The 144,179-nt window shown below is 37.2% G+C and overlaps 1 protein-coding gene, 1 long non-coding RNA gene and 1 other non-coding gene across 6 annotated transcripts; 1 reads left to right on the top strand and 2 right to left on the bottom strand.

Annotated features, from left to right (window-relative positions):
• Positions 1-16,479: 16,479 nt before the first annotated feature.
• Positions 16,480-59,013, bottom strand: LOC143669822 (uncharacterized). Of its 3 annotated transcripts, none has more exons than XR_013169074.1 (4): positions 58,843-59,013; positions 17,985-18,060; positions 17,289-17,414; positions 16,480-16,684 (listed from the first exon to the last, which is right to left on the bottom strand). It is a non-coding gene; the product is annotated as an uncharacterized LOC143669822 (long non-coding RNA). The 3 variants fall into 3 exon arrangements; XR_013169075.1 differs by having other exon boundaries at positions 58,811-59,013; XR_013169076.1 differs by lacking the exon at positions 58,843-59,013 and adding an exon at positions 20,288-20,485.
• LOC143670093 (U6 spliceosomal RNA) lies at positions 56,073-56,178 on the top strand. The gene has a single exon (XR_013169272.1). It is a non-coding gene; the product is annotated as a U6 spliceosomal RNA (small nuclear RNA).
• Positions 59,014-63,391: 4,378 nt separating the features above from the next.
• On the bottom strand, positions 63,392-114,569 carry NEIL3 (nei like DNA glycosylase 3). 2 transcript variants are annotated; one of them, XM_077144208.1, is made up of 10 exons: positions 114,296-114,569; positions 99,239-99,366; positions 84,800-84,934; positions 84,315-84,528; positions 82,018-82,092; positions 80,178-80,344; positions 72,840-73,009; positions 70,945-71,362; positions 65,335-65,509; positions 63,392-63,818 (listed from the first exon to the last, which is right to left on the bottom strand). In XM_077144208.1, the coding sequence occupies exons 1-10, from the start codon at positions 114,443-114,445 to the stop codon at positions 63,657-63,659; spliced, it is 1,794 nt and encodes a 597-aa protein (XP_077000323.1). In that variant the 5' UTR covers positions 114,446-114,569; the 3' UTR covers positions 63,392-63,656. The 2 variants fall into 2 exon arrangements, with proteins under 2 accessions (XP_077000323.1, XP_077000324.1); XM_077144209.1 differs by lacking the exon at positions 99,239-99,366 and having other exon boundaries at positions 114,296-114,400.
• Positions 114,570-144,179: the final 29,610 nt, after the last annotated feature.

Raw genomic sequence — 144,179 nt, forward strand, 5'->3', positions numbered from 1 at the left:
GTCTCGCACTAAATTGAATTGAACTGCCCATGGATTTGAAGGGGCTGCCTTTTGCCCTGAGTTAAAGCCAAGTTGAGTTGCCTCCCTGGGCTGGGCTTTGATCAGTAGCATGAGGCTTTCTCTTCCTGACTTAAATGTATCCAGTCCCAGCGCTGGTTTTATTTAATGTTCTTGTTCACTTCACTGGAAATGCTTTAACTCTGGCACCTGCTGGCTGTGAAAGTGATCAGGATTTCATGGGGCCAGAGTGTTTCATTTCTAGTAAGCCACACTACGGCCCATAAATTAATACAGGATTAAGCTTCAGCATTTACTCTGCAGGCTTGTTTTGAACTGAAAAGGAAAGGCAATTGAAGGATGAAGAAGCAAGAAGGACACGATAAGATGAAAAGTGAACAGTTGTACGAAACCTGACAGTGAGCATTAGCATAAGTACCTTCTTATGGGGAGACTAAGAAACACAGCTAGACTGCAGTACTTCATTAATGCTGATCTGTTCCTTCCTTGCTCTCAAACCTGCTTCTTTTCACATATGGAAAAATGCCTTAGCCAGATCTGTCAGCAGGTATGTGGGTGATTTTAAGTCTCCCTGAAAGCCAGCCAGCGATTGTGTTAAGAATCCCAGCTCCAGGCATCCCCACCAGACCTGAATAAAGCTGTCTTTCCAAAACTGAGTGATTTCTGTTAACATCAAAAGGAGAAGAGTCACACTGCTGAACCCCGTCTGCCTTCTTAACCCCAAACCCTGAACCTGTCTGCACGCTTAACTCCCAAACTCCTTAGAGATGATAAAAACCCTGTTGTCTGAATGCAGAGGTTCTCAAACTAAGGACTCATGGGCCAAATCCAGCCGACTGAGTGTTTTTGTATGACACGTGAGTTAAGAATGGCTCTGACATTATTAAATGGTTGAAAAATAATCAAAATAATAAACCTATTTTGTGACATAAGAGAATCATAAAATTCAGACTGAAGGGTTCTTAAATAAAGTTGTGTTGGAACACAGGCACACTCATTTGCTAATGGATTGCCCATGGTTGTGTCTGTGCTATGAGGGCAGATTTGGGTAGTTGTGATAGAGAATCTTTGGCTCACAGAGCCTAAAATATTTACTATATAACCTTTTACTGAAAGAAGTTGTCAACTCCACTTTAAGCTACAAAGTTTTGGGTTTATTTGTTACATAATAGCAATAGCTAAGCAGAAGTCATTAAAGTCAGAAGTCCATATAGATTTTGCAAATGCAATAGATAAGAAACACGTTTTAATGCAACTCATACAACAGTTGATTTCTTCACTATATAGCGCCATAGTTAAGGCTCTTACCTAAAGAGGAAGCTCACATCTTTCTATAACCCATGTCCTGCTGGCAATGGGACCAGCTGAGCTCCAATCCGGGTTCGATAGTCTCAAAACTAAAAGAATTTAGAAATGAAAAGAGGGCCAGAAGGAATAAGTAATAAAGTTTATTAAAAAGAAGTTTATTAGGGTGCACGGGTGGTTCAGTGGTAGAATGCTTGAGGAAGACCCAGGTTCAATTTCTGGATCATGCACCCCCTCCCCCCCAAATAAGAAACTTATCAAAAAAGAGAGAGTACATGTTCAACAGGTCAACACAGACCTGCCCAAGGGAGGGATACTCACTGAATCAAGCGGGCTAGCTAGCTTTATAGGAAAAGTTTGTTGGTAGCAGGTTTCCATAGTAACTTCGAATACTAGGTGTCTTCTTTGCTCTAGGAGGAGATAGCTAGCAGAATTAGTAGTTTGTTGTCACATACCTAAATTCTGTCTTTGGGCAAGTGGTTAATAATCTTTATGACCCTATGCTTCCTATTATTAACTAAAAGTTTGCTTTGGGCCCAGAATTGTATAAGCTTATATGGTTTAGGGAGTGTGCTGTTTTGAAAGGATTTATGTATCCTAGAAAAGCCGTGTCTTAATCCTAATCAATTTTGTGAGAGCATCCATTTCTTCTAATCCTTATTCAGTATTATAGCCTAGGAACTTGATTAGGTTATCTCCAAGGAGATGTGACTCACCCAGTTGTGGGTATTAACTTTTGAATAGAGAGAGATGTGACTCCATCCATTCCAGGTGGGTCTTGATTACTTTACTGGAATTCTTTAAAAGAAGAAGCATTATGGAGAAAGCTGAAGAATAACAACAGCAGCAGAGATGCGAAAACTACAGAGACTACCAGCCAGTGACCTTTGGAGATGAAGGAGAATATGCCTGGGGGACCTTCATGAAGCAAGGCTGGAGAGTAAGCCAGGAGACATCGCCATGTTTGCCATGTGCCTTTTCAGTTGAGAGAGGAAACTCTGAACTTCATCGGTCTTCTTGAACCAAGGTATCTTTCCCTGATGTCTTAGATTGGACAGTTTTATAGACTTGCTTTAATTGGGACATTTTCTCAGCCTTAGAACTGTAAACTAGCAACTTATTAAACTCCTGAAAAAAAAAAAAGCTATTCCATTTCTGGTATATCACATTCCAGTAGCTAGCAAACTAGAACAGGGAGGTTTCAATGGTTCAGGGAGGTTTTGGAGCTTTAGGGAAATTTTTGTCCAAGAAAGTTCACAGCTTTGCATTAGTTCTTTTGGAGCTAGATAAGATATAAAGGACTTGCAGTTGTCTGTTAATGCTTTCAGAACTGAATAGGAACCCAGAGACTTATAACTGACCTATTTTATTCTGCTTCATGGAAAACTTCAACATTAACGTTTCTAGATTTTTTCTCATTCTTGCATACAAATGGCATCATTTTTCCCTAGTAGGGAACAAGATAAATCAAATATTTATTGGACTCCTATCATATACTGTATAGGCCATGGGAATGAAATGGTAAGTTAAAAAAAAAAGATCCTGCCCTCTTGGAGTTGGCAGTCAAATGGAGAAGGCATACAGTGATCATATAATTCCACAATATAATCTGTGATAAGTGTATCAAAGGAATTTTATACACTGACATGATAACAATACCAGGAAAATCTGACCTACCCTTGACAGCTAAATTTTCCTCAGGGGATGACACTTAAGCTGAGATCCTAAAAATGAGTAGTATTTAATCAGGCAAAGTGTGGGGCATTGAGGAGGGGAGAATTTTCCCCACCAAGTGAGCATGTTACATTCGAGAAACTGGCAAGTCAATGTGGCTGGAGACAGGGAAAACAGTGCAAGATGAATCCCGAGACTGCAGGCCTCTGTAAACCACATTACTGGTTTTATTTTTATCCCAAGTCACTAAAGTGTTTAGGTAAGTGGTGTGGTGAATGGGAAGGGCCACACAATCAGATTTGCATTTTGACAAATCATTTTGCCATATGGAAAAATGAATGGTGGAAAGGAGGATGGCATTTCACAGAATGGAAAACCAGAAGTGGTGATAACCAGTACAAGGAAAAGCAGTATGCATTTCAAAAGGACAGAGTGTTGAGGAATGAATAATATTCATTGAATTTAGGACACAGAAGTCATTAGTGATTTTAATAGATACTGTACTTAAGGCAGGAGCCAGAATGGAATAAGTTGAATATGACTGTAGGTAAGTAAAAAGAATAAATAAAAATATCTTCTGTATTTTAATGAATTTGGCTTTTAAGGGAGAAGGGGGATAGGGCGATACCTCAAGGGAAGTGGATAGAGTGGCTGCTTTTCCATGAGATGAGAGATACTCAAACATTTTCAAAATAAAAATGGGAAAAGTCCAGTAGAAAGGGAGAATTCAAAAATTCAGAATGGAGAAATAATTGATCATGTGATATTCCTGTGAAAGTAGAAGGGGATGGATTCAAGGCATAGCTGGAGGGATTGTTGCCTTACAAATGAGGGGGTAGGTGCATGTAGGAAGCTCTAGACCCTAGAAAGCACAAAGGACTTTGACATGAGCAGGTTTTTAAAGGGATATCAATTTTGTTATATTTTGATTTGAAGGCTATATTAGCCCTGATCTCAGGAGGAAATAGAATTGATCTCCATATTATAGCAAATGGAGTGATTTTAAAGAACAAAATCAAGAGAGAGAGAGAGAGAGAGAATCAACAGCTGGTAGCCTAGGGGAAGAAACAGCATTTCCAGCATGCAAGGGACTCGGAACTGTGGAAGAGGGGCCTTGCTCCTGGCAGAGCTTTGGACTTCCCAAGACAGCCATTGCAGAGAGAAATAGGCACTGGGCATGGAGTGAACCAAGAACTTGAGTCTCTCTCATCCCATCTCTAATGTGGTGCTGCTCACTGCAGGATGCATCTGCACAGCAGCTTACAAGGGAGCCTTGGAGATGAAGTGGAAGAGGAGAGCCTTCTAGGACACGGAATTGAATAGAGAATAGAAGGGGTGATGGGGTGGGAAATTGAGTACGTCCATTCTTATTACATCTTGAATTTACTTGTATTCTGTGCCCATATCCTCAGTTTCACACATGTGCAGAGTAGGGGTCATTAAAGCACATAGCTAAGAGAAAACTTCAGTTCTGATATTTTCCTGGTTTTGCTCTTGTACCTCTGCATACTTCTCAGATTTCCTTTCTTGAGTCTCTACCTTGAATGCTTGTCTTCCTCCAGGTTCAGTCCTGGGTCCTAAGATCTTCTTCTACCTTGATTGTCTCTTCCACTCCTGTGGCTTTTGATCTTGGCTGTGAAGTGATAACTCACAGGTATGTCTCTATTGCCATCTCTCTTTCTGAAACTTTGGACTCATACACCACTGGAAAGCTCCACTTGGACATTTCATAATCATCCAAACTCATTAGGTACAAACACCAAATTCATTTTTCTTTCCAAATCTGTTCCTTCTACCATGTTTCTTGTCTTCGTGGATGGCAACACTATTCACCCAGTGATTCCAAAACCTTGATGCTTTCTCTTTAGAGTCAATCATGGAGTCTGCTTTATTTACTGAATATTTCAAATCCATCTGTTTCTCACCCTCCTCACCAGCATTTCCTTAGCTTGCCCATCAGTTTTTCTCTCCAAGATTATTCTGGAAGCCACCGAGGTGATCTTCATCTGTCTCTCATCATGGCTTTTCTCTGATGTGTTCTCTACACTCCAATAAGAGCACTCTTATTATAACTCAAATGCAATTACACATATGGTTTTTTCATCCTAAGATAAAGGACTAGTTCTGAATATAGATTGAAAATGTGTTAGCATATGGTCCCTGCTGACACTGCCAACCCCAATTCTCACAACTATCCACTCCTCACACTTTACTTCCAATCACATCCCTTCTTTGCCTGTATAGCACCTCCACACTGTTCACCTTCTATTTTAAACTATGTCGCTTCTTACAAGGCGTGTTCCCTGATGTCGTAATCCCGATTGTGTCCCTCCTAAATATTCCCTTAACAACTGTGTCACTCCCTGTCATAACATATATCACATTAAATTGCTATCCTTATAATCATCCTTCCTAGATTATAAGATTTATGAACGCAGAGAACTATTTCTGTGCTAAGTATTGTATCCCCACTTCCTAGTGTCAGGCTTTTAGCCTTAGAAGGAAATTAATAGATATTTGTATTTAAAACAATGAAAGAAGGTAATAATAAAATTCTTAAATGCCGCAATGTTGGAAATGGCCATAAGGGGAATTTGCAGAAGTATAAGACAATACAGTTGCTAAGGCTAATGAGGAGGGTGGAGAAGTTTAAACGATAGGGCAGGGCAGCAAAAAGACTTATCTACTATTCACCCTACTTAGAGGTAAATAGATCGTGCTTTCTTGAGCTGTAAGCATGAAGGTAAAAGTAATTACATTTAATTTTTCATAATAAAGACATTCTATGAGTGACATTCCATGAGTGATTTAAAAAAATGTTCTCTGTTTTTATCAGAGTATTACAATTAATTATTGAGATGTGACAGACTGTGAACTCTCTGCAACAATGCATGCCTTGAGAGTGAAAATTTGATGGCTTCTTAAAGTTGGTAGGATTCCGAAACCAGCCTATGAAATATCAGATTTTGAGTTTCCATTGTAAAAATCTTTTCCCTAGATTTTTCCATCCAGGCACTTTACGATAAAGGTAGAAAACAAATTAAAGACATTTGAACTTTCTGTTTTATTTAACTTATGGACTTTCATGAATGAATCTTAGAATCTAATTACCTTATTCTTATTGCCCTTATTCTGCCAAGTGGGAAGAAGCTCCCGTGGGATGGGGTGAAGGTAGGGGCACTCCCCAATGCTTGGCAGCCAGGTGCCAGTCTCACCACCACTGAGTTTTCTGTCACCATTTTGAGAAGGGATCCTCTCATACAGTGGCTATTTAGATACAGGATATTTAGATATCTTCTCCCCCAAGAGAAAAGACCTTACAACTTCTGTTACATCATGTGCGACATCTTGGTAAGATGGAAACATGTTTCTAAGACAGGGATTTACTGTCCATGAAAATACAAAATAAAAAACCTTGTAAGAATGATCCTTGGCAAAATAACTTATCTCTCCAAAGAGCCACTTCTTGATATGAAATAAATAGGAACAAAATATTCATCAAATAAGATGGTTTTCCTTTGTTTTCCAAGCAGGGAAATGTCCATAATCTGCATGTTTGGTTTTGTCTAATGTATAGGAATCTTTTCTTCAGGGCATATGGAGGGTGGAGATGTGTGGATATAATTCTGTTAAGATTTTGCCTGGATCCCTTTGCTTCTTGAATAAATTTGTGTCCAGGTCACGTTGTTTTCTACAATTGTCATTTGGAAATCATTATGCTTTCTTATACTTGAAATCACTCTCCTGAGCTCTTGCTCTTGTTAGACCAAAGTACTAATGTTATACTTTAACTCAGTTGTAGTTGTATGCATTGAATATTATACTCTTAAACAGTGTGTTGTATCATGACTAGGTAGTTAGGACAAGGGGATTGTCACATCTTTCTTTCCTACAACTTCTATTTGAATTAGCTATGAAAGCATATTATGCCACCAAACACCAGATGTGGCAGGTTCTTATGGCTTTGTGAATGGTTTTGCCATTTTGGTTTTGGTTGCTGAGTCAGGAAATTGACATTCTACTGTTGTGCTTTTAAAAGTATTTGCTGTGACTTCATTTTTTTTCTTTCTGACAGCTGAAGCAGAAAGGTGGATTAGCTTTCTTGATTCCAATTATCTTCCCTGTAGTATATTGCTGATACACTACTGTGTCAGATAAGTTATGTGAAGTAGAAGAAAATGCCACCTGGTAAATGTGACAAGTGTTTGAAGGAGGGCTTGAAAGGCATTTCTTGTCATTGATGGGTCTTCAAGAACATTTCTTTTAAGACAGGTAGAATTCTTTCGTAAAATTTGAATAAGATTTGTTTTTAATGTGCTAAAAGATTACCATGCAAATGCCAACTTTTGTTTTCAGAAAAGACATAATTTGAGGTAGTCAATGGAGTGTTCTATTTGATTTCATTCTATATTTGAAAGTTAAATTGGAAGGTATTCTTTGCGGCACTTGAATCCTTCTCTGATTTCATATTATCAGCAGTGGGTCATATCTCAGAAAGACCAATTTCTCACTGGCAAAGGAAGAGAGATATTTGAGACAATTATTGGATAATGTCTGGTGAAAATATGTATTTGTGTGCTTGTGCACACAATGTTTATATTTTTGTGCTTTAAGGTAGTGGAAGAAGGCTTAGGTATCTGTGAATTCATTCCAATCCTTTTAAGTACAGGAGTGTTTGTCCTTTCTGTCCATCTGGTGAAGTTGAGTTTAGTTTTTCTTTCATTTCCATATTTGCTTCTTGATAGCTTTTTGTTATGTTAAAAATGCTCAACTTTCTTCCTGATAAAGCGCTTTTATCTTTTTACTGCATCAAGAGATTTTTGAATTGCAGCCAAGCTATAAAATCCTATTCATATTTTTGAGGCAAATGAAAGATCCCTCAAAACTTTGTAAGATGAAGGAACTTCTTACAGAGGTAAATTAAAGAGTAAGCCTGGGAATTCTTTACATGGACTAGCAGAAAATGATGACTGAGTTCTTTGCATCATGGATTATATTGCTGGGTCTTTATGCCATAGCAGATTAACACTGTGAGACAATAAGATATAAAATACTGTTTTGTGGTTTAAACTAGTGCTTTCTTTTAATTGTTCACAGAATGGAAACAATGGAAACTAACTTTCCTGAAATGCTAAAATGGATCGTGACTTCTAAACAGGACCTCAGATCACTTAGTTTGATCATCTTTTGCAGTCAACAATAAAATCTTCCAAATAATTTTCAGCACCATATTGAAAATAATTTTTCTATATTGACAGCAGAATTCCTGCAGGTCAAAATTATTTTTCTAGTTTGCTAGTTGCCGGAATGCAATATACCAGAAGCAGAATAGCTTTTAAAAAGAAGAAGTTAATAAGTTGCTAGTTTACAGTTCTAAGGCTGAGAAAATGTCCCAATTAAAACAAGTCTATAGAAATGTCCAATCTAAGGCACACAGGGAAAGATACCTTTGGTCAAGAAGGCTGATGAAGTTCAGGGTTTCTCTCTGAAGTGAGAAGGCACATGGTGAACATAGTCAGGGCTTTTCTCTCATCTGGAAGGGCACAGGCAAACACAGCACCATCTGATAGCTTTCTCTCCTGGCTTCTGGTTATGTGAAGCTTCCCAGGAGGTGTTTTCCTTTTTCATCTCCAAAGGTCACTGGCTCCTGGACTCTCTGCTTCGTGGTGCTGCAGCATTCTCTGGTCTTTCTGAATCTCTCATTCTCCAAAATGTTTTCTCTTTTATAGGACTTCAGAATCTAATAAAGACCCACCCAAATGGATGGAAACACACCTCTACCTAATCCAGTTTAACAACCACTCTTAATTAAATCACATCTCCAGGGAGATGATCTAAATACAGTTTCAAACATACAATACTGAATAGGGATTAGAAGAAACAGCTGCCTTTACAAAATGGGATTAGGATTAAAACATGGCTTTTCTAGGGGACATGCATAATTTAAAACCAGCACAATAATCTTAGGTCTATAATCTCACTTAACTGATTACTAACATTTCAATAAAAATGAAGCATTCTCAGTTGAGAGTTCCTAAATTGCTTCCCTTTTGGTATTTTAGTCTGTTACAATTAGATTAGGATGAATCAGCTTCTCTAGTCCTCAATTTTCTTCAACTCAATACTTAAGCAGAAAGTACTTTTGCCAGAAAAAGAAAGCACTGCTAATCATTCTCGAGACTTCTTCTTAGTTGCAACCCAATCTCTTCAATCTAATGAACAATCAACAGAGCCTTTGCTGGAGCCATGAAGGGACTCTACAGGAATTTCATTTATTTAGGTATAGAGAAGAGACAGGAAACATGACAATACTAGCTGAGTGAGATGAAGAAAGAGAAGCAAGGAACCAAGAGCACTTCTTTTAGCATTAGAAACAGTCCTGAAAGGCAGTAATGTAGACAAAAAGGGAAAAGAAGGAAATCTTGTAGGGCTCTAAAGAAAGACTTGCCAACACTAAATTTTTCTATATGCATCAGTAGATATTATAACCAAGAAATCAGGATTTAAGGGATGATTGTGATTACTGAATCATTATATAGATATTCCTTTTTGCTTTCTGGTATATGGGAGTAGACAGAGGGAAACTCCTGAAATCTCTGAATTGTAATCCAGCTCCCTTGATCTCTGATGATGATTGTATAGCCCTCATCTTCTGTTCCTGTGACTGGAAAATCCTGTGACTAACTTTCATTTGTACCCAGTTATCCAGTTTTTCAACTTTAGAGTCTTGTAATCACTAAAGACAGCCCTTAACATTTATAATGAAGTACTTTGGGTCAGTCCAGAACTAAATCACCACAAATCCAAAGTTATCTTGATAATAGAGACTGGATCTAACTAAGGTGGGCCCGCCTGACATGTGCAGTAGCTTAGACTTTATCCTACAAGTCACCTATACCTCATTCCACCATTTTCGGACATAGGTCCTGTGACTAATCAATCTGTGAATGCTCAATAATTAGATCACCTCTAATTACCTCATCTGGGGCCATTGTGCTCATTATCCTAAATCCTGTCCATCCGTTCTCTAATAAAACTATCAGAATTACTGCAGTTTGAGTAGATAGATTTTGGGCTTATAGGTCATCTGATCACCTACTACATACCTAGTAATAAACTCTTACTCTCTTTGAAACCCTGGTGTCTCAGAAATTGGTTATTGAGCATCTCAGGCAAAAGAATCCACAATATTTCTCCTTAAAAACACAATTATTTGTCTTTACACAGACACACCCCAGGCTCTGAGTAACAGGTTTGATCTGCAAGATGAATACCAAAAATCCCAAGGACCCAGAGGGAAACACACTGTCATCTCTGAGGAGGTGGGCTACATCTCTAACTCTTGTGCTTGTGCCTTTCCTCCCTCAGTGTCTGTGCTAACCGCAGTTGCCGGCAGAGTAATTTTATTTCTATTTCCTTCAGGAAACCTTCTGTAGAAAATTTGATATGAGCAGGAGCTTAAGAACAGGTAAGGGAGAAGAGTGAATAGGATAATGATTTATATTAGAAATAACACTAGCTATTATACTAGCATTTGGGTTTGATGGCAAGGAAGTTACATGGGTTTCTTTTGTTGTTTTTCTGGAAACAGTAATTAAAATTTTGCATGGGTTCAGTAATCTTATCTCAGATGAGACTTAATGTGACCAAATTTTATGGAACCTAGGTCAATCCTTGAATAGAAAGTTTTGTGCACTTTCTGAATTTGCCCTGATGAAGTTAGTATTTGCTTTGAAAATTAGTAGTCCTGCATTCTCTGCACTTCTATCTTTCTGGGTAATGATCAGACCAAACATATGTTATACACATGTGCAACATGGCAATAAACAGATATCATCTTGCAAGCTGTGATAGGCTGTGTGAGATGATGGGAGGAGGTGGGAGGGGGTTAAGGGAAGGTGATCTGAGAACTGGGTGAAGAGCTAAGGTGTACAAGACTTGTCAGAAATGACTCGCTCTTTCCTAGGGGAAAAAAAAGTCAAGGGAAGCAATAGCTTGAGAAAGAGGAAACCAAAATAATTGTGACAGAACAAAAAAGGCCCTTTGCCTTACTCTTCACCCAAGACATGAGCATTTTACCTCTCCTCTATGAGTTTTCAGAATAGAAACCTGGCCATTACACTGATGAGAACAGTTGACAGTACCAAGAATCTAGGGCATGCTAAGAGGACAGAAAGTAGGGCATCCAAATGTGGCTCTAAAGGAGTGAAGCAATGACTCCATTTATTCTATTATGTACTGATTTGTACTGGGCTTCAGCCACTGCTCTGGCCCCAGAGGATACAGCCATGAAGAGACAGACAAGACTCTGCTCCTGGAAATCTCATGTACTGGAGCTAGTGGGTCAAGGGGAGAAAAAAATAGCAAAACCCTCCATCAGAGCATTCTAGACTGACTAGTGAGGTATGAATGCCAATTTAGTTTGGTGACAAGAGGGATTTTCTCAAGTTGTTCTACTTTGCTAGCTGTCAGAAAGCAACATACCAGAAATAGAGTGGCTTTTAAAAAGGGAAATTTAATAAGTTACAAATTTATAGTTCTAAAGCTGTGAAAATGTCCAAATTAAAGCAAACCTATAGAAATGTCCAAGCTAAGGCATCCAGGGAAAGATACCTTGGTTCAAGAAGGCCGATGACATTCAGGATTTCTCTGTCAACTGGAAAGGCACATGGCGAACATGAAGACATCTCCCAGCTTTCTTTCCAGGTTTCCTGTTTCATGAAGCTCCCCCAGCGGTGTTTTCCTTCTTCATCTCCAAAGGTCTCGGACTACGTGAGCTCTTGTGGTTCTTGTGGCTCTGAGTCTCTTTCCAAAATGGTTCCCTCATTTAAAGAATTCCAGTAAACTAATCAAGATCCAGTGGAAAAGGTGGGGTCGCATCTCCCGCTAATCAAAAGTTAATACACACAATTGGGTGTGTCACATCTCCACGGAGATAATCTAATCAATTTTCCAATCTGTAATGCTGAATGGGGATTAAAAGAAATGGCTGCCTCCACGAGATGGATCAGGTAAAAAAACATGGTTTTTCTAGGGTGCATAATCCTTTCAAACTAGCACACAGGAGATAACTTTGAGCAAGGCCTGACTATTTGAGCAGAACCCAGGCATGGAAGATATGGAGTCTGATATTTTGCAATGTCTTTTATCAGTAAAATCAGCCCATCATTACCTTAGCACGATTATTTCAATACACCTAGAGTTTAAAATGATATGCTACTATAACAGTTCTGAGAGTTCTGGCAACTTCCATAAAACACTGCATTAAATAATATGCAATCTATCATCAAATCATTCTTTAATTTTTTTATACTATACATCTAGTGGCCACCCACAGTCAGGCATGTTTCTCCTGTTAAGAAAAACGCCTTCCTTTCTAGTCTTTCAGTATTAATTACTGTTGCTGTTGTTTTTTCCAACTATCGTTGGTACTCTGTTTTTTTTACAAAGAGTGTTAATTTGAAAAATAAAAAATAGAAATCATATGTTGAGCTGTGACAGAATTTTCTTTAAAGGTTATAATAAACGTTTGATTTGGCAGCACTCGGTATTTTTTCTTGGCTGTGATTCAAAACGATTTCGTATTATCTGGGGAGAGTTTTCAAATAGCATAGCTACATCTTACGTGAAAAACTAAATGCTATCTTTCTACTCTCAGACTATTTACATATTAAATATTTTCCTTGTAATGTTAGTCCTTGTTTCTCGGTCCTATGTGAAGGCAGGGTAATTATTCATCAGCATATTGTGAATTTACAACCTTTAGGAACACAAGTCGGGAATTTCTACCTAGAACTGTGGTTGCTAGAAATCACCCACATTTGCACAATTTATATTTCATTCTTGCTTTTAGTTTAAGATCTTGAAAGTCTCTGATGGGTTATACTAAGGCTGTTATCAGTCTCGATACCGTGATGCAAATGAGTCATACTTCCTTCTGCGATTTGGTCTCAGTGAGAGTAGGGATGAGAGTGGGAAGACACTGTTTGTGGCAGGGAGTGAGATGGGAATGAGGAATTAAAGGGCAAGACAGCTAGTCATCTCCAAAGAGGACAATCTAGGGAGAAGAGGCACCATGATGTCAGAATGAGTGTATTCTCACTAGTTTCTGTACATATGGTGTTGGAGGAAATTATCAGCATCTTTTGTGCATCACTCTAGTTACCCAGAAGATTTGATGCACTTTCTTCAACAAACAACATTTATTACCTGGGAACTATGAGGAATACAAACAAGACATCCTCCCTGCCCTCTAGGAATTTATAGTCAAGGGGAAAGGTGGGCAATATCAAGGAAACTAAGGGTGGGAGACAATACTCCCCGGGTCTGTCTCACTACTACATAGCTTGTGAGCAGAGGTGCTGACAGTCTTTGTTCTAGACTCTTTTTCAAGAACATTTTTATGACAAATAGACTACCATAAAGTATATATCTCATTATCCTGTCCAGTATAAATAAAGATGAAATACAAGGCTCCAGCAGGCTTACTGATCATTATAAAGCATTTGGGTTCTCTAAACTGGTGGTTTCTCTCCTATAATGTATACTTCCTAAGCAGATATCATCTGGTTCTCTTTGTGTTAGCTTGTGGGAATTGGAGTTCAGGGAACTGGCACAACTGCTAATGTGCTGGCTACTGCTATGTCCGTGTGTAATAAAGGCCTTGTGTCTGACTCAGGAGTCTCATGTCTTTTGCCAGCCTTCATGAAAATGACAGAAGTGCTTGTTAGCTTGCCTTGAACTAAAATCTGGAGCCTTCGAAATTCTTGACAATGAACAGGTTATACACCTTTAATTTCATATGTAGTATATAATGAATGATAAAATAAAATCAGTAATAGAATTTTAATAGAAATATCAACAAGACCTGTCTGAAGATACACCCGATGGACAGATAATTCTGGTTGTAGAACATATGTGAAGACATTGAAAAGTTAAAATCTGAACTTGGCACTGAAAGAAGGACAGGGTTTTAATATTTGGAATATCAGGAAAGGGCATTCGTAGAACAAGAACAATTTTAATAAAGCCTAAGAACAAGTTTGGGAATAAAAGACAGTGACACTTATGGATAGAGGCAATGGGGGAGGAGAGGAGCATAAGCCCGGAAATATGGGTAGCATCCAAATGTGGGCAGACTTTGAAAGTTGTGTAATGTTTACTTTATTCTTCATTAGAACTATGGAAGATTTTTTTTACAAGAAAGGCTCAGGATCTAAGTACCTTGTATTGAGGAATTAGCTTTGGTACTAAAACAAAGTAATAACAAAATAAATTTTAGTCTTTTAAAATGAGGCTTGGCATTATCTACATAAAGAAAGGGTGGCTTAGATTTTCTTTATTCTTTTTTTATGAAGAGTAAGCATATACACAAGGACTATAGATTCCACTCTGCCATTCACCACCAATATAAGACTCTAGTAAGTGGTAACTACCTGTCTAGAAAAGCACAACTTCCCTTCCCCAGTAGGCATTCAGACCATTGGTACTGATGTAAGAGGGCTGTCCAACTCTTTTGCACAGCAAGTCTCCTCCTTGCACAGAAAAAGAAATCCAGCTAAATATGCACATAATTGCCAGCAATACAATGCAGCCTTCATCTCTTGAAATACCTCAGTAAATGTCAATGATTTTTAAAGTACACTCCAAAGCCACATCAAGGACCGAGTTTGCTAGAAACGGCTCATTTACAATCCGAGAAAAACATTCAGAAATAAAAGGTAGGAATATAGCTTTTACAATGTCTTAGCAGTTGGTTCTTTATAATATTGGTATTTGAAACTTCTGGCATTGATGATGTTTACCGCAAGAGCACAACATGAAAGCATCAAGGTCACTTCCCAAATGTTATTTCCCTATGTTCCTTTCCAGAAGTATAAATATGACTGAGTGTCTAGAAGCTGCCTAATAGTGGTTTTATCATAAATTCTGAATGACAAATGACTTTCAGACAGTTCTAAGCATCCCTCAATGGGAGCTAATAATATTGAAGAAACATTTTATGAGGAATATAAATCGTCCCTAGAACCCATACTGCATCATGCTGAGTGATATCACAATAAGAATGTGAAAGAAATGAAACTTTAAATAGGCATCTGTTTCCTATGTCCTTTGACATGAATTTGTATTCTTTCCACCTCCTCCCTCCATCCAACAATAAATATTACTCTGGAAAATAATAAAATAACAAATACGACTTTGAAAATCTGATCTATTAAACTAACACAAAACCTCTATTTTAAGATATTAACATTATAATTTTTACTTCTCATTTAAATCTAGGGTAATGATAAGGCTTTACACATGCTCAAGTTTGAAAGGCTTTTCCCAGGTGCTTGCATCTGAACATTACGTTAACTGAGGAGATATTCCCGTTTTACAGACAAAGGAATCAAGGTTTTAAAGCATTGTTACTTTGGCTGGCTCACGAGGGTAATGAATGATAAGACCAAGAAGTAGAACTCAGGTCGCTGGAAAATTGCACATTAGCTTTATCAACTAGCTAAGATTCAAATAAACCAATTACTGGCCTTCCATTCCAGTGAATAGTGCTGCCTGAAAAATGACCTGAAACTTGGAAGTGTTACATTTTACTTGGCTCAAGATGTTGTGGGTCAGGAATTGGGGAAGGGATGAGCTAGACTGTTCTCTCTGGGAGCCTGTCATGCAATGACAGTCCGTTGTCATCTGGCGCTGCCGTCCCCTGGAGACTCGGCTGGGCTACAAGCCCAGAGCACACAGTCTCAGGGCTGCTATGGAGGATGATTGTGCGTTGGGAGTGCAACTGGGGCTGTTGTTGGAGCCCCAACAGGAGCCTCTCCAGCATGATGGTCTCAAGGCAGTAGGTCTTCTTATGTCAGTATGTCAGGGTTCCCCGAAAGAGAGTGGCAGAAGCTGCCTGACCTTCTATGATGCAGGTGGGAGACCACCTGGTGTCACTTCCACTGCACTCACCTGGTCAAAAAAGCCCTATGCTCTTCTCAATGGCAGGAGTGTCCAGTAATTTGTGGCATTTTATTGTTTAAATTACCATGGTTTACACTTCCAAGAGTTTGCTTTACCATGAGTTGATTTTTCCCCTATTACGTCATTCGAGTCAAATATAGCATCTTTTAATATATCAGACCTAAGTGTATGATACATTTTCCTTTTTCTCAAACTGAGAACAAAGAAAGTAATTCACCTAGTTGGATCTCCTGTAACTAACGGCACTATTCAGTGAATTGCAATATTGCCTGTCTCAGTGTGCTCCATAGCGGAATCAACACATTTCAGGAAATGGTATGCACACCCAATTCAATTAAGCGCCTTAGAAACAAGAGAAAAGCCAAGGCAATTAAATTTAGGAAATATCATTTGATCCTGCGTAATAGTTTACATTTATGTTGTGCTCAAGTTTTTTCAGTGTTTTCCCAAATATGATTCATTGGATCCTTACAATCTTATAAGGTAAATAGGATCAGTCTTTGTATTCATGTTTTACTGATATCCAAATAAGGTTTGTAACACCAAGTGGCTTGCCCACAAAGGAGGAAAAGCAGGTGGAGGAGGACAAGAACCAGGAGTTGACTCATCCATTGCGCCTTCCCTCAAACTATTAACAGAAGAGGAACAAATAAGAAAACACAAAAGGAGACTTTTGCGGTTTGATTATTTGACCAGAGGAGGTCTGAGTTTCTTCAGGAGCCTAGATTATTTGGAAAAAACAAGAAAGAAAACATGGCAGTTAAAAAAAGAAATCAATCCAGGAATTGAAAAGCATGTAATAACAGGTGATGTACTTTAAAATCTCCCAATAACTCTTCTTTGTGTTGCATATAATGGCCAAGTCACTCATTTTTAAAAATTTTTTTATAAATATTTTAACATTTTGTATTTTCCATTAAAAAATAAACCTGGTTGATTCCTCAAAGTATAGCTTTGAATTAAATGATGCTGTAGAGAACCTGGGGACATGTAAGTAATAATTGATGCACTGCTTCCTAAATGATTACTATGGGTTTTACTCTAGATCATACTTTTTTGTGATCTTTAACTGATAGATGGTGGAAGGGCAGATTATTTGGCACTAAAGTTGATTCTGTTCAAATGAATATTATTTTGAATCCAGAAAGCCCTCTGTGCCATGGATATGCTGTTTACCTGAAAACAAATTGAATTTATCCTGAGCCCCATTCTGACTGTCTTGTGGGAAATTCAGTGGTGGTCATTACCGATTCCCTGTGTTCTAGGATACTCAAAAGTTTCTGGGTGTGGGGAGACCCACCCAGAGCAGACCCTCCCCCACTCACTGTCTGTCCTGGATGCTTCAAACATCCATGTTCCAGGCTCACAACATCTTCCCTGAGCTTTAGCTTCTCTTGCCTCTTCTCTCCCTGCTCTGCAGTTGTGATGGGGTGCAAAGGCCTGGCTACCTGCTAAGAAGTGGTAAGGAAAAAGTGGTAAGGAAGAGCAAAAAGTTAAAGTCACGTGTCAATAGTTTACAGAGCACAAATAAGTTTCGTTTCCTGGTCCTCTTGAAAACCAGGTATGATCTCCCCTGGAAAAAGCTAGATCTGACCATTTCTTTCCCAACACTCTGCCTTTCTGAGCTTTGACGATTTTAAAACAGAAATGATCTCTGAGGGGATGAAGCCTCATTCATCCTTTGATGTGAATTATTCTGTTCAAATTATTGTCCTACTTAATTATGGTAGTGGAGAGATCCGATTGGGGTAGAGAGCAAGGAGGCAGAGAGGGAGTGGTGTCAGGGTGAAAATTTGGGCAGTCTGAGCATGGAATAGGAATGGGCAGGGCGGGGGATGTGGTGGGGGTGCTAGTAGAGAATAGGTGGGAGAGCTACAGCAAGGAGTTTAACCTGGGTGAGTTACCTGTTTCATGATTATCAACACTGTTTTGGAAGATAGTAAGCTTTTGTTTCCCCAATTTTGAGCCTTCCTCTTAGTCCAGACTGCCCCAGCCTAGCTTGGTAGCTTCCCATCACTTACCTACTAGAGGTCCTCCTGCATGATTTTATTCCTCTGATCTTTAACCTGGTGATTCTCATTAATCTGCTTCTGCACCCTAGTAGGGAGTGTAAACATTTTCCTTGTTTCAATATTTTTGTCATGGTGGTAAGGATTTAATGTGCAGACACATAGTCTATGGTTTAAAGAGAAAGATTGTAACAACTTAATCTTTTCTTCGATTTTGCTTCTTAAATTATTTTCTTTGCAAATAATTGAAAAAGCATATATCATATTGCATTTTCTCCTCAATGACCTGAGTTCCTCATTTATCAGCCTCACCTACTAACTTGTACTGGATATGACACTTCCTTTTACCCATTATTTCAAGCCTTAACCTGGAATCTCTGCTTATTCCTCTTTCCCTGACCACATCCACACTCTAAGTTGTGGATGACTCTTGTCGCCTCTCATCATCTCATCCTCATCCTCTCCACCTGATCCTCCTGGCTCCATCTTCACTGCCATCAGTGTAGAAGAACCCATCATATCATCTCTTGGTCTGGATGTTGCCTTAGCTGCCCTCCTTCCCCCAATCTTGCATTCTAGGACATTTTCCTCTTGGAAGGCAGACTTTACCTTACTAAAATTCATATTTCGATTGGCTCATTTTCTTTCTCAAAACTTTACAGTGGCTTCCTGTACTGGTTTGAAAGGATGTATGTCCCCTAGAAAACCCAGGTTTTAATCTAAATCCCATTTCATAAAAGCAGAATAATCTCTATTCGATACTTTATGTTAGAAACTGTAATCAGATCATTTCCCTGGAGATGTGATTTAATAAAGAGTGGTTGTTAAACTGGATTAGGCGACAATATGTCTACACCCATTTGGGTGGGTCTTGATAAGTTTCTGAAGTCCTACAAAAGAGGAAACATTATGAAGAACGAAGGAGATTCAGAGAGAGCAGAGCAGAATGACATAGCCATGAGAAGCAGAGTCCACCAGCCAGTGACCTTTGGAGATGAAGAAGGAAAATGGCTGCCAAGGAGCTTCATAAAACCAGAAACCAGGAGAGAAAGCTAGCAGATGATGCCATGTTTGCCAGTGCCCTTCCAGCTGAGAAAGGAACCCTGACTGTGCTCACCATGTACCTTCTCACTTGAGAGAGAAACCCTGAGCTTCATCAGCCATCTTGAACCAAGGTATCTCTCCCTGGATGCCTTAGATTGGACATTTCTATAGACTTGTTTTAATCGGGACATTTTCTTGGCCTTAGAACTGTAAACTAGCAACTTATTAAATTCCCCTTTTTAAAAGCCATTCCATTTCTGGTATATTTCATTCCTGCAGCTAGCAAACTAGGACACTTTCCAATGCCTATACGGTTGAGTCTGCCCTCCATTTTTCTTTACTTCAGTTCACACAGCACATTGCTAATGGACTAACTTTCACAAAACAAATATTCTCTACTAAAATCTTATCAGCACTTTCTTATGAGATAGAATCTAATTTCTTAAATCATTGGATCTCATTCTAACACCTCAATTTCATATTTAAGATTCCACATCAATTGATCCTTCAATATACAATCTCATTTCTCACTGTCCTCAAATCATAACCCCCATCTAATCAAGTGAGTTTCTTTCCAGTCTTCAGCATATATGCCAGGGGAATTCCCATCTCTCTGCTACCTTACCAATTTCCTTTAGGTCTCACTCGCATTCTATTTGATGTGTGAAGTTATTTGTGGATCATAATAGTATCTTCTTTTTCTGAATTCCTACAGCAGTTCTAGCACCATGTTATAGTAATATTAAATGACTGAAGATTGTGGTTGTTTCATTTAAATAAAATATTCTATAAATTTTAAAATATGAGAACACCACAGACTGGGTCTGTATAGTAAAAGTGAAATGATGATCAGTTCAAATATCTAAACAATTTTAGTATGTTCCCACAGAGAATCTGTACCTTTTATTCCAAATAGTCCAAGTAGATCAGAGGGTGATTTGAAAATAAAAAGAAACAAATCGTAAAGCGCATCCACATCTCTACCTATCTGTACTTACCAAATCTCTATAGGTAGTTCCTTGTGGGTATAGCTTTGGTATAATTGTGTCTGTCAATGTTAAAAGCCCCAATAAAAATGAAGGATGAATAGAATGCATGGCAGTAAGGTGAAAAGCTGAATATAATTTGAACATTGGATGCTTGGAAGATGAATGGGGATATAGGGCATTGTGATGGTTTGGAGCTGTATATACCCAAGAAAAACATATTCTTAATCCATTCATTGTAAGTAAGAGTTTTTTATATGGCTACTTCAATTAAGGTTGGCCCACCTTATACTGGAGTCCTTTATAAGCAGAATGAAATTCAGACTAATAGAGGGAAAGCCATGCAAGAAGCTGAAGGTCAATGGAAACTGGAAGAAAAGGGAGAGGCCAGGAGAGGTCACCATGTGTATTAGCATCTGACAAAGGAGCCCAGGACCAAGAAGTATCACCAGCAGCCAGCCCCAGAATGCAATCCTCAGGAAGAAAGCTTTGCTTGATTTGGAATTTGTCCTAGCCTCAAAACTGTGAGTTAATAAATACCCATTGTTTAAGTCAACCAAATGCATGGTATTTGCTTGAACAGCCAAAGGAAAATTAAACAAGATTTTGGTACCAGGACAGTAGGTGCTGCTATTGCAAATACCAAAAAATGCGGAAAAGGCTTTCGAATTGGGTGATGAGTAGAGACTGAAAGAATTGCAAGGTGCTTGATAGAATAAATCTAGATTGCTTTGAAGAGACTGTTGAGAGGAATATGGATGTTAAAGTTACTTCTGATGAGGAGAGATGTAAATGATGAATGTGTTATTGGAAACTGGAAGAAAGGTGATCCTTGTTTTAAAGTGACAGAGAACCTGGTATAATTGAGTTCTTATGTTGGATGGAATGTAGAACCTGAAAACGACGAACTTGGATATATATCTGAGGAGATTTCAAAACTAATTGTGGAAAGTACAGCCTAGTTTCTCCTTGCAGCTAACAGTAAAATGTAAGAGGAAATGGATAAACTGAGAACTGAACTCTTAAGCACCCAAAATCCCAGAAAATTCTGAACTTACACAGATAGTGCGGTCTGAGACTACAGCCACAAGTGACTCTATAAGAGACCTCCCTGAGCTTTCAGAAAGTGAATCCCTGAGGATTATGGTTCCATGTGAAGTTTTAGCAGAACATGGAAGTAATCAGCATTTCAGTGGAAATTGGGATTGCATATCCACAGGAAAGATCTGTGAGTGTTTCTATTGTCTGATAGTTTGGACCCATCTGAACTACTGAAAACCAACGAGTTATTTTGCAAAATTTGCGTGTGTAGAACCATTGTAGTCTAACTGAAAGGGACAAATTGAAGGAAGAATAAGGTCAAGGACAGAATCATGGAAACCAAGGTCTAGATCAAAGATATATCTCAGGCCAAGAGAGCTGTCCCACACATGCATATGTAAAGGACGGGTCTGTCCCTGCACTGTGGCCAGCCTTCTGTTCCATAGTTCAGGAAGTGTTGACATTCCAATGCTCAGAGAGAGTGTGTTAGTAAGGGTTCTCTAGAGAAATAGAAGCAACAGGAGATAACTATAAATATGAGATTTATAAAAGTTTCTCACACAACCTTGGAATGCAAAAGTCCAAAATCCATAGAGCAGGCCATGAGGCAGGCAATCCCAATGAAAGGGTCTCGATGAACTCTGCAGGAGAGGCTAGCTGGTTGAAGAAAAGTGAAAATTCTCTCTTCTCCCTTATACATCTCCAACTGATTGGATCAAATCAATTGATTAGATTCTCACCTTTGTGGAAGATACACCCTTTGTTGATTATAGATGTAATTAACCATAGATGCAATCAACTGACTGATAATTTTATCAACGAGGCATGCATATCCTTGCAGTGAAGGTTAGCCCACTGCTTGCCTGAACCAGACAACTGGGCACCGTCACCTGGCCAAGTTGACACCTAAATCTAACCATCATAAAGGATGAGGCCTGTTCCTGGAGTTTGTGGAGAGCTTAGCTGCTAGGCTCTCTCCAATGTCCAGGGAGAGCATGGCCACTGTGTAAGCACTTGAAAGGAGTAAAGCTGCCAGTCCATCAGTCCTAGAGGACAGAATATCAATACATAGGTGATTCTCTGACCTTGAAATCTAATGGAGTTTGCCCTGCCGGGTTCCAGAATTGTTTCATAACTGTGACTCCTGCTTTCCTTCCAATTTGTCCCTATTAGAATGGGAATATCTATCTATGCCTGTCCCGCCATTGTATATTGGAAGCAGACAACTTGTATTCTAAATTTCACAGGTACAAGATGGAAGGGAATTGTGCCCAAGGACAAACAACACCCATAACCAGCTTTGATGTGACTTTGTACTTAGCATTGTACATTGTTACTGAAATATTTAACGCTTTTGGGATGTTGTGATGGAATGAATGTATCCAGCATGCAGCAGAATATGTGCTTTGAGGGTCTAGAGGGTGAAATGTGGTGGTGTGGAGCCATATGTATCCAGAAAACATGCTTTTAAAGTCAATCTACTCAGGTGGGTGTAAACCATTGTAAGTAGGAGTTTTTGATAAGGTTACTTCTGTTAAGGTGTGACCCATCTCAATCAGGACAGGTCTGAAAAGTGGAATGAAATTCAGACAGCCATGGGAAGCAAGAACTGAAGGTCACTAGAATCTGGAAGCAAAGCGAGAGGCCAGGAGAGACTACTATGTGCATTGATATGTGGCAGTGGAGCCCAGGACCATGGATTACTGACAGCCAGCCTTAGAACACCAGTCTTGGAAAGAAAGCATTGCCTTCATAACACCTACATTTGGATTCCCAATGTTTAAACCAACCCATTGCATGCTCTTTGCTTGAGCAGCCAAGGAAACTAAAACAGGCATGCAGATTACAAAATCTATAGGAAGCATTAAAAATATGAAATAATATAGCTTTGTAAAGGCCACAGCAGAAACCACCTTGATATCAAAATCTTACTGTATAAAATAAGTACTTTTTACTAGTCCTCTCATGTTATTAAAAATTGACAATGGAATATATTACAGAAATTTGACAAGGCAAAATTATTCTAAGATAGAAATTATTGGTAGCAATTGGAAGAAATGCAAACTTCAAATGAGAATTTTTTATAATGCAAGACTTTATCCATATTACATTGGCAAAATCTCTTCTTTGGGCAAGAATAATTTAGGAAGACTAAATGGTTATAGACTTACACCTGAGCAGTGAAAAGAAATCCTTGCTGGAAATATCTGTGGATTAAACCACAATGTAATAGGAATCGTGTCTTTTTGGAGAGTGAATGCTTTTACAAAAATCCATCACTTGTTTACTCAACTTTAGAAAACACGATATGACAGAATAAAGGTATTATCAAGGAGAGTCAATAATCAGCAGGAAATCTGAATACTGGGGCAAACCCAGGAAAGGTGTAGGCTATAAGTAAAAAGGAATGCTTGTGAAATTCCTTGCCTCTACCACCCTCCACTCCCATCTTTCTTCTCCTCACCTTTCTGTCTTCCTCTGACACTTTTTCCTTCCACCAGTCACTGCTCCTTCTTTTCCTACTTCTTATACTTGGAAACTCACAAATAGATAGCTACGTGGTAAATAATAGGCTAACATTGCTGGACATATATATTTTCTAAGATGGTGAATTTTTCTAAGCAAAAATAAAAAAAAAACCTCACATATGTGGCAGGTTAAGAGCAAACTAGAAACCTAGGAGGTCAGATCAATCCAAGAAGTATCACTATTATTCCAGTAGCTCAATCTGAATGACTTTGAATTATTTTATTCTTCTCTCCCTTATTCCCTATATCTCTTTTCAACCTAGTTGCCAAAAACCTAGACTGAAATCATGGTTACAATTTATGAAGTACTTCCTATACGCCAAATATGCAGTATATTTCCAGGAATGCTCTAAACAACAAGGAAAGTAGGCATTACAATCCTTATCTTGGAAATGAAAGCATTAAGGTCCAAAGAACTTCAGGGATTTCTCCAAGGCCTTATAGTTGGCAAATGCCATGAGTTGGGGTTTAACCCCTGTTCCTCTGCATTTCTTTCATTTAATCCATTTTTCCCACAGTCTCTCCTGCCTTCTTAGCTAGGTTATTACAAGTTTCAGATTTGTCTCTTTTCAACCCATCCTTCAGTGCTCAAAATAATTTTCCCAATCAAACGGTCTGTTTGATCTGTACTTTCAGAAGAACATAGAGAATGGGGCAAGGGTCCAAAGGAAGACAATTAAAGAAATCAAGAGAAAAGAGGGAATGTACTTGATAACAAACCAACTGAATTAAGCCTTGAAAAAGTCAAGCTGAGCAGAGATGTAACAGAAACAAAAGTAGGAAGAAGGGAAAGGAAGGGGACACAGATATGGGCAGCAAGTTAGGAAAATGCTATGAAGTTGCAAAGGGGACGGAGGGGAAAATGTTTGCAAGTCTAAAAGGAAGAACAGTTTAATGGAAACATATTAAACTTCTGGAAAATTCTCTCTGCAAGATCATAAGTATATGAAACATAACTGACTTCAAGATGGCTTTGTTTAAATGTATGGATAATGGTCTTATAAAGGACCAGTAAGAGAAGCTTCTGATATTTGAAATGCGCTTTAATTCTTTGGAGGTTAATGTTATCAAGGGCAGTTATTCTTCCTTTTTTAAGGGACACTCTATGTTTGTGGCCAAGATCGAATCATAGGCATAATGGCTCAACCTGTCCCCCTTTAGAGAAATGTGGTGTTTGTTGGTCCACCTATGATTCCGCCACTTACTAACTTGGTCAATTTCATGTCCTTTCTGAGCTTCAGGTTCAACATCTGCAAAATGGGGAAAGTGATCATCTCTACCTCAGAGCATCGTCATGAAAACAAAACAAAAAGATGCATATGCATGGGCTTGGCGCAGTGCCTAGGATACGGAGGCGCTGAATGATGGTTAGAAATCTATGAAGCCTCAATCTGGTTTTGAAATAAGGAAGGAAAGCAGAGGAGCAGGAAAGGAGTGAGGGAGAGGTAAAAGGAAGGGAAGCAAGAAGGAAGGGGAAAGGAAGGGGTTTCTCAAGTGGAAATAAGCCAAGAGATTTCAAACGCAAACTCTGTAGTGTAAGGAAAGTCAAACCAAACATCAAAATTGCTCAGTTAACATGAAAAGCGGATGGAAAAAAATCAAATTAGTAGAAATGATTGAAACAGAAAGTAACAAAATAATTTGACAAGTTAATGAATCATTACATAACCATCTGCAAGGAAGAAGAGACAAAGAAATCACAAAATTATATGCAGATGTAACTTATTCCCAAGATACTCCCCCAAAGTGGCACCAGACACTATCACAGATAAAAGTGTAGTTAAGCTTAAATTTACACCGCTTAGAAGTTTCAGCTCAGTGGTCTGGTAGGAAAATAGGAAGCCTAGGAATGTAATCAGATATAAAGTGGTTCTGCGAAGGGAACACGATGATTGGGCTTAATATTGCTTCCTTATTTCACCAAAGTTTGATGTCCTGATAGCTTAAATGATGTATTTGAAACAATGGTAATAAAAGAAGAAAAGTAAGAACAACGATAATAAAGAAAAGAAAGATGGATATTATTGTTAACTAAATGCCAGGCATGACCTTTTACTATTTGTCCAAAAGCATCCAGAGAGTAAATTTAGCAAATTTGAATGGAACTTTAACTGCCTCACGGTCAAGAAGGCTATGAAGTTGTTCCCTGTGGCAGTTCTGAAAGACGGCTGTGGAAGACCAGTAAAGCTTGAGACATTTATTTCCAGTCATTTCCTTTGCCCGCCTGAAATCCCTCCTCATGCCATCAATCTCTCGATATACTCTTTAAAAATCATTATCCTCTTCTTCTGACCTGGAGGAATTCTCTTCTTCTCTTTCACACTCCAAGCAGCAGTCAGTCTTCAGTGTAATATCAGACAACTTGATAACTGTTCAGAACTGCAATCTATAGGAAGGGAGAAAAGTACTTTTTCTCCCCCAATTCCTATCTGAAGTTCTATATAGTGAAGTGTTCAAATAATATTTTGTGAATAGCTTTATCACTGGGAATAGTTCTATCAACTATGCTAGAGGGCAAGTGTATCGTGCTGAAATTGCTGAAAACATGGGTTTTTGATTCCAGTTCTTTTAGGGTTACCAGTCATCTGAGACGCTCAGCTTTATTTTATTGTTTTTTTTTTTTTTTTTTTTTTTTATGGACCGAAAGTTTGTTCAGATGTGAAAGGGTCAGCATAAAAATTAATGGATTACTTTTTTAAGTGCTTTGTATTTTTTCATAGGAAAAGATGCCATAAACAGAAATCTATTTTTATACAACTTACTGTTAAACTTTGCTTTATGATCTAATTTTTATTAGGATTTTCTGCACTTGTAGAGAGCTATATTATAATCTATATTGATATAATATTCTACAAGCTTAGCTCTTCATCCACATGATGCCTGAGCATCCTACATAGCGAAATTCAAAATTGACCAAAGTGCTAGGTCTGAGAAGGAGATAATAAATTGCAATATGATTTTCTTCATGTTCTTATTAGCAGAGAAAAAAATATATGCATTCATTTCTAAGAGAAAGTTCATTAGCTGGTCGTTTTAAAAGCCAAAGAAAATAACAGAATAAATCTTTAGTAAGCTAAATGGCTTCAAGAAAAAATAGTGTGAACTAAGAAGAAAAAATTTTAAAAATGTATCCATTGTTTAAATTGTATTAGTCTACTTCTCTGTTCCTGAGAAGCAACCTTTTGAACATCATTCCCATGATGTGAGTAATTATGAAAGAATGAGTTAAATCACTACTGACCTCTTTCCTCCGTTTTTTTAATTAAAGAAAAAAGTTTTTGAGGTAAACTCTTTGCTTTGATATTTGTCTGTCAATAAAAAGCAATGAAATGCCGTAAAAACAAATCCCAATTAATTGCATTAGCTGGCTTGTAGTTCACTGATGTTTTACTTTTACCTCCGTCAATATTTAACATCTGAAAAGATTTCTTACCCAAGGTGAAAGATAAATGAACTGGAATAATTACAATAAATAAAATATACGAAACAAAACATTAGTATTCTAAGCACATCAAAGAACGTAGGATAAGTTAAAAGAATAAAACATGGAAGAAGGGGGCAATAAGTGTTGAAAATAGGTTCAATGAATGTGAGACCAGACCAATGTTTCATCACCTCGCTAACAGAAGAAACACCTGGGAAGCTTTTCCAACACCCTGATGCCTGAGACCCACTCTCAGTGGTTCTGTTTAACTGGTCTTGCATAGGGCCTGATCATAGGTATTTTTGAAAACCTCCTCAATTTCTTTTCATCAAGGTAGAGAATTGCCTGGGGTAGCCAGCAGTTCTCCAAGAGTGGTGCATGGACCCTAGTTGTTCCTGACATGCTCTCACGTGTTCCATGATCACAACGTCTTTCATATCAATACTCAGGCATTAATTGCCTTTTTCAGTGTTGGCATTTATGGTAATGGTTGCCAAATCAACTGTGGGTAGGACAGCTGACATCTTAAAGGCAGTAGCACCAGACTATACTAATTATCATTGTACTCTTCACCATCATATACAAGGAGTTAAAGAAAAAAAAGTAAAACAAGCAGTTTCTTTTGGGAATGTCGTTGATGAAATAGTAAGTTGTGTTAGTTTTCTTAAATCTCAACTCTTGGCTAGATTCCTTTCTAATAATCTGTGTGGCAAAATGGAAATAACACGTCAAGTGCATCTGCCACATACTGTAGCACAATTGCTGTCTTGAAGAAAAACCTACATGCAATTGTTTGAGTTCTGAGCTAAAACTAGCCAATGTTTTCATGAAACACCATTTTTATTTGTAAGAACAATGAACAGATTATGGTTATACTTATTTGGCAGACATTTTATTGAAGATGAATAAGTAAATCTAAGAGTTCTAGGAAAACAATTGTCAGTATGCATTTTCAATGTTAAAATTTGAGTTTTCATGTTGATAATTAAATTTGGAAAACATATCCACAACTGTGAGACTTGAAAACTTCACCCTATTTGAAGACTTCCCTTATGAGGTCAGTAATTACTAAAATAAATATTTGTTTGATATAGCATAATGCAATTGTCTACATTTAGAAAAGCATAATAATTCAATGAGTCAATATATTCCAAATTACCAATATATGATCTTATACTATCATGCATAGATGAAAGACCCATTTGGTTACAAGGGAGACCCCTGGATTTCAAAGTAGCAGAGTAATACAAGTTCATTGCTATGGTTTCAGTGTCCACGTTACACTTAATCTTAAAGAAATTAGTATTTGTTGAGTATCAGCATGGTATCAAAGAAGAAAATCCAAACTTAACAAAAGAGGCTATTAAAATACTCCTCTTTTTTCCAACTACATAGCTATGTGAGGTCAGATTTTCTTTATGTGCTCAACCAGAAGATCATATCGTAACAGCTTGAATTCAGAAGCAGAAATGGGAAACTAGTATTCCTCTTTTAAGCCAGCCACTAAAGAGATTTGAAAAAAAAACATAAAATGTATCACTCTTCTCACTAAATTTGTTTTTTTTGTATGTCTTTCTTTCACAAGAATATTTTAATAATGATTTTATTGTGTTTTAATTAATAAGTGGAGATTTTGGTATGTCTCCATTTTCATTTCTTATATGGTAAATGTTGCTAGATATAACTTACCTAAACATTGTGGTTCCCAATAACTTATGAGTGTAAAGAAGTCCTGAAACTAAAACACTTGAGAACTGCTGCACTAAACCAAAAGTGATAGGTAATAAAGTTTAGTTAGATGAATGATGTAATGCTGCCACGACCACACTGAAGGAAACTCAAGGAACTGAAAGGGAATTTGATATAAAAGTCTAAGCCAGGAAACCCTGGGGACTTATGTGACATTGTCAAGCTGAACCGACAGAGCAGAGAGATGCTGTCACAGTGGCAGCCTGGACTAACCAGAGAAGAAAATTTCAGATGTCCAGGCATGAGACAACTGTGACCCGAACCAGAGAACTAAATGATTCTGATCTGTGGAAAGGAAGATAACCTCATGACTGCTCTGAGGAATTATTCTGATTTTTAAGGCAAGGAGTCAGAATTTATTCTAAGATGTTGTCTTTGGGTGACTGTTATGGATGCCGTGATTTTTATGGGGTTATCAGGAGGCTAGGCCTTTAGAAAAAGCATTACAAAGGAAATTATGCTTACTCTGGCAGAGTTATTTCTTACTCTAAAATTCTTTCTAATCACTTAGCTGATTGTCATATTTGCAGTATTTGATACCCTGAGTGAGGATCTCTGAATCCACCCATTTAGGTCTCTTTCCCCTCTTGGCATTGGATGTGTATAATTGCCAGGCTCGGGTGCTGGAAACTGCCACAAATGTCTTAAGTGAAATTTGAGGCCATGAAGGAAAGAGTCTCTCCTCAATTTGCACTCTAAGGGGGTTCAAGCCAGGCAAGGACAGAGAATCAAGCTTATGAGCTAAAGGCTGCAGAGAATAAGACATTTTCCATGTTTGGGATCTGTCTGTTTTTTCAGAAAATTAAGAGTGTTACTTTATCTATGATAGTTAAGTAGGTTTGAAATAATACATTTATAAGGGCTGACTGTGGCATGCTGCTCTTGCTTCCTATGAAGTGGTACTTGAAAATCAAATTGCCACCTTCCATTTGCATCGTATGTTATGCCTGGAGTATTGTCCTTTTAAATAGATTGGACAGGGTATGCTATTCACAGAAGAGCAGTAAGCGAACTGCTTGATATTGCTCCTGGGGTTTTCCTCTCGTGGAGAGAATGCCAAAGTAAGTGATCGCCCACTACACTGAAAAATAAATGAGCCTGTTCAGACCAAGTCGAGTATATAGAAAAACCTCTCTCCCTGACTAAACACTTCTTTGTTTAGTGATCATAGGCATAGTCTCCAGATACAGCTGAGGTGTTCTCTTATAGTCTCAGAACTATGGCAGCTTCTTTCTGACTTCCTTCCTGTAACTTTGCTTCCAGTTCTTTTGTGCTCATCAGATTTGTGCGTAATAGTCATGTATGGTTATCAAAGAGTTTGTACAGCCTGCCATTTGTGACAGCTGGGAGAAGGACATACACACCATTGCCTGAGAGATCAATATAAAAAGTCCGCTTTAAGAAATGTATTAATTAGCATAGATTTCTTAATATCAGTTTTGTTCTGACATTAAGAAAAGGAAAAGGACATACACACCAGTTCCTGAGTGGCCAATATAGAAAGTCAGCTTTCAATAAATCTACTAATTAGCATAGATTTCTTAATATAGGTCTCATTCTATGATCCTATTTGGTGGAAAATAATTTCATACTGACGTCAGACAGATGCATTACTGAAGTGATGTTGGAAATCTATCAAACTCAATTAGGTCAATACAGTATTAAACAACTTTTCTGAGAAAGGTAAGGCTGAAGACAATATCATGGACCCAGGAAGTTACTTTGTCTTCATAATAGAAGATGATTGTTTAATTAATTAATTTGCCAGTGATCCCTAATATCTGAAATAATAGCATTTCAGATATTATATATAATAATAAACTTTTATGAGATGATCAAAATGGAAGGGTTTCTTTTGCCAAATTATTAATTAGAAGGCCTTTGCTGATCATCAGTTAAGACTTCTCTTTATAGTTGAAAAATGCTGTTAATTGACTGACATTGAAGAACAGCTTCTCTGGAGGAGGAAAACTAATAAGATTTAACGTGCTCAATTTAGGTAGATGATTCAATGTGGCAGAGGAAACTTGTGGAAGTTCTCTTGTAAGACTGCTTCTGTTTTTTTCAGTGACATAGGAAATAAGGTAACCAGCCAAAAGAGGATGTGGAAGGAGGTGTTTGGAGATTCAATATTGGAGGAGGGTGGAAAAGATATTAAATTACATCCAGAAGAGTCCAAAGAAATTGGATTAAGGAAAAAGATCATGATTGCTGGGAAACATTCAGACCCCACATGATATTAATAATTATAAATTTAAAATGAGGGCTGTAGTATGATTGAGAGCTTTTCTTTAATCATCTTTAGATTCAAAGATGGTGACATATGAGAGGCAGAGAAATGGATTTAATTAGGATTATGATTTGGGCAAGCAAACATGATTAGTGTGGTATTGACCAGGAACCTTAACTTGGATGAGGTAAAGAATTAGCATGGGATGGAATGGTGAAGAAGAATAGAAGAATTAGTAGGTTCCATTAATTTTAGGTCTTGGTGGAATAGATAGATGATCAGAATTGAGGAACTAGAGGGAGTAATCTGGAAACACAGGGAGTATTGGGATTTTTCTCCATTTACCATATGTCTTCAGCCTTTCTTAAGATGTTTTATGATGGAGAGTAGGCATATATTATGTAAATTAATTCTGCTTTTTCTTTGTTTGGATTATTTATCGTTAGAAAGATCTTCCCATGCCAAACTTCTAAAAATAGATGAACATATTTTAAATCTACTTTGAAGCCTTTAGTTTTTAATATTTGAATGTTTAATCCACCTGGAATTTGTTTTGGCATGAAGAGTAAAGTAAGGGTTCAGCACTTTTTTTTTTTTATCTAAATGTTTAAGTCCTCTTTCAAATCTTTTTTCTCTACAAAGAAACCTTGTCTGCTCTACACCTTTGTTCTTTCAGAAAGCTATAGCATTATCCTGTCCTGTTGGTTTTTCCTCCAAATGGACCGATATAATTTTGATTGAATTACATTGCTATAAATTAATATTTAAAGAATCAACACATTTTCAGTTTGGAGTTTTCCTTTCTAGGAATTTGACATTTGATATGTCTATTGAATCAAATTTAGGTTTTTGTTTCTTCAGTTGCATTTTACAGTTTTATTCACGACACTTAGTAATAAAATTTGTGAAGTTAATGGTCGATGCTTTGGTCCACATAACAAAATTTGAGACCACTTTCCTCCTTTGCATTATGCATACACTATTTACTCTCTTGTCTAATTACCCTGGCTAGGTCTCCACTGGTATAAAAATATTTTATACCAGCAAATACTCAAATCAGGAACTCTTAATTCATTTTATTATGTATGAATTGTATCTCTTTTAATTAGCTATTATTATTCCTTCTTTTTAAGTCTATTCAGCTCTGTACAATCACCAAGAGCTAAATTGTCAATTGGATTCACACAAAACACAAATCTAGAACCAGATTTAATAATGATAAATTAAGGATGCAAGAAAGAAACAATAGCTACCTAGTCCGCATTAGTGCCTGGGAAGCGCCGATCCACCAAAGCAGCACCCTTTACTGCACCAGAATGGGTTTGGGGTTGGAGTGGTGACCACTAATGGTGTGTGCAGGACAAGCTTGTAAAGAGGCTACTTAATTTTGGAGTCCATCAGCATTTTTTCCTTCCTAGTTACACATCTTAAAGAGCTACCTTATTAACTTCCATTTATCAGTCATCTGTTGAGCCCCTATATTCCTAAATTGTAGGTTTATTTAAAATATAATTTAGACAATGGTACTTTATCTCTGGGGTCTGCTTTCCCAAACCCATACCCCAGTCTAATTATGAGAAAAACATTAAACAAATCCCAACTAAATACCTGAACAGTTATTTTCAAAGCTCTCAAATTCACAGAAGAAAGAGAATGAGGAGGAGGACGAGGAGGAGGAGGAGGAAGATGATGATGATGATGAGGTGGTGGTGGAGAAAGAAGAGGAGAGAAGAGCCTAAGAGCATATCACAGGTAGGAGGAGCCTAAGGAGACTTGACAATTAAATGTAACGTGGGACCCTGGATGGGATTCTGAAGCATTAAAAGGACAGTAGCAAAAGCTAAGGAAATATGAGTAAAGTATGGAGATCAATTAATAATAGTATGTCAATATTATCCATTAATTGTAACAAATGTACAAGATATTAAAAATAGGGGAAACTGGCTGCTAGATGCATGGAAATTCTATGTACTGTCTTCACAGTTTGTCTATAATTCAAAACCGTCAAAAAAGTTTATTAAACAAAATAAAACAAAATATTTGTTTAAAATCAATGGGGGTGATCTGGGTCCGATTCCCAGAGCCTACCCATACCAAAAAAAAAATCAACGGGAAGCAACTTTTATGCTGAGAGACCTAAAATTCTGAGACAAGTGGAAAGGTACACTTAAAGGAATATTTTTTAAATTTTGATTTTTCCCTTCCTATACATACAATGACAACATATTTTTGGAATGAATAAGTTAAAACCAAAGTTTTATGGAAAAATTAAAAGGTACTGATATAATGACAATTAAATTTTTCTATTAAAGCATGAATAAAAATAACCACATCACTGAAGCAGAATGAAAACTTTAAATATACTCCCAAATAAATGGAAATTTAGTTTGTAATAACAATGGCACTTTAATTAGAGAAAAGATGGGTAAGGCAAAGGATGCACATCAGGGAAAAAATAAAATTGGATTCATCCTCATAGTTTACATATCAATAAATTCCGAATTGCTAAACTTTTGGTATAAATAATAAAGCTATAGAAGTACAAATAATCTCAGGGGACAAGTTTTTTCTAAATATGACACAAAAATACAGACTATAAACAAGTGTTATTTTCAAATACATTCAAATTGAGAGATGAACAGTTCATGTATATTTGCCTTTATATTTACAGCATATCTTTAGAAGGATATACAAACATCTAAAATGCACATTGATTGTCTTTGGAAAGGGAAATGGTTTGTTGGGGAACAGTTGTATACAAGACTTAACTAAGTATCCTTTTGTATTTTGGATTTTTGTTATCATGTGAATGTAGTACATATGCAAAGAAATAACTCAAAATGGGGATAGAGAGAGAGGAGGGGGGAGGAAGAGGAAGAAATAAAGAAAAGGAGGGGTGGGGGAAGAAAGAGAGAGAGATCTCTTTGGTGAAGATCTATAGTGAACATCTCTCTCAAGCTTTATCTAAAAATGTATTTAATTTCTTCCTCATCCTTGACAGTTAATTTTGTTAGTTATACAATTGTAAATTGATAGTTATTTTCTTTCAGAAGTGAGGAAAATTAATTCTTCTGGCTTCTGGTTTCAATGATTGCTTCAAGTGTACTGTTACCTAATTTTCTTGCCTTATATACATATATAAAAAGTCATATATTTTACCATTCATTGAAAATTCTGCACATTTCTTAAATATTGCCTTATTTTATGTATTACCTTATGTAACACACATTTATCTTATTTTGTGAATTGTATTTCACTTTTTTTTTCGTGTTTAAACACCTCTGAAATTGAATAACAAATCTCCATCAATGGCATATCAGAGTTTATTTGGCAATATTTTTCATGTTCCATCTATCTTTCACATCTCAAGCTTCTTTTCGTATTTTCCATATGCTGTGCTGCATGTATGTGTTCTGTGCTACATTTTGGGTAAGGTTGTTTAGATCTAGCTTCTAGTTTATTATTCTCTCTTCAGTTCTATCTATTTAGCCTGATATTGAATTTATCCTATAAGTTTTTAATGTCATATTTTTTATTTCTCTGTTCTGTCCTATTGTCCTTCTTTAAAATCCAGTTCTCTAGCTTTAAAATCTGACTGCTCCCTCAGGCTTTCAGTATCTATTTAATCCTCTGGATCCTACTCCTTCTTTGTTTTGTCCGGTGAAATATCTTTGCTTTTTTTGTGAGTTCTGCTAAGCTTTTTCTTTTTTGGTGGGTGGGTGTAGCATGGTTCGGGAAATCAGTTAAGCTTTTATAAAGATATTTTTAAATATGTATTTCATTCAATATTTCAAGGTTGCTTTTTATGGGGAGGCCTTTGCAGAGCATCTAATCTGTCAAATGGATGGAAATAAAATAAGGAAGAAGACCTAGTGACTTAAAGGGAGAAACCAGAGGGCATTTATCTAATAGAACACAGTGTATGACAACAACAAGGAAATTCAGAAGGACAAATAGCTATAAAGAAGTAGGAAGCATTAAAGGAGAAAAAAGAGGAAAAGTTTCGATATGGCAATGGAGAGTAAGGAGGTTAAATCCTTCATCTCGAGTTAGCTGGTGTGCTGGTTTGAAAGGATGTATGGACCCTAGAAAAGCCACGTTTTAATCCTAGTCTCATTTTATAAAGGCAGCCACTTCTTCTAATCCTTATTCAGCACTGTATATTTGAAAGTGTAATTAGATCATCTCCCTGGAGATGTGAGTTAATCAAGAGTAGTTGTTAAACTGGATTAGGTAGAGGCATGTCTCCACCCATTTTGGGTGGGTCTTGATAAGTTTCTGAAGTCCTATAAAAGAGGAAACATTTTGGAGAATGAAGGAGATTCAGAGAGAGCAGAGAATGCTGCAGCACCATGAAGCAGAGAGTCAATCAGCCAGCGCTTTGGAGATGAAGAAGGAAGACACCTCCCAGGGAGCTTCATGAAATAAGAAGCCAGGAGAGAAAGCTAACAGATGATGCTGTGTTCGCCACGTGCCCTTCCAGCTGAGGGAGAAACCGTAACCGTGTTCACCATGTGCCTTCTCAGATGAGAGAGAAACCCTGAACTTCATCGGCTTTCTTGAACCAAGGTATCTCCCTGGATACCTTTGATTGGACATTTCTATAGACTTGTTTTAATTGGGACATTTTCTCAGACTTAGAACTGTAAACTAGCAACTTATTAAATTTCCTGTTTTAAAGGCCATTCTGTTTCTGGTATATTGCATTCTGGCAGCTAGCAAACTAGAACAGTTGGCATGTGAAGGGGGAAAAAGTATGCACTTTGAAGGACTGCAAAAAAAGTGTTTCCAGTTTCATCAAAGTTCCAGCTAAAACAGAAGATGAATGAAATGTTTAGAGCAGAAGTTGGAGATAAGACTTCAGGCCTAGGATTCCATGTCTTAAGAGAGAGTGAGTAAGAGAGCTAGTGAGAGAGCAATAGAGAAAGGAATGCAGATTCAGCTTAAAGGGTGTGGGAAAATTTCCAAGGAAGAAGCTGTTTTAACATTTTCTTAGAAATGGTCCCTCTAATTTAGGCAAAAGGCAATAATATATGTTTAGAAAGAAAAACAAAACAAAACATGGAAACCCTCGCCAAGCTCAACACAACATCATAATCATTTCCGTCGATCAGAGATGGAACAGAAACACGAAGTAGTAGCTGTTGCTCAAATTAAGACTCTGGTTTCAGAATCAGGCAGCAATTCCTGACATTTTTTAATCTCTTCAGAGTCACCTGTGATAAAAGATACCCCTTCTCCCACCAGTACAGGAGACCATGGCCAGAGTGCTGCTTGCACCTCGGTGCTGATGTGGTGCCCCACGTGTGAAAGAAATATTCGAAAAACTATTGCAGAACATTTGTTTATTGCTGATAATTACTTACTTAGGGAGTCAGAGAAAACAAACACAGCCTTGCAGCCAGAGTGTGGGTTGTCTCAATATCTAAAGGCGTGATGATTCAGTACCATCTGAAACAGAATGGGAATACATTTTAGTTTGTGGCTCAGTGCAGGAGAGAACTATGTAAGAGCATTCATATGTTAGAGAAGGATTGAGTACATGTGAACAGGCAATGGAGAGAGTGAGCAGGATAGAGGGAGGGAGAGAGAAGAGAGGGGGCGATAAAGAGAACAAACGAACATTCAGGATGAGCATGTGAGTCAAAATTCCAAAACGTAAGAAGGAAAATAAAGTTAGGAAAGACAACTGATAATATTTAGAAATAAACAAAAAATAAAACCTAAACATGGAGATTAATTTACTCCAAAAGAAACCAAAATCACAGAATACTCCAAAAATTACTCCAAAATAAGTGTGCTTATGACTCTCAAGGGAAGGATAAAATAACAAGAAATCATGAAACATAACAACAGAAGTTAAGTAGCAGATAGGGAATAGAAACAACTAACATTTTTGAAAAGTAAAACATAGACTTTGAGATAAAATCTAAGTATATGTGACAATCTCTGGACTGGACAAAGTGAGAGAGATTAAATGAATTAAAATAATCTAAGAGTGATTCACCTCCAGTGCAGAACATAAGGTCAAAGATATTAAAAATATAAAAACCAGCACATTAAAAAGAAGCTTAATGAAAATAAATCCACACTAAGAATAGAAACGTTATAGTGAAAATATGTGGGTATGGACAAATGACCTAGCGGTTAACTTAAGCATTAAGGAATGGTATTCTGGAAATGGTGAAGACTTGGACTTCAGGAAGTGATTTGAAGGGTCAGGAACATGGCATGACAAAGTAGTCCTCATAGACTCTTTGAACCGAGCCTCAAATTCAAAGGCCTTAGCAGGCAGGTGACATAAATGCGAGAAATAAAATGGGAGTAAGTTTATAAGGTTTTTAAGGACAACCCATAGTTTCTCAATGTTGGAGAGACGATGGGGAATAGTTTAGGCTGGAATAAATGTGAGCTACTGAGTTATAGAAAGCTTTCCCTAACTACCTGAGAATGTGTCTTCATTGTTATAAAATCTGCTTGTTTGTTTTTTTTCTAAGAAAATCTATTATCTTGACTTTTATGTGACATCTCCTTATTTTAAAAGTTGACAAATAACTTAAGATAAGTTGGAAAATATAACCATGCAGATAAAAAAAAACATGTCTGCTGGCTGTTCACTTCAGAGATACAGACACAATTACTTGAAGCTTTATAGTTTGACCTGTCTCTTTTTTCTCAATACCATGCTATTTATTTATTTATTTATTTATTTATTTATTTATATTTATGGAAAGAAAGAAAGAAGAAAAAGAAATAGAGAAAATGAGACAGAAAAAGAGAGGAAAGGAAAAGGGAGAAAGGAGGGAGAGAAGAAGAGGAAAGGAGGGAGGGTATGTGAGCAGGAGAGCACCACAATCCCCAATCTGTCCCCAAATTCTTCATCCACATCATACTAGAGCAGAATGTCAGAGGAAGTTGCATTGACTTTCCATCTGGGAGCTCATCACTTCTTGGCCTATTTTTGAGAGCAACTCACCTGGCTCACCTGTGCCTTGACATCGTCATTTATACCGAGTCATAACACCGAGAACATAGAGTATGGGTCCATTTGTCTCTGACTTATTTCACTAAGGATCACGTCTTCAAGTTTTATCCACATTGTCATATGCTTCGGGACCTCATTTCTAGTCTTACTGCTGCATGATATTTCATTGTATGTATAGACCACATTTTGTTTATGCGCTCATCTGTTGACGGTCGCTTGGATTGTTTCCGTCTTTTAGCAATTGTGAATAGAGCTGCTATGAACATCGGTGTGCAAATGTCTTTTCGTGTCACTTCTTTCGGCTCTTCTGGGTATAGACCAAGTAGTGAATATCATGCCATTTAAGTCAATACCTCAACATTTTTAAAATGCAATTCATATTGTGAGAAACTAACAACTTTCTTAGACAAAGGTGGCCATTTTCTGCCCATGCTCAGAGGCAAGGTCATTACTTTTTTCCATGATAGTAAAGAACTTTGCCTGATATTATTGGATTGGGTAAAATTAAATCTATAAATCCCCAAACACTTTGAAATTAGCCTCTGCAAAATTATATCCAGCTTTGCCGTTTTTTTTTTATTGAAGAAGAATCACTAGAGATCAGCTATATCTTTTTTCAAAACTTATGACAAAATATGGATGCATTTTGAAATAGTTTGTGCTTCACTCATGCCATTATGCTTTTCCATTTGAGGGAGTAAATTGGACACTACAAAGATATTAATGTACTAGAAATTACATATAATTTTAAAACATCTTTTTTGGAGGAAAAAGTCATGTTTTAAAATAATCTTGCCACTATAAATCACTTTGCTCACTTCTTGTTTCCTAGGACAATATTTCACATATATGCATCATTTAATGATAAATCATGCCATCATGAAATAACAGAACTACCAAGAAAGAATATATTAACTCATCCAGTAAGCAATAGATTTTTTATTTTCCCTTGGCTTTTTGTGTAGAGCATCATACAAAACTGTGCTATTTATATAATGGAATATGGAAAAGTGTTTTTTCCATTGGTATTTTTGTGGGGGGTGGTGGTGGTGGAAAACCTACTTGCTTCAGTCATATGTGCTCAAGCTTTAATTCATCTGAGGACACTGTTTCTTTAAATATCTTACTTGAAATAATATATTTTCAGTTAGTAGGAATGTCCCAAGCTTCATGCTGCTGTAATAAGTCATTTAAATTGCCTGGATATTTTACAGCTCCAGTTGCTTGAATATTTATTGTAAAGTACCAAGTACAATGATTTCCATTTTTGTAATTAATGAGATCAGGAAAAAAAATTCTAATTGGTAAGGCAAGAGTGATTGCAATGTATTCTCAAAATGTTGTCAAATCCCTTAGGTATCTTTCCCTTTCTTATGATTACAGTTTATTTAGAATAACAGAGGAAGAATATACTTTTTAAAAAGCAGAGTCAAGGCACTTTAATGGCGAGATTAGTCACCAATAATAAACGACTACCTGTATCATATTTTGTATGACTTTCTTTCCAAACCACAACTATCTTTTGCTGATGCATTTTCTACCATTTTAAAAATATTTCCCTATCTCAAGTCATTCTCACTGTGTGCAACTAAGCTCAAATTTGGATCTCCCAGCGTCTTTCTGATAACAGTATTTGACCATTATACTGCTGTCAAATGTATTCTATCTTCTTTTATTCTTTGGTTTGAATCTGTTATCCTCGTGAAGTTTTCTGTCATTCTTTACCCATTCAAGAATGCAGTCTTCCTTGTAGTTATACTAGAAAGTAATTTGGATCTGCTTTTCTTTCCCTCAAATTTTCTGCTCCCATGGCCAAAGGTAGATGTCATCCTTGATTTGAATTTACCACTCTGCCTTTACATCTGTCATCTACCTCTGAATATTTCTAATGCATGCCCTTACCAGAATCTTGCCTATGCCAAGATTCTTATTTCCATCTTAATCATCTTCTATATCAAATACCACCTCTATCTCATTTATAGCCTTCTTAAATCTTTAATCTGTAAGTTTTAGAAGATCTAGACTTCTGCTGCTCTACTGTGTTATGTCTGCATTTTTCAAAGCTCTATATTCCTGACCTTTTCCTGCAATCATTGATGACTTCTTCATTTTTTTTTCAAATAAGTTGCTGGCTCGCTTTATTCTTGATATTCTTTTACCTTGCTACTACACTTCTTTTGAAATAATCCCATTAAAAAATCACAATACACAATACACACAATAATTTCTTTATGTGTCTAAGAAGCCGACTTTCATAATATCATTAACATAGACCAATTCAGCACTCCTGAGTATGGTCAGAAAATGTGTTGGGAGGTGAATATGAAAATGTATGTTGCAAAAATGGTACCTAACAATATCAATTTATGGAATTGCTTACTGAATGTTATCATTAGGGACATAAATTATTACACTGTGCCATAATGAAGGGATTACTTCTAAACTGATTGACATTGGAAGACTGCTTGCATTATGAATTGTTGATTTCTGTATTTTCTCATTTCCTGTGCTTCCCTATGTTTTCTTGCTTTTATCAGAGTAGATACCAATAAGCAACTTTCTTCCATATTTCCCATTTCTGCTTCAGTTTCCAGAGGTTTGGAAACTAGACAAGCCAAGCTACGAAAATAAAGCACAAAGAATAAATAGATTCAGGATCTGGTCCTCACCTGTAAGGTGTAAGAGTTCATCCTGAAAAGGAGTTGTAAAAGTTTAGTGCCTGGACTTAGGGACCAATATTTCAGCTACTTGAAGCCACGTTTTGCTTACCCTACCATGTTCTACTTATATGAGACTGTTGAATATGTGAGTTCCAAATGCAGAGGTTACAAAATCTGTGAAGTAACTAAAGATATGTTAAAGTTTTATTCAACCTTTGAAGTGCATGTAACAAGGCCAGTCTTAGATGAAGAGACTTGAAGCCTTTTGGGAGTGAACGTATTTTATATCAGAAAAGTTATTTTTGTACTTAAAAAAATAGAATTGTTTGTAGCCCTGTTTTTCCCTTTCAATGTATTTATTTTGTAGAGTTCTTTAGGTTATGAGCCGAGAACATTTCCAATGGGTTAGTAAAGTGTGCAGAAATAAAAGAAAAATGCATTCGGTATATATTTAACATTGTAAACTTATACCTCTCTTTTTCCTCTTGAAAGCACTGAGACGTTGGCCTGGAGATAGAGAATAGGATTGGACTTCACTGCACAAATGGAAGATGTATTGGGAAATGCTGGGAAACTCGGATGTCCAAGTTATAAAAGAGTTTGACCGTATACAGTGAATGCAAGTTTGATGTAATCATGATTCACAGACCAAAAGAATTTAATCGTCAGTCAATGTTTACCATGAGATCCCTTATACTCTCTTGAGTCTTTAAAGGGAAAACTAGTCTTTAGCCAACGCCCGGCCATACTGTAATAGATCTGAAGACACTACGGGGAAGTGTCAGGTATTTAAATTTATAATACCAAGAGGACGTTTTCCACTGTTAATCCACAGAAGGTTCTGTGAAATCAAATACATGAATGAATACAACCTATCATGCTGATCTGCTGCCCTCCTAAAAGAACAAATATTATGAGCAAATAGGCTCAAATTTGCATTGTTGCTGGGATTCCAAACTGTTGTTGCATGGCCCAGAAAGCTGGGGGGAGAAACCTTTGGCTTTGTCACCGAACCCTGCTTCACCTGGAAAAAATGAGCTGGAATTTAGGGTCAGATATAAACCACTTAATTGTCACATTGAGTAACCATAAACTTTTAAATATTATTATTTTTCAACTAACTGTTTTCTACCTGTCTGCTCTGTAGATAGTGACAAACTTACTTATTGAAAAATTCACCAAAGGCTTTTCATTCTTTGTTAGGAGTTGTATATGAATAACTCTCTGCCATCACTCTTCTGCTACCAAGGAACAGGCAGGAGGAAGGGAAAAGAAAGAAAAGATGTGGGTTGTTGCCCCTCAGTTATTTGCCAGGCATGGTTAGTACTGGGGAGAATAGGAAAGTCACCCGGGGAACTTGAGATAGTGTCACTCCAAGAATAAAATCAAGATGATTTCAAATGTAATGGATGAGATTAATTATCTGCAGACATGACATACCTTAAGGAATAGCCAAAAAAGATTATGTGAAGAAATTTAGAAATACCCTGAGGAATCTGACAATAGCAGAAGCTTGATTGTGTCCATATATTTTCAGCAACAATCTAATCACGGTAAATGGATGAAGTTGTAACACAATCAAGCAGTAACTTAATCAGTTCTAGTGAATAGATTAAGTACTCTAATCACAACCAATTGTATTGTAACCCACCTGAAGAAATAAAAATGTACTAACTGAACGGGGCTGTCTGTAAGAGAAAGGGGACCGCAAGGAGCAAACACTGCCTGTGATTCCAGCTCTCTCTGGAGTGTTAGTTGTGCTGCTTCAGCACTCCACTTAGCAGGCAGGGAGAACCAAGGGATGCTTCCATAATAATTTGAATTTTGAAACCTTTATTCGCATGCAGCTTTGCCTATAAGGAGGGAGTGTACTTGTCAGGAAAGCAGCCGTCTTTATCAGCTTGGAGACCAAAGGACGGCATTTTTAGAATCATAATGACAGCTAGTAAAATTAACAAAGTAATGGATATACCTAATCATATAATACCCACTTATGGATGCCTACTTTGTTAAAGCCTCTGGTTTAGTTCCTGGGGATTCTGTGTTGAAGAAGAGAAAACCCATGCGCTCGTGGAGCATTCACTTTAAAAAGGAAGTCAAGCATGAAGCAGCTATTATATACTTTATTAGTTTGTTACAATTGTGATATTTCTAAGAAGGAAAAAATACAGGATTTACTAGAATTGGAAAAAAAAAATCACAGTGACTCCTGAAGTGACCTGAGGATTAGAGAAAGATTTCTGGGGATCTCTTAGGTTAATACATATGCTTATCCTAATTTAAAGTGGAAAGAAAAGAAGAAAGTAAGGATAAACACAGATGGAATGAGTAAAATCAGTATAACACTGTGAATAAAATGGGTGACAATAAGCAGCTCAGAAATGATCTATGACGAAACAGCTATTCACAGAGACTTTTTAGAAAGACTATATTGCTAATGTCCCTTTAAGAGTGCCACCAAGAAAGGTTTACAGCATGATCCAGATTCCTGCGATGATATATTACTGTTCAGAAACTATCTACTTTCACTATTTTTAGAGCAGATAACAGCTCTGAAGATTTTACACACTGGAGTTGACTGTGTATCAAATTATCTATGTTTGCTTCTGAAACAAAATGAGGGTGCTGAGAACGTGTTACGGTTATGGCCCCCTTGTAGAGCACTGGACATTCAGCTGGAGCAGATAAGACCAAACTGGGGATGCAAGACCATAACGCATAAAGGTGGAATGATTGCAAAGTGATGCTGCAATATGGCATTCTCCTGTAATTTCCTATCCAAGGCAGAGAAGGGTTATTGAAAAGTTTTACATCAACCATGCACATGCTCTAAGTGGGTCTCAAGGGCACTCAGGCAGGGGCTGCCTAATACTCGGGAACCTGTTAGGAGTGTAGTGCCAGGACATAAAACATCAAGTGCTAGAACACCGTACTGTATAAAGTAAAGGGAAACTGCAGACATATGTTAGTTCCCAGTCACAGATCATAACAGAAAAGGGAGCAGGCGCAGGAGCAAATAGATGAAGTAAAAAAAAAAAAAAAAAAAAAAAAAAAAAAAACCAGGAAAACAAAACACGCATCTCCTTGCAAAATATAGATAAAATGTTATGGTAAGAAGCTCCATGATTGTGGGGAAAACCAATTTACTGATTCTGGTCAAGGTTATAAAAGATTCAGCATTTATTCTTTAAGCATTTACTAATGTTTATTGGAAAATTATCAGAGTGGGTGTGGTGCTAAATGTATAGGCATCAATAGATTCTATCTTTTCAAATTTTATAGTTTAACGGAGGAATGATTTGGTGGCAAAGAAATTTAACAGATAGAAAATCAGCACACCAACAAGAGAAGGAAATAAAGGAAACTCTAAGCTATTGTGTACAAACAGAAGATTTCATTCTTTTTCTTTCCCAAGGGCTCTTTCTTTAATCTTCTCTTCCCTATCTCAACATGAGTGAAACATTTTCTTCTGAGCTCCTAGCCCCTGTGAATTGTTCCATTGACTTTCAAGACAGGATGTTTCACACTCTGAAATGAGAGCTCTTTGTTTTGTTTTCATCAAAAAGTCTACTACAAAGTTTTAATCAAGGCGCCTTCATGGGAGTTATCATGTATAAAAATAAGGGTACCTCATTTTGAACAATTATGTGGCAAATTAACCACTGACCCAGAGAGGAGAGGTAGAAAAGAAGGTCAAACACTGATAGGCAAGAGAAACAACAGTGAACAAGAGCAACTCAGCTTTCAAAAGATACAAGAAGTGAAAACAACGGAAGGTTACCTGCAAAGAGACTGGGGACAATTATATTATTTAATGATACCAATAAAGTTAAGACCTACTCAGAATCACAATATTTTAGTTTTGGAAAGGCATCTTAGAGATGTTCTAGTGCAACCTGCTTGTGTTATAACAACATTCCAAGGTCCAGAGAAGTTATGTAACTTGGCAGGTGTGTTGTTTGAAGATATACCTGCCCCAGAAAAAACATGTTTTTAAACTTAATCCATTCCTGTGGGTATGAACCCATCACAAATAGGACACTTTGATGAGGTTATTTCAGTTAAAGTGTGATCAAGCCCAATCAGGATGGATCTTAATCCAATTACTTGAGTCCTTTATAAGCCTGATGGAATTGTTACGCAAGCAAGAAGCTGAAATTCAATGGAACCCTTAAGAGAGGAGAGGCTGCCATGGGCATTGCTGGGTTGTGAGGAGGCACAGACCAAGGATCGCCAGCAGCTCGTCCCAGAGCACCAGTCTTTGCAAAAAAAATATTGCACTGATGACACCTTGATTTGGACATTCTTTAGCCTCAAAACCGTGAGTGAATTAATTCCCACTGGTATTTGCTTGAAGGAAACTAAAAGCAGCAGAGTTACACTTTTTGTATTTTTTTTTTTTTGGGTGGCAATTATTGCTATTTAGTAGCAGAGCTAGAATTAGAAACCAGATTGCTGATTCCCAGTCCATTGCTCTTTTCACAATCCCAAATTCTCATGCCAGTTCGAATTCATTTACCTAATTATTATGACACATTTCAAAAAATGTATGGTATGTGTGGAATCAACGATGCCATCCTGATCTGTGCTGGTTTGAAAAGGCTTATGTCCCCTAGAAAAGCCATGTTTTAATCCTAATCCCATTTTGTAAAGGCAGCCGTTTCTTCTAATCCCTATTCGGTACTGTCTGTTTGCAACTTTAATTAGATCATCTCCCTGGAAATGTGCCTCTATCAAGAATGGTGGTTAAATTGAATTAGGTGGAGACGTGTCTCACCCATTCTAGGTGGGTCTTGATTACTTTAGTGGAATCTTATAAAAGAGGAAACATTTTGGAGGAAGGGGAGAGTCAGAGAGAGCAGAGAAGGATGACAGAATGCTGCAGAATCACAAAACAGAGAGTCCACTAGCCAATAACTTTTAGAGATGAAGAAGGAAAACACCCCCTGAGGAGTTGGAGAGTGTGCTGGTTTGAAAGGAAGTATGCCCCCTAAGAAAAGCCATGTTTTGATATAAATCCCATTTCATAAAGGTAGAACAATCCCTATTCGTACTGTATATTTGAAACTGTAATGAGATCATCTCCCTGGTTGATGTGATTTACTCAAGAATGGTTGTTAAACTGGATTAGGGGATGATATGTCTCACCCATCTGAGTGGGTCTTGATTAGTTTCTGAAGTCCTATAAAAGAGGAAACATTTTGGAGAATGAGAGATTCAGAGAGAGCAGAGAATGCTGCAGCACTACAAAGCAGAGTCCACAAGCCAGCGACTCTTGGTGATGAAGAAGGAAAACGCCTCCCGGGGAGCTTCATGAAACTGGAAGCCAGGAGAGAAAGGTAGCAGATGATGCTGTGTCTGCCATGTGCCCTTCCAGCTGAGAGAGAAGCCCTGACTGTGTTCACCATGTGCCTTCTCACTTGAGAGAGAAGCACTGAACATCATCAGCCTTCTTGAACCAAGGTATCTTTCCCTGGACGGATTCTGTAGATTGGACATTCTATAGACTTGTTTTAATTGGGACATTTTCTCGGCCTTAGAACTGTAAACTAGCAACTCATTAAATTCCCCTTTTTAAAAGCCATTCCGTTTCTGGTATATTGCATTCCAGCAGCTAGCAAACCAGAACAGAGAGGAAGCTAGCAGATGATGCCATATTCTCCATGTGCCCTTCTAGCTGAGAGGGAAACCCTGACCGTGTTTGCCATATGCCTTTCCACTTGAGAGAGAAACCCTGAACTTCATCGGCCTTCTTGAATCAAGGCATCTTTCCCTGGTTGCCTTAGATTGAGCATTTCTATAGACTTGCTTTGATTGGGACATTTTCTCAACCTTATAACTATAAATTTGCAACTTATTAAATCCCCTTTTTAAAAAGCCATTGAGTTTCTGGTATATTGCATTCTGGCAGTGAGCAAACTAGCACATGACCAAAAGGGAGAAAAGAGGTGTAACAAATAAGGTATCAGTGGCTGAGAAAATCAAATAGAGTGAGTGGCTACTCTGGAGGTTACTCTTTTGCAAGTGTCAGTTAGACATTGCTACCTATCATAACGTGCCAAAGGCCTGCCAAAATCACTCCTTCCAATCTTAAAGAATACCTATGGCATTATATCAGGGTCTCCAAAGGTAACTCTACAAAACCTACCACCTTCAGATGGGTCCCAGGACCAGATAATTCCTGAAATGCAGAGGGATCAGTTCTTCCAGAACATCAACTAGTTCCATCTCCCTATCCAGTATTATCAATAGCCCCTTCCAGCATGAAAAATTTAGAATAGGCATAGTCCAAATACCTCTAAAGAGTGTGATAGAGAGATCAAAGGTGATGGTGGAGTTATACAGAGAAGGTAGGGTTTAACAAATGAGTATGAGTGCTGAATCATTATAATGATACTGCTTTTAGCCTCCAGTACCTTAGAGCAGCTAGAAGTAAAAACCTAAAATCATGGAATTGTAACCTGTACCAAAGTCTGATATCTGTTCTACGGCTAATTGTTGCGATGTGCTTTGAAATGTATTGCTTTTATGTATATATCGTATTTAAAGAGAAGGAGGAATATAACAGAGAAGATAGGATTTAACAAATGAATATGACTGCTATGTCATTATATATTGATATTTCTATTGGTCTCCAGCGTTTTGGAATAGCTTGAAGCAAAAATGAAAAATCTTGGAAGTGTAACCCATCCCAAACTTTAAAATCTGTTCTATAACTACTTGTTAAAATGTACTTGGAAATGTATTGCTTTTTTGTATATATGTTATATTTCATGCTAAAAAACATTAAAAGTGTATGGTATAAATATTAAATACTTATTCTAATATGGTAGATTAAAATGCTTTCTAAAACACGTGTAAATACCCTGCTCTCGAACAGGGGTTCTCAAACTTGAGCTCATAGAAGGATCACTTGGAGGATTTGTCTAAACAAAGAGCCCTCTTCCTGGCCTCACTGACTAACAAGCTCCATGAAGATGCTAAGGTAGCCGGTTGATGTTGCTTGTGTGCATGAGTATTAGTTTGTTTATTGGCACTGTTGTTGGAAACAGGCAGTGGTTAGGGTAAACCCACTCTTAGTAGTTTGATTCAGAGCAATTACTAGTTTGCAATGGATGAATGACATGAATATAATTACCAGAGTTAGTCAATTTTAGATCTAGATTTCTTTCATATTAACAATACGGTAAACAGTCTCTTTCCCAGCCAAACTGCCTTTACACAAACTCTTTGCCCCGGCAAACTCGTCTTCCCCAGGATTACCTTCTCTGTGATGCCTTCCAGATCTCCTCCAGGCTGCCATGGGAGTTCTTCCCTATTTTTCCTTTTGTACCCTGTATCTTTCCACTCTAGAGCTTTTTCTGATGAATGGGAATTGTGGCTTTGCGTGCTTATTTCTCCCCAAAGGTTTGAAACCCCTGGAGGCATGATGCCACGCTTTCATAGTGCCTAGCATACTAGGAACATGATATTTGTTGTATAAAATGTATATTGCATTTGTTCATAAAAAGAGGATACATATAGAGGAAAAATGTGTAAAATACATTTTATTTCTCTATGAGTGAAATTCATGCTTAATTATGTTTATTACTCTTGTTCTTCAAAATAATTTATATACATATGTTTATATATATAAATATATCCACTTCAGCCTTGATAGGGCTACAAACAAAATGAAAGCTAATTTATGTTGGAAAACAATGAATTTGTGCTAAAATGTAATTTCACAAAATCTTCAATGCAATAAATCCTAAAGTCGCCTCCGAAAGTCTAGCAACATCAATGATGATATATTCTTTCATCACTGAACCATTTCCTGTAGGGTTTTGGTTCCTAGCATCTTATATTTTTTTGTAGGCTGTATGGCAGAGACACATTTCCTTATTTTTCCATGAGTATCCCGTTATTGCAGCACTTGTTGAATTTTTGTTTTGTTTTGCTTTTTTGCTTTTTGTTTTGCTTGTTTGTTGGAAAGTGCATGGACTGGGAATCAAACCTGGGTCTCCCGCATGGCAGGTGAAAATTCTACCACTGACCTGCCCTTGCACTCCCGGTTCCTAGCTTCTTACAGTGTGAACTTTTGATAGAACCTAGTTCAAAGAGCACAGGGGCCCCTTCCAATCTCGTCCACCCTCGCAGGAGGTGGGTCAATGAATTTGGTGAAATTCTTGGCAGTAGCTGAACATTTCACAATGTACACTTCCTGTTTTAACAATATGGGGAATTTTGTCCTTTTTATTAACCCCCTACTTCTTACCTTTTCCTAGTTCTAATTTTCTGGACCTGCATGGAATACATATAGCTATTTTTTGTATCAGTCCTTCAGATTTCTAAAGTTGGTTATCACGTTCTGCCTGGCATGCTTTATTTAGTGAAACAATGATAGAAAAATAAAGAAAACATTATTCTTTAATATTAAATGGAAATACTTATCAAGTACATTAATAAACTAAAATGCAACCGTATTATTTAACATTGGTGCTATATGTATCATTTAGAAAGGATATGTGAGAATGTATAAATCAAATTTGAGCTAAAACTACAAGTATGAATGTTACACACTCAGAGGAATTTTACTGATTTCTGATTAAGATTCTATTTTAATTTCCAATCTTACAAGATTTTTTTTCTGGTCACCAGCAATGTCTTAATTCTGTATTTTTCACTTATGGAACTATATTCATGTGAACCTTAGAAGTATTATCAAAGGAAGATTAAAAATGGCAATAGGTCATCAAACGATAGCGTTTTCCCCTAATTATGTTTCTCAGTGACACTCCCACCCGGTTCAAGACATCGTTGATAAAACTCCCTTCCACTTGTAGTCTCCATGCCTGATAAAAAATGGAATACTTGGATTTATGCAGCTGTTCACGAGCTAATTATCTGCAATCATTTCTGATTATTTAATAGGCCATGGTAGGAAGTGTGTTTGCGGCTACGTTGAGTTTACACATTAGACTTTAATGTGCTGATATGGTTAATTGTTGTGCTCACTGCTGCCTGCTAATAGACCATTCCTGAAAATGAGACCATCTCTCAACAGAATTTGCTTGTTTATTTTAAATAAGTAATAACTACAAACTCAGATCCTACATCCAGTGTTTACCATTTTAAGAATGCACTTTTTAATGTTGTATCATTTCTAATGCATTTAAATTATTCAAGTTTGGAGAAAACGAGTTATTAAACTAAATGAGTCAATAACCAATTCAAATACTTAGATTTAACATTTTTCCTGCTTTGTTCAGTTTCCGGAATTGTTTTCTGCCATTAATAGCAAAATAAATTCTTTGTAAGTGCTGCCAAACAAGCTGAATGCAATAACGTAATAATGAGAGCGATAAATGCATATTAAAAGCAGACAAGTATTTATTAATATGTAAACCAAAACACCAATGTTGGCAGTTGGGATATGAAAGGTAGATATAGAATTGTTGTAATGAGACTGTTAATTTGCTTTGCAGTTTTGTACTTGATGACATTTTGTCTGCAAAAGCTAGTGTGTAGTTGTAAAAAATTTAGAAGGCTGTTCTTTGGTTGACTAGCCATGTAGTTGCATTTCTGATTGCCAAAAATGGATCTAAAGTGCCAGTGTAGATGTTTTGGGTATTTGCCTTTATCCTTCCCCCTTTCTGTTCACAAGATCTATTGCTTTTCTGCTGTCACCACTTTTTCATTTCTTCATCTCATTCCATTTTCCTCCCTCACTCTTATTTATTACAGTAACCAGCAGAACTTAATTAATCGATATAAAGTGGTCAGTCTGAGAACCCCTGGCTTCTTTTCTGCAACTTTCATGAATAGGGGTTTTCCATCCTCTACATTCCCAGGCCCCACTCCACCTCTTTTAATGGTGGATTCAGCCCCTTTTTGATAAATTTCAATGACTGGGAAACCGTGGAACTTCTTAGGCCCATTACTCTGGGTGAAACTGGGCTATTCTACAACACGCACCTTCAGAAAAACTTTATGAAGTATTTTTACTTATTTTAAAGCCATAATCTCTGCTACAGTCAAAGGAATAGTGAGAGACTGGAATTATTATAATTTTAATTGATCATGATTTATAGTTTGTATTTTAGTAGATAGAAATCACATATCAGAACAATGACTATAAATATCAATACATAATCAATACATATGTACAGTATCAATACTTATCATTGTAATGCATGCCTGATTTACTCTGAAGTTTTGGATCTCTCACTTCATCAGGAATTAGGGCTTTTATCCATTCATGTTTTCTGTTTCTAAATTTTTGATGTCTTACTGGAACCATAAAATACAACTCAATGTCTGCTTTCTCATACCTTCTTTCTAAAGTTCTGCACTCTCTTCCCAAAACACAGCATGTACTCCTCATGCTTCCACACTGCCCTCGGACTACCTCTGCCCTCGGCCCCTCTCTGTCTGATGGAATTCAAGCCCTTCTTTAAGGTCACTACCACGCATTTCCTTGCTGAAACATTCCGTGATAATACCTGTAACCGTAGCGTGGAGTAGGGTCATAGGAGTATTAGTGGCAATACTAGCAATTGAGATAATAAAATTCACTCGCGTGCTTTAACTGCAGGGACTGAGCTAAGTCCTTTACATGATATCACATACTTCAGCCTCATAACCACCCTATAAGGTTGTACTATTATCACCACCATGGAACAGATAAGGTCACTAAGATTTAACCGCAGTAGCGAAAGGTTAGTAAAATATCATACTCAAGGTCACACAACTAATAAGTGTGGAGCAGGTCTTTGAACCAACAGCCTGAGCCCAGCACACAGTGTGACTCCAGAATCTGAGTTATCAACCACTATGAATGCCATTTCCCACAGTGCCGCGTCCTCTTTTTCCTCCCCGGTTTGACACGGTTCCCTGGAAGGAAGGGCGGTGGCAAGGCCTTCAACGCCCCAAAAGAGGACGAGGCATAAAATGGTGTAATAGAAAAATACTGGGATTAATGACACTAATTGTGTGTTTCTTGTTGCTGGTTGTGCTCCAAGCATTATATCAAAACGAATCAGAAAGCAAAAGAATTGGAAAAAATGATACAAATTGTACAAATTGCAAAACCTTGTTAATGACTGTTTGGCAAAAATTAGGTTGGGACGCCCCCATTAAGCAAGTCATGCTGCAGATGCAGCAGGCAGAAGTGCTTTTAAAACAAGTCACAGAAAAGTACCCCATAGAGAGTAAACACTTACAATTAAAAAACCCTGCATTGAGCCATCCTAGAAATTTACTCCCCACCACGGTGCCGGTCCATTGCTATAAAACAATAAAAAATCTAAGTAAACAATGTAACCTTTTAATCAAAACAAGCTAACCTTTAACCAGATTAAAATAGGTCTTGACATATTGCCTCACCTGTAGAATAATAGGAAAAGAAAGTCTAAACTCAGAAAACTGCAAACACAATGTCTGCGGTTTAAGCCAATATCTTGCTGCTATTGAAATCTTGTGTAAATGTTCCTAAGAAAATCAGAATGTGTACTTTCGCTTTGCTTCCCTGAACCTGTAACTTTACCTAGAATGTAAGCCATGACACAACCATGATCCTGTGATACCTGTTTTCTTGCCAAGAATAAGGGTATAAAATCAGTTAAGCAAAAATAAATCTAAGCAACTCTTCTCAGAAAGGAATTCTCTAAGCTGTCTCTTGGTGTTCTTCTCGCGCCGACGACCCTCCACACCTTCAAGCCCGTTCCCTCTGCTGCGGCTGGACCGCGGCACCACAGCACCGACTAGCAGAGTAGATCCCATTTCCATTTGTTCAAAGGGCCTTCTGTAATTTTTTATTTTTTTATTGAGAGATCTTCATGTGTATACACCATCCGAAGTATACAATCAGTGGCTCACAATATCATCACATAGTTGTGTATTCATCACTGTGATCATTTTTAGAATATTTGCATCACTCCAGAAAAAGAAATAAAAAGACAAAAGAAAAACACCAGTACATCCTATAATTCTCACCACTAGTATTGCAATCTACCCATTTTTTTATACCCCTTACCCATCCCCATAATTTATTTATTTATTTTGTCTCTTTTTTATTCATTTGCCCATACCCTGGATCAAGGGAGCATCAGCTACAAGCTTTTCACAATACACAGTCACACTGTAAAAGTTATATAATTATACAATCATTTTCAAGAATCAAGGCTATTGGAATACAGCTCAACAGTTTTGGGTACTTCTCTCTAACTACTCCAATACACCACAAACTATTAAGGGATATCTATTTAATGCATAAGAATAGCCTCCAGGACAAACTCTTGTTTGAAATCTCTCAGCCACTGAAACTTTATTTTGTCTCATTTCTCTCTTCCCCCTTTTAGTGAAGAAGGCTTTCTCAACCCCGTGATGCTGGGTCGCACCTCATCCAGAGTCATGACACCTGTAGTGGGGAGGGCAGTGAGGTCACCCGCAAAGTTGGCTTACAGAGAAAGGCCACATTGGAGCAGCAAAAGAGGTTCTCTGGGGATGACTCCTAGGCATGAGTATAAGTTGGCTTAGCTTCTCCACAAGGCCTTCTGTTCGTGCCAGGAGTTTAGCGTATGTTCCACTGTGCAATGGCTTGTTTATCTGTCAGGATTTCTTAAGGGGAGAGAGTGATTTACTTATTTCTTACATCCTCAGAATCTAGAACTTTCATGTCTTAGGAATGGAATGAAATGTGAAATGCAATTGATTGCTCCTTTACAGATTTATCTCCTGATATTTCCCTTTGCATATCCTGTGTTCCAGCCAAACAGGACTATTTTCTATTCCCCACACATTTCCTTTGTGGTCACTTTTAGATTTGCTGATGCTCTACTCACTGCCAGAAATGCCCTTCCATGAATGAACATCTTCATCAGGATGAAATTTCAACTGCTATCTCTTTGCTGAAGCCTTTCTAACTGAAAAATCAGAGGTGATCTCTCCCTTTCTGTACCCGTTAACACTTTATTTATTTATGCTATTATTCCCTCTTTGTTTTCTACTTATTTGTGCATTTGCCACATTTTCTTTAAAAAATCTTTCACTGAATTTTTCACATAGTAGGTGCTCAATAGAGATGAACTGAATTAAACTTAGAACTCATTTAAACCAGTTGACGTGGCTTCTATAAAATGAGGAGATTCAAGCTCATGGACTCTGTAAGGAGTAATACATTTATTTATCTTTCTATATGTTATTATATACTGTGGAAGAGCAGTAAGGCAACTTTATTTATATCTTCTTTCCTTTCTAATGAATGCATACCCTTTGAGATGATTAGTTTTGGACTATCCAGTTGCAAGTAAATTTCTATAAAAAGCCCCAAAACAGACTTTCATTTAAATTACTACAAAGATTTAACAGCTTTTAAACATGGAGGAATTTCTTTTATAATAAATTAGCAATGCCCCCTTTCAATGGCATTTAAGTGCATTCTTGTTCGAATAGTTTTAACAAGGTTAAAAATGTTCGCGTGACACTATAGTAAACCTTCCTCTACTTAATTCAGCAAATGTTTACCAAGTTTCCACCACGTGCAAGGCACAATACTTTGCAAGATTATGTGAAGAACAAAGAGCGTAACAGACAACCCCTTAAGGAGATGAAAATCAAGAAATGCAGACAGAATAACTAATATAATGTGAGGCAGACTATGGTAAAATCTCCAGAAGAGATAAAAAGGGCTGTAAAGACATCCAAAGAGAGAAGACGTTACATCTGTGTGGGAAACTCATTAGAACATTTGTTCCTTCATTTCCTACACCAACTTGCTATTACTGGTGAACTATAATATACAATGACAGGTACTTTTAGAAATGCACATGAAAATAATGGATAGTAATAATAATGATGATGAATTAAAAATGGAAATTCAAAAAACAAAAGCAATGGGAAATAATAGAAATTTTAAATAAATCTGAGAAGTTTAATGTAAAAAGAAAAGTTTTGTGCAATCTCATAACAAAGAAGCTCCAGATGAAATATTTTATTTAAGGTAAAAATTATACTGTACCATTAACTACACATTTAAAATAATTTAGGTAGCAAGGTAATTAGTGATAATAAACACATCTTTCATAAAGATTTTGTGGGAAAAGACTGGGGTATTTTTTATTCATTTATTTTTTAGTTACAAAATTAAATGAAAGCAATTTTTAGATAAGAAAATGACAATAATCTTATCCTATCACAGCTATTTGCATTTGTGTATTTTTCCCCTACAATTATGATTTCAGATATTCGTGCATATCGAGGGCATGAAATCCTGGGCCTAGCTAATTTTATTGAATATAAGCAGAATAGGTTATCTGGATGTGGGGCTTCAGCATCATGCAAACTTCCGACAATGCCCTCTGTGACTATCATGAATGAAGACCCTTCTGCCAACCCAAGTTTGACAGGTAGTAGGATCAAGAAAAAACTTTTATTGTTAAGTCATTGAGAGCTGGGGTTTGCTACCACAGTTGAACTTCATTATTCTTCATTTACATAGTTGTTTGCCAGTTCTGTGACCTTGAGCAAGTTAAGTAATTTTCCTGGGTCTCAATTTTTTCTACTATAATGTGTGTATAATTATCGTTCTTATCCCTATCAGTTATTTTTAGGATTAAATTGGTCAATGCATTTTCTATGCTTAGTCTGTGCCTGTCCTGCCAATACTACTGGCTCAATAAGCATTAGAAAATTCCTACTAGGTGAGGAAAGAGCATTGCATTATCCACTTAGTGCACAGGAAACACAGGTCAGGCAAATACTGAGAGCTGCACACCAAATCTCACCTGTTCTCAGTAAGGACTCTGAGCTCATCCAAATCTTCAAACTCTCCTCCTAGATACATTCAAATTGTCTCCTAGACACTCTGTATTAGTTAGGGTTCTCTAGAGAAACAGAACCAACAGGGAACACTTGCAAATATAAAATTTATGAAAGTGTCTCACGTGACCGTAGGAACGCAGAGTCCAAAATCCACAGGGCAGTCTGCGAAGCCGATGACTCCAATGGATGGCCTGGACGAACTCCACAGGAGAGGCTCACCAGCCAAAGCAGGAATGCAACCTGTCTCCTCTGAGTCCTCCTTAAAAGGCTTCCCATGATTGGATTTAGCATCACTAATTGCAGAAGACACTCCCCTTTGGCTGAATCAGCTGTGGATGTAGCTGACGTGATCATGACCTAATCCTATGAAATGTCCTCATTGCAACAGACAGGCCAGCGCTTGCCCAATCAGATGAACAGGTACCACAACTTGGCCAAGTTGACACCTGTCCCTAACCATGACACACTCTTTTATGGTTTACGCATTCAAAAGAGCTTCGTCTTTGCTAAGTTCTGTCTTTCCTCTTGTCCCTTTTATTTTAATAGTTACATAATAATCAACAAGTACTGAAAGTATACTGAAAGTGCCATTTATTAAACTGTCTCCATATGGCTGTACACTGGTTCCTTTCATTAAAAAATAATCACAGGGTGCTCACTTTGGCAGCACATATACTAAAATTGGAACAATGCAGCGAAGATTAGCATGGCTCTGCACAAGGAAGTCACGTAAATTCATGTAGTGTTCCATAGTTAACAAAAATAATAATCATCATGTAGTGAGGCTTTTCTTCATATAATTCTTCCCATCTTGCTGAATAAAACAAAAATCTATTACAAAGATTTCTAGTGGTAGAAACTTACATGGTACAAAGGAAAGGCCACAAACATTTTTATGAGTTTGATCTATTTTCATAAATTGTTTCTGAAAGTGCTGTAATAATCTATAATGTCCTCATGGGTGACCATAAAGATATGCATGAGACTTTCACCTCTACAGATACTTTAGTTCTACATTATTGTTTTTTAATTTGCATTCCTTCAATTGTCAGGGCAGTTGAATTGTTATTATTTTTATGTAAAAATTCATATTTACCCTTTTAGGGGGGAGTTTAGATTATCTCTTTAGTATTGTGAATGTTATTGATGTAGATGCTGGATTTGGAAGATTCCGCCAATAAAATGCTGATGTTTTTTGCCTCAGAAAACAATTTATTTGGTTGGGCTCAGACTGCAAACTCTGTTTTGGATGACAGATCAAATCTTGGTAAGTTCTTTAACTTTAGCTGCTCTGTGTTCAGTCTTTCCCTCAGACACGGTTCAGGGATTAGGCAGAGGTTAAGCACAGAACTTGGAGATCTCCCCCCTCTGCATCTCTTCTTTCTAGGATTTATCTTATAATTTTCAGTGGATGTGGTTGCCCGAAATCTGTCTGTTGGCTCTGCAGTTCAGAAAGACCGTGGCTTTTTCTCTCAGAGTTTTGGCTAGCCCACTTGGCACTTTGTTCTGACCTCAGGATAAAGGCTGAGAAATGGGAAATCACCATCAGCTGGTCTCCTCTTCCCAATTTTATATCCCTCTACAATATGCCGACTTTTGTTCATTTTCCAGTATTTTGTTTTTTATTTTGTCCAGAATCTAAAATTGTTAACTATGGGAGGTTGGGCTTAGTTGGAGTTTACTTGGGCCAATAGAAAGAAAAAAAAAAAAAAACCCTTGAAATTTTGATGGGAAATTTTGTTAAAACTCAAAATTAGATTTGGGAGCATGATATCTTTTAAACATACATCTTTTCCAAATAGGCACATGCTTTGTCCATCCAAATGATTCTTTTATGCTTCGCAATAAACTTTTCTTCATTTAGATCCTGCACATTTCTTATTAGATAAGATTCTAAATTTGCCATACTAAAATTTTGTTTCATTTGCCTATATTGCCTTGCAATCAATTTGCTAACTTTTGTGTTGTTGTTTTGTTGTTTCAGCATGGGCAGGTACTAGAAACTGAACCTGGGTCTCTGGCATGGCAGGTGAGAACTCTGTCCCCTGAGACACTGTGGCCCACCCATGAGACTCAATTTGCTAATTTTATCGTGACTTTGTGGAAGCCTGGTTTGCAGTTAGTGCTTTCCTTCTTAATGCACACCCTGTGTACTCCATGCCAGGCCAGCTGCACCAGTTCCCTAGGACTGAGTAACAAAGCACCACCAACCAGGGGAATATTTTTTTTCTTCAATAATTTTTCTGTTGAGATATGATCATCCAAAGTGTATAATCAGTGGTTCACAGTATCATCATAAAGCTGTACATTCATCATTACAATCAATTTTTGAACATTTTCATTACTCCAAAAACAATAAGAATAAAAGTAAAAGTAAAAAAAGAATGCCTAAAACATCCTACACACCCATCAGCACCTATTGTTTATTTTTTGTCTTTTTTTTTCCTTACTCATCTCTCCATACACTGGATAAAGGGAGGATCAGGAATAAGGTTTTCACACTCACATGTTCACACCTTAAAAGCTCTATAGCTATTCAATCATCCTCAAGAACCAAGGTTATTGGATTACAACTCAACAGTTTCAGATTATTTCCCGTTAACTACTCCGATACACCAAAAACTGAAAAGGGATATCTATATACTGCATAAGAATAACCTTCAGAATGACCTTTCAACTCATTTGAAATCTCTCAGACACTGAAACTTTGTTTTATTTCTCTTCCCCCTTTTGGTCATGAAGGCTTTCTCACTCCCATAATGCCAGGGCCAGGCTCATTCCCAGGAGTTCTGTCCTACATTGCCAAGGATTGTCCCACATTACAACCTGGGAGTCATGTTCCACATAGCAGAGAAAGCAGTGAGTTCACCTGTCGAAATGGCTGAGTGCTAGAAGCCACATCTGAGAAATAGAAGAGGTTCTCTGGGGGTGGCTCCTTAGGCATAATTATTAGGTTTAGCATCTCCTTTGCAGGAATAGGTTTCATAGGGGCAAGCCCCAAGATCAAGGGCCCTGTCCATCAAATTGGCAGTCCCCAATGCTTGTGAAAACATCAGATTTTCTCCAGTGGGGAAGTTTAATATTTCCACCTTTTTCCCCAGTCCCTCAATGGGACTTTGCAAATGCCTTTTAATCTTCTGCCCAGATTACTCTGGGATGTATTAGGGTACCACGCCAACCTATACTGTATATCTAACAAGATCTCACTTCCTATTCGTGGTTCCATGTAATTATAGTGTTCAAATAAGTTGACCATACAAGTTAAAACAGTATGCTATTGAAAATATAAATTTTGCACCAAATAAACATCTCTTCCTTTGGTATCACATGGAAGTCAAAGTTTTAAAACACACAGTCAATATCATCCTGTACCCTTTAGTCTGTTTTACCTTAGTCCTATCCAGATCAGCTTCATTCATACCTCTATTGAAGTCTGGCCACTTTTTCAGCTTTTTAAACAGTTGCTATATGGGATAATTCTGACTTTCATGGCTACAGAACTCTAGCTCTGAGTTCTCAGGTTTCACAAAGATACCCAATGTTCCATGGAATGACCAGGTTCTACCCAAATAGCTCAGCATCTCACAATTCAGAAATGTCTATTACAACTCAGTAACAGATGTGACTGCTGTAAGATTTATAACCTAGGACCTTTACAATAGGCCTTCATCTGATAACCTATGTTCTCAAATTCAATTCTCAGAGATTGCACGTTATAATTAGTCATGTTAGTGAGGCATTATAATAGTCTTTTCGTTTTGCGCTTATTTCATTCAACTGTCTTCCAGGTTCATTCACCTAGTTGTATGCCTCATGACTTCATTCCTTCTTACAGCTGCCCAATTGTCCATTGTTATGTATACATCAGTTTCCCCTTCCAGTCTTCAGTTGATGTACCCTTAGGCCACTTCCATCCATTGCAATTCCCGAACACTGCTGCATAAACACCAGTGTGCAAATGTCCATTCATGTTCTGATTTCAGTTGCTCCAAGTATACACTTAACTATGGGGTTGGAGGATCATGCAGCCAACCTGACCCTTAACCTCCTGGGGAGCCACCACACTGCCCTCCAGTGGGGATTGCACCTCTGAGTTTCCCAACCAATGCTGCATGGTTATAGCTCTCTCATCACATTTTCTCCAGCTCTTGTACCTCTGTATAATAATACAAATTTGCCTTACAGTGCTGAAGACTAGCCATCTGAAATGAAGGTGTCATCAGGGTCATGTGCTCTCTGAAGTCAATAGGGAAGAATCTGTCCCACGCCTCTCCCCTGGCTTCTGGAGGGGGCCAGCCATCCGTGGTGTTCCTTGGTTTGTGACAGCAGAATCCCAATCTCTGCCTCCATATTCACTTGGCTGTCTTCTATCCTATGTGTCTTTTCTCCCCTCTCCTAAGGACATCAGTCATATTGGATTAGAGTGTGCCCTATACCGGTATTGCTTCATTTTTATTTAACTAATTCCATCTGTAACTACTCTCATTCTAAATAAGCTCATATCGAGGTAGTGATTATTAGAACTTCAATATATCTTTTCTTGGGGGACAAAATTTCATCCATAACAGCAGCTAAGATTATTAAATGTCCCATCCAGTCCCTGTTCTGTCCTGTAGTCACTGCCCGGTTGATCTCTTTGGATTCAGACATCTGACCTGGGTTGGTTCAAATTCCATCTGTTTATTCTATAGTCAAAACATTTACAAGACTGTGAAATATGCTGCGCTTGCTGCTGAATTCATATGCTGTTAGCCTCTCACATGTATTGGCAACTCAGTGATGGAGTGGGAAAAAGGGTTAAAACCATCTTCTATGCTGCCCTTTCTTTTCTTAATAGATTGAACCAGGTCTGAATGGACTTTTCCACAACATACAGAGTACTTTTAATTTCTTTTGGGAAACAGTCCTACTCACCGGAATTAAATTTTGAAAAAAAATAAATGAGGGGGATTGTACTAGTACTACAAAGGGGTGGTTTAAAACAGAAATTTATTCTCTTGCAGTTCTGGGGGCTAGAAATCTAAAATCAAGGTGCACACAGGGCCACAGGGCCATGCTCTCTCTGAATGTCTGCTGAGGGGAAGCAAGGGGACCCTTTGCCTCTTTCCTGCCCTCTGGTGCTGACTGGCAAACCTCGTGTTCCGTGGCTTGTAGCTGCCTAAGGCCAATCTCTACCTCCACTTCCACATGGCCTCCCACGCTGTGCACCTCCGTGTCCATATCTTTCCTCTTCTTACAAAGACATCTGTTATATTGGATTAACACCCATCCTACTCCAATATAACTTCATGTAACTAATACATCTGCACTGCCTGTGTTTCTAAATAACGTCACATTCTGAGGTCCGGGGCTTTAGGACATTAGTATGTCTTTTAGGGAAACACAATTCAACACAAAACAAGGGTTAAAATAAAATGAAACTAGAATAAATAACAATAAGTCTCAGTGATTCAACCAGAGGGTCAGGAGATGTGCACTAAACAGAGAGAGCCAGAAGCTTCCTACCCTGTCCCACAGCCACAAGGCACCCCTCCTGCAGCCTCAGACCTCCCAAGAACCAGCCCCAGGACTCACCTGGAAGGCACCAGTGGCTTTAGGACAAGTTGAGCCACATCCACACATGGCAAGCATTTGGCACCAACCTTCTGTGCTTTCTCAAAAAGGCTGTCAATAAAATATTTGCAATCCATTTGCTGGTTGTCACTAAAAGAGGAAGACAGTTGTCAGCTGAGCTGTTGACAATGTAACTACTGGAGTGAGTGGGTGTTTTAGTTTGCTAGTTGCTGGAATGCAATATACCAGAAACAGAACAGCTTTTAAAAAGGAGAATTTAATCAGTTGCTAGTTTATAGTTCTAAGGCTGAGATAATGTACCAATTAAAGCAAGTTTATAGAAATGTCCAATCAAAGGCATCCACGGAAAGTTACCTTGGTTCAAGAAGGCCGATGAAGTTCAGGGTTTCTCTCAAGTGAGAAGGCACATGGCAAACAGTCAGGGCTTCTCTCTCTCTCAGTTGAAAGGGCACATGGCGAACACAGCATCATCTTCTAGCTTTCTTTCCTGGCTTCTTGCTTCATAAAGCTCCCCGGGAGGCATTTTCCTTCTTTATCTCCAAAGGTCACTGGTTAATGGACTCTGTGCTTCTCATGGCAATGTCGTTCTTCTCTGCTCTCTCCAAATTACTCTCATTCTCCAAAATGTTTCCTCTTTTATAGGACTTCAGAAACTAATCAAGACCCACCTGAATGGGTAGAGACATGCTGTCACCTAATCCAGCTAAACAACCACTCTTGATTAAATCACATCTCTAGGGAGATGATCTAATTACAGTTTTAAAAATACAGTATTGAATAGGAATTAGAAGAAACAGCTGCCTTTACAAAATGGGATTAGGATTAAAACATGGCTTTTCTAGGGTACATACATCATTTCAAACCAGCACAGTGGCTTTCAAAGATGTAGCTCTAGGCTTCTCCCAAGATTTGTGAGCTCTTCTGGATAAATCCCACAGAAGGCAGTTCAGAGATGTGATGGCAGAGATCATCAATCATTTGGCTGCAGTGGGATTTCAGGTCTGCAAATCAGATATGCTCTTCCAGTTGGACCAAGGAGAGGAACTGTGGCGAGAAGGAATATAGGATGTCTCCAAAACTAAAGTTCAGGCTGGCAAAGTACCATAAAAAACAAGAAAAGATCACCATACAAAATATCTGCAGGAAAGATGCATCTACCATCGTGTAGTCCTGTATAGCCCTGTAGTAGATGTTGCTTCCACAGAACCATGAAGGCAGGAGATAGGATGCTGTCTCTCTTGTGCAGCCCGCAGCTAATACAGCAAGTGGGGAAAATCAGCCCTGAGTTGGAGATTCTCTAGATTTCAATTCAGTCTTGACATCGAACCTTCACCTGTCTATCTGCTTGTTTTAATGCCCTAGTAATGTCTTCCTGCCTATGATTTTCACTGTCTACACAAAGCAAGTTCTTCCATGTCTGGAAATGTTTTGTGATCTCTCCTCCCCTCACAAGGTCTCTTCCCTTTTTGGAATCTTAGTTAATGTAGTTGTCTTGGTTTGCATAATTCTCTGGTCCTTAAAGCATGCATGCTTTAATCAATCATTGTTTATTTTACTTGTCTTACCATTAGCACTGCATCCTACCTGGAATCAGGAGTCTCTATATTTTGCTTCCAAAAAGGTCACTTTATTTGTCCTCATTCCAGAAAGGCTACCTCTTTCTTCTGGGACTTTTTAATCTCATGCTGTACATTGTCAAATGCCTCAGCAGAAAAGCCAGGAAGACTTGACACTCATATCATTGTACTTTCCTTTTTCCAGAGACTGTACCTCTAAAAGTCCTGAATATACTGGTTGCTCTCCAATGCCTTCAATTTTTTTTTTTTTTTAACAATTTTACCCAAGTTTTACCACTGGGTATAGGGAATAATAGGGAATATCTAATAATGACTTCTCAACTGTCAAAAAAAAAAAGAAATAGCACATCATTTTAAGGTTTTCAAATTCACTTAATTTTTAAATAAGAGATGTTAAAATTTCAAAAGTTACACAAATTTATTTTGGCTTCTTTTTAAAATGTAAATCTATAATTTCTATTCTTAAATGTTACTTTTTTATTCTGAATCCCCATAGCTTTCCATGTGAATGCACTTGAAATAACACAAGGGTATAAAAATCATGTGCCTGGTATCTAACACAAATTCAATGTTTGGTGAATGGAAAAAAAAATTAATCTTTTTTTTTTAAGACCTCATTGTTAAAATATCATTTCTGAAAACAAGAACTTTAAATCATACATTATGAAGAAAAGCAGCAAGACCTCAAAAAGTGTTCATTAAAGACAAAATACCATTGTATTACATAATCCTCTTTATAAAACAAAAAAAAATCACTGCTTACCCAAAGAAATTACAAGAAGTCAAGAGCATACTAAAAATACTTTATTATCAGTGGAAAATGCATGAAACAAACATTCTTAATGGAATATACTGTACGTCTGATGAAATTCACGTAGCATTAATTAAAGTGAAAAATAAATGCAGGCATAGGATGGAAAGATGGCAGACATTAAAAAATGAACATTTCTCAAATATTTCAGGACAATGTACTATAGATATCCTAAAAGCTTATTAAGCAAAAGAGCACAAAATATTATACACAGAAGAGATTAAATGCCAAATATTCTATAGAAAAAGAAAATTTAGCACCCTGGAATAATTTTTACTCCTGGCCATTTTCTGCCCATTGAAAAAAGTTGCACTGTTTCTCCTTTCCAAGAGGACACGCAAAAAAATTCTTTCCATTATTAGGTCCAACCTTCAGCACTGTCCTCATGATAGAACGTCTGCCATGGCTGCAGAACGGGAAGGACAAATCGGCCCACTGGGGAAAAAAGACAAAAAAGACGAGGTTGTAATGTTTATGTGGAAGTTAGAACGATGCTCAGGCTAATCTAGGCTTATTTGATTAGTGCCATATTGTTCTCACTATTAATTTGACATTGTTAAATACACATGAGTCTTTAGTTGCTGTCCTTAAAAAGCTTACGTCCTCGGAGAAGCATCTCTCTCGTAACCTTGCTTGAACCACGCAGGAAACTGTTACAAGTCTGAACTTCCCTTTGTCTATATGCCTATTTACAGAAGTTCCTTTCCTTTAATAAGAATAATTGAAAACTACCAGAATCTTGCTGTAAAGCAAATTACCAGTGTCCTTGCTATAAATCTGTTTCAGTTAAAAAACTGCAAGTTCAAAGGTTTGTCATGATTTTAATACTAAACTACTTTCATCTGTTAGGAAAAGAATATATCCCCAATAGCATTACCCAGACTAAATCAGCCAAATTCCCTTATATTACTCTTACTCTTATTCTTACTGCTGGCCTCCAGAGGGGATGAAGCAGGCTATGGTATTAATATTGCTAAGAATTTTTTTCTATTGCAACCTATAAATACTTCTTTTAAAAAAATTAATTTTATTTAAAATATCCAAAATTTCCAAACTCTCTATATTATCCACCAAATGACAACTCCCCTTCCCCAGCCTCTTTATTCCCTGATAACCTCTAATCTACTCTCTGCCTCTAGGAATTACACATGCTTATTAAGGACAGAATCTGTGAGCTTAATAGGATAAAGTTGCATCTTGTGCAGAGGTTATCTAAAATTATGAAAATTTCCCTGGGGGCACCAATTGAAGACAGATATTTTATCTCTCAGTAAGCCCAACCAGAAAATCTTTGCTCCAGCACTGGAACAGATCAATATTTTCTTTTTTCAGTTAGGCACCACATGATGGTGTTAGAAAAATATGTATCTCAAAACATTAGAATCATACTCAGCATGGTGTGATGGTCACACACTGAGAAACACAGGAAGTGGATACTGATATAGGAACCCTAGATTCTTGTCTCCTATCTCATATTTTCGGGGATACAGCATACATTGGAAAGGCATGAGGAACTGCCTCTCTCTCTCTCTTCTATCAAGCTTGTGTAGTAGGATTTGCTTAAGTTTATTGTAAATCCAAGGCATGTAAATTACTTGTCTTTTGCACCACTATCTGAAGCATTAAGCAAAACTTGGATGTAGTGCAGAAGTTAGGAAGAGTAGGTTTTTGTCTTGGACTATTAGCATCTGGGTAAGTCTTTTTATATCTTTCTATCTTTAGGAACCAAGAACAATACTTCTACACTGATGGTTACAAACATCACATGCTTTAATTAATTCCTTTTTTTACTGAACCTCTTTGAATTTTAAGTTATTCACCATTCAGATTTTGGACTAATTATATCAATGTGGCTAATTTAAAGGTAAAACTGGAAAAGAATTGCTATTTGTTACATTGTAACAAAAATATTCACTTCCACTGCAGTAAGGTTGACAAGTGTTACACTTACTTTAAAAAATCCACATTGTGCTTCTCTAGGTAGCGGACAAGCATAAAACCGCCTGCCCTTGTTTTCGCCATCCTTCCTCACAACGCGAAGAACACAGAGGCGGTTATGTTTACTGCAGCAAGGCCTGCCAGCATTTAATGTACAAGTACCATCTGTCATATTCATTTGAAGTTCACTGGAATGACAGATTACAAAGTAACAACAGCGTAATAGTGCTAAAGGGATCATTCACACCACTTCACCCCCACACTTTAGAATTCCACTTGTTCAAGGGGATTGTACAAAAAAAGTAGATCACGGTCAACTTTAGACAAACACACAACTAAGTCTTTTTAATTTTAGTTGTTTTCCTAGGTAGTTCTAATTTACTTCCAATAATGCCTATGTACCTAAAGTATGGAAATTAAAGTTCTAAAGAATAAAACCACAACTGAATTGTCCATCCAATGTATCATATGCCCACGATTTCTTAGTTTTCATTTGGGACATTCGGTTCTTCATTTACTCAACTTTACAATGTGGCTAGTTTTAGTTCCTTTAAAATATTCTCAAGTCCAGAAACTAAAGATAGCTAGAGCCACAATCTTCTCTCATTATTTTCTTGCCAGTACTAAATTCACATTAATGGCTTTGGCAAGACCACAGAGGTGACTCTCCACTGCCCACTTTAATGACAATCTTCTATGATTTCCTTTGATCATGGCGACTAGGATAGTTACAATCATATTTCAAGAAACAAGCTGCTGGCAGAGCAGAAATGTGTGTTCTGTAAAACTAGTAAGGAGGTTTTACTCTCCCCATGATTAGGGTCAAGAAAATATCTAGAGGTCATGCTTACATACCATGTATAAATTTGGGCCAGAAGCCAGCCTTATGCTGCACCCATAGAAGCAGTATTTTCTCTTTGGAAAAATATTTCATTTTTTTTAATTTTTAAAAATATTTTCCATCTTAATGCCACTGTAGCTGTTTGTCTTTGAAGGAACCAAATGAAGGGAAAAATTGTTCATATTAACTAAAACTGTTAATCTCGCCAACTAATATTCCTATTTTAAAAATTTCAATGATAAAACAGCTCCTCCTTTCTCAAAGTTTTCTGTGAATTTTTGTTCTATGGAACAAAATAACAGTCTTAATAATGAAAAAATACTTAAAAATCAAAGGTATTTTCCCTTTTTCTTGCTTCCTAAACCACATTTCACAAACCTGTTCCTGTAATGATGCCTCAAACCATCACATCTAATTGAAATGCTCAGAGCATCAGATCTATTATCTATTATAAAATCAAAATTAGTTTAAAATGCAGTTATAAATCACAAGTTTAAATATATTGGTTAAAAAATGTTTACTGGGATGGAGTCACACCTTCCAAGAGCAATTTCTGAAGCTGTTCACAGAGCCGCCATTTGTAAAATGGAAACAGCCCCAGGCACTGCTCAGGAAACCACAGTTAAAGATTTTGACAGCAACTTGTTGGCATCTTTTCAGAGGGCAGGGGTGAAGGTGGAATAGCTTATGTTTTAGAATCATGGCTAAAAGCAGAAATAGGGAAGCTGAGAGGCAATGGTCTCGTCCTCTACCCAACTCTCCCTCCATTTCACCAACCCCCCACCAAAAGAAGACACAATGAAACCAAGGTCAAGAAGTCAAGAGATTTCAAAATTGAAACAAGTGGCTCATAAACAAACAGTTACTTTTTTCAAAGGAGAAAGACTAAAGAAGTTGAGTACTAAGAGAAGTGTATGAAATGATGCTTTCTTATTTAAACACCCATGCTACTATGTATTTTAAAAATGGTTGTCGTGGATAACGATGAGTTAAACATTTTCTAACCCACTTGCTTCAATCTAAAGATCTCTGGGATTCCGCGTATCAAGGGAAATGTTTAGACGCTCCGATTCTTAAAGCTTTTCTGGGGTAAAGAGGCAAGGTAATTGTCAAATTTAGGTGGTAAGGCCCCAGTGTGTTTCCTCACTTTGGTTTTCCATCCATTTCTTTCTTGCGTAAAGTTAATAATGAAAATAGACTTACGCTATCTGATGCTTAGCACTCAGAGTATGGCCCACTGACTAGAAACACCAGCATTGCCTGAGAGCTTGCTGGAAACACAGAATTGTCTGCCCAGCTCTAGATCCCCTACAGAATTAGAAGCTGCACGTTAACAAGAGTTTTAGATGAATCATATGCACATTAAAATTGTGAAGCACTGAGTTAATGTAGCCAAAATACCGATGCCACCTGTGATCATATCTGTTCAAAAATGCACAGCTAATCTCAACTTTATGACAGAAAACATCTACGATAATTGAATGTTCTGATTAACTGAGGATATCTTGGTTCCTGTTTCAATCATTAAAAAACTTTCTAGTTAAAAAACCAGGATTGGCAGAGAATGTCTTAGGCAAATCTAGTACACAGAATAGTTTAATTTATTTTGATGACTAGGACCATCATTTCAAATATGAATGCTAGATTAATATGAACAGTATATTAATTATAAGGTTAGTAAACATAATAATATAAATGATTATAATATTAATAAATTTACTATTAATATTAATAACATAGAGCAGGGGTTTTCAAACTTTCTAAGGTAAGAAATATCTTAGGCTTTCAGGTCTTATGGTCTCTGTTGCAACTATTCAACTCTGCTGCTGTAGAACAAAAAGCAGCCACCAAAAATATGTAAAGGAACGGGGATGAAGTGTTCCAGCAAAGTTTTATTTTCAAAAATTGGTGGCTGGCTAGATTTCCCTTTGGGCTGAAGTCTGCTGATGTCTAATATAGATGTCATCAGAACAAACAGAAATGCTTGATGCATAGGGGATTCTCAGTAAATACTTATTAACTAAATAATAAACAAAATTTGAAAGAGAAAACTTGAACTTGAAAACTATTATCAAGAAGGAAGACATTACCAAACACAGGTTTATAATTAATTTTTTTTTTGCAGCAATCTATCTAGAATGGTTTACCTTATCTTAAAGATAGGGTAAGTCATTACAATAAAAATGCTGTCTGAATTTTTTAATTAACCAGGCTTACTGGAGTGTAGTCTTATAGCCCAAAAGTATATCAAGGACCAAAATAAACAGACATCCCGGATGGTTCCAGGTAACTCTGACATCCTTAGGGACTGAAAACTCCACATGTGACCCCAAAGCAGGTTCTAGGCATCAGCGGCTACACTGGTGATGGAGGTGACCTATCAGCACCTCTGTGGGGAGCAGACATGAAAAACTGTTAATGGTTTTGTTAGTTTCATTTCCCTCATCCACGTGACCCTCTAAGTCAATCCAGGAAAAATTTCAATGTAAAACAAATGTTTTCTTTGAAAATGTATCACACTCTCCATGATGATACAATCACATCCGGGACTGAGCGTTCATAGTAGAGTGTATATTAAATGCTTATCAGTGGGTTCAAATGATCCAATTTATAATCCAGTAGCTGGGTGAAATTCAAGTATTTCTGCAGATCAATCCTAAAATATGCCTCACCAGCAGGAAGGACTGAGTAGCATGTGGTGATGAGATCAGTAATTAAAGGAACAAAAGTCCAATTAATTACCATATAATTATTAAAGAAAAAAATAAACTGGCTATAAATTCTTGTGTGGACCACCTGCTTTAACAGTATTATGTTGTGAGCTTCTGTTAGGCATCTTGTCCACAAGATGAATACTGTAGCTGCCAGACAAGGAGAAAAATGAAATAAATGACAGTAATTTGCAATTTATTCCTTGTAAAGTAGCTGGGTGCAGAAGGGCTGCTGGGTGAATTTATTTCATCACTTGACATTTATTCTGCTAGTTGATCTTGATTGATTGTAGAGTCTCAGTCCTGTATTCTTACGTTCAGCATATACATCTGCTGCAGCATTTCTAAGTCATGTTGTGCGCTGTGATTAATCATATGATCCTGTTACTAATGGCTTATGAAGAAACCATTTAAATTTGAGGCTACATTAATGTTTTCTTAAATCCCTAATTCATTAGTTAAATTGTCTCAGCTTTTCTACAGAGCACTAAGGAAATAAAAATAGGCCAAGATATTTCACTGGGTACAACGAATGCCACAGTGTTTCTAAATGATTGCATCTACTTCTTTTCCCACTTTAGCCACAGAACCAAAACGCCTGTTCAGAAATGATTTCCTCCTACAGGATAATCTCTCAACTCCGACACTCTAAACTAACTCCTTCTTGGACTTTCTTCCTAAGGCTTTAGTTAGTTAGGGTTAAACTGAAAAACAGGTGGCGTATGCATCAAGCCTGTCAAGTTGAATGTACCACTTCTAAGTATTATGGACAAAAGTCACACCAGTTATCTCAGATGATTATACACAAAATAGCTTTAAAATCAGCCAAGGATAAACCATAAGGATTAACAAACTGATGGTGAATTTAGAGTCAGAATAGGAAACGTGAGATAAGTGCACCCACTGATCAAAAACTGTCTCAGACATTATGAAATTACCATGAAAGATCCCCAGAAGTTAGGTGAGTGTGTCCATTAGGCGGGCACTCATTCTCCAGCCCAGGGGAGCAATCTCAACCTTGCAACAGCGTACTCAACCAGAGGAAGGACTAGCAGTCAGGATGCATTTGAAAGTACTTTACATCCCCACCACCCACAGTAACTCTTTCTTTGCTTGTTTCCCAGTAGGGAAAAAAAAAAAAAGACATTTATATATGGGAAGAAGACCCTTCCTCTCTTCATGTTATATATTCTTCACTCCATTCAGCAGTTGCTTTCTGAAATGGGGGTAGGCAAACAACAACCTAAGAGGCTTGGGAAAGAAAATAGTGGAGAACTGTCTCTCTGCTGGAGGCATAATATTAGCTTGTGATATTCTGTTAGGAAGCCCACAGAAAGGAACTAAACAAAACAGGGAGAGGAATGTCAATAAAAGATTGGTTTAGGAGCAGCTAATAGTCAACTGTTTAGGTGACAGCAGTTGGGTTCTTCTCCTGGACATGTAGCTGGCATTCTCACAAAGTATATCTTGTCAGGTAGTTATTTATTAAGTGGAAGTACAACTTTTAAATTTCAAGTATGATAGCAGCATGCATGCTCTTTTTGGTTGAAATAAAGAATTCCTCCCCATACAAATCTTTGAGTTGTAGCCACATTTGTAAGCAAAAGTGCATTAACATACCTCAGATTTCTCTTTTTAAGATAGATGGGCATTTATTAAACCTGTATGAAAGTTTCCCTTTTTTGGAAGAACCATCTTTCATTGGAAAGAAATATAAAACACATTATCACAGTGACAACTGATAACCAGAATAATTATGAGGGCTTTGCATTTTTTTTTCTTTATGATTTCCAACATTTTCCAAATACTCTGTATTGTGCATGTATTTAGCTATAGTCAGAAAAAAAGAAAAAAAAAGAACAGAGATCCAGGAAATTGTTTCCCATTCCTTTCCCTGCTGTCACATTATAAGTTAGAGAAGAGAAAGAAGCAGCAAATTACTATAATAGTCTTCAGGGTTTGATTTACATTACCAAAATCAACTGAACTTTCTTAGCAATGGGTGTTTTTCTACCTTATTAAAACACCTCAAATATCTCATAAAGCAAAGTTAGAGTTAGAAGCATCATACCTGTTAGAAAATCCAGGGTTGCAACTTTTGAGATCTGGTAGGGACTGGGTTATTTTCAATTTTTTATGTGCAGGACTAAATAATTTAGACTGAGAGCAGGCCATAGGTGAGACGTTTACTTCGTTAGATAGTTGACTTATATAGTTTGTTCTCTCCTTGGAGGGGTGCTGTGTATCACTAAGAGAAGCAATTGTAGAAGAAGAGTTTTGATATTCCCCATCTAGGATCTGGTCTGTGCTCTTTTTTATTTCCAAAGCATTACATTTATTGCTAAAATCAGTCAAGACAAGGGTTGTAGTCCCAAAGGCAGTTCTCCTGTTGATCTTCACTTCTGTATTTGGCTTTCCAAAGTTATTATAAGGATACTTCACTAAGTTGTTGAAGGCAATAGAATTTTCTTCATTTTTGCATACCGAATCTGAAGGGATAGAAAAATAATTTGCAATGTGCTATAAATATAGTATACTGATGATTTAAAACATCTTTTTATTTGATCAGAACATTTGTTTCACTTACCACGCAAAAGTTAGCTTAGGCATTTCAGAATTAAACATCTTCTGGTTATGAAATGAAGTATGACATCAAGCACAAAATGTCATTGATATATAGGGACCCAGAGATGGGTTGACAAAGATTTATATTTGCTTTCTATTATGCTTATGCACTTCAAGGTTATCTAGCTATCAGTTTTGCTCATGTCTGGCAAAGTACTGAAGCGATGGTAATTAAGGGATGACACCCCTTCCAGCTTGAAGTCAGTAGCTAGAGGTCTAAGTTTAGAATACTAGGAATGCTTCTGGGAATGGCAAGACAAAATGAAAGACTTATTTAAAGTGAGTAAAAAATGAATTACAAAGACTTAACATCTATTAAATAAACTGCTTCAACAAAGCATCCTAAGATTTTGGAATCAGTACTACAATATATTCTACATGATAGTTAAAATGTATGTCTTTCATATGCAGGAAAAACAAATGAACATGAAAATACTTAATGAGATGTGTAAAGGCATTTCAGAATAAAATACCTGTGGACACATAAGGTTATGGTTTTCCAAAGATATCTATGTCTCTGTAGAATGATACTAGAGAGAGAGAGACAGAGAAGAGAGAAATGGGAGGTGCAGCCGCGTCTGCTTTCCGCTACCAGCAAAGCTATGCAAGGGTGATGCCTGCCTTTCTGGCCCAGGGAACAGAGCACAGCATGAAAGCTAACACAATGTGGGAGTCCGCAAGTCAAGAATGAACTTTCTCATCCCTAATTGAAGAAAGAAATAACACTTTGCGAACACAATAGAAGCAGCATCAATGAGATGGTTCTTAATCACAGGTTTCTTCTGAGGCTTTACATTCTCTGAACACATGAAATTGTGAGCCATAAAGAGTTATTCTGAGGGATTTCAATGAAATCAGTACAATTGTCTGTGTAAAAATTTTAATAACAAGGGGTAAGAAGGATAAAGAAGGGGAAAAAAATTCAGCATTTTCCTATTCCACCTGCAAAGATATTCTTACAGAAATCCTCCCTTTCAATTTATGAAACACTTGGACTGAATAACAAACTAGAAAGTTGCTGAAATCTGCATAAAACAAAGCTTTATTGAATAATTCATTAGAAACAGTCGAGAACAGATGTGATCATCTCAGTTTTTTGAGATACAAAGGCACATACTGTTGTAGCACAAGCGTCTTTTCCCTCCCCGTTAAAAAAAAGAAAGTGCTCAATCCAAATATCAGGGTAGCTTACATGCAAAAGCTGGCAATTCCTTTAAACCTCTCAGAAAGAAAGCATTTTATTTGTTATTGGATACCAAGATGGTATAAGATATTTATACCCGACTACATAAATAACCTTCTTAGAAATGTAATGAACTTGAAGTCAAAAGTCGGTCTTACCATTAGGCCTTGAAGTCAAGCAAGCATCACATGCCTTCGCTGAAGGCTTATTTACTAGTGTACAGACCACACATGCCCACTGCTCTTCAGATTTCCGAGCCACAGACTCCGTAACATGAGCTCCCCTGCTAGGTGTCCAACTGGTTATGGTATTACGGGTTGGCAGTTTGCTGTGAAATAATTTTTAAAACCAAGCATTAGCATGATTATTGCATCGTTCCTACACATTTTAGGTGTTTCAGAAATGATCACAGAACTGCTCATACACAAATGCTATGTGTTTGTTATTGCCTAAGACACAGTTATTACTGTTTCTTAGTGTAAAATGCTTTCACTTGGGCCCTGCTGATTGCTGTTAAAGCCAGAAATAACAAATAAATTTTTATCTAGAGTCAAAGAGTTATTATTCTTTAAAAATAAACAGCAGAATATGAAGCTGTCATATTGTCCTGGTCTCTGATGCACGTAAAGCACATCACGTAGTTAAGAACCATGAGCGTGTCATGGAATTCTTTCATGATTCCAAACATTAATACTAAAAAAAAAAAAGCTCTTCTAGGTAAAGGCCATGGATGTTATATTTCATAACATGAGCTCTTTGACTTTGAAACGTAGCTTTGTCTTCTGTAAGTAACATTTTGCTCCTTACATATAATTATAACAGTTTTGAAATTCTGGCTTGCCTGCTAAAATAATAAGTAGCTTAAGAAAATCTGAAAGTAAGATACATCTCATCATGATTGTTTTATCTTACATGGACTTTTAATGCCACTCTGTAGTTCTTATTCCTATAGAACACCAGACCTATAGGATTTGTTTACCTGACCTTATCCCAGCCCTCTACTTACTCAAAAAGGCATTATTTCATAGCATTTATTCACAATTAACTCAATATAACACTTGGACCTTCAGATTTTCAACTTGCTACAGTTTTGCACTATCTTCATCTGTTGTGAAGATTTCATTAATCATAAGGGGATGTTTATTGTATCTTATGGATGCTTTGCAAGCATTCTTTTCTTATGCTCTATTTCTTAAACATTCAGAAACAAATCTTTTCCAATCTCCTCTTCAATGTGTAACAGGAATCTCAAACATCATATCCAAACAGAATTCATGATTTCTACCCTCTCCCCAATCTACAATGTCTACTAGTGAGATGAACTAGTACATGGAATCACCAGGCACTCAACCAATCAGGCCAAAAACCTATTGGTCATCCTTAACATCTCTTTCCTTCATATCCCCTCTCTACTCCATCAGCAAATCCTGCAGGCTCTAACACAGAGGGAGATTTGCCTGGACAAAATGAAGCTTGGCTTGTATAGGAAACTTCTAGTTTGGTGTTCTCTCTAGGGACTGGAGTAGGGCATGTGGAGAACTGAAGCAGAAATTCCAGCCTTGTGGCTGGTTCAAGAGCATCCAGTATTGGCTGTCCTGGGACTCTGGGTGAGGATCTTGGGCTTCCAGAACCACCACATCCGCCCAGTACCCAGAGAAGAGGTATCCTGGGGGGATCACTAAGCATGGGGACCGTATCTTTAACTTCAAGGAGAAGTATCTGAACAAGAGATGTTCCACTCCTTGCTCAGAGGACATTATAATCCAGGCTTTAAGGCCACTTAACCCATATCCCATCCTTCAATCCAGGAATAACATAGTAGAGGAAATCAGAGGCAGCAGAGAGGGATAATGAGGTGGAGTTCTCTAAAGCAGTGGTTCTCAAAAGGTGGTCCCTAGGCCAGCTGCAGAGGCTCAACTGGGAATTTGTAAGAAATGTAACTTCTCAGGACCATGACTAGACGTTCTGAATCAGAAGCTCTGGGTATGGAGCCCAAGCAATCTGTGTTTGAGCAAGCCCTCCAGGAGATTCTGATGCATGTTAGTTGGAGAACCACTGCTCTAAGGTCTTGCTTATAGACAAAAAGTATTGCTTGAGCAAAATATTATAGGTCAAGTAAGTGATGAGCAATTATCAATAACCAATTGTGATTCTAAAAGGCAATTTTCTAAGTTGTAAATAAAAAAATGTTAATAATGTTGCTGGTAGTCATATGACAAGGCAATCGAGAATACAGTCAACACATGTAGGAAAACAATAGGTAGGTTAGGCAGTTAATGAATAATAATAAATTATATCAATATTTTATTTTTCTGATGTTGTGGTATTTAAAAATTATAATTCATTGTGAATTCTCTTCTGATTCTACATACTCACATTCAGAAAGTTGCATTAATAATTTCTTATTCTTTTGCATAAAGAAGGCACCTAAACTAGATACATTTCAGGCCATAGCCTTATTCCCCTTCTAAAATGGCTCCAATTCAACCATGTCTTACCATTCCCGCTCTATTCCAAGCCACCATCATTTACCTCCTGGACTACTGTGCAAAGCTCCCTGATGTCGCTCTGGTCACACTACTGTCTCTTAAAGTCTCTTAACTTAAGTGGTTAGATCATATCACTGCTGAAACCCCCCCCCAAGAGCTTCACATAACACTTCGAAGAAAATGGCAACTCCTCGGGATGCCTGGCCAAGCCCTTGTGCTCAGGTCTCACCATGCAGAGCGGACCCCTCTGCCCTTTCATTCTGCTGTCATCACACTTGCCTTCTCTCTCTTTCTCTCTCTTCAGAGGAAAGGCAGCTAACTTTCCACTGAGGAGGCCCGGAGGCTTCTGGACCACCTTCTTGAAATACTTCTCACCCAGCTCCACATTTTCTCAAGGTCTTTTCAAAAATGTTCTCCTTGAGGCTGTTATCTGACTCCCCTATCTAAAATGAACCGTCCTGCCCCTCGCTCTTCCCTCACCGTATGTGAAGTTTCTTCTTGGCACCGACTCCTTAGCAATGCCTGATGTCTTACACAAATATGCACATCTTTGTACATGTCTTCACACAGTTTTTTTCTTAAACCTATCACCTGCCGTTGGAATACAGTACTCTCTAAATATTCCATAAATAAAGTACCATGAATGAATTTTGCTCTTATGTTTCTATCAAAATTCTCTTCTTGAAGGTCATCTTGTTCTAGTTTGCTAGCTGCCAGAATGCAACACACCAGAAACGGATTGGCTTTAATAAAAGGGGATTTATTTTGTTAGTTCTTCAGAGGAAAGGCAGCTAACTTTCCACTGAGGTTCTTTCTTACGTGGAAGGCACAGGATGACCTCTGCTGGTCTTCTCTCCAGGCCCCTGGGTTCCAACAACTTTCCCCTGGGGTGATTCCTTTCTGCATCTCCAAAGGCCTGGGCTGAGCTGCTTAGCTGAGCTGCGTTGAGTCTCTCATTTAAGCACCAGCCAATTAAGTCAAATGTCACTCATTGCAGCAGACACACCTCCTAGACAACTGCAGATGTAATTAGCAACAGATGAGGTTCACATACCATTGACTTGTGTCCGCAGCAACAAGACAAGGTATGCTCACCTGGCCAAGTTGACAACAGAATCTAACTACCACCCACGTTGATTTTCCAGTTGCCAAATAAAATGGTCTTTCCTCAAGCTCCACCTTCTATAATTCAGGAGAATTAACTCTTTATGCCCCGTCTTGGTTTCTATGACATGTTTCTTCTACTTCTCTTTCAAAGGCATCTTTTTTCTTCTTTTGATGATCGAAGTTAAAGTAATCCACTGTACATACTACCAGACTCAACTAATCTTAAAGCAGAAGATCCTAAAGTGGGTGATGAATGTGGGCTTTATTCAGAGACCAAAGGCATGAATTACATGTGGAGGGTGATACCATCGCAAAGGTATCTTTGCATTTCTCAGGCACGTATAATGTATACTAGCTACTAGCATGGGAAGCAACTGGTTTTCCTTTCTCTAAGCAAAACAGATTATTTTATTAAAATATCAATGTGAACGTTAATAAAACTAAAAGTTACACAGAATAAAGTAGGAATTAAGGAAGCTTTGAAGAAAATAATTTTCAAGCTGCTGCCGAACTTCTATTTCAACTGAATTAAATTGTTATTTCGTTCAATTTACTCTGCTTCCTTACTCATGGAACACAAACATTTCCTGGAAACCTTCCAGAATGTCATTCTTCTTCTGAAACCAAAAAGCATTTATCATTAAGAGGTTTGAGGTGTGAGGTTTCGGCAGGAAGCAGCTTAGCCCTGTCTTTATTCTCTTTGCTTGTTCTATCGGGACACTTGCATAGTTCCACTCTCTGCAGCTCTTCTATTAATCCTAGGAACCAACAATATTCATTGTAGTGGCATGATTCATAAATTCCTTTTTAGTTTAAACTAACTTGAGTTGGATTCCTTTCATTGAAATAAAAAAAGTGTTTTAAATTGTTTGTAAACACAAAAACTATGCAATCACAACTCTTTCCTAATCAAAGTTATCCTTTCAAAAATAATCCATCATAACTTTTCTTCAAGTGCCCTCTAACGTTCCATCCCCTCAAAAAACAAACAAACAAAAAACTCTGCTAACTCAGATCAGCCTTAAGAATTGGTTTGCAAACAATACTAAATTCTCATTAACTCACAACCAACTATAAACAAATTTCTAAGCTTCGTGGTTTTTAGAGGCCTGAATATGTCTTCGTAGAGGAACAAAACTTCTTCCCCTTTAACAGTTCTCCAAAGGCATTAGGTTTTTAATCCTGATGAATTTTCCTATATGATGCTTTTTCTTCCAGGAAACCCCTTTCCTACTACCAATTACCACTGATTAATTCCTATTTCCTTTTCCATAAAGCTCAAATGTCAGTTTCTTCAGAAAGATTTCCTTGTTCCTCCCAGGTAGATTTAAGTGTTTCCTCCTCTATACTTACCTTTGCAATCATACAAACATACCACTTTACAACACTTGCATCTTGGGATTTTACTCATTTACTCCTCTCCTGAAACCCTGAGAGCTTAGAGGGGCTGGGTTCTATTTTGGCTTTGTACTCCCAATGCCTGGCTTATGGTGGTCACTCCTAAATATTTGTTGAAAAGAAAGAATAACACCACCAACCAGCCTTTCCCCTAATGAAACCTGCATACATAAATAATGCTAGCTAGAGTATAATAAAAAGCCAACATAAATGGCATAGGTGTTTGAAGTATATTATGATCAAAGTAAATTGGGAAAGTTGATGAGTTAGGGAGGACTTCATGAAGGAGTGAAATAAGACCATTGTAATTGGGGTTTTCAGGCTTCTTCAACTTCTCTTGAATTAAAATGAGAATGTTTAGTCAACATAAAAGGGTTCAAACATGATGCAGAAATGAACGGCATATATTTAATCACAGATTAAATATATTTGCTTAATCTTTACGCAAAACGCATTCATTTTCAAATTTTTTTCTTCAGCTTATGTGTGTGTGCATATTATTTGCAGTGGATACTTCTTGTTGCTTTTTGTTTTTTTTTTCAAACAAAATCCTAAACTGGAGGCTGATATACATAACAAAAGTAGGGTAAATGGGAGGAGGGGACTTGGCTTTTCTTCCGTAAGTCATAGGTGAACTCTAATGCTCTCTCAGGGAACCCTTGCACCCTTAGAATCTAGTTTCAGAAAACCTTTGGAATTGACAATTATCTCATTTATTTGATAAATAACATATTGATTTGATTTGGAAGAACAAGCAAGATTAGCTTCCCAAACCAGAAACTCCTAGAAAACCAATAGAAAGCATTAATCATTTATTCAGTCAACAAACATCTGCTGAATGTCTCCTATCTGCCTGGTACCATGTTAAATATATTTCGCAAACTGTACACTTGCATGATGAAAAGTAGTTCCTTTTTATGCAAAATACAAAAACCACAAAACTGTACTATATATATAGCGAATCACCTAACACATTTCATATCTGTGACAGTAAAATGGGATAATGGAGCTGAGATGAAGGGTACATGGAGAGTTTAGAGAAGAGCTATCAAGAACAAGAGAAGGAGTGAAACAGAAAATGAAACAGGGGAGAGAAAAGACAGTTCCAGATGTATTTAAGAAGACATGAACAGGAGTTGTGACCTCCAGCGCACATGGCCTCCACCCCCTAGTCCTGAGCTCTTCCTCCTTGCCATGCAGTTCCCTGCTTCACCTCTAATTTCCAAACATATCATTTTTATTTCCTTTGTTTAATCCTTATTGTCTCCTACTCTGGTTATGTGCATTCACTGAGGCCCAGGTTCCTTTCTCTCTGGTCTTCCTATCAGTGAACTGATCTTATTTTAATGCTTCACCCAATGACATTATGCTAATAACCATCCAGTCATTACATCCCACTCAATAACTTGTCCCTAAGTTACACATCTCTCCTCCTGCTAATCCACATATCTGAAACTCAATAGTTTTTCCATTCCATCCCAACATTTCTTTCTATTATTTGGGTCTGAAACTTTTTGCGTTTTCCTAAATATCAAATCTGTCACAATTCCTGCTGACTTTAAATGATGGTTAAGGTCACTTACCTATTTTCTTCTCCATTCTCAGTGTCTTGACCTCTGGCCTAGAATACTCTCTCCCACTATGCCATGCTAGAGCTTCCCCAGGTGTGTTCTATGTCCATTCATTTTCCATCCTAACTGTGCCATTATCAGTTTAAACTCCTGAATGCACTGATTTGGATAAGACATTAACCAGTCCCAGAACTACCAATGATCCCTTCTATTTAGTCCCACCCTACCTGTAAAATTAGCTTTTTCTATTCAACAACTTAAAAACTTCACTTGCTTTGGCCAATTTTATCATCATCCCTCCTATATGCCAGGCTCATTAATGATTCATGACTTGTGGCCATACTCTTTCTTATCCATTAAATAGCATTTGCTTTCTCATTAACTTAACCAAAATTTTAGTTATCTTTGAAAAGTGAATTTCAAATTACACTTACTCTATGAGATCTTTCCACTTCCTATGTATATAAACCTCTGACATCCCTGAACCTTTGTAGCATTTAATGTGCTTCAGGTCTGTACAGGTAATTTTGGCTTGTAATCACACAGACTGCCAGGCAGCTGCTTAACTCTTTAAACAGTGTGATGTTTCACCAGAGAGACACAAATTCTATAAAAAATTGCATTAATTTTATACTATTTCTGAATGAAGCAAAGACATTTAATGATAGTTGTGTTGTTTTTTTCAATGATTGACATATCTATACATCTTGGTACTCTCTATGAAGATTAGATTAAAGCTAAGGGCTGGAAATTAACACCCGAGATAGAGGTTTTCTACCTGAATTCAGGAGTGGTCCATAAATCAGTGCTGGTTCCTTCTGCTTCTTTGATGATGCTATTTCCTATTTCTACTGCAGGTTCAAATACTTTTCAGTTATGCTTTCTTATTAATACTCTGATAGTTAATACCCTTTCTGTTTAAATATCTTACCTTATGTCAACATGCTGAGGATTTTCTTTTTGACACTGAGGGCAGAAATATGTCATTCTGTCATTCTTCCCTAAGCGACACGCAGTTATTTTGCAGTGGCACTGAGCACAAATAAGACATTTATAGACCTTATAGTGTTTAGAGACAGCAGATCCTGCTTTATGGCACTAAAAATAAACAAAAGAAAAGAAAAGTAAAGTTATCTATCAAAATAGTGTTGCTAAGGATCCAAAGATATATTCTTGAAAACCATCTGTTAGAAGTTTACATGTATTTGTACATATATTTTCTTTCATCTGAGAAAAAGGATTTCTCGACAAGAATCAGCAACATTTGTCAAATAAAATTTGCATAAATTAATTAAGTCATGATTTTATAACTTATCAGTATTAAAAATACTTCTTTGCATAGATTTACCCTCTTATCGAAATAGGATATAAAAGTTCTATAATTTAAATTGCCTTACTTTTTAAAAAAATTAAACATAATTATATGATTATAAGAAAAAGACTAGATTAGCTTTAAATCTCATTATTTTTAACAAATTTAAGCTGCTCATGCAGTCAGTTTCAACAGCCAAAAAATTTATTTCTAGGGGCAAAATTTAACATCTTCTTTGTTGGCCTGACAAAGGACAGTTTTTTCTTTCTAATCTTACAGATTCACCAAAAGAGAAAATAAAAATTCAAAGCCTTTCTAGGATACAACATATTCCATTTTGGTGTAAGTTCTATCTGAAAAGACATTTTGATATTTTCTGTCAACATCGTATTCTAATCACATATATCTAAATCTCTTACAGAGAAAATATTTCGACTTACATCAGCAATGTGAAAAGTCTAAAAGCTCAGAAATATGGCTCACCACGTATAAGCTGTAAATTACACAATTACATAATTAATATAAATTGTTTACATATATAAATTCAAGCAATGCATTCTAATGCCCAACTTAACTGGTCCAGAATATGGGCAGTTTCCATGACCATCTTTCTCTGGAAGAACAAATAAGCATATAAAATTGAAAAATAGCCATGGTTACTCAAAGTAGATACATAAGGTAAGAGGTGGGTTAGCACTTGAAGCCGACTAATGAAGAATCTAACAATATCTTTCCCTACGAACATCAAAAAATATGAATTTTGAATATATGAGATGGACTGAAGAAAATAAAGCATTTACAATACAATGTTTAAAAGATAAAATGCATTTATTGGAGTCTCTCTCTGCACATACACACAACTTTCAAAATTTGCACGGTAGCCCTTTATTTCATTCTCAAAACAGTCTTTGTGGAAGATAAATATAAATTATTAAAATTATTATTCCATTTTACAGATGAAGAAACTAAAACGAAATAAAGTTATCTAAATAATCTCAACTACACTGATAATAAGTGGCAAAGCCTGCTGAACTGAGAGCTATTTACCCTAAAGTGTGGGAGCTATCTCACTAGGCTTCCTATATTTACTTTTTTTCATGGGCAGGCACCAGGAACCCAACCCGGGTCACCAGCATGGCATGGCAAGTGAGAACTCTGCCGCTGAGCCACCATCGCATTGGCCCCATATTTACTTTTATTTGTCCAAAAATAGAACAAGAGTCTAAGTAAAATGCTAAGACAGGTGCTCCCCAACTGAATATAATTATAGGGAAGCAAAGTTCATCTGACCTATAATTTAAAGTATTTCAGGATATTAATTATGCCCATAAATATCATTCTCCATTATTGTACCTCTATACTCTTACCACTAGATGGCTATATACAACTTTGCCATTTTTGGTGCAATAGAAAAGGACACCACAGATATTATACATAGTTGAAAGTGTTTTGCTCTTACCCTGTAAAAGAGAATGCTGAAATTACGAATCATTTTCACAAGGAGATGGGTCTGTTCATCTGTTAATTGACAAACCTTAAAATGGAAAAATGAACTGAGGATAGTTTTGTGATTTGCCTGTTACATAAAACATAATACCATTGCCAGTTCTGTTAAAGAGTACCATAAATAGATTTAGAAATGTATACATATGTACTAGAGGTCTATTCTCACATTTTTATTTGGTATCTTTAATAGTAGATCTATTTATAAGAGGTAGTACTAGAGATAAAGAATTCCATTCCTACTCAAATTTTAATTCTCAATCCAAGTATTTATTGAATATCTATTCTGTATCAGGAATCTTCAGAATCTTAGGATTGTCTATCAGCCACCCTGAAAAGTCTTTCCGGGTTTGTAAAACAAAACAAGCAAACAAAATACAGCAAGAAAAAAGAAGAAAGGGAAGGAAGCAGGCTAGAAGGGAAATAAAGGTAATGGAGCACATAATCGTCAAGGTCACCATCAAACTTTAAAAATACATGAATGTATCTACATGTATTGATATCAAGTACTTGTTAACACATGGAAAAACTCAAAAACAGACTTTGCAAAACAATTTTTTTTGTGGCACAGTCTAGCATAAATCTCATTGTCACCCTTGCAGAATTAATTACAGTTTGTCACATGTGCTTTCAATGATAATCCCAGGAGAAATTCAAATTTAACTTTCTATGTATTTGAATATATGCTTATATCTAGTTACAAAATAAAAATAATTCATCAGTGATTATAAAAATCAGAATCATATAATCAACAGCATCACTCTGATCTGTTTAGTTACTTATATGTAAATTAAATGAAAAATACATTTCTCATTATATCTTACATACTATTTTAAGTCACATTTCGAAATGTTAAAAGCGTATTTTTTAAATAATTGTGTGTGTGCTTTTACAGAGTTAATAACTAAACTTCAGAAATGATATGAATTTTATATACTCCCAGACATTATGGGTAAATTATCTTCTACTAGATGAAAAAGTGGATGGATGAACAGATAAAAAAAAAAAAATTCTCCATTTGTCACAGATAACAATACCTTGGTATATTTTTAAAGTATTTTCCATAGAGGTCTAAGAGATTCTAAAAAACTCATTCTTGTCAGAATTCTGTCTCATTATTCCTATATTATAGAAATCTGACTAGAAGGTTCAAAGTGTCAAAAAGAAGAACCAATCTAGAACTATGAGTAACTGGTTTCTTTTAAAATCAATTCCCACTGCTTTAGCTTTTACCAAGACTTGCTGGAAATAGCTACAAAAAGTAGGTGTCCTTGTGTTCGTGTAAAAAATATTTCACTAACTGAGGCTATTCAAATCTAGGTATAACTGCTACAGCAGAGTTCTTTCGTGGAAACTAAAGTTTGTGTATCCTTCCATTTCGGTTTGGGTCCAACCTCTCTGAATTTCTCAGAATCTTTTTTACCCTACTAATTACCATTCTCTGCATTATAATTTCAATTTCTCCCTTTCTATCATTATGTCCCTTTCTTCTCAACATATAAATAAATTTAAACCTCTCCAGCTGATGAACAAGAAAAAAAGAAAAACCCATTCCTTGTTCTAATGCCACTTTCTTGATGTCTAACATTTTCCTTTCAGACCTCTGTAAACTATTTGAACAAGTACTCTAAATTTTGTTTCCACTTCCTGACTGATCATTTACTCCTTACTCCCTGTAACCTGACTTCCATTCTTATCACTCGCCTGAAACAGCATTTTCTAACATCATCAATAACTATGCACAGAAATACATGGGTGTATGTGTGTGTGTGTGTGTGTGTTGTATTTAATATGCCAGATAGAAAAAGAAAATTGTGACCTTGGTCCATTCATATATTCAACAAATATTTCTTCAGAGCCCCTCATGTGCCTGACACTTGTGACCCAGGTGTTTGGGGTACATCAGTAAACAAAATAGACAAGAGTTTGCATTCTAGCAGAAGACAGATTTAAAAAAATACATAGAATAGGTAAATAGTATGTTATGTTTGAAAGCGTTAAGTGTTGCAGAGAAAATGAAAAGCAAAGTGAGTGAAGGTAGATGGTAGCATGAAGTGGGAGGAGGGGACACATGGCACAATTTTAAGCAGGGGGGTTAGGTCTGGCCTGAGAAGGTGACACGAGCAAACACAAGGAGGGGGACCTGAAGTCTGTTTGAGAATAGGTTACTGAAAAACAGATGTAAGTGTTTCATATTGGTCCCGTAACAGCACTTAAAAATAAAGAAACTTTTAAAAAATATGTAGAACATACTTTAACAGCTGGGTGGAGACCACTGTCAAAGAGAGCCTCATTTTTGATGATGTTTCCCACCCCAGGAAACACCTTCTGATCCATTAACACGTCACATAGCATCTGACCTTTCTGCTTTTTAACTTCACTTTCTGCTCTTGAGAAACTAAATTTAGGTGAGCATACATCTAATTCTTCCATCATTCTTATTCTCTGTTGACTTTCCATTGAGTTTCTATAGAAAGGGATATAAAACACATTAATCATGAGTCTGGTTTTAATTTCACAGGGTGTCACTTAAAATGAACTTTGATACAAATACAAACAATGAAGACTCTAACAAACTATATTACATGCCGTCTCTTTTAAAATGAGGTTTTGTCAACTCTAAACCACTTTACTTACTTATTTACTTATTTCTTTACACTGTGACATGCAAAACCAAACTGCAGATCCCAGCATTGCAGTTTTGCTACTGAAGTATTTTTAGTTTATTTTATCTTTACCTGAGTTCTACTGACGTGTCAAAGAAACAAATCAAATCTTTGGTGAGCTGTATTTCGAAAGCAGGAGAAGCTCCACTTTTATTTTTATTCTCAAGTGGATTAATCCTGATAAAACCTTGCATTCCAAAATGAATCCTGGAAACAAAATCAAACCCATTTTTGAATAGCAGAAAGTATATCATGTATCAGATATTTGCTCCTTTACTTCACTTTTTGGATTATAAGTAAACAAATGTTAGTCAGGATAGGTACTTTCACAAGGCAAAAAATGGTAACTAATATTATTATATATCTTTCTCTTATAGCTTTTGTATCCTTATAAAGCTAGGAGATGTGACAATCCATTTTTCAGCCCATAAATAAAATAACTTCCTAGAGAAACAATCAGGCTCTAACAATAAACCCAAGAAACCAAATCCCTGTTCTTCCTTTCTTGTTAGATGATGTTTCTTTTATTTGTGGAACTGTTTAACACCTCTCAGCTTTTTCTCAGATTCAAAGGCAGGAGATGAGATAAAGTTACATTTAAATTGCCTGTAGCTTGTATTTTTATAAATTCTGCAAAACCACTCGCATTCCAATTCCTTATTTGTAGTTACAATGGCTTGGTAACATTTATCTACCCAAAATAATACCTACAGTTTAAGTTCTTTACTCTTTTCTTCCCCTTGCTTTGAGCTAAGCAGTGAAATAATTTTTTTTATAAAATCTTTAATATCAAAAAAGTGAAAAACGAGAGTTAAAATGTTATTGTCTTAAAGTCTTTTATATTTCTTTTACCTTTATTAGGAAGAAGGGATATATAAATATTTACAATTAACTTTAAAAGTATAATGCAGTGATACAACATTCATTTCCTTTCAGTTTTTATAGGAATGATTAGCACGCCTAGAAAAAAAGGGGGATTTTGTGAACCCACTGATGATGAAGACCAAAAATGATTCTCAAGACGAAAAACTGTTTTCTGCCTTTCAAATCCTTCTTATAGCTTTTTTGAGTTAATAAATAAGGCTCTTTTGGCAGCAAATGTTACTACTGCTATGTGTTTCTGATTCCATAGCACCATGTTATGGTACTGTACAAGGTTAACCGGTCTAACTTAAAAAATGTGGGTTTTAAACTCTGTGTGCCCTACTATCAATCATAAATGTATTTTACGTGCCCCATAGTTCTTGACAGGAAAAACGTGTCCCTGTAAGTACTCCATAATTTAGCTTATGGAGGTTCAACCCCAGTGAAAGGTGTACAATTGTCATGCCCAGAAGCCATCATATCTAAAATCTTTGCAGTTGCATGGGCCATAAAGGAGATTATAAATCACTTTATATAATGAAATCACATCCACATCAAAAATCTCAAAGGTTAAGCCCAATTCAAATGCAAGAAATAGTCCCAATAAGAACTCTGAATCAAATATGCATGTCTTTTTTTGACTTATAAATCTATTCCATTTAGGGGAAATGTGCATAAAATAGGCAATCTCCAAATTTTACTAGTTGTAATAACTTATTATTATTTTATTTCTATACGTTTTATTTTTATTAAATAACTAAATGTTATAACTCAGCCCTGATGAAGTAATACATTTCGTATGTTTATTATTAAATACCTTCAATCTCAAACTAAGAAAAATATATCAGTACCATGAAAATTGTTAATGTACCATGTAACATGCATTGTTACAACAACTGCACGTAATTTTATTTTTTACAGACCACAACATAGGCCTATTTATTATATCATTATTTTAAAACTTCCTCAAGTTCAAAAGTTTCCTAAAAGAAATTAATAAATGAGAGCAGATAATATTTCAAAAATCAGTCACACTCTTTCAAGCTATTATTATCAGATTAATCTGAACATCAATTAGAAAGAATAAATAATGGTATCATTATAGATTTGTGTTAATGATAACTACACATTGTGAAGAAGTCAATTGCTTATGAAAATTATCAAATGGTTATAAGTTTCCTAAGGGTAATAAAGAGTGTAGAATAATAGTTGAATATAACAATTATAGAACTTGTGCAGGGAATTCAGAGAGACTGTAAAAAAATACAGCTTTAACCATGTTAACAGGGAAATAAGGAGTTCTGTATCTACTTGTGATATAGAAGCCTGAGAGCGAACCTCTCAGTCTAACAATGAGGAAAAAAAACCCCACATAATTTAAAAAATCATAACTTCTCTTACGTCCATCTTCTATTGTTTTTCATTTTCAACTATTTATAGGTTGCAAGGCAATCAGGTGAACTGAATTCCAAACAGTGACAAGCCCCTTGGAAGAAAGATGTAACTCAAATGATGAACTATGGCAGAGCCCAGAAGAGATGACTATTGTAAAAGTGGAAAAGAAGAAAATAGCTAACATTTTAAATGGATCCTTAAATATTGAATGTGGGCTGGTGGTGTGATGGATGGGAATTCATGGGAGCTATAGAATAAAGAAAATATGCCCTCACTTGTAAGCTCATTTCCATAGGTGTCCACAGGTAAATACGAGAAAGATTTAAATCAACGCACGAGACCTAGAAAAGCCTCTTTCTGTGGGTTACAGGTGTGAGATCCTGTCTACTTCTTAAGCGCTTCTCTCTTATGAAGCAAAAGTCTAAGCTAGTGGGGAAGGGAAAAGAAACCACTCCTCCCCAGAGCTCAGATAAAGATCCATCGTGGCTAAAGGAGAGATAGAGACAAAAACCCTCTGTCCCTGAGGGAGGGACTGGACACCTTCCCTGACACCCACAGTAAGATCTGCACTGGGTACGAAGCACCAGCAGTCCCCCACTGGAGGAAGGCAGGACACCTTTCTGTCCCCAGGTCACTGCTGTTGAGGATGAGAGATAAGTGAAAACCATCTTTCCTTGGGGATGAGGCAGGAAATCAGCCTGGGCACAGAATTCTGCAATGACAAAGCAGAAGTCCCGCTAGGTGAGAGTTAGGAAAATGGCCCAATGGAGGTGGAGTTTGACCGACCGCCATAAAGAGATGGGCAAAAACAAAACAGGAAAACCACAAACTGTAACTCTGAGGCTCGTGTACACGGGTCTACCTAACACTGAGGTTGGACAAGGAGAGCCAAGATTCTCCGTGGTCTTCATCACGACCAACAAGCACTGGAGGACAGTCATGGAGTGGGCATGCATGAATGAAACCCTTCATCTCAGCCCAAACCAGGCCACACGCTAAGCACAAAGTAGCAACTGCACCTGGAGAGACTGAACATCATGAGGGCATGGAAAGCAACTACAACACAACAAAACCCAAACTAACCTCAACTATTTACTAGACTTACTTGATCCTCCATACCGATGACCAGACAGAAGAGGCATTACCATTTCTGGGTTTAATTATTATTTAACAGACTATTTTCTTCTACACATGAGGCTCAGAATTTAACTAAAACTTACAAGATGCCAAAAAGATAAAAATCCACTGTTGAGAAATAAAGCAGTCAATAGAGTCAGAATCAAAGATGTCACAGATGTTGGTACTATGAGACAGGCAATTTAAAATTAAACTTAATATATTAATAATTGATATGATCAGTATGGATGACTTATAATGATTCATATATGAAAAGATCTGGTAAAAAGGTGTATAAACAGTTGGGAAATCTCAGCAGAGAAATAAAAAACATGCTATCAGAGATAAAAATTCCTTTAATGAGCTTATCAAGTAGACTGTACACAACAGAGGAAAGAATCCATGAACTTGAATATAGATCAATAGAAATTATCCAAGTTAAAAAAAAAGAGAGAGATGAAAAAGATAAAACAGGATATCTTCCTTAAATGTTTGTAGAATTTACCGGTGAAAGCACATGAGCCTGGAGATTTCTTTGTTGAGGTTTTTAACAACACATTGAATTTCTCTAAAATACAGGATTCAGGTTGCACCTTTATCTAGAGTTCTGGTGGTTTGTCTTTCAAGGATTTTGATTATTTTTTGTTACCAAAGTTCACTGACATAAATTTGTTATGCAATATATAGTATTTCTTTTTTACCCAATTAATGACTGTAGAATTTATCATAATTTCCCCCACTGCATTCCTGCTATTGGTAATTCAGTTGTTCTCTTTTGTCTTTTCTTGAATAATTTGGCTAGAGCTGTGATATCCATTGACATGTGGCAATTAAGACTTGAAATGTAACTAGTTCAGACTGATATGTACTGGAATATAAAATACACAGTGAATTTTGATGACAAATAACATATCTATAAATAATTTTTTAGATTGTTTACAAGTTTAAATGGTAATATTTTGGATGGGTTAAAAACATGATTAAAATAGATTTCACCTGTTTCTTTTAACTTGTGGTTCATATGGTCACTGGAAAACTTAAAATCACATATGGCTCCCAAATTTCCATTGGATTATATATTTTATATATATATTTTATGACATTTAGGATTATTATATTTTCTCGATGTATCAACTCCTTTATCACTATGCAATATCCCTTTCCCACTGGTAATATTCCTTCCTTGGAAGTCTATTTTATGATAATACTCCAGTTTTCTTTTTGTTAGTATATCCATGGTATATCTATTTCCATTCCTTTACATGAACCTATCTGTGTTTTTATATTTAAATTCATTTTCTGGTAAATATCTGTTCTAGTTTGCTAGCTGCCAGAATCCAATATACCAGAAAACGAATAGCTTTTAAAAAGGAAAATTTAATAAGTTGCTTGTTTACAGTTCTAAGGCCGAGAAAATGTTCCAATTAAAGCAAGGCTATAAAAATGTCCAAATTAAGGCACAAGGTAACAAGAGGCTACCTTCACTCAAGAAAGGCCAGTGAAGTTCAGGGTTTTTCTCTCAACAGGAAGGGCACGTGGCAAAGTCTCTCAGCTTTCTCTCCTGGCTTCTTGTTTCATGAAGCTCCTTGGGAGGTATTTTCCTTCCTCATCTCCAAAAATTGTTGGCTGGTGGACTCTCTCTTCATCTCCAAAAATTGCTCCATGATTACGCAGTGTTCTGCTGTGGCTTCCTCGTGACTCTAAAAAAGGGACACTCTCTCTCTAAAATGCTTCCTCTTTTAAAGGATTAATGGGTAGAGTTACAACTCCATGAAAGCTATCCAATTAAAAGTTAGCACCCACAATTGGGTGGGTCACATCTCCATGGGAACAATCAAAATGCTCCCAGCCAGCAATATTGAATAAGGATTAAAGGACATGGCTTTTCCGGGGTCCACCACTGATTCAAATCACCACAATACCTTATACTTGAGTTTTGCTCCTTTGTTCAATTAATCTTTACCTATCAATTGAGATGTTTAGATTATTCATATTTAATGTATGCATATGTTTGGATTTAAATATATAGCACTGTTCATTTTCTATTCGTTTCATTTGTTCTTTGTTCTTTTTTCCTTTTTTCATGCCTTCATTTGAATCGAGTATTTTTTATATTTCCATTTTATCTCCACTTACATCATTTTTTTAAAAAACTTTTTTTATTGTATAGTATAACATATATACAAAGCAAAGAAATAAAAAAGCAATAGTTTTCAAAGCACTCTTCAACAAGTAGTCATAGGAAAGATCCCAGAGTTTGTCAAAGACTACCACACAATCCTCCCAGGTTTTTCCTTCTAGCTGCTCCAGAATATAGGATGTTAAAAGGTTTAAATATTTTTTTATCATCATAATCTAGTTTTTTGCCTTCTTTGTTTGTGAAAAATGCATATATACAAAAAAGGTATTAATTTCAAAGCACAGCACCACAATTAGTTGTAGAACATATTTCAGAATTTGACACGGGTTACAATTCCACAATTTTAGGTTTTTACTCCTAGCTGCTCTAAAATACTGGAGACAAAACGAGATATCAATTTAATGATTCTGCATTCATATTCATTTGTTAAATACTATCTTCTCTGTATGACTCCACCATCACCTTTCATCTTTCCATCCCTCTCTCTCGGGGTATCTGGGTGATGGCCATTCTAAATTTTTCATATTGGAAGAGTCTGTCACTAACATGGGATAGGGAAATAGAACTATCTGATGTTCTGGAGAGGCTGGGCTAGGTTTCAGGACTTATTTGGACCAGAGACCCATCAGGCGGTTGTAGGCTTCTGGAAAGTTACTCTAGTGAATGGAACCCTTGTGGAATCTTATATATTGCTCTAGGTGTTCTTTAAGATTGGCTGGAATAGTACTGGTTGGGAGATAGGTAGCAAGGTCTACCTAAAGCTTGTGTAAGAACAACCTCCAGAGTAGCTTCTCAACTCTATTTGAACTCTCTCTGCCACTGATACTTTATTAGTTACACTTCTTTTCCCCCTTTTGGTAAGGATGAAATTGTTGATCCCACAGTGCCAGGGCTGGATTCATCCCTGGGAGTCATCTCCCATGTTGCCAGGGAGACTTTCACCCCTGGATGTCATGTCCCATGTAGGGGGGAGGGAAATGATTTCATTTGCAGAGCTGGGCTTAGAGAGAGTGATGCCACATCTGGGCAACAAAAGAGGTTCTCCAGAAGTAACTCTTAGCACATCCTATAGGTAGTCTAAGCTTCTCTACTACCTGCATAAGCTTCACAAGAGTAAGCCTCATGATTGAGGGCTTGACCTATTGATTTAGGTGTCCTTAAAGTTTGACACAGAATCAGGGTATTCTCTGATGGAATAGTTCCATATTCTTTTGCCCATCCCTCAGGTGACTTTCCCAACACTTTTTAATTATCTGCTTAATATACTCTAGGATGTATCCAGACATTACAATATTCTATACAGGATTAAAGTACCTCTTTCTTATTCTTTGCTCCCTGTGTTTCAATTGCTTAAATGAGCTATACAGATAGGTTGACTTAGATTATGCACTACAGAAAATTTCAGTTCCAGACCAAATAAACTTTTCTTCCATTGGTCTCAAAGAGTATGTGTGGTTCTAAAATATAGACACTGTCTTCCTTACCCCTATGTTCTGAATTAACTTTAACCCCAACCTGTTTGGCCTCATTCTTATTTCTAAATATCAAGTTATACATATAAAACAACCTCTCAAAATCCAGAAATAATAATCACCACTCCGGACTTACTGTGTCTGCTCTAAAAGTTTGCAATCTAGGCCCTTGTTTTCTTACAAGCATTTTCTAAAGGTGATCATGCCGTTGTTGCTTTTTTGTTTCTGGCTTATTTTGTCTCACCAAATGTCCACCATGTTCATTCACATCATTGCATGCCTCACGACTTTGTTCCTTGTTGTAGCAGCACAACCTTTGTTCATAAGTACGCACTATTGTTCACCAATCTACTTTCCCATCAGTGCTTCCTTCAGCCACTTGCATTCATTGGGCATCATGTAGAGGGCCCAAAGTCCACAGCCCATCAACATTCTCAATTTTAGATCATTTAATTGCTCTCAAGAGAAAGAAAGAAAACCAATAAATATACCCTCACTAAATAGGAAATCTAAATCTCCTCTTAACTCTTGTCCCTCACCCCATTATTTACCTCTGCTGCTGCTGTGGTAGTGCTGATGGTTTCCTTTTGAACATAGCTCATAGCATGCAATAGCAGTTTTCCCCACCCTGTACCCTAGACTTAAACACTCTTTGTACAAGAATCATGTCTTTAAAGAAATTCTTGTGAGAACTAATTCATATTTCTAGCGTTAATCAGTGGGGCACATAGGTCTATACAAACCTTTTCAATATTGTTCTTCTTCAATATGGTAATATTACTTATAGACCCACTAGAGAATCACCTTCACTCCTATCTATTCCCTCACATTGGAGTTCAACCTCATTAGCTAACAGTTCACCCGTCTCTAGCTTCTATGTATCTCTTAGTCCCCTGTTATCTGTATCATAAGCCTCTGATTTTACCTTTATGCTGGTCATAAAAGTGGAATCATACAGTATCTATCTGTCCTTTTGTTTCTAATTTCACTTAGCATTATGTCCTCAAGGCTCAGCCATCTTGTCATGCGCTTCAGGATGTCATTTTGTCTTACTGTTGGATAATATTCCATTGTATGTATATACCACATTTTGTTGACCCACTCATCTGTTGATGGGCACTTGGTTTGCTTCTATCTTTTGGGATTTGTAACTAATGCTGCTGTGAATATTGGTGTGCAAATGTCTGTTTGTGTCATTGCTTTCAGCTCTCTGGGTATATATACCAAGTAATGCTATTGCTGAGTCATAGGGCAACCCAATATTTAGGTTCCTAAGGAACCACCAAACCGTCCTCCATAGTGGCTGCACCATTATACATTCCCACTAGCAGTGCATAAGTGTCCCAATTTCTCCACATCCTCTCCAAGATTTATAGTTTCCTGTTTGTTTAATAGCAGCCATTCTTATAGGTGTGAGGTGGCCTCTCATTGTAGTCTTGATCTGCATTTTCCTTATAGCCAATGAAAATGAGCTTCTTAATGTGCCTTTGAGCCATCTGTAGTTGTTCTTCTGAAAAACACCTATTCATATCTTCAGCCCATTTTATAATTGGGTTGTTTGTTCTTTTGTTGTTGAATTATATGATTTCTTTGTATATACAGGAAATCAAACCTTTGTTTGATATGTGATTTCCAAGTATTTTCTCCCATTAAGTTGGCTGCCTCTTCAACTGTTTGACAAAGTCTTTTGAAGTGCAGAAGCATTTGATTTTGAGGAGTTACTATTTATCTATTTTTTCTTTTGTTGCTTGTGCTCTGGGTATTAAAGTTTAAGAAGCTACCTCCTATTATAGGTCTTGAAGATGTTTCCCTACATTTTCTACTAGAAGCTTTATGGTGCTAGTTCTTGTATTTAGTTTTTTGGTCCACTTTGAATTACTTTTTGTGTAGGGTAAAAGACAGGGGTCCTCTTTCATTCTCATAGCTATTGATATCCAGTTCTTCCCTGCCCAATGATTGAAAAGACTATTTTGTCCCAGTTCAGAGGATTTGGGGGCCTTGTCAAAAATTAGTTGGCCATAGATTTGGTGGTTTATTTCTGCACTCTTGATTTGATTGCATTGGTCAATGCTTCTCTTGTGCCAGTTCCATGCTGTTTTGACCACTGTGGCTTTATAATAGATTTTAATGTCAGGAAGTGTTAATTCTCTCACTTTGTTCTTCTTTTTTAGGATGCTTTTAGCTATTTGGGGTCTCTTTCCCTTCCAGATGAATTTGGTAATTAGCTTTTCCAAATCTTCAAAGTAGGTTGTTGGAATTTTGATGGGTACTGTGTTGAATCTGTAGATCAATTTGGGGAGAACTGACATCTTATCTATATTTAGCCTTCCTATCAATGAGCAACAGATATCAGATATCTTTTCACCTATTTAGATCTCCTTTTTTTTTTTTTATCTCTTAGCAATGTTATATAGTTTTCTTTGTACAAGTCCTTTATATCCTTAGTTAAGTTCATTTCTAAGTACTTGTTTCTTGTTTTTTTTTTTTTTTTGGTACATGGTCTGGGAATCGAACCTGGGTCTCCCGCATGGGAGATGGGCATTCTAACCACTGAACCAGTCATGCACCCAGTGCTGCTATTTTGAATGGAATTGTTCCCCTACCCCACTTTTTCAAAATGTCTCTTAGTAACTGCTCAAGGGCTTATAATATAACCTTAATCATAGTTTAATGTCAATAATATAACACGTAGTTTTCTTCCACTTCCCCATCCGATTGCTTGTGCCATCACTGCAATACCTTTTACTTCTACCAATGCTGTAAAACCAAAAAGCACTGCTACTATGTTTGACTTGGACATAGAAATATCTTTTAAAGAGATTAAAACAAGAGAAAAATAACTTTTCTATTTACTTTCATTCTTGGCATTCCTTATTTCTTTCTGTACTTTCAAATTTCCTTATCATATTCCTTATGCTACACAGACTTTCTTTACTATTTCTTGTGTTGTAGATCTACTGGATTTCTTATTTTTATTTGTTTAAAAATGTCTTATTGCACCTGTTTTTAATAGATGTTTTTGGTAGATTTAGAATTCTGAGTTGACAGTTATTTCTTTCAACAATTTAAAGATATTGCTCCACAGTCTTGTCTTCCACAGTTCCTGATGAGAAACCCAATGCATTTCTTAACTTTGTTCCTTTGTACATAAGGTTTCTTCTCTCTATGGTTGTCTTTCAGGATTGTGTCTCTGTCTTTGATTTTCAGCCCACTGAGTAAATATGTGTGAGGAGCTTTTGTTTTGGTTTGAGATCCTCTGAGTTGATTTGTGTTTAAAAGATTCTTGGCCATTTAACTCTTCAAAAATGTCTTCTTCCTTATTCATTCTTTCTTCTGGGAATCCAGTTACAAGTATATCAAACCATTTGACATTGTTCCACAGCTTCATTAATTCTGTACAATTTTTTGCCATTACTTCTTCAAAAATGTCTTCTATTCTATATTCTCTCTCTTCTCCTCAGACCCCAAATATTAGACCTGTTTATATTCTCCTGCTATCAAGTCCACTCAAACTTTCCCAGAAAACCAAATAGAAGGAAATAATTCTCAACACATATGGAGATCAGTGTCAACCAAATACAAAAATTAGAAAAAGACAACTAAAATGAAAATAAAACTGTAAGCCAATTCCACTCATAGAGACAACAACCCTCCCCCTCCCCAAAAAAAGAAGCACCAGCATTCAAGATACAATAAACCTACATCAAGGAATTCACCCTAATAAAACATCAAAATGGTAAAAGATGTATGTTAAAGGAAGTTTAAGTACAGAATATTTATTATAGTGAAAAATGGGGAGAAATGTTAATCAGTAGGTGATTGCTTAAAAAATGATTATATATACATATATGGAACACACTGTACATACTAAAAATAATGTATACCTTCCATCTGGGAGAGCGGGTTTGATTCCTGGACCATGCACCGCACGCACCCCACCCCCACAAAATAAAGAAAATATACATTCATATCGTGACATTGACCTAAACATTATACAAATTATGTTAAAAGCCAAATACAAAGTTCCCATTTATGTAATATTAAAATACACAATTATAATATATACATATGTAAATACATTTTGTGTGATATGTGGTATATAATTTATATTTTATATATGATATTTAAAAACATGTTGAGAGCTTAATTTTTGGTGGTAATAATTACAGGTGGCATTTACTTTCTCCTTTATAATTTTAGCAAAAATTTCCATATATTCTCCAGTTACACATAAAAGCATTAGGAGGATTTAAATTCAGAATAAGCCAAATTTCAAAACTACAAATATTTAATTTTCCACCTGTAAAGATTATTTTTACGGTCCGTATTCTTAGCAAGTGACAGAGACCCAATTCAAAGACAGCTGGGGTATTCAGTGACACTTAGCAACTCACGGAATCTCAGGAAGGGGTGAACAATGCGGTTCAATCTCAGAAACAGATGGAATACGGGATTAAATAAATTACCTCTGGGATTCTCCCCCTGCTTCAGGTAGGCTGGCTTTATCCCATCTCGTCCTGCCTTTCCTGACAAGCCATGCAACCTGGTCACCTGCAAATCACCAGGCCTCGCTCACATCCCCAGCTTCCCAACGTTACCAAAGACCCGGTCCTCGATGAGACTGTCCCCAGAGGACCCCAAACTGGCCGAATCGATTGGGTCTGAGCGTTCAGATGGTGTAAAATTATGTTAGGTCCGCTTCGAACTATGTGTCTGCTGTGGTCAGAGGACCAGTCTCCCGAAGGAACGCTGTACCCACAGAAAAGTGGCCATGCCGAGTGAATGCAAGTATTTACCACCCTAAAATACAAAATTAATTTAGAGTACTTATTACACTTCAATTTCTTCTATCAGGTTCTGTGCGAGATAACAAAAACTAAGTCTAAGCTGGAAAGCCCTTTTATAGGGAGCTTATGATGAATACCATGAGCACTTTTTAGCAAACTAAAACAGAATTGTCACATTATTACTTGCACATCTGTTCAGAGGTTCGTACTGCTTAAGCTCCACAAATTACGAAACTGGTTATGTATGAAGTATCTCTGATATGGCAAGGCCTCCAAAATAATTCAGATATAGCTTCTGGTCTCTGAGTATGTATGATAATTGCAAACAGAGTTCTATAAATCACATATTGGAAACGGCAAAGCGTTTTGGAAAGAGAGGTTCATTAAAAATATATACCTTTTAAATGTTAGTCCAAGATGTAACAGCTGTGTTCATTTTGATTGAAAATGACAGCTTGTAGGGTGGGTGGACCTGGGTGAACAGACATCGATGCACGTGCACTGAGGATTAGCAATATATGCATTCAAAGTTATATGTGGAGGTGGAATTGAGTACTTGTGATTTTATTCTTATTTGTTCACTACTTCAGTTTTCTCTAATGAGTATTTGTTGCTACACTTAATAACAAAAAATTTTTAATTAGTTTTGTTTTTTTTTTTAGATGAAGTGCTTCTGTAAAGTGTTCAGAAGAGGTATAGATATTAATCACACATAACGAAAGCCGGGCTCCTAAAATAAATGTGTATTAAATAATTTTTAATATACTACGGCACTATCATGAGCCCTCGAGCAGTCTGACACGTGCTATAATAATAGAAATAATCACTGTCTAATTTTTGTCTTTCTGAAGTTTGCATTTTTACATGGCAGATTCTCTCAGGAAGGGCTGTGCCTGTGCTCTACTATCATAATTAAATAAACCCCAGGAAGATACCTGCCTGCCCTGTGAGGTACATGTGCATCATGACTAAAATTCTGCGGGCAACTTTTATCATAGAAAGCTGGGTATTAAGAGAAAACTGTAAGCCATCATTAAGCATGTTTCCTGCTATTTGCTCTCTACAATGCAGGCAAGACTGGGGTGTAGAAAACAGAAGATAAAAACGAAGACTCTACATGTCTACCTTATGCTCACAGACCTGCCGCCTCACACTAGGACCTCATGTCTTCCAGGATCTTCCATTTTCTTAAGAAGCACAGACTGGGGGTGGGGGGGTTGAACTTATGCTAAAGGGAATACAGTTGATTTCAGGTTGTAGTTTAGATTCAAACAACTTATCTGCAACTGCCCTTGACTGGTCACATCCTATAGCCCTTAAGTCTGCAAGAAATTGAAAGGAAGCAACATTGTCCTTTTCCCCACCCATACACCGAGACATATGCTCCCCAGGGACCGCACTCATTCACTTAATTTGAAGAAACGCTTGCCCTTGTTTTTAACTTCATGGAACATTGACTGACAACCCCGCACTGAGAAATTACTCCCCCTTATCAGTCTGGTTGAGAATATTTGATAAAACCTCCCTTCCCCTTGTACAGAAATAAATCTGCACCTAACACCAGAGAATCAATAACATATCAATGTTTTCAACCATCCTGCAAAGATTCCATTGTGTCCTGCTCTGTTCAGGGAGCTTTCCATCATATCAATCTACTACAGCAATAATGTAACCTGCAATATATCATTATTGTATGAACCACCAGGCATATGCTGATGTTATCAATTCCAGACTAAGACAAACCATGAAGTGACAATGTTGTCCAAGGACAGCAGCTGCTGACAATGAGGAGGGAAGACCTCAAAGGAAAAGTAATTACATAAACCCTGAAGTATTCTAAATACATGGTAGATGAGATGCAGAAACAATCACATAGTCACATTTTCTCTTTGTGACCATTATTCACTTGCACAGGGTCCAGTAATAGGATTTTTCTTTTAAGTAGCATCTAAAAGAAACATTAAACATTTTTTCAAAGGAGCAGTACCAAATCTTCACAGTTTGCAATAGCTTAGGTTAAACTTAGGAAAGGCAGACTGTGATTTGATAGGCATATTAACTCACAGACTTTTTTCATTTCCCTGCAAAAATTACATCACTTACCATGCTCCAGAAAGTATATAAATTTCCACACACTTTTTATCAAGTCAACCAAGATAGTACATAGCTTGCCATCTTTGCCAATAATATTAGCCATGAATCTCCATATGAAACATGGAACAATGGAGAGCCTGTAATTTCTGTGGAACATTTTTTAAGTCTATACACAATATGTTTTTACATTCTCTCCAGGCTTCAGAAAAAAGAAAGGAGACAGAAAAATATAAAAATCTAGTGTATATTTAAACCAAGCTAGGAGCTGTCACAAATATAAAGTAACCGATGTCACTGAATGCAATAAACAATTGGCAAAAACGAGGGGAGAGCAGCAGTACAGGGAGTTAGAGACTAGTAGAGATCTGCTGTTCTAATATATCTCGGGAAGCCCTGCAAGGCTATCATTTTTTTTATTTTTAAAGAAATAAACTGACTAACCCTCCAAGTAGCAGTGACATCACGATTTCTTCTTCTGCTTTTTTGCTTGCCATGATAGAATTTCAACCTCTTATGTTAGAAATCTCTTAAAAATACAATACTTCCCACATGATAAAATGTGACACCCAGCAAATTGCAAGAAAAGCCTTCCACACATCTTTAAACATAGACAGATAAGATGCAGTGTGCAGGTTTATCTTACCGTAAAGCTTTTGGCCCAAAGTACATAAAGAGCTCTTTCCCCAAAGTTTCCACACCACTGTAAACAGATCCATTAAACAGTCTCAAGAAATTCCGGCTGGAATCATCATTATTATCCGTGGCAGTGGTCTAGTAAAAAATGCGTACACACACATAAACACACACACAACACAAAACAAAATTATAATTTAATTCTTAAATGTACTTTTAATACTTCATGCCAAGGTGCATCTCAATGAAAAGGATGATAATCTCCAACAAGTTAAGTAATGTAATGAGCTGTTTACATACATTTTGACAAATTATTATGCAGTCATTTAAAAAGAAAGAGGCCAAAAAAATTTAGTGAAAAAAAGTAATTGACAAGCAAAATGAGTTTCTTCAAGGACCATATATCTCTGCATATGAAAAGAAAGCACAGGAAAACTATGTAAGTGCTTTAAAACTAAAAACCAGAATACAGAATCTCCCAATTTCCAGAAGTATATCAAGTTTCCTAAGAGAATATTCAGATAAAAGCTGCTAAAAATAAAGGGAAAAATACGAAAAGCAAATATTTTTAATTGCATTGATAAACTCATAAGGAAGCAAGGAATAATAAGAGGTCAAAACCCAAGTGAAAGTGGGAAACAACCCCAAGAGGCAAGCAGATCCCTGAAGCCAGCTTTCACTATGAACGCATTTACGACAGCGCCAATTTTCATAGGTTTATGGGGGCACAGATGACCAGAGATAAAGACTGGGGTCCACCTGAGTAGGGGAATCTAATAGGACACCTTCCCTCTCTTCCCTCCCAACCATATGAAGAATAAAGGAAAAATAAACCCACTACTGCTTTTGCCCATCCATCATGCAAAACTAAACCATGTCTGGTAAGCATTAAAATGTACATAGTGAACACTGTAAAGAATATCAAGGAAATAACAAACATAAAATACAGGTTCTCCGGTGGGGGAGATAAAAGGAATGGGATTGGGTTTCAATACTGGCAATGCTCTGTCTTAAACGGGGCAGTATGTATACCGGTGTTCCTTGTACCATTATTTGTTAGTCTTTAGATATGTTTATAAACATAATTTAATTTATACTCAAAATTTAACAAATAATTTGAAATTATCACATATGCAGAAATATTGTGTAAAAGTGCAATGAATATATATTTATATGTACACATAAGTTAAGAATTAACTCTTAATCTAAGGTAATATCCTCACATATCTACATATCTCTAACATTTTTTTTTCCTTTTTCTCAAATGTACCTAAGGATCTTCAGAAGATCATGGATGAAATCTTGGCAGGTGGGGAAGGAAGGATCCAGGGAGAAAAATTATAGAACAACTTTATATAGAGGGCCTAGAAGCAAATCATAACTTTTCTGTCATTTAAGCTGGAATGATAAAGGTCAGTGATTCTCAAAATTTTGGTTTACAAACATCTGTCACATTTTTCAGCAGAGGCCAGGAGATGAATTTTACCCTATTTCATATGTACAGACCTAGACACCACAGTAGTTTTTCTTACTTTTTGATTGGGAGGGAATTTGTACTACTAACATCACTGCTATTCTAAATGTGTAAGATGACAGATCCACTTTATTCTTTATTTTAATAAATGGTAAAAAAGAAAAAAAGTTGTGGTACTTAGGTTACAGGGATAATAGAAGTAAGATTAAAAAAATAAATAGAAAAGATTGTGAACAGAGACTATTCTTCCACTAAATCCATTTAACATTGTCATGGTGGCAGCCAATGCCAGGATTATCCAACAAATCTGAAGTTCGGGGAACTGAATTTACATGCCTCCCTTGCATAATAACTACTGGTGAATCAATCACAGGTTTAGAATGACTGATGAGTAAATGCAAAGGAGTAATTAAAAATGGCAGCCTTTTAGCTCTACACAAATCTGTGGGAAGCTCTAGCCTAGCATCAGGAACTATAGATGCGTATGTCACCATGTTCTCAGACTATCTGCCTCTGACTTCTCTTTCTTGGATGGACTCTAGGTCAATGATTATCAAGCACTGGAAAGGCAGGTTTGAATGTTCAGTGAGGGAAGAACATACGCTCACATTGCCCTTGATTTTATAAATGAACTTGTTGGAGTCCTGAACACTGAAGCACCAAGAGTCTCCATGCTTTCCTTCCCAACAAAGGACTTTAAGCCACTTATATACGCTTGGAGCCAAAAGTAGAGTCAGATAGTAGGTAAATGTAGGACTCCAGGACAAATAATCAGTATGTGAAAAGTTCTTCTCAACTGGGGGTGAAAGGGCAGGTCAGTGGTAGAATTCTTGCCTGCCATGCAAGAGACCTGGGTTTGATTTCCAGCCCATGCAATAACCACCCCCCCACCTCCAAGAGAAAAGTAAAAAATGATGCTGCAATAACAGGATAGTTACATGGAAAAAGAATGAAATGTGACTCCTACCATACAGCATACCAAAAAAAAAGTAATTTAAAATTTCTTCTCAACTATTCAGGACACTTTTATGATGATGACACGCAGATACAGAATTGTTTTGCGTAAACCTTTGCCTCAACATAGATTAGGTTTATAGTTTTAGGATCTCTGAGTCAGTCTTATAAAGATTTTTAAGCTTCATTTCTAAATTAATGTTTCAGAGCCTTGTTTCCCCACGTGCCAATGCTAAGAGTCTCCTATCCCCCGACAATAGTCTTCACTAGCAACTGGTTTTATCAAAGCCCTGTGAAGTCTGCTAGCTGCTGTCAGGGTTCCCAGCAGAGGTGAAGGGATTAATTTTACCACATTTCATATATTCAGACCTAGACACCATAGCAGCTTTCTTTACTTCTTGGTTAAGAGGGAATTTGCTACTTTAATCATCTCAGTACTTTAATCACCCATAACTCTTTAAGTCCCACAAGTTAAATCTTAAAAATTCAATATCTATCTAATCTCTGACTAACCAATTAGAATATTCTTCTGTCAGCTCCTACATCACTATTTGCCACTGTCTTGGCCCTAAACCTAATCGCCCCATTTCTCTACTTCCCAAGACGGGTAACCATGTGACTGGGTTATACTTACTCAGTATTTGTCTGTTCCCTGTTCAGACCTTCTTTCCTCTACTTAATTTTTGTTTTATAATGGCTCCTGGCAAAGAGACAAACAAGGTAACCTTGAAATAGATGGTGCTGTCTATTAACAGTAAGTGAGTCCCAACTGCCTAATGTTAAGTCTGCTAAATTAACAGCTTTGACAAGAAAATACACTGTTTAGTTTAAAACTCTTAACACTCAACAGCTATGAGAGTTCATCTTATTCACTTGGCTTTGTCTACAAGTTTGACATGCTGTGACAACAAAGATGTTATGTGATGTCTGGAAAGACAGGTCTCCCCATTAAAATGGACCTTGCATGGCTGTTTAATTGGAATCATTCATTTTAGAAAAGCTTTTTGATTTTCTACTATGTGCTAGGCCATGTGCTAGCTGCTGGGGTCATATCAGTGAATAAACAACCAAAATCTACTGCCCTCAAGAAGGTTGTATTCTAGGGGGGTGGAGAGAAGTAAACAATACATGTAATAAAAAGTTAGAACACTTCGAAAAGAAATGGAGATGAAAAAGAGGGATCAGATTGGGGAAGGCGGAGCATGTTGCAATTTTTAAAAAGGTAGTCATAACCTCATTGGGAAAATGACATTTGAGCAAATCTTAAAGGACACTACAATCCCAGCAAAAGACATCAGTGCAAAGGCCCTGTTCTAGTTTGCTAACTGCTGGAATGCAATATACCAGGAACAGAATGGCTTTTTAAAAGGGGAATTTAGTAAGTTGTCTAGTTCACAGTTCTAAGTCTGAGAAAGTGTCTCAATTAAAACAAGTCTATGGAAATGTCCAATCAAAGGCATCCAGGGAAAGATACCTTGGTTCATCAAGGCCAATGAAGTTCAAGGTTTTTCTCTCAAGTGGAAGGGCACATGCGAAAGACAGTCACAATTTCTCTCTCATCAGGAAAGGCACATGGTGAACATGGTCAGGGTTTCTCTCTCATCCGGAAGGGCACGTGGCAAACACGGGATCATCTGCCAGCTTCCTCTCCTGGCTTCCTGTTTCATGAAGCTCCCGAGGAGGCGTTTTCCTTCTTCATCTCCAAAGGTCACTGGCTGGTGGACTCTGCTTCTCGTGGCTATGTCGTTCTGCTCTGCTCTCTCTGAATCTCTCCCTGAATCTCCCAAAATGTTTACTCTTTTATAGGACATCAGAAACTAATCAAGACCCACCCAACTGGGTGGAGACACGCCTCTACCTAATCCAGTTTGACAACCACTCTTGATCAAATAGCATCTCTGGAGAGATGATCTAATTACAGTTTCAAACCCACAGTACGAATAGGGATTAGAAGAAATGGCTGCCTTTACAAACTGGGATGAGGATTAAAACATGGCTTTTCTAGGGTACATACATCCTTTCAAACCAGCACAGGCCCTAAAGTGGGAGTGTGTCTGCTGTGTTGGAAAAAATGGCACTGAGGGCAGTTTGGCTAGAGCGTGGAGCACAAGAGGAGAGTAGTGTGAAGTCTGACACATAACAGGAAGTAGAGCGTGTGGCCCATAAGAGCCACTCTAAGGGCTGGATTTTTCTCTGACATAAATGAAGAGAGGAAAGGAAAGCTCTCCATTACCTTTTTAAATGTTCTTTTTGGCTGCTGAGTAGAATTGTGGTAAGATAACGGAACATGGAAAAAGGAAAGTCCTTAAAAGACTACTGCAATAATGCAGACAAAAGATGAAAGAGATCTGGACCACTGTGGTATCAACAGAAGTGGTAAAACATAGTCATAGTTTTGGACATCTTTTGTAGGTAGAAAAAAAAGTCTTTGCTGGTAGATTGAATGTATGAGAGGCAAGAGAAAGAGAGGGGTCTAGGATGATCTATTTTTAGTCTGAACAGTAGGAAATAAAGAAGTACCATCAACTGAAATGAGAAAGATTTTGAAAAAACAGGTTGGGAGAAGGCCAGATTCAGTTTTCGACACGTTACGGTTAGGTGTCTGTTCTAATTAGCTAGCTGCCGGAATGCAACACACCAGAGATGGATTGGCTTTTAATAAAAGGGGATTTATTTTGTTGGTTCTTCAGAGGAAAGGCAGCTAACTTTCCACTGAGGCTCTTTTCTTACGTGGAAGGCACAGGATGGTCTCTGCTGGTCTTCTCTCCAGGCCCCTGGGTTCCAACAACTTTCCCCAGGGTGATTTCTTTCTCCATCTCCAAGGGCCCGGGCTGAGCTGCAAGTGCTGAGATGAGGAATGCCAAGCTGCTAGACTGTGCTACATTGCGTTCTCTCATTTAAGCACAAGCCAATTAAGTTAAACGTCACTCATTGCAGCAGACACGCCTCCTAGCCGACTGCAGATGTAATTAGCAACAGATGAGATTCACCTACCATTGGCTCATGTCCACAGCAACAGAACTAGGTGCTTTCACCTGGCCAAGTTGACAAGTGAATCTAACTACCACAGTGTCTATTAGACATCCAAGCAGGGACATCAAGTAGATAATTGGATATATGGTCTGTAGCTCAACAAAAAAGTCTGGGCTGGAGATACACATTTGCTGATCAACATATAAATGGCTTCTAAAGCTAGGAAAGTGGATGAGATCAGCAGGAACCAAATATCAACAAAGCAAGAAGGGGCCCAAGAAGTGAGGTCTGGGGTACTTCAGTGTTATGACAGTGGGGATAAGAAGAACAAGCAAAGGAGACTGAGAAGATGCCAACAAAGTAGAAGCAAAACCAAGCAAGTGTGTATCCTAGAAGTCATGTGAAAACATGTTTCAAGGAAGAAGTATCAATGGCTACTGTTCTAGTTTGCTAGCTTCCGGAATGCTATATACCAGAAACAGAGCAGCTTTTAAAAAGGGGAGTTTAATAAGTTGCAAGTGAACAGTTTTTGGGCCATGGAAATATCCCAATTGAAACAAGTCTATAGAAATGTCCAATTTAAGGCATCCAGGGAAAGATACCTCGGTTCAAGAAAGCCAATGAAGTTCAACATTTCTCTCTCAGCTGCAAGGAAACATGGCGAACATGGTGGCATCTGCTGATTTTCTCGGAGCTCTACCAAAAGGACTCTCTCCAAAATGTTTCTTCTTTTAAAGGATTCCAGTAAGCAACTCCACCTTCAGTGGGTGAAGACTCCATGGAAACAATCAAAATGCTCCCACCCAGTAATATTGAATGAGGATTAAAGGACATGGCTTTTCTGGGGTTCACCACAGATTCAAACCAACACAACTACTAATAAACCAAATTAAATGAAGATAGAGACTTGACTACTGGATTTAGTAATGCAAAGCTAATTCGTGACAAACGTTTTGGAGACATGGTAGGGGGTCAAATGCCTGATTTAAAAGGTATTAGGAGAGGAATTAGAGCCAGCATGAATACACAATGTTATAAAAAGTAACAGAGAAATAGGCTGGTAGCTGAGGGGAAGTAGGGTCACATGTTTCCACTTTATGATAGAATATATTTACATGTTGGTGAAAAGACTCAGTAGAGGAGAAAACATTAATTATGCAGGAGAAGGAAGAGAACAACTGGAGCAATGTCTTTAAAAGTCAAAAGAGATAGTTGAAGTACACACATGGTTCTTTGGTCTTGATAGGATCAGGGACAGTTCATCCATTCCATCAGAAAGGAAGGCAGATTGATATGCGTACAGATGCTGGTAGTAGGTAGATGTAGTTGTGCATATTCTCCTGTGAACGATTCAGTTTTTTCAGCAAGTTGGAATCAAAGCCATCAACTGAAAGAAAGGTAGGCCACCTGACTCTGGATCCCCTAAAGTTATGTGTAGCAAATAATAATATTACTCAGTTTTTCCAGGTTCAGACATCACAATCAGGCCAATGGCCTCACACATACGGTGTTATTGGTTCCATCCTAGTAAGTGCATGCATCTGCTAAGCTATGAAAAATGCCATTGAGACCTCATTCAATAGGACCACACGAGGTATTCTTAAATACTCACATCAACTAAATGCTTTTCAGTTCACAGCGTTAATCTAACTGAAAGAGAGTACTCCTTGTGGTTAGATTATAACATTGCCTGACTCTTTATTCTATGGATCTCAAAACCCAGCCAATTTTCTGGGGAAGTTTCCCACTTTAAAAGAAGGACTTATGCTCAATGTCTAGACTGGACACTGCCATCCAAAGCTGCCCCATTATCAAACCACCCATGTTTAATCCAGCAGCAATATACAACTAGTTTTCTTGTATTTGGCTGACCAAAATACTTATGGGGACCACTTATATCAAGTTTGTCTGTACCACTTATTCTTAAACTACTATATGGCATACAGAAGAGATTAACTGAAAGAAACAGCTAAAAAGCTAGTAAAAATATGGGTTATAGTTAAAACCTTTACCTCTTCTTGCCAAGATGTTAAAATGCTCAGGGTTTCTAATAATATCTATTAAGTAGACATTCAAGCCTAATTTATACTGATAACTCTCCTAGATTTTCCCCAGGAAATTTCTAACCATATGCTAAATGGGCCTATAAAATTTTGCCTCTCAGAGCCACCAGAACCGACAGAGCCCACAGAGCCAGAGACCTTTGGAAATGAAGAAGGAAAATGGCCCTGGGGAAGCTTCATGAAACAAGAAGCCACAAGAGAAAGTTAGCAGATGTTGCTTTCTCCCAGCTGCGAGAGAAACCCCAAACTTCATTGGTCTTACTTGAGGGAAGGTCACCTCTTGTAGGTGCCTTAATTTGGACATTTTCATGGCCTTAGAACTGCAAACTTGCAACTTAATAAATTCCCCTTTCTAAAAGCGACAAAAAAAAAAATTCTTCCTCTGGATTTTATAGAATCTATTCTGGGAAATCTGCATCAGCTCCCTTATATAGCTTATGGAAAGCAGAGTTGAAACATCCCCTCTAACCCACTTTGCAAGGTAGGACAAAAAAGAAAGTTTGTATTTCCAGGATTAATCCATGAAGGCATTAAAGTTTGTCTTGAAGCAGATATCTATATGCTCTCCAAATCTATTATCAGCTATCAGAAATGACTAAAAGTTTAATTGATCCAGTCATTTTAAAAAAGGTCTTAGGAGATGACCCTCCAAAGCTTTATGGTTACCGGGCCACTTATTAACAAGACAGAGAGGAATGTGTGCCCTTGTAAATAAATTCTCTTGTGTGTAGGAGGATGAATCCAAAAATATAAAGGCCAATATATTTAAAATGCATGAGACCATTAAATCTCTTCACACAGCTGTCAATGAAATGTGAAATATGTTGTCCTGGCTGACGGAGCCTCAAAGAGAACCACAAAGCAAATCCTTAAAGGTGTTTAACACCTGTCTGATTTTACTGGTGTTTTTCCCTTTTCGCCATAATTAAAAGCAACATACAATATGACATCAAAAACAAACAAACAAAAAACCAAAAAAGAAAGTTGAAACAGTTATGAAATTAAACGCTCTACAAATGTTGGAAAAATGTTCTTGGCCTGATGGAGATGAATATTACAACACAGATGTCGGCAGAAGGGCAAGTGGAGAACCAATCACAAGGAGGGAAATATCCACTGGTGGAAAAAATACTGATCCAAAACTATCAAATGACCTTGGTGCAGGAGACACTGTCCCACATGCCAATGCCATGTGGCCTTTGTTTGAATCAGGTTTTCTATACTTGATGAGGTGTTTGGGAATCAAAATGAAACTTTAATATAACTTCTTACTCATTCACATATACAGTCTTTGTAATTCTCTCTGGCATTAGTGTTTCCCTAGCTGGGCAACAGAATAACTCTGAGGCTTCTATCTGCCAAACCTAGTAGTCTTTTTCACAACCCCTGTCAGAGTTCCTACCACACTTGAGAAGCTATACTTCTGTTTTTTCCTGTTTTCTATATGCTGTTTGGGGACAGTAACTATCTTGTCTAGCGAATGTCCACTAGAGTGTCACACAATGCTTGGGTTCAGTAAACATATGTGGGATCAATCAGACCCCTCCTTATCTTCCCTCTTTCTGTCTTAAGACTGAGAAAGTTCAGTCTTCTTGTCTTCCCACTCAACATTCCCAACTTCCTTTAACTCCCAAGACTTCTTGACAAAAACTTCTACTCTACCACTGGTTTCCCCTCCTAATGAAATTATTAACACCCAGGTTCTTACTTTCTAATTATCTACAATGGTGTGAGGCTTAAACATCTGAGGAACAAATTCTCATGACTGCCAAAAGCTACAGATAGTAGAATACTGTATTTACCAGAATTTCCCATAAAGTAAAAGGAGTCTAGTGTAGGAAGGGATTGATGTATTTTCAGCAGCCAGTCTTATAGTGTGGTTTTTAGTTGAGCGCTTACTTAGCTCTTAAATGTTCATTTTGAAAACATGTATTCCAATACTTGGTTTTGATTTTGAGGGAAATGATACCTAGAGAACTTTTACATTCTGTAATCTATCATCCAGGCACTGTGTCCCAAGTCATCTAATTTCACTATCATTTCTAAAATAATCAGGTCATGGATTATATACTGGGTACAAAAATAAACTGTTCAACTTATGATTGATTGTCTTAAGAACCTATTCTTTGTTTTTGTTTTTCTAGCCCTAAATTAAGGAGAAATTCTGGCATACCAGTGACAGCTAGTTCCACTTATTTCGAAAGCTACTGTCTACAAATTGGGCAAGGCTTTTGCAATAAGCCTAAGATTTACAAGATTCTCACGTGTACTCTTTTAGAATCTAGGGTTATCACCTCTTTCTCTAGACTACAGCTGCCCAGACACTTTCAAAATTTAATTTCCACAAGCCTATCATCTTTGCTGTAACCATACACAATTGCCCAATGTACACTTGAACTTTCCCATGTTGAACCTTATAATCCTGTTACTCTATTATTTGAACATTTCATCCTTATTTTAATTCTAAAATGGAGATGAAAATCTTCTTTGCCACAATTTTAAGTATGATTGAGAAGGGCTCACCTTCACATTTTCAAGTGGCTTAATAATATGAAATCTTCAAAACAACATATATTTTCACAGACAGCACATGATTTATTGTGCTGTTACCATTTATCCTGCCTATCCACGGGTGAACAAGGAAGATGAACTTTTCAGAGCAGAATAAGACTTTTCCATAGATAAATGTTTCAACTCTAGTGCAGTCACATATTTTTCCCCACAGGAAGAAAAAAAATAGTACTATATTTACTTGCATATTCTCTCCTCCTTTTTTTCCCCACAGGCTTTCTCCCTCTATACAGTTATGTTTCTTTAACAGAGGTCATATAGCTACAATTTAAACCATCAAGAACATAGTAAAGAACCTGATTTTAAAATGCTCCCTAAGCACCAAGATAGAGGTTATAAGGTCAGACATCAAAACACCATCCTCAATTTTGTATAAGCAGAACCTTTAAGCACTTAGCCAGATACTAAATGTTTTGTACATAATTTGAGGGCACCAAATGATTATAATCCCTTCCTGAGGTAAGAGGATGTTTCTCAGCTAAATTGATCCGGTGAGAAAGCACAGGGAGGAAAAGGAACAATTAACAGGATGTGTGCTTTTTTGTGCATTAAACTAAGAGTTTTATACATCCTCTAATTTAATCCTGACTAAATAAGCTAAGATGTGAGGATAAGCATCTCCAGATAAAGAAGTAACAAAAGAGCTGGAATTCAAAATCAAGAGGTTCAGATGTTCTTTTCTCTAAGCACATTGAATACTTTAGTGCTGTTTAAAAAGCTACAATGGCTATGAAAAATCACCTCCCTTACTTTTTCATCTGGAAGAATGAGAGGTTGGCTAGACTTCACCATTATTTCTTGTTTGATGATTCCATATAAACTGGGTACTGATAATGATACTCTTGAGTCATTAAAGTAAATCCATCATCAGGATTCATTTAAGAATGTAAAGGAGTATATAATGCACATTAATAAAACATTTTTGGGTGGGCCATGGTGGCTCAGGAGGTAAGAGTGCTTGCCTGACATGCCCGAGGACCCGGATTCGATTCCCGGTGCCTGCCCATGTTAAAAAAAAAAAGAGATATATTTTAAAACCCTTTGGACACTTATAGGAGCAAGCTTTGTTTATCTGGAAAATGAATCTCTGTATTTTAGCTCGTTCCTTCAAATAATGGCAATAAAAAAAGCTATGAGTTTTCTTCTTCCATTTTTGAAGAAGGGGAAAATAAAGGAAAACTTTCACTGCGTGGCTTCATGATTTTATTATAGTAAAAATTTTCACATAATATAGTAAAATATATACAAACTCATAATTACAACAGCATAAAGTGAATTTATTTGTAAATCCTTAATCCCTTTGCACTATTCAAAACTTTGCTCTTCCCCTACCACTTGTTCATTCAAACTTGTATTGACTGCCTACTGTGGTCATGACACTGTGAAGTCTATATACTGATAAATAAGAGTAGCTGGTGTATTAAATACATTTATCAAATCTTAAGGAGTGATGGGAATAGCCAGAGGACCATTGTTTCAAACTAAATGAATTGCCTGTAAATAAACTCTGTTTCATACCCTGTTTTGTGCAAAAGAGACTGAAAACACATGCAGATACATACTGATTTCACCAAAATATTGTATCCACCCAACAATTAAAATGGAGGATTGACTCTTCACAGCTCATTAACCCGACATGTTCATTTATATTCCAGTGTTGTTTCTTAACATAAGGTTCCACAAGCTCCAGCAGAACTTCATGCAATTTGCTTACACACTTGCATAATTTTATGCTGACAAGACAGTGGATCAAAACTCAAAGAAATAACATAGTGTATATATGACTAGCAGAGGCTGGGATCTTCTATGGCTATTTCTCCTTTCAAACAAGGATCGGCTGTCTGAGACATGCATTAAAGTGTGTTCTTTATGAGCTTTAAACTGGAGCATACGATGTATATAAACTGGTTTATACTGGCAGTAGCTACTTGAGGTGTTTTTTGTTTGTTTTTTGGTACAATGATTATCTAAAGTTTAAGTTATTTTCTTAACGGTCCAATGAATATTTCTCTAGCTCTCTTTTTAAACTGTGTTCATATTTACTGCACTGTAAAGAACATAGTGTGCAATTATTAAATTATTTTTAAATGCTGCCTTGTGAAAACTAATCATATCATGCCAGTAGCAGAAAACATTTCAACAGCTTTAACTCTCTGGCATAAATGCCTAAGAAACATGGGCTCTGCCTGTTACACTAAATATGCTGCCTGAGGTGTGTGACAACCTACCAAGTTTTGATGAAATTTACTATACTATAGCTCCAACATCTCTCTAAATTGCAGAAGCTCTTCGTGTATTTCAAAGTTTAATTTTTCAGGTCAAATGTCCAGAATGTGAAGCCAAACAAAATATGTGAAACTTTACCAACAGCCACAGAGAGATTATTTAATTCCAAATTGATTTGCAAATCGAGTTTCCATAGAACCAGATTCCTGTTTCTAATCACAAAGACCTATTCCAATTTTAAATACCCTCTGTTAAGCCACCAAACGTAATAGCTTAAAGTGCATGACTTTTTATTTGCAGGTTACAACTTATTTCGGTATTGCTACCAAGAGCTGTTTGTAAATGACAAACCATTAATGAAGCCTTTATATTGTATGAGGCTGCAAAGCTGAATATGCAATCTGAAAGCCTTCAAAAGAGAATTATTAGAGTAGATACGAGAACTGAACATGACTAAATTGAACATAACTAAAAATAGTAGCAGACACAGCAAAAATCCAAGGTCTCATTTCTCTAGTTAATAAAATATCATTATTACATATTACCATTCTATTAGTCACTTTCCTACTGAATCGTTTATACCAGAAGAGCTTCAGCATGCTTAAAAGTGGAGGCTTTTGAGCCTGATAGAAAGGAGATCAACTCTTGGCTCAACTAAGATTGAACCAAGAAATTACATTTCTAAATATGTGATCTCGAGCAACTGATTTAAATTCTCTTTGAGCCTCATATTCCTCATCTGTAGAATCAGGCAAATCGTTTGTTATAGGGTTATTATTTCACAGGACTAAATGAGATAATGTATGTTAGAGGGCTTCAAAAACACTTTATGCTTTGCCACCAGTGACTAACAAATTTGAAGGAAACGTCCACGTGATTTTGGGTAATATTTACTTAAAACAGGTTGGATTCTCACAGCAGGAGCTTTATCTTATTCTTCTCTGTATCCCCAAGATCTAGCATAAAACCTAACAAAAACATATCTTTGTTGAATGATGAAAATTATGATATCTAAAACCATATCCACAGCAAACCTACTGCCAAGCCCTATTGCCTTTACTTTTAAAATAGTGATTCTGTTCCTTTCTCTTCATTTCTCCCACCAACTGGCTATTTTAAGCTCTAGTCACTTCTCATCCGGATTACTGCAGTTGTCCCCTGAAGGAGAAGCATCTACTCTGGCTGTCCTCCAGTCCTTTCATTTTCCTTTTCAAGGCACAGTGATTTTTCCAAAGTCTAAATGGACCTTATCACACTTCAAAGATCCCCATTACTTTCAGGATAAAAACTAGTCCCCCTAACCTGATCTACAGAGCTCTGCACTGCCTGCTCCTACCACCAGCCCAATCTTATTTCAAACCACCTTCCTTCCATCTCATCCTCCCTTTCCCAGCTACCCAGGTTTTCTTTTAGTTCCTCCTATACCTGAAGCTCTCTTGCTTTGCCATCTGTTTGTGTTTTGCCTGCCAACCCTCTACCCAGGTTCTGCATATTTCCTACTCACCCTCCAGACAGCAGCTTAATTGTTTCTTCCCAGAGGAAGCCTTCCTTGACCTTCCTCAGTCCTTATAGTACCATGTATCTAGCACTCCTTCAGAATACTTACCAATTTATCGTTCTTCATGCTATTATTGAATGAATGCCTGTGTATCTCCCCAACTAAAGTATGGGTTCCAGGAGGGAAAGCATTTGATTTTGCTCATTTTGCATACCTCAGGTTCCTTAAGTATACAATTTTTTTTTTTGAATGAGTGATTTCAATACACATTAATGCCCTTAATGCCCAATCCAAGATCCATCTGTATGGGGCCCTGAAACTATTTCCAGAAACACTATAATACTCTGTAGTAGGTACAGAGTACTTACTAACATATAAAGTCAAAATAAATAAAATTAAAGGGCAATTGGAAGGACATGCAAAACATTCTTTTTTTTTTTTTTCGATTTGAAAACATATTTTCCTACACCTAGGGCCTCATTTCTTTCAAGCTGTAAGCATATGATAATTTCATAGCAGGCAGCTTTTTATTCAAGGACCACAGGCTAGGAAGGAAGCTTTGCAGTAGAAATTGAAGTACAGCACAATATTGCCCGCATCCATGAAATACAATCATCCACACATCTAAAAGGCTTTTAAAGCATGATGACTAAATCAGAATATTTTTAATACAGGCTCTGAGTTCTTATCAAAGGAATGCCAAACCATTTGCAGTGAATGTCTGAGTGGCAAGAAGCTGTGCTACATTCATTTTTAAAAGAAACAGTCACTTAAGGGAACCAGAACTGGGTTTCACTGCCCCTTCATTTAGACGGCAATATTGAGTGGCAAAGTTTGTGCTAAATTTACTACTTTCAGTTTCAGAATTATATAATGCTTGTGAAATACATACCAATTTTAAAATATTGGACAAGGGCTAGAATTTTATCCTAAAAGCTTAATATCTTAAAAATGTGGAGGGCAAGGAAGGAAAAAAAGACATGTCAGAGGCTGTAGAGATCTGATAAAATTAGCAGTAGAAGATGCAGCCACAGACCTGAGAAGTCATCTTTTGCTGGGTTATAAAGCTCATCAGGATGACAGGGAATGAAACACCCTCCGTCAGTTCCCAGCTACCCCAGCCCAGCGCGCCAGCAGTTCTCTACTACGCAGTCGCCCTAGCAAAGGCCTTCCTCCTGGAAAGTTTAGACGAACTTTGAGAAACGTGGGGCCTTGGAAACTTGAACCACCGCAGAGAGATGATACGCTGGGGGTCTTTATTCCATTTCCCCCTGCCGACCCCTTGGCAAGTTCACAGGAACAGCTCACCTGGCAAGAGGCCGCGGGGGCTGCGCGTGGCAGCCCGGGTCCCCCCGGGTCCTGCAGAGCGCTTCCCCGCACGGCCCTCACCACCTGGCCCGGCCGCACCTGCGCCCGGATTTTCTCTCCATTCAGGGTACAGCCTGGTCCTTCCACCATCTCCGGACGAGGGAAGACGCTCCCAAGAGCTTCAAGGCCCAGATAAGAAAAAACTGCTGAGCAGCTCGCCCTCCGCGCCAGTAACACTGCTCGGCGGAGAGGAAATTCAAATCTCCCGCGCGCTCGGCCCCGCCCCGGTTCCGGGTCAGCCCCGCCCGGCCCCGCCCCTCCCCGGCGCCACCACCCCCCCGATTGCTATCCGCCCCCAACGCGGGTCAGCCCCGCCCCTTCCCCGCCCCGAACAGGACAGCTCCCGCCCTTTCCCCGCCCCTTCCCCGCCCCGAACACCGGCCAGCCCCGTCCCCGCGGCGCGAGGGGTGGGGTTCTGCCCGTGGTCTCTCCACTGATGGATCGCTCCGGGTCAGTGCGGCAGGCCCTCTGGGCTGACCTGGAAGGGCAGAGCAAACTGGGACTTGAGAGGCTCCAAGTTTATTTTCTGCTTCAAGGTTTTGCCCTTTCCCTTGAGCTGCTCAGCCAGGTAACCATATTTTCTGAGCTAGTCCTTTTCCTCTATCCTATAGTCCAGAGTTTTCACACACTGACTGGCCTCTGCTTTTTTGTCTGCACTGTTTTGGATGCGGCTGGGAGAAAAGAGCCTGTGAACAAGCGCCTTAATGTAATGTTTCACCTTTAGGTGGGCATGTCTTAGAAAAAAAGTCTTTACGTGCTAGATATATTTTAGTATCTCTATTAACAAACCTCTTTTATTTTTAGATAGCTGAGCTGCCTGAGTTCTGCCCAAATCCATGCAGCCATATTGTTACAGGATGCCCCAAGACGAGTGCTATTTGAGTTTTCTTTGTAAAAAAAAATAGGGTTTTATACAAATTTGAGGGCCATGTATAACTTTTCAGATTTACCGGCAAAACCACCAAAAGATACATGCATACACCATACATTTAAATATATGAAGTTAATGGCTCCACGCAGTTATAATTCTGAAAAATACTCCTTTTTGAAAATTGAAGTATAGAACATAGAAAGAGAATTTCAATTTTTATGTGATTTAATAAGCGTATCACCGTGCTGCAGTTAAACCAGAAGAATGTATATATTCGAGACTTGAATTTGAATATACTAAAATTGAAAAGCATAAAATCTTTCTTTTTATGGTGAGAGATAAGTGGTCAGAAGTTAGCTAGAACAGGTTCATGACTATTTGTACTTTGCACCTTGTTTTATTTTGGTTTACTCTTCTAATTATGTTACTATATAATAAAGAGATAATCCTGCTCCCTGAACCTGGAATGAAGTCCTATATACTTTTTTCAGTTTCACCTTTTTATTGTGAAGAAACAAATTATCACGATTGTTACTTCACAGTTTCTGTGGGCCAGGAATTTGGCTGCTGTCTGGCTGTGTGCTTTTGGCTCTGTCTGCTGAGAGGTTACAGTCAAAATTTTGGCCAGGGATACAGTAATCAAAAGGCTTAATTGTGACTGGAAGATTCTCTTCTCGCATGGCTGTGGCAGGAGGTTCAGTTCCCTTTCTCTCTCTCAGCTTGACTGTTCTTACCGCCTGGCAGCAGGCTTCCCCCAGACTGAGTGATCCAAGAGACAGGGCAAGGAGGTAGCTGAAATGCCCATTCTTACTTAGCTCCGAAGTGACACACCGTCATTCACTCCTTTTTCTATTCATTAGAAGTCAGCCATTAAGTGCAGTCCACACTTAAGGGGACAGAAATTAAACTCTGCTGCTTGAAGGGTGTGGAATTTGTGGACATATTTTGAAAGTATCATGACGTCATTTATCTTATTTACCATGGGTTTCTCGTTTGGATGTGGTGTACTGGTGCACATTTGGGTTATGATGTTCATTTAGAATTAGGGCTTACATTCCCAAGAGCTGAGTAAGAATTGAACACTGACAGGATGACATTAAGAGATTTCATGGATGTGACATGCGAAGCCCTGTCAGATTTTATTTATATGGTATTCTTCTTTGTCTCTCATTCCAATCAAGAGCAATCAAAGCAATCCAGTCAAAAGGAAATTTCTGTGCATGCATTGTGTGATGACAGTGTCTGTCAAAACAGTGGAACCATCACCTTTGCAGGCAAACCTACCCAGGTGTGGACTTTTGCTACTTCTCACCCAGCCTATGGCAGTAACCTTCTGATGGCCATCCTCCTTGCCCTATTCCTTTCATAGTGCAACCACAATACACTTCTTAAGCAGTTTCTTCTTAAGCATAGTTTCCCAATTGTTGACTTTATAACAAATTACTCATTTTCTCTAAAACTTCCTTTCTTCATATGTAAAATGAAGAAAACTTTTCCCATCCCTTCCATATGATTGCTGATATTCACAAATAATATAACATATCTGAAAGTACTTTGAAAATTATAAAGCACTCTACTGATTCAAGGAATTCAGATAAACTCTTACAGAATATATTTTTAGTATCTTGGCTTATGCTGTTATTCTCACCTTTTTGAACTTCCTCTTAATCCTAGTTTCTTGAGATTCTCCTCACCTTTGAGGCCTAGTGGAATATATATCCTTCAAGAACCTTCCAGATACAGTCAGAATTAATCTCTTCTCTTCTAAAGTTAGTTCTTACAGAGAATTTACCAAACTTTACCTTGTGTTTCAGTTTGCTAAGGCTGTCAGAATGTGATACACCAGAAATGGATTGGCTTTTAAAAAGGGGACGTATTAGATTACAAATTTGCAGTGCTAAGGCCATGAAAATGTCTGAATTAAGGCATCAAGAGGGAGATACCCTCTCTGGGGAAAGGCTGCTGGCATCTGGGATCCCTCTATCACATGCGAAGGCATATGGTGGTGTTTCGGGGACTTCTTGCCTGGTTCTTGTTTTAAACTAGCTCTCTGAGCTCCTGTGGGTCCTCCTGGTTTCTCCTGGGGCATTTTCTTCTTCTCTCTTAGCTTCTTGAGCCCTCTGAGTTTCATCTCATAGTGGGCTCCAGTAACAGAATTAAGACCCTCCTTGAATGGGTCACGTCTCCATGGAAGCAACTTAATCAGAAGGTCCCATCCAACAATAGGGCCGCCCACATGTCAGTGGATTAAAAGAACATAGTCTTCTCTGGTCTACATAACACATTCAAACCAGCACACCTAGTGTTAGTATTACATATTAGTCTCTAACTAGACACATTCCTTGATGATTATTACCTTAAGTTTGAAAAAATTGGACTTGTCTGTCACCAAAAACATTTCTACCAGCCTTACATATATGCCTTTCATGCCATTCTTATGATTTAAAATTTCGTGTTTTCAGATACTTCTTTTAGAGTAAATTTTATTGAAAATGCACTGTTACTTTTATTCACTGACCTTGTAGAATACTATCTTTATTAGGTTTAACAAGCTAGTAAATTAGTCATATTCTTGAGGAAATAAAAGCAACCATATGTGCAGCCATTTGTGTGCATTATTTATTTTTATCTTCAAAATAACTCTGCATGATGGTTAGGACAGACAGATGAAGAAACTGAGTCTCAGACCAATGGTTATTTTCCATGATCCCATGTAGGTACCAACAAAGGTGTATAAATGGAACCCAAATTTTGTGATTCCTAATCCAGGGTTCTTTTTACTACCAACACAGTGTTGTGTTGATGATGTAAAAATGTCCAAAACATTGGAAAGGTCAGCTTCTTCAGAATCTCAAGTAATTGATCTACAGCACACAGGCACAGAGTCCTAGTGGAAAAGTGTTGAAAGGGGGTATCTATCAGCATTTACCTATCATCTTCAAAGGAGATGGTTGGGAACTAAAAAAAAAAATGTGAATTTACCTTGTAGAGATTTACATTAATGAAACCATTTAATGTTTGCTTGTGCAAGGGTACTAGGTGACACAGAGGAGTCTTTGCACTCAAGGAAATCAAATGTAGTTGGCAATACTCGCACTTAAAAAAAATGTTATAAAAGACAAAAAATATCTCATGTTTAGTGAAAAAGGGATAGATAGAATTTGGAACATGCTCAGAGAAGAGAGAAGAATTAAGGAGTGGAGGCCCTAGGCAATTAGAAATGTCAAGTAAGTGAATTAAAAGCAGAAATGTCAGGAGGGGATTACATCAGAAATATTTCTAGGAACCATAATTCTGGAGACCACAGGGTAAAGAAAAATAGAATTATTTTTCCCAACATAGTAGGTAGCTAATGAATGTTTTGAGGGGGTGTAGAGATCCCCAAATCCACATATTCACAGTATTTACATATTAAAACTGAAATCTGGAACTTCGTTCGAGCTCTGGAGAGAAACACAGGCTGCGACACGGACTCCTTATCTGCCTGTTCTTCATTAAGAAATAGATCACACTTGCTGAGATTAGGTGAATAGAGTTTCTTTACACAATATTGAGTTCATAACATTTTGAAAAGTCCATAGTTCAAGATTTCTCTATCTTCACTAATAACAGTATAAGATACTTACTTAGTGCTTCCCTGTGCCAGGCAATATTAACAGTGTTTTGTATATATTGACTTGATCTTCAAAATAATCCTCTAAAATAGGTAGTATTATTGTCCCCAATTTATGAATGAAGAAACTGAAGCAAAGAGAGGTTAAAGAGTTGGAATTCAACCAAGTTATCCAGAATCTTAGCCAGATATTTTCAATAACATCAATTATATACACTGGCAACTAAATATTTTAAGAAGAAATTACAAAACAATGGCTTAGGGGGAAAGAAACCTGCAGCCACGTTTCATGTGGGATTTAAAAGACTATCTAAAACTCTTCATTAAGTTAAGTTTTGACATGTTTTGGATATTGAAACTTTATTTTTACTGCTCTCCTTACAGGTTCATAGGCAGTTTCATAGCTGGAATGATTTAAACTGTAGCATGAGGGAAATTTCTTTAATTTTCTGTGTTTTACATAAATTTCCTGAATATATTTAACAAATAGAAAGCGGTATCCATCCCCTTCAGCGCTCCTTAATTTGGGCTCTGAATCAATGGAACCATCATTAGTGAGCATTATGTGCAGGTGTGTTCAGAAGTAATTGCTAAAGAGTCTCCAGTTTCTACACATTAAGAGAAACTTTTAACATTATACTACCAGAAGAATAATGAAATGCATAGCAACGGAAACAGTTTTGACACTTTTATTGTCTAAAACATAGACCAAATGTTGGAACTTTGCAAATCAGTTGACTTTGTTCCATCTTAAAAGCTGGAAATACCCGAGTCACAGCTTTCTCCTTGCAAAGTCACGATCCAAGTTGTAAAACCAACCATGCCCTCCTGGTGAGAAAGGAAACTGTTGCATGATACCTAGATTTTTCACAGAGTTGTGAAATCTATGACTGCTGTCTTTTTCATTCTAGCTTTGTTTTGTCAGCTTCCCTGTGGGAGGAATTTTTATGATTAATTTTTTTCTGTTTAAACATATTAGATAAGTAAAAATAGTTTCGGAACATGAGCCTTAATTTGTGGGAAAATAATGACTAAATAGTTATGAACACTCTTGTAAAAGAGCTGAAATAATCTCTTGGTGAAGGATCCACTCCATGAGAGAGGCTGGGAGAATTAATGTCTTTTCTATTTTTAAATGCAAAAGCAAGTTACCTTCTGTTAATCTTGGAACAACATCTTTACTCAGTCAAAGCCATTGAAAAGTGTATTCAGGTAGAGGCATGAAGTCCACCATTTACTCTTTCATTCAAATAAACAATTATCAAGACAATTATCAGACAACTGATATATTCCAGGAAGAGTGTTAGATGCATAGGTATGGAAAAAGGTCAGAGATATAAACAGCTCACAGACTAGTGCAGGGAAAAAGAGATAAGTCAAGTCCTATATTGCCATAGAGTACTATGAGCATAAACAGGAAGGAACCTGGATTCCTAGACAACTAAATTGTGACCAAGAAGTAAATAAGAGTCCATCAGGTGAAGAATAGGGGAAGAGCCTTTCCAGGCAGATGGAGCGAAAAAAATACTTACAAAGCCAGGAAATGTGAGAGAACCTCATATTCTAAAGAACCAGAAACATATTTGGAGGGAAGGGATATAGGAGAGGGCAGATGGGACCAAGCGAAGGAAGCAAAGCCAGATTATGAAAAATCAAGTATATGTGTTGTAAGTTGAATTGTGTCACCCAGAAAGATATATTGAAGTCCTTATTCCCGCACCTTGGAATGTGACTTTATTTGGAAATCAAGTTGTTGCAGATGAAATTAGTTGAGTTAAAATGGTCTTACCAAGAAGGGTGGGTGCTTAATCCAATATGGTTGGTGACCTTATAAGAAGGAAAGAGGAGACACAGACAGACACAGCGAGAAACACAGCAATGTGGATGATGTAGGGACAGGACTGGAGTTATGCTGCCGCAAGCCTAGGAGTTCCAAAGGTTGCCTATCACCAGCAGAAGCTAGGAAGAGGATTTTGTGGGTTTCAGAGAACACCTTGATTTTGGACTTTCAGCCCCCAAAAGTGTGAGACAAATTTCATTGTTTTAAGCCATCTAGTATGTGGTACATTGCAATGACAGGCCTAGAAAACTAAGAAAATATGCTTAGAAGTATGAATATTATTTTTAAAACAAAGGGGAATGAATAAAGAATTATATGCTGGAGAGGGACATGAATATATTTGTTTTAAAAAGATCACCAGCAGAGTGTGGAGCATTGGTTCTCAACTGGGGGGTGATTTTGCCCCTCAGGTGACCTTTGGTCAAATTGGGTGGTGCTACTGGTAACTAGTGGACAGAGGTCAGGGATGCTGCTTGTCATGGTCAGGTTCACGTGTCAACTTGGCCAAGTGGTGGTACCTGTTTGTCTGGTTGGGCAAGTGCTGGCCTGTCTGTTGCAATGAGGACATTTCATAGAATTAAATCATGATCACGTCAGCTGCATCCACAGCTGATTCCATTTGTAATCAGCCAAGGGGAGTGTCTTCTACAGCGAGTGGTGCTCAATCTAATCACTGGAAGCCTTTTAAGGAGGATTCAGAAGAGACAGGCTCTCTTCCTGCTTTGGCTGGCAAGCCTCTCCTGTGGAGTTCATTGAGACCCTCCATTGGAATTGTCGGCTCCACAGCCTGGCCTGCAATTTTGGACTCTGCATTCTCGCAGTCACGTGAGACATTTTTATAAATTTTATATTTGCAACTGTTCCCTGTTGATTCTGTTTCTTTAGAGAACCTTAACTAATACACTGCTAAATACACAATGCCCAGTTCAACAAGGAATTATGCAGCCAAAAATGTCAGTGTTGCCAAGGTTGAGAAACCCTGGTATGGTGGGCTGTATAATGAATGTCCCAAAACAAAGAGGTCCATATCCTACTCCCTGGGACCTGAATATGATATGTTACATGGAAAAAGGAACTCTTCAGATATGATTAAATGAAGGATTTTGAGATGTGGAGATCATCCTGGATTATCCAGGTGGACCCAGTGTCATCACAAGGGTCCTTGTAAGAGGGAAGTGGGAGAGTATGAGGAGAAGGCAGGAGCAGAGTCAGTAAAGATATGACAGGGCTTCTCTGACAGCTTTGGAGATGGAGGAAGGGGCCATAAGCCAAGCAATGTAGGCAGCCTCCCAAAGGTGGAAAAGGCAAGGTAATGGATTCTCTCCTGGAGCCTCCAAAAGAAAGCAGCCCTGCTGACACTTTGACATTTGTCCAGTGAAACTGATTTTTTCAGACTTCTGACCTCCAGATCTGAGAGTAAGTTTGCATTGTTTTAAACCACTGAATTTTTGGTAATTTATTATAGGAGCAATAGGACACTAATAAACCTGTTTTGGAGAATGGGTGGATGAGAGGCAGTCCTGAGAGGGGAAATAGTGATCAAGGTGGAAAAAATCCTACTCTCTTGAAGCCTATTTTATGACTTCCTTCAAATACTCCAGAAAATAATCGCTTATATAATGCTAATTTCATCTCCCAATTCATCATGCATTGGCTTTTTCTATCCTGAAATACAAATTTTTAATTTAACTTACCTGAACCTATCAGTATTTTACATTGTGATTTATACTTCCTGTCAACTGAAGAAAAGCCCAATGTCATAAAAAATCTTCCGATTATTTTCCCATTAACTTTATAGTTTTTTTTATAGAATATTTCTTGTATCCAGTTATCCACTTGCTTCCTCACAGTGTTATTGTATACCTCCATCTTTGACATATTTTCCTGTAGGAGGATTAGATTCACCACCACACACATGGGCAGAACTAACCATTTGACTGCCTTTGGTCATTTGAATATGAATTCTCTTGTCTGACCAGAAACCTGTGAGAAGTCAAATGTTTAATAAACCACTGAGATTTGGGAGATTGTTTGTTATGCGGCATAACCTAAGGAAATTTGACAAAAAAGAAATTGCATTTACATTTATACCTTTTATCAGGTTGCCACATTGTTAAAGGCAAAGTTCGCATTTCCATTAAAGTCTGTTCTGTCTCTCTATTCTGTTCCAGTAATCTGTCTGTTCCTACAGCAATGATTTATTTTAATTATTATGGTATTATAATATGTCTTAATGTCTTGTGAGGTGAGTTCCCACTTTTAGTCTACTTTCTCAAAATTATATCGGCTTTTAATAAATGTTTAACTTTGAAGTTATAGGTGAAATCAATGTTTCATGTTCCCGCCAAAATTCTGCTGAGATTTTGGCTGCAAATACATTGAACTTATAGATAAATTTGGGAAAAATTTAATAACTTTATAATGTGAACATGTCTCCTTTTATTAAGGTCTTATTTTATTATCTCTACAAGATTTTACAAGTTTCTCTGAGAAGATATTGTGCTTTTTTCATAAACTTAATTCCTAGTTATTTTATAGTTGGTGTTGCTATTTTGAGCAGCATCTTATTATCTATTATATTTTTAGTTGGTTTTTACCACAGAAGGCACTGGAATCCAAAGTGAAACATGTATAGCAAATTGGGGAAGAGCAGAAAATATTAGTACTTCTATATTTGCTTATTTTTATTTTATTTAAAATTTTTATTCTGGGGAAAATAATTCCTAATGAACTAATACATTAGTATAATAGTAATAATAAAACTGATAATAGCAGCTAATATTTATAAGGAGCCAACTTTGTACTAGAAACTATTCAAGTAGTAACTTATTTAATCCTCACAACAATCTAAGAGATGAGTGTTATTATTATTATTATTTGCATTTTACAAATGAGAGAACTGAGGCAGAGAGTTGTTACCTAACTTGCCTAAATTCACACAAGTAGTAAGTGACAGAATAAGATTTGAACTCCGGCAATCTTATTCTTAGCTTTTATGCTATACTGTAGATAAAGTGCATAATTCAAGTTTATAAATACATGAATTTCCGGGTCATAAAAGGCTCATGAACTAAGTTGAATAGCTCTATGGCTTTTTAAAGATAAGAATCATCTGCTATTTAAATGTTTACATATCAGCCTTTAGAGGACCCATTATTATGAGACATGCAGCATAGAAAATGCTATTAATTTTTAAAGTTTATTTTGAATCTAGCAATTGCACTTAACTCTCTCATTAGATACACTAATTTATTCATTCTCTTGGGTTTCCTATGTAGATGATCTTACCCTCTACAAATAATGACACTTTTATGTCTACCTTTCCAATACCTATCATTGTTAATTATTTCCTTGTGATGTTTTGGCCAGGGTTTTCCATCCTGTACTGAACAGTAGTTGTGATAAAAGACATTCCATGCTTGTTGAGTCTAAAGTGCTTCTTTAAGCAGGATCTAGCTGACCCTCTTGAGTAAATGCTTTTATCCCGTTAAGGATATGACGTTTGGTTCCAGTTTTCTTTTTTTATTCTCTCCTTTTTTCTTTTCTGGAAGAAATTTTATAAGATAAAGATTGTCTTCTTTTTAAAGTTTCACTTACCAGTATTTAAAGGAATGAATTTCAACTAAATATCAGGTAATTAAGCAGGGAGGATAAAGAGAAACTAAGGCTCTGTTACTGCATTTTGAGAGGACAATGACTTAGAATGTTTTCTATAATTCATCATAAGATAAGTGAGCTTTTAAGTTGCACAGCAGAGTTTTGAAATTTGTAATATCTGGTAAGTTTGGAAAGGATTAAGAACATTAGTGCTTTTGTATATCTGGCCCATTTGGTGGTGCCATTTTGGGTGCTAAAACAGTTTAAAAGACAGTTTCCTCCATAATTCTTGTCATATTATTAATGCAAAGAATTAAAGTAACCATGTCAACATAAGCTATGTTTTATTGGATAAAATGAAAGATTAGAAGAAATAAGGCCCCAAGGGCAATTACTATAAAAATCAGATTTCTGGTGGACACCACATTTGTTCCAGGGTAAAAATATTTCAGAGTACTCCCATGTTTTAAAAATGCATAATTCCCATTCAAGGCAAAGAGACACCTATTACCTGCTTTGACTGGGTTTGAGATGAGCTCACCTTAAGAACTGAAAGCTGAGAGCAGAATTTTCTAGCTTCCAGCTAACATTACAGCCAAGGATAAAGACTGCAGGACATTTGAGATCTTTTTACCTGCAGATTTGGTTTTGCTATTTTGTATTCCTGCCAGTTTCTCACAATAAATAGCTGGAAAAACCCGTAAGACATAAGCAAACTGCATGCTTGTTTTGGGGCAAAGCAAAGCTTTTAGAAAAGTGGAGCAAGGTACAGAGTGGGAAGTGGCAGCTAAAAGAAGAGCTGAGACTACCCTAAGTCCTTCTGACTGCTACAAAGAAGAAAAGGAGGGTGCAGAAAAGTCCTGGACCTGGAGTTTTAAAAATTAAAAAATTCTCAAATAATTTGATTATACCATGTCATGGACTCTGTGGCCATTCCCAGCTTGGCTTGCATTGTGTTGATGCACAGTTTGAAGCAAAGTTACACTGAAATTGATAGCTGTGAAGCTACAGCATCAAATGGACCTTGCTAGAATGAAGCAATCAAAGTTATGCAAAGTTTAAGCAAAAACATTCAATCCTGAATTTGGCAGGCCATATCGAAGCAGGTTATATCATTAACCAAAGGTTGGTATAAATACATTGAGCTTAAGACGGTTGGGCATGTTGGAACACCTCAATCACATTTCTACTCTTGTGAGCTAGCTTGTCAGCTGTATGTGTATCCATCTCTATGTGTATAAGAAAACAAGTAGCAACCTAAGGAGGTGATTGAGTTCAATCTATATTATTTCATGATGGTTATAATACAGGAAAATATATTTATGTTCCTAACAGAACAGAAGGTCAGTTTAAGTAACCAAACAAACCATCATTTCTTGTCCAAACATTTAGCCTGTGATTTTAATCAGCTACCAAAGTCAACAGAAAAATGCTGAATTTGTCATGTATAGGTGTCTTGAAACTCACTTAAAAAAAAAAAAACATGTGTTATTTTGAAATTGTTCAGCTTTTGTAGACAGAATTTATAGTTTACTTGTTAAGCCTCAACAAAGATTGTTTGACATTTCTGATCCAATCACTATTGGCTAGATTCAGTTTGTACTAGTGATTAAGCCACAACAGGCATTCCTTTCTATTATTAAACTCATAGACTAGAAAGGTTTATCAGACCCAAATCTACCAGGCATTTAAAATTGTGAACTTTTTCCTGCTAAATACTGATACCTAGAGTTTTCTGTTCCACTGGTTTCATTTGTGAAGCAATTGGAAAATGCTAAGATGTGTATGTGCTTATATATGTGTGCATGTGTGCATGTACATGTGTTTTATAGTCCTTCAAGGATAAGCATTCACCTTTATGGATATTCTAATTTAGATTAGAAAGCTGAGAAACACCGCATCCTTTTCATATATTAACTTTCAACTAGGGCATCCAGAGCCATATCCTAAATGCCGACTGGAATTACTGTCTCTTTTAGATGTAGAAGTTTGCTTCAGTAGACATTTATATGACAGCTTGATTATAAATGGTTTTGATTAATTCCTCAGCACATGCAAATTAGAACTTGCTTCTGAGGTTGAGTGCTAACGCGAAGGGATTAGCACTGCACACTGGGAATTCAAAACTCCCCAAAAGAAGAGGGTGAAGCATCCTATCAACTCAGATAGGAAAGGCCAAGGCAGTTTCAGAAACACATTTGCAGAGATTTCAGATATGAAAATAATTTTGTACAAATTTCACCTTGGTAATGTCTTTCAAACTATGTAGGAAGTTGAATTGTTTTACAGAAGGGCAGTCAACAATCTTCCTCAGTATAGCCTGGACTGAATGTTTCATTTTAGAAAAAGTAGTGGTATTTCAAGGACTTCTGATTGCCAAAATGATGCACAATGGAGAAAAGTCCAGACTGAGTTCTTTGCATGATAACATGGAAAGCTTTAAAGTTTATTCTTTGTAGAAACTATTGTACAATCTTAGAAAATGTGAATGTGTAGCTCTTGGGCTTAAGTTTGAATTTTGCTTTTGATAAAGTCATAAGTTTCTTATGGCTTTCTCTTTTGGTATCAGTTAGAGGTTATGTTCAGCTGCATGTAACAGAAAAGCAACTATGGCGGCTTAACCAAATAGGGGTTACTTTTTGCCCCAGATCAATTAAGTCTGGACATAAGCAATGCACAGTTGGTGTGATAGTCTATGATACCTTCAGCATCCTGGACTTCTTTTTCCTTTTTGTTCCATTCTCCTTTTGGTTATTTTGTGGTTGACAGACAGAATTCTCTAACCTTTCCTCCCTTCTTTATTCCACGCACAAAGAATAACAAAACTATGAGGAGGAAGGGATGCTACTTATATTAGGGAAGCAAAATCTGTCCAAGAATTCCTAGCAGATTCTAGCTAATCTTACTGGTGAAACCATGTCATATAGCCAGCGTTTGCTGGAAGAGAAACTGAGAAAGAGGTGTTCTCTTTTTCCTTGGATGCATTACCCATAAAAATCCTATTCCCTGGTCCCAGCACCATACCATCTTTGCACAATGATTGTGGTATGAACTAAGGAGAGAGTTGGTATTGAGTAGGCAGCCAGCAGATTCCACCACATATTTATTCAAGATATTTACTAGTGTCCATTCTGATTTGGAAGTGCCTGTGACATTCGGATTATTAGTTATTTTATATATCACACCTTCTTATCCTTTCCTTGACTGGAAATAGATTTTGTGCAAAAAAAGAGCTGGAGCGCACAGAATTGGTGAGCTCAGAGCCAACAGTGACATCCTGAGAACTTGTTGCTGAGAAGTTCATTCTTCTGCAATTCTCCAGAGAAACCAAACAAGGACAACAACAATTAGTCATATCTGCAGAAAGACTAGGAAGGTATGTTAGATTGGAAATGCTGGATACAAAATCAAAAGTAAATCCAACAGCATTCTTCATATGGTGGCCTAATTGAAACCTAAGGGACATACCATGTTGATGACATCTATCTATACGTAGAGGATATCCTCTGCAAATTTCATGAAAACATCTCCTAATCCTTCCAATATAGTCTAATAAAACTGATAATATAATGAGCTCTCTCAATTGAGTACTATGTAATGTGCCCAGAACAATTTATTTAGAACCTGGTTGCATTGTAGCATTCCCCACTGGTTCACCCTGAGATACGAACCACATCTCACTGAAATTTATTTATTTATTAATCTTATTATTTTCTTTTAAATATCAGAGTTCCTTGTTCACTGAATGCTCCCAGTTTACAATATGGTGTTCTTGTTTATTGGATGGTATTACAGGTAAATTTTGGAGAAGATTTTTTCTGATCTTCGTATTTTTTCTGTTTTCTCTCATTTCCTTTGTTATGTTTGTTTGAGTCATTGTGGTCCATGTTTGAAACCTGTTTCCAGTGTTTGCTGAATGCCCGTTCACTTATTTCTTTTTAATTCGTACGGTTGCTTTTTATTCCTTTATTTTCTTACTGTTTATTGTGAAAAATTTCAAGCATTCAGAATAGAGTAGTATAATGATTAATATTAGATTGAACAATTATTAACACTTTGCTAAAATCTAAATATCTACATCTGTATTTCTATCTATATGTCTTGCTGAATCATTTTAAAGAAATTCATAGATATCATAAGATGTTACATCTAATTATTTGTTATGAATAATAATATTAATTATTATATTTTCAATAGTATTGAAATTGAAATATAATATCCATATTATTATTGAAATATTATTGGAATATTATTGAAATTATACTATATAATTATATATAATTTCAGTATTATTAATTATTAAATATTAACAAATTGATAAAACTCTAGACTGATAAAAATCAGTACAAAAAATTAAAAGAAAACAAAAACTACTACTTTCAGGAAAAAATGATGGGTTTTTATAAATAATGTGGACATTAAAGGTAATAACTTTTGCCAATAAATCTGACAATTTAAATAAAAAAGACAGATACCTTGAAAAGCACAGTCTATCAGAACTGGCACAATAGAAAATCTTAGGAGCCCTATAATGATGAATAGAATTTATTATCAAACTCTTTCCACACATCAACCTTGAGTCTCAAATGATAGCTTCAGTGGTGAATTCTATCAAACATTTAGGAAAGAAAAAATGATAGTCCTACAGATATTTTTGCAAAAATAAGAGAGGATGTAACACTTGCCAACTTGTTCTATGAAGTCTGGGATTTAATTTTACCATACTTACCATTGGATACATTAGCATGCTACCATTTCATAGATGCTGGCAGAAGAAATGAGATCCGGGTCAGAGACAAAGGCGGCAAGCCACATGAGCACCAATATGTTTACTCTGCTACCCTAGTCCCTCTAACCACACAGTTGATGGGGAAGTCCCCCATCATGTAGGGAATTGCACGTGTAGGGAATTGCATGGCAAGAGAGGGATACAGAGCTTGGATAATCCATCACTTTCATAGCAAGCAGGAAACAAATCTGCTCTTTGTTGTACAGGGAGACATTACCTTACCCCTCAAGTTTGCTTGCTACAAGCACAACCTTTGGAAATGACCTGAGTAAAGAACTGTCACTGCCTTGAATTCCTGACTATACTCAGCAGGAATATTCAGGGATACTCAGAACCCACAGCTTTACAAATTCAGAAACCATTGCATACCTATGAGAATGACTAAAATGAAAAACAGTTGATAATACAAGTATTGACAATGATATGGAACAACTCTTACTCTCATATACTGCAGGCAAAGGTATGTAAAATGGTAAAATCACATTGAGAAAGGCTTGGGTCTATGTGGTGTCTGCCCTATAGGGACCTGTCAGAGGCTCCAGACAGCATCTCTTTTTTCCATTTCCATTTTGAAAACCATTGGATCTGTTGGATCATATGGCCCGAGTGCCAAAGCAGCTTGCAGAGCAGCCTGGACCTGTTGCAGAGCCTCCTCTTGTTCTAGTCTCCACTTAAAACTAGCAGCTTTTTGAATCACTTGGTAAATGGGTCAGAGTAGCCAATAAATGAAGAATATGTTGTCTCCAAAATCCAAAGAGGCCAACTAGATGTTGTGCCTCTTTTTTTTAGTAGTAGGAGGAGACAGATGCAAGAGTTTATCCTTCAACTAAGATGGGATCTCTAGACATTCCCCACACCTAGAAGTTTCACTGAGGTAGAAGTACCCTGCATTTTTGAGGGGTTTATTTCCCACCCCTGATGCAAATGCTTTACTAAGTTTAGAATAATTTCTACTTTTCTTCTTGCTCACTAAGTCCAATCAACATAATACCATGAACATAATGGGCCAGTGTGATGCCTTGTGGGAGAGAGAGAGATAATCAAGGTATCTGCAGGCTGGATTGTAAAATAGGCTACAGAGTTGATCGACCCCTGGGTTAGATTGTGATGTGTATTGCTGGCCTTGCCAGTTGAAAGCAAACCGCTTCCAGTGGTCTTTACTAATAGAAATTGAGAGAAAAATCTGCCACATTAATAGCTGCAAACTAGGTATCAGTGCATGTGTTTATTTGCTCAAGCAATGATACCACATCTGGAAACAGCAGCTGCAATTGAAGTCACCCACCTGGTTAAGTTTATGATAATCCACTGTCATCCTCCAGCAGCACTCCATGATAAAATGGAAGTGGCATATAAGGGATAGGGCTCCAGAGGGTCCTGAAGACACAAGTAAGTTACATGAGAAAGTGGCCCAAATTTCCCTGCCCCCGACTCCAGCCACATAATCTTCTCTTTCTCAGCCCAATGCTGTGACCTCTTGGAGTGTTCCTTATGATCAGCTGACTGAAGAAGAGAAAATTTGGTTTACAGATGGCTTTGCAGGTTCTGCATGGTATATAGGTACCACCCAAAAGTGGCTAGCTAAAACATTACAGCTCCTTTCTGGGAACTCACTAGTGGAAGTCTTTAGCAGAGGAAGATTTTCTTAATCAAGTGGATAACATAGTCTGTTCTTGTGGATACCAGTCAGCTCTTTCTCAGTCACTCCAGCCATTGCCCAATGGGCTTATGAACAAAGTGGTCATGGTTGCAATGATGGAGGTTATGCATGGGCTCAGCAACATGGACTTCCACTCACTAAGGCTAAACTGACTGCAGGTACTACTGAGTGCCCAGTATGCCAGCAGCAGAGACCCACACTTACCCCCAATATGGCACCATTCACTGGAATTATCAGCCTGCTACATGGTGACAGGTTTATTAGATTGGACCACATCCATCATGGAAGGGGCAATGACTTGTTCTACCTAATAGATACATACTCTGGATATGGGTTTGCCTTACTTGTGTGTAATGCTTCTGCCAAAACTACCATCCATGCACTTAAAAAATGCCTTATCCCCCATCATGATAATCTGCACAGCATTGCTTCTAATCAAGGAACCCGGTTCATGGCAAGTGAAGTGTGGCAATGGGCACAAGCTCATGAAATTCACTGTTTCATGAGTACATGTTCCCCATCATCCTGAAGCAGTTAGATTGATAGAAAGGTGAAATGACCTTTTGAAGGCTCAATTATGGTAGCAGCTGGGTGGCAATGCCTTGCATGGCTGGCACAGTGTTCTCCAGGGGACGGTGTCTGCTCTGAATCAGCATCTGCTTTATGGTGCTGTGTCTCCAAACACCAGCATTCAGAGTTCCAGGAATCAAGCGGGAGAAGTGGGAATGGCAGCACTCACTATTATCTCTAGTCCCTAGAAAAAGTTTTGCTTCCTGTCCCTGCAGCCTTAAGCTCTGCTTGTCTACAGGTTTTAGTTCTAAAAATATTAGTATTGCCACCAGGAGATACAGTTATTATTCCCTTGAACTGGTAGTGAATACTGCTACCCAGCTACCTCGAACTCCTCATGCCTCTGAATCAACAGACAAGGCAGGAAATTACTGTACTGGCTAGGGTGATTGATTCTGATTATCAAGGGGAAATAGGACTGCTATTACACAAAGGAGGCAAAGAAGAGTTTGCCTAGAACACAGGGTATCCTCCAGGGTGTCTCTTAATACTACCATGCCCTATGATTAAAGTCAGTGAATAATTACAAGAACTCAATCCAGGCATGACTACTCATGCCCGGAAAGTTCAGGAATAATGGTTTGGGTCACTTCACCAGGTGAAGAACCAGATGAGGTGCTTGCTGAGGGTAAAGGGAATAAGGAATGGGTAGTGGAAGAAGATAGTTATAAATGCAAGCTTTGACTACATGACAGAAGTGAGGATTATACTAGTTATGAAACGTTCTTTCCTTGTTTTGTTATGAGTATGATTGTATACATACGTAAAGTAAATATTTTTTCCTTATCTTACTCCCTTATGATAGGACATAAAATGTATTAACTCCATTTTGCTGTATTTAAGTTTTCTGTTGTCAAGTTTTAGAGCGAATATTACCCAAGCCTATTCTGGGGAGAGTTAGTGTATTTCCACTTGTACACACACAATTGAGTATTAGGTTGAAAGTTGACTGTCCTCGTTTTTTTTTTTAGAGATTAAGTATGGTTTCATGAGATGTGTATATTTGCTAAGTTGACAAGAAATAGACTGTGATGGTTAAGTTTATGTGTCACCTTGGCCAAGTGATAGTGCCCAGCTGTTTGGTCAAGCAAGCACTGGTCTGATCGTCTCTCTGAGGATATTCTGTGGTTTTAAATCCTCAGTAAGTGAATTTCATCCATGGCTAATTACACCCACAATCATCTGAGGAGACTGCCTTAAACAATGAGAGATATTCCATCTAGTCAGCTGAAGGCCTTAAAAGGAGAAGTGATGACTTCAACAGTCAGAAGAGAGAATTTTCATTTCCATTTCAGCCAGTGAGCTTCTCCTAGCATTGAAAAGCTTCATCCGAGTTCCCAGCTTGCGACCTGCTCTGAGGAATTTGGACTGAATCCCCACTGTCAAGTGAGCCAATGCCTGTAAAAAAACACTCATAATATTTAAATATATATAATGTATGTGTGTGTATATATATATATACATCCCATCTGTCCTATTTCCCTAGGGAACCATAACTAATTCAAGGACATATATTTAGAATAATGGGAGTCTGAAGTCTCACTGTTGGGGTAGATAGTTAGAAATATAGAAAAGGAGAAGGCAATGTATACCTGTGGTATTGGATTGCAATTGGAAGAATCTATATGATTTTTTGGTTTTATAGATACAGATTTATATAGAGAATAAATACAACTGATAGCTGTATATGGTATATAAGCATATCCAACACTTATATTTGATTTATGAACATCATTTTCCACTGACGGGAAACAGAGATCCTTAGTGAAATGGTTGATTCAAGGATGGGGCAGGAAAAGTATAAGATATCTCTAGAATAGCTTATTGCCATCAGAATATTAAGGAAATGCCAACAGAATCACGGGACCCAGGGGCCAGTGTGAAGGGATTCTGACTGGTCAAATCTTGGACAATTTTAGTGTAAAATAAATAATAGAGTTAATTGTAATGGGAAGAGTAAAAAACTAGAATACTGGTTACTGTGGGCTCAGATGGGGGTAGGGAATGGGGGAATTAATGTTTAAATTGTCCAGAGTATATATTTGGGGTAATGGAAAATTTTGAGCTTTTGGTAATGGGAGCACATCTTTGTGAAAGTAAATTGACAGCCCTGAATAATATGTTTGAACGTGGTTGAAAGGGAAATTTTAGTTCCTATGTTTATTACTAGAATAAAAATTTTAAAAACCTGTACAACACAGTGAACCCTAATGTAAATCATAGAATATAGTTAGTAGTATAATAATATTATTATTTCATTAATTAACAAATGAACCTCACTAGTGCAAGATGTTAAATGGGTGAGGGAGGTTATATGGGACCCCTTTATTTTCTGCATGATTTGTCTGTAAATCTGTAACTTCTCAAATAAAAAATCCATCAGTCCTCTTTAAGTAAATAAATGAATGAATAAGAAGAAAGGGAAAACTCTTCCTTACAGTAGAATGTCAATTAATACATTTACAAAGAATGATGGCATTAGAAAATCATCAGTGACTGATAATATTAGAGGATGAAAGTGTGATAATCAACAGATATTTTTATTGTCTGAAAGTACTGATATTGAAAGCCCCCACATTAATTAATTACAAAGTGATATCAACCTCGTAGTGGAGAAAGCTGGCAGTTTCCACCTTAAATATATGATCTAAGTCGATGACAGCAATAATGGAATAAAACTGACATCATATGATACCCTCTTGATGTAATGACTTCTATTATATTCCCGTCAATAGTGAATAATATGAATCTACTTATGAGAAAATGTTAGAAAAACCCAACTTGAGGGCGAACATTCAAAATAAGTGGCTCATAGTCCAACAAAATATAAAGGTTAAGACATGCAAAGAAAGGCTGAGGAGCTGTTACAGATGAAGGGATTCTAAACAGATAATGACAATTAAAAAGCAATGTGATAATCTAGCTCAACCTGTCTGGATTGATCATTTAAACAACCAAAATATAGGGAACCCAGGATGGGAATGAGTGTTTGTAATTCTGTATAGTTTAATGTAATCCTGGATACATCCCAGAGTATGTTGAGCAGATAATTAAAACCATTGGCAAAGTCCCTTGAGGAATGTGAGAAGAAATATGGAAGTATTAAACCTTACCACTGGGGAAACCCCTGATACTTTCTAGGACTCCCAGGCCAAGCCCTTAATCTTGAGGCTTGCTCTTGTGAAGTTTATTTATATAGCAGAGAAACTAAGCCTACCTAAAGTTATGTCTAACAGTTACTTCCAAAAGACGTCGTTTGTTGCTCAGATGTGGCCTTTCTCTTTCCAAACCCAACTCTGCAAGTAAAATCATTACCCTCCCCACTATGTGGGACATAACATCCAGGGGGTGAAAGTTTCCCTGGCGAACGTGAGATATGACTCCCAGGGATGAGCCTGGCCCTGGCACTGTGGAATCAACAATGCCATCCTATCCAAAAGGGAAAAAAGAATTGTAACAAATAAGGTATCCGTGGCTGAGAGAGTTCAAATAGAGTCGAGAGGCTGCTCTTATGCAAGCTTCCGCTAGATATTTCTATTTATCATGGTCTGCCAAATCCCAATTAAAACCATTCCTTCCAACCCTAAGGAACACCTAGGGCTGTATCTGAGATTTTACAAAGGTTCCGTGCACCACGATTACTTTCAGAATTCTACAACCTCCAGATGAGTTCCTACGCCTGATAAGTTCTGAAATGCAGAGGGGTCAGCCTCTCCAGAACATCAACTAGTTCCATCCCCCTATCTCATATTATCAACAGCCCTTTCTAACATGAACAAGTTAGAATAGGCATAGCTCAAATACCTGTAAAGAATAGGAGAAAGATCAAAGGAGAAGGAGGTGTTATAACAGAGAGGACAGGATTTAACCAATGAATATGACTGCTGAATCATTATATTGGTATTTCTTTTAGTCTCCAGTGTCTTATAGAGCAGCCAGAAGGAAACCTAAAATTGTGGAACTGTAACCCATATCAAACTCTGAGATCTGCTCTATAACTACTTGTTGTGGTGCACTTTTCATATTTATTGCTTTTTTGTATATATGTTATTTTTCACATACAAAAAAAAAAAAAAGCAGTGTGAGTTCCTGTATTGGATCCTGGACTGAGGAAAAATAGCTATAAAGGACATTATTGGGCCAATTAATGAAATCTGAATATGGACTGGATTAGAAAATAGTACTGTATCTATGTTAATTTTTCTGCTTTTGATATCTGTACTGTGATTAATCGAGGAATGCCTTGTTTTTAAGAAGTATATACTGAAATACTTTGAGGTAAAGTAGCATGATTTCTCTAACTTACTGTCAAATGGTTCAGAAAAACAATATGCATATAAATTAATATTTAAGAGAGAGAGATAATGATAAGTCAAATGGGGCAAAATGTAAACAAGTAGTGAATATGGGTACAGGTCACATGGATTTCTTAATATTCTTGCAAGTTTTCTAGAAATTTGAAAGTATATAAAAATAAAAACTGTACCATAAAGTGCATGCAGTCCATGATTAAGATCACTAGGCAGACTGAAAAACAAAAAGAGCAAACAATTGCAACTAACAAAAAAAGGGAAAGAAAATCAAAAGCAAAACTACTTGAGATGCACATGCACACTGTTATTTACCTTCTGTGATGCTAAATGGAGCTCAGAATGTACTTCTTTATTAAAAGGAAGATTTATTTGCTTTTAATAATAATCAAGAAATTAACTACTTCCCATACAGAAGAATACATATATGATTTAAGAAATGTCTAATATTCTGTCATTGCAAATCGGAGCTACTAAAATAGGTTCACCCTTTCTTGGCTCCCCCTGGAATATAAACATTTTATTCCAAGTAAATAAGCTAGTAAAGTTAGGAGGGTCTATACATTTTTTTTTTGTAGCAAAAACATCTCAACATTGCCCCGATAACAAAAGTGATAAGTGTACAAGCACAAGTAAAGGAAATGTATGTTGTCAGCAAATTTATTCAAAATATAGACAAAAAGAAAAAGGAGAAATCAGAAATAGGATGCTGTGAAAATACAAAAGGACCAGAGTCCTGTTGGTCCTGGGTTTTTTTTAAATAGAAATATCAAGTCGAGGATCACAATTATTCAAGTGCCGAGTACGATTATAGGTGAACTCTAAATTCCCACGCCAGAACTTTTAAAGCAAGGCTGGCATAAATACAATGCTGTATGGGAAACTTGGACAGGAGGGTTCCCATACCAAGCCCTATAAAATTGGTGTGATCATGTAATTCATGGTTTCAGAGTACTTTTGAGACTTAAAGACGGTGCTGTTAATTATTTTGCTGGAGAGCAGGCATAAACTAGGTGAAGTATGTTTTTCCTTTGGCTCACTGAGAATTGTGGATAGCATCTTATATAAGAAGCAAGTGCTAAGTTTGGGCTGGTAGTCTTACAAGAAAACAGGCTGGGAAGTTCCATTTTCCTGAAAACACTCCACAGAGGCTAGCGATTTGCTTCTCTGGTGCCAGAGAGCTCTGATTGAGAATCGGAAGAAATGGTTATGGTTCAGCTGAGCCACTGTTGTGTTCCCAGCACAGGACAAGTCACTGTGCTGTGGGGTCCCAGGTTCATTACTCATAAAATGATAGAGTTTAGACTAGGTAATTTCTGAGGTCCCTTCTAATGCTGATTTTAAGTGTCTATGACCATGAATTAAAGAGGTGTGGAAAATGCAGCCTTACATTATTTTATGTAATGAAATTAAAAGCATGAAATTAAAGACACGATGAACTTCTGTGGTCAAATTTTGGCCAGAAGATATCAATCCCCCCACCCTATGATTCACACATAACTCAGAGATCTCTAACCTCCTGACATTTCCATTTGATGTTTCAGATTTATACTACTTAAAATATAGTATTCTTTGCATATCCATTTGGCAATATCTTTTCCTGGTGAAAACAGGTCAAAGAAATATACCTAAGTGTTTATATGCATGTGCAAGGGTCTAGAAACACCTAGATATATGTACAAATAAATCCACATTCATATATGTATAGGTGTATGTGTAAACTGATGAATAATGCTAGTACCGTAATGTGACATTTTTTACAATCAAAAGCATATACCTTCAGTCCTTATAAAACTGACTTTTTTCTTCTTGGTTACTTTTGATATTACTCAAATGTTACCAACTGACCATGGACATTAGTCATATGCAGCAAGTTACTAGTCATTGTGTGTGTTTTCTCTGAACTTCAGATAGTTAACCTTGGAATTTTCTATACTTTGATCATTAAAAATGGTATTTAACGAGAATTAAATGACATAAAATACATACTTTGCATTTAAATCTTAAATTTAAAGTAAAATTTAAGGAAGCAAAAATCTAATTCAAGACCTCTCTTACTAGCTTTGAACTTCCTTGATACAGTAGTTAGGGAATTATTTATTGAACACAGTGTACAATTAAGTCATCTTGACCCCTGCTTGTCATCAAAAGAGACACCCTGCCGCCGTCCATTATTTTAAGAATTTCATCTCATTTTTCAGGTCTGTGTTTTCCAAACTGTGCAACCTGAGCTATTTACATGGAAATGTTGCTAGAAACATTATTAAGTTTGGGGAAACGCTGGATTAAATAATATTAAAGATTTCTTTTGTGTGGACTTCCAAGGGAGTAATGAGCTATTGTGAGTTGTTACCCGCTAAGGAGCAAGCATGGAACATTGTTTCTCTTATTTGACCACTGAAAAGTGTTCCAAGAAACATACTCTGGGAACGCTGTTTTGGGTTCTTCAATGTATGTCTGGTGATTATTTTAAGTCACTTGCAGAAAGCCTGCAGAAAGTCAAAATGAATTTCAGATAAATAAGTAAAAGAGAAATTGAGGATTTGGGTAAGAGAGAATGAACCTGCTTCTTGGGGGCTTGAAACAGAAAAATAAGCCATGATTGCACAGACACGTTTAAGAGACTGAATGGTTGAGCAGGCACATATTTAGAAAGGCCAAGAAACTGACAGAACTGGGGCTAATAAGGAAGGCCAGAAGTCAATGCAGATTTTTCCAGAGACAAAGCCAAAGCAAGTTGAGTAGACAAGGCAAGGTAGAGGCTTGATTTAATTAGGACTAGAATTGCAGGTAATATAGTCTGTTGGAGAACCAGGGTTTCCTTAGCTCACCCTAAGGAGAAAATTAGTTTGAAATACTCTGGAACTTGAAACAAATGGCTTGTCATCTATCCCTGGCATATCAGATGTGTGTGTGTGTGTGTGTGTGTTTCCCAGTTAAGCCTGGGCAGGCTCTATTTGGCAGTAAATGATGAAAGCAATCTGCTGGAGAGTGCAACACTTCACATCTTTTAAGTGGATTTTATATTCAGACAGTGTCATCTGAGGGATGAGTAAGGTCCTATATCTTAAATTTTTGGTTGAAAAAATTCATGTGACATCCTTGCTTGTCACATTACGGTTGCCAATGCTGCCTTGGCATGTCTGCCTATATCTTACAAGCTAGAACTGGTAACATAGCATCCCCTGCAAAGGAGTTTGGGGAGGTGAATATATTAAGTATTAAGCTGGGATCATTTTTAATCACCTTCAAGAAAATTGGAGTTCTGTTAGGCAAGAAGGAAGGGGAGAACAGACAGTGGTAAATGACAGTAGACCCTTGCTGTAGAAAATTAAAAAACAAAGAGAAGCTTTCCTCAATTCTTTTTGTTCCAATTATTTATTTATTCACTCATTTACTTATTTCATGATCAAGCCCTATAGTCGTTTTCCCCCTTTCTCCCAGTCAGTACCTGTTTTGTATATAGACTTCCTTTGCCTTACCTCAAATAGTTCCAGCAACTTCCAGTCTATGTTCATAGTTTTATGATTAAAAAAAAAAACCTTTTTTTTTTTTTTTAAATTTCAGGGAGGATTTAGTGTCTCTAAAACAGAACCTCTAAAAGGGGGGTGGGGAGGTGGAGGGAAAGACATAGGTAAAGATTTCAGGGACAGAAATTAAAATGGCTTCATGACAGATGGTCAGTATTACTGGGGGGGACTGGGGGGGGTCACCAAACAGGCCATAGCCTGTCTTTTCAAAGCCCCCCCTTCTCACATCCCTGCCCTGTAACCCAGGGGGTGGAAATGCGCTCAGCCCGCGCCAAGGGCCGCCTGCCTCCCTTCGCGTAAGTGCGCAGCTTTTTGTTAATGGCTCTAGACCCTGATTGCAGGGTCTGGCCCCGTTCATCGTTGTCATTATCACCGTAGATTATATTTTGAGTGCCCACAAGGGCATGGCACTGTTCTGTGCATGATGTTTACTGCCCTATTTCTGCTTCAGAATCGTTAGCTGGTTTTGTTCCCACTGAGTTTATTTCTGATTGCAAGCAACACTGTCCACTGCTGTCAGCTTGGTAAAGTTAGAGCTTTTCATGCTGAGGACATTTCCTGAAGGAATCTGATGACAAAATGGCACTACCACTTTTTAGCTAAGTTTTTTCATCCTCGTGCATTTACTCAACTTGCCCATTAATAGGGACTGTTTTCTCCATGGTGTTATGGAGCTCTGAAATAAAAGTTGCTGATTTCATGGATTGTTAGAGCCTTCAGAATTTGGAGGAAGAAGAGCGAGGTAATATTGATCAGTCCTGGTAACGGTACCAACTGCTTTATCTTTAAGCTTTAATTTATCCCTATAAAGAAAAAAAATCAGTACACACATTTTGTAGAGGAAGCAGCTGATGCTACAGCAGTTCAGATGAATTGTCCAAAGCCATAACTTGAATCTGGGTCTTAATTCAATTATCTTTCAACTATGGAATATTCTTCTTTAATAAGTGTGGAATTTCACTAAGAGGTCAGAGAACCCAATGCTCATTAGTGAACTCGGTTAAACAAAGTATTCTGAATAACCCCCATCCCTACTGGCAGAGGTGTTTACTGTGCATGAGGAAGAATAGGTGCTTTCACAACCTGAATGAAGGTGCTTAAGTCTAACAGAGTTCAAGTATAAGGGCTATTATTTTATTCGAGGTGTATTAGGTACTATGTTCTTTTAATGTACTGGAACTAAAATTACACTATATTCTTGTTTCATATGGTTTTCCTGCTAAATATGTGTACACCTTTATTCTACTTTACACTTCATGATTCCTCCATCATAATGACAGTTTTTCTAATAGTTTATCTTCACACCTAACTCTTCTTTGTTTTAGTAGCAATTTCTGTGTGATGCTATAGTTGACACAGACTTCCTTACTTTTGTTCAAAATCTTTCATCATTTTCTTCATCTATTCACTTCAGCTGCATTCTCCTCGCGCATTATTCCTGAGTGGTACTAACTGCACTTTATTTCCTGAGTACGTTTTAGAATATTCCATCTCCCCTTTGTATTTTACAATTGCAGTTGGTTTTGTAGCATACTTATTTTCTCAAAATGACGAACTCTATACGCTTGTTGAAACTTGATGTCCCTGCTCACTGAAATAATGATTCAGTGAGAACTTGAATATTTGCAGACTGTCCTTGCCGTTGAATATAATTGTACCTACTATTTCTTGGGTGACATGATTTTTAAAAAATTTCTAATAATTCCCTCTGTGATGATTTCAAATTTCATGATAACTTTAAAAAGAAATCTAGGGTGGGCCATGGTGGCTCAAAAGGCAGAGTTTTCACCTGCCATGCCAGAGACCCGGGTTCGAGTCCCTGTGCCTGCCCATGCCAAAAAAAAAAAAAAAAAAAAGGGATCTATACTATCTCTATGTGTATCTTCTCTTTCTTTGCAGTTTAACTATTCTCAGGAATGGAAAGTGTTTATATTAGGACCAAAACACAAATATGCTGCATTAATCTCTCCTGCTACTTATCCCACACTATCTTTTAACCCACTTTTCCCACCCGGTAATATGAAATATACCACATGTTTGCAGCTTTACAAAGTCTTTCGTTAACATCATACTGTCTTGACATTCAAGCATTGACTTTGGAGAGGACAGATATTTAATGATGGAATATTTTGGCACATAGACCTCTCTACAATGATATGCTTAGTAGAAAAAAATTGTATCATCTATGTTATATAATCTGATGGAGTCTAAAGTAAAATATAAAAACAGACCTAAAGAAATAGATCTAGTGAAGGAAAATAGGCTTGCATAAAAAGAAAAAAAAACCTGGAGGCCCAAATAAAGAGGAATAATAAGATAGTATTAGATGCTTATAATATATGTGGAACTTAAATATCATATTCTTTGCATATTTTGTTGTTGTTGCATATACCAGTGGTTTGGTCCTTTTTATTGTTGTGCACTACTTCATTTTATGGGCATACAACACTTTAAATATTTTATTTTTTATTAGAGCAGTTTATATGTTCACAGAAAGTATAGAGTTACCATATACCCCCTCTTGCACGCAGTTTTCCTAATTATTAATATTTTGCATTAGTGTGGTACCTTTTTTTGCAGTTGATGGAACAATGTCATTGTAATTATGCTATTCAGTGTAGCTTGCTGTCTGTATTGGGGTTCACTCTCCGTGTTGTATAGTTCTGTGATTTCTTTTTTGTATATGTGTGTGGTAACATATACAAATTAAATGTCCAGTTTATCTCTTTTCATATATAAATTCTGTGGTATTAATTACATTCACAAAGTTAGCCTCCATCACCATCATCCATTATCACAAATTTTCCATTACACAAAACAGAAAGTCCACACTAAATAAATAGTAGCTCCCCATTCCTCTCCCGCCGTGGGATCCCTGGTAATCTGTTTTCTAGTTTCTGACTTTATGAATTTGTATATTCTGCTTATTTGAAGTGAGATCATATAGTATTTGTCCTTCTGTGTCTGGCATGTTATTTCACTCAACGTGATTTCTTCCAGGTTCCTCCAGTTTGTGGCATTCATCAGAACTTCACTCCTTTTCGTGGCTGAGCAATATTCCATTGTCTGTTCATACCACATTTTGTTTATCCATTCTTCTGTTGATGGACACTTCGGTTGCTTCCACCTTTTGGTTACTGTGAATAATGCCACTGTGAATATTGGTGTGAAAATATCTGTTCGAGTCCCTGCTTTCGATTCTTTGAGGTATATACCTAGAAGTGGGATTACCAAATCATATGGCAGTTCTTTACTTAGCTATCTGAGGAACTTCCAGCTGTCTTTTGCAGTGGCTGCACCATTTTACATTGCCACCAGCAAAGAATAGTGTTCCTATTTCTCCACACCCTCTCCAACACTTATTTTCTGTTTCTTTTAAATAGCCATTCTAATGGGTGTGAAATGGTATCTCATTGTGGTTTGGCTTTGCATTTCCCTGATGGCTAATGAGGTTGAACATCTTTTCTTGTGCTTTTATGCCATATCTTCTTTGGAAAGCTGTCTATTCAAGTCTTTTGCCCATTTTTTAATTGTGTGTCTTTTTTTTTGTTAAGTTGAAGGATTTCTTTATATATTCTGTATAGTAAACCTTTTTTCATGAATGTGATGTCCGAATATTTTCTCCTATCATGTTGGTTATCATTTTACTTTCATGATAAAATCCTTTGAGGCCCAAAAGTTTTTAATTTTGATGAGGTCCAATTTACCTGTTTTTTTCCTTTACTTGTACTTTGGGTGTAAAGTCGAAGAAATTATTGCCTAAAACAAGGTCCTGAAGATGCTTCTCTGCATTTTCTTCCAGGAGTTTTAAAGCTCTGGTTCTTATATTTAGGTGGCTGATCCATTTTTAGTTAATTTTTTGCATATGGTAAGAGGTAGGCGTTCTCTTTTTTTGGGGTGGGGGAGTCAAGTGGAGATTCAGTTTTCCCAGCACCATATGTTGAACAGGCTGTTCTTTCCCAATTGATAGGTCTTAGCCACCTTATAAAAATTCAGATGGCCATAAATTGAGAGCTCAGATTCACCTGTGAGCTCTCAATTCGATTCCATTGGTCTGTTTGGCTGTCCTTATATCAGTGCCATGCTGTCTTGATTTACAAAGCTTTTTAATAAGTTTTAAGATCAGGACATGTGAGTCCTCTAACTTCATTCTTCCCTTTCAAGATAGCTTTAGCTGTACATGGCCCCTTATCCTTTCCTATAAATATGATGATTGGCTTTTCAACTCCTGAAAGCAAGGTTGTTGGAATTTTGACTGGGATTGCATTCAATCTATAAATTCCTTTGGGTAATACTAACATCTTGGTGATATTTGGTCTTCCAATCCCTGAACATGGAATTTCCCTCCATTTATTTAGGTCTTCTTTGATTTCTTTTAGCAATGTTTTACAGCCTTCTGTGTACAAGTCTTTTACATCCTTGGTTAAATTTACTCCTAGATATTTGATTACTTTACTTTCTATTGTGAATGGGACTCTTTTCTTGATTCTTCTTCTAATTATTCATTGCTCATGTACAGAAGCAATTCTGATTTTGGGGTGTTGAGCTTGCAACCTACCAGTTAGCTGAATTCATTTATTAGCTCTGGTAATTTTGTTGCGTTTTTTTTTTTTTTTTCTTTCAGGATTTTCTGTATATATGATCATGTCATCTGAAGATAAAGTTGTACTTCTACCTTTCCAATTTGGATGGCATTTGTTTCTTTTTCTTGCTTGGTTGCTCTGGCTAGAATTTCAAGTACCATGTTAAGTCAGTGGTGACCAGTGGATATTCTTGTCTTCTTCCTGATCTTAGAGGGAAAGCTGTCAACCTTTATCAAGTTAACAGTATATCTAAACTGTTATCTGTGGGCTTTTTAGATATACCCTTTATCATACTGAAGACGTTTCCTTCTATTCTTGATGTTCTATATATTTTTACCATGAAAGTGTGCTAGACTTTGTCAGATGCTTTTTTTATGCATCCATTGCAATGGCCATGTGTTTTTTTTCCCTTCATTCTGTTTATGTGGTTTATTACATTAATTGATTTTCTTATGTTGAAC

The sequence above is a fragment of the Tamandua tetradactyla genome, chromosome 26 (genome assembly GCF_023851605.1).
Source record: "Tamandua tetradactyla isolate mTamTet1 chromosome 26, mTamTet1.pri, whole genome shotgun sequence".
NCBI lineage: Eukaryota > Metazoa > Chordata > Mammalia > Pilosa > Myrmecophagidae > Tamandua > Tamandua tetradactyla.

Bases quoted from the DNA above. Each gene is read 5' to 3' on its own strand.
- NEIL3 (XM_077144208.1), bottom strand. From the start codon at position 114,445: ATGGTGGAAGGACCAGGCTGTACCCTGAATGGAGAGAAAATCCGGGCG. The intron at 84,529-84,799 runs GTAAAGATAAAA...CCCTTTCTATAG, and splicing joins GACACGTCAGTAGAACTCAG to AAACTCAATGGAAAGTCAAC. The intron at 82,093-84,314 runs GTATGTTCTACA...TTCCATTTTAAG, and splicing joins GTCTCCACCCAGCTGTTAAA to GTTTGTCAATTAACAGATGA.